This window comes from Peromyscus eremicus, chromosome X (assembly GCF_949786415.1).
Source record: "Peromyscus eremicus chromosome X, PerEre_H2_v1, whole genome shotgun sequence".
Taxonomy (NCBI): domain Eukaryota; kingdom Metazoa; phylum Chordata; class Mammalia; order Rodentia; family Cricetidae; genus Peromyscus; species Peromyscus eremicus.
Genome location: NC_081439.1, coordinates 100974892 through 101119070, shown reverse-complemented (window position 1 = coordinate 101119070; position 144179 = coordinate 100974892). Strand labels below are relative to the sequence as shown.

General features: G+C 41.0%; 3 protein-coding genes, 1 long non-coding RNA gene and 1 pseudogene across 7 annotated transcripts; 3 read left to right on the top strand and 2 right to left on the bottom strand.

Moving 5' to 3' along the window:
* Positions 1-4347: 4347 nt before the first annotated feature.
* Positions 4348-21719, bottom strand: Atp1b4 (ATPase Na+/K+ transporting family member beta 4). 2 transcript variants are annotated; one of them, XM_059251283.1, is made up of 8 exons: positions 21657-21719; positions 17514-17772; positions 13651-13779; positions 13290-13394; positions 9210-9406; positions 8116-8172; positions 5678-5773; positions 4348-4993 (listed from the first exon to the last, which is right to left on the bottom strand). In XM_059251283.1, exons 1-8 carry the CDS (start codon positions 21717-21719, stop codon positions 4832-4834), a joined length of 1068 nt encoding a protein of 355 aa, XP_059107266.1. In that variant the 3' UTR covers positions 4348-4831. The 2 variants fall into 2 exon arrangements, with proteins under 2 accessions (XP_059107266.1, XP_059107267.1); XM_059251284.1 differs by having other exon boundaries at positions 17526-17772.
* A 13778-nt stretch (positions 21720-35497) lies between these two features.
* On the top strand, positions 35498-41547 carry LOC131900180 (arylsulfatase K-like; annotated as a pseudogene).
* Positions 41548-58807: 17260 nt separating this feature from the next.
* Positions 58808-64266, top strand: LOC131899873 (uncharacterized). Its single transcript, XR_009376138.1, has 3 exons — positions 58808-58946; positions 59554-59640; positions 64080-64266. It is a non-coding gene; the product is annotated as an uncharacterized LOC131899873 (long non-coding RNA).
* A 5355-nt stretch (positions 64267-69621) lies between these two features.
* Tmem255a (transmembrane protein 255A) lies at positions 69622-119530 on the top strand. 3 transcript variants are annotated; one of them, XM_059251455.1, is made up of 10 exons: positions 69622-69852; positions 76698-76840; positions 83442-83504; positions 85939-86028; positions 93372-93440; positions 95195-95266; positions 95675-95763; positions 104747-104909; positions 109252-109395; positions 117404-119530. In XM_059251455.1, exons 1-10 carry the CDS (start codon positions 69795-69797, stop codon positions 117566-117568), a joined length of 1056 nt encoding a protein of 351 aa, XP_059107438.1. In that variant the 5' UTR covers positions 69622-69794; the 3' UTR covers positions 117569-119530. The 3 variants fall into 3 exon arrangements, with proteins under 3 accessions (XP_059107438.1, XP_059107439.1, XP_059107440.1); XM_059251456.1 differs by lacking the exon at positions 93372-93440; XM_059251457.1 differs by lacking the exons at positions 93372-93440; positions 95195-95266.
* A 259-nt stretch (positions 119531-119789) lies between these two features.
* On the bottom strand, positions 119790-127440 carry Zbtb33 (zinc finger and BTB domain containing 33). Its single transcript, XM_059251454.1, has 2 exons — positions 127288-127440; positions 119790-124910 (listed from the first exon to the last, which is right to left on the bottom strand). The coding sequence occupies exon 2, from the start codon at positions 124906-124908 to the stop codon at positions 122893-122895; it is 2016 nt and encodes a 671-aa protein (XP_059107437.1). The 5' UTR covers positions 124909-124910; positions 127288-127440; the 3' UTR covers positions 119790-122892.
* Positions 127441-144179: the final 16739 nt, after the last annotated feature.

Here is a 144179-nt window from a genome sequence, read left to right as displayed (position 1 = left end):
TTAATCTCCCAGACACACGCTTTACCATTCTGCATGCTGTATTCTTCCCGGGGAGGCTGACCTGCATGAATCACATCAATAGCTGCTATTTTTGTTCTCGCGGTCTGACTGAGGAGAATTACTAGCAGGAGATAGAGGGAAGAAGATTATGTATTCTCCCCTTTCCTCTCCCTATATGATCACCTATCACTTAGGCTCTCTTAATCCTTCAGTGAAGCCACTTCTCTCCTCCAGACAGACAACTCTACATACCCCACACCTGCCCCGAACCACGAGGTCTAGGAAGCAGCAAGTGTTCAGCTCCTACTAGGCTGGGTTACTGTGCTATTTGCATTTCCCAACATTTATGCTTTCCATAAATGATACATTTTTAACTAAACCTTCTTCCAATTACTGTCAAGTTACCCATTACTATCTATCTCTTATTGGGACTCTGATTAGTGCTGTGTTCATCCAGAAGCCTGCAAGGCAGTACATTCTGGAGAGTAAGCTGCCAGGGGGAGCCTATCATGTCCTTCTTAAACCTTTTGGATCTCCCTATCAAATGTTTTTACCCTCTGCTCTACACAAGAACTATGTGAAGTAGTCTTTACACTTCTTTTTCTTCCTGTTTCACATTCATCAATCTTGTCTACCTTCATTGCCCCTAACACACATTCTCCTTCTCCTTCTCCCTCTGTCTCTCCCTCTCCCAAACTTTTCTGCCTGGAGAAATGCACAGTGTAAATCACATTTCTGTATGATCTGAATTACTTTAATATATATGGATATTGTAAGGGAAACTCAATAAAAGAACAGACTCTAGTGAAGAGACAAGAACAGGAAAATGTCTTTTCCCTTTCCTTGATACACCCCGAATCAAACCATATTAACCCAATAGATCTCCGGCCAGGGAAGCTTCCAAGTCAATAATGTATTCCTGCTGTAGCCCAGTCTTTAAGTTGAATAAAATGCTGGGAATATTTGTCTTTAATTGCTATGTCCATGAAAGATTTGCTTTGAGAGACACTTTGTGTGGTCAGATATACCTGGAAGTCACTTATCCAGTGTAGTCAGATTTTTCTTTGGCTACCAGCTCATAAATAATGACATAGAAACTTATTATTAATCATGACAACTTGGCCTTTAGCTTAAGCTTGTCTCAACTAGCTCTTATAACTTAAATTAACCCATTTATATTAATCCACGTTCTGCCACGTGGTGTTACCTCTCTTCCATGTTGCATCTCCTGTTTCCTCCCCAAGTCTGGTTGGTGACTCCACCTTTCTTCTTCCCAGAGTCCTCTCTGTGCCTGGAAGTCCCACCTATACCTTCTGCCTAGCTATTGGCCATTTAGTATCAAACCAATCAGAAGGAGCCTCGGCAAAGACACATCTTCACAGTGTACAAAATGATTATTAATAATCTAGGCTTCCATTGAGCATTTTCAGAGTTTCTATTTAGATCTTGTTTCCATCTCCCTATCTGAAAGCATCACTCAGTGTGCCCATGTCCTATATAAACAAACAGAACAATTTATTGCAGGATTCGTCTTTGATAAAGGAAGATGCTGGCCATGATGGGGGACAAGGCAGGAAGATTGTGACTTCAAGACCAGCCTTGGGGTACAGAGCAAGTTCCTGTTTAGAAAAATAAAGGTGGAATAAAGTGACAAGGTAAAGCTGCTATGACAAAGTGATCTTTTGAGAAAATGGAGAAGGGATACTGGAAAGAGAAATGCCCTCAAATAAAACAGCTTTAGCTTCATGTCTCTATAGATGAAACCCTAAGAGTTAAAAACAATATTAAGAAGAAAACTAGTCTTGAACTAATAGGCTATCAGCTGTCAAGCTTCCCCCCACCCCCATATGACTTGTTGCCCAATATCCCTGTGGTGGAAAAGCCAATGATAAGATCCAGAAAGAAAAACTCATACATTGTTTTTTAATTTCATTTATTGTTGTCACCAATTCCCCCAAACAATATGAATATTTTCTACATGAAGACCCCGAGTAAATGGATGCCTAAGAAAGATTACTTTAGAATAATCATTTTAAAGGAGTGGAAAGTGAAAAATTATACACAAAGTATAGCAAGAACAAAACCATGAAGCCATGTGGAAGTACTATTTCTCATTGACAATCAAGTAAAACCAAGTGCATTGCAACAGATGGTATACAAATCAAACCCTAGTACAGCACAGTATGGGAGCCTGGTTAAATTAATCAACTAGAAGTTTATTGAACAGTTAGACTCTCACATGAATGAATACACTCATTAATCCAGTTCTGTATAATATCCAGTTTTGTATAAGAAAGCTATTTTTTCATGTTCCAGCTGACAGCCCAAACTGTCTAAGTACTTTTCAATATTTTTTTTGAAACTGTAGACATGATATCTGCCACTGAATGAGAAACAGGCATGACAAAATCATTTCTAATTTCTTATCTAATAGTTAAACATATCCAACAGGACCATGTATTATGTATAAAATATAGCACCAGTAGTTGGATTCCTGTGAAATGTTAACTATCTTAACTCAAGTTTGACATATTTCAGAATGTTTGGGATATGATTTTTCAAAAGATGGTACTTCCTGGTAAGCAGTGGCTCTGAGTGGAAAGAGCACTGGACCTGGAGTCAGATGCAATGCAGGTTGCTTTCCTTAAAGAGCCTTTCCAGATCTGATGGTGTGTACTTTTTTGTTATTAAATCTTGAGAAATTGATAGAGGTCACTTTGAAATGGTCTCAAGTTGTTGTCTAGGAAACTTGAACTAGTTGAGGAAGTAGGTCTGGAGGAGTCAGTTTCTTTGTGTCTGTGTGTTATGTAGCCCTGCTGTCCTGCTCACCTTCAGTTGCTTATTAAATGCGGTCGGCCCCTCTCTAGTCTATGGAGAAGATTTAGACGGGGTCTGGAAGGGACATCCCCAAGAGCAGTAGCAGTCCATTCTTCCATGAAACCCAGAGAAAAGCACCATGTTAGGAGCTAGATCCGTGTCTTCTAGTTCCCAAGCTCAACCAGATCAAGTTCCCAAGATTAAATACTTCCTAAATGAGTTCGCTTAACCAAATGTTGCTTTTCTTCTCAGCTTTCCTTCTCTTCTACTCTACACGTGTTTATATCTCCACATCAGTGTCTGACCAGAGGAAACCACAAGCTAAATCTGTCCCAAAGTGATCTCAACAACTTCCTCTCCAATCTCTTTCTCTTTTATATCCAGTCACGAGTAACAATAACACTATGTCATTGTTTTTAGCCAAGCTCAAAACCCTTCCCCCAATTCCTGTCTTGGTCTTGTCTTCCCTGTCTTCAATTCACCCCTTATGTTATTACTGCCCAAGGGCTCTTGATAAAATGCAAATGTGCTCCCAGAGATTCCCTGATTGAAACACTTTAAAGACTCTCTGTCACTCAGCATCCCTGAATACTCATGCAATTCACTCTCCCAGCCTTTCCTCTGAGCTCTCATGTGAACTATTCAGAAATGCCAAAGCATGAGATTTCTTCAGACTTATGGCTCTGAATGTGTAATTTCCTCTGTTACTTTCTCAGTCGGAGAGAGCTTGTCCCTCACGTTCCCCATAGCATTCCCATATAATACATCACTTGTCTTCCCGCATCAGTTTTCCAGCTCCCCGTTTTTGGAGAAACTAAACATTGTAGTGTAGATTCAGACTCTGCAAGCTTCAAGTAGAATTTTAGTTTGCTTTGGACCCTGAGACACTCTGCTATTCTGTAATGCTTGCCTCCTCTTTTTGTTCCAGCCCTCCCCCTGGTGGAGGCATTAAGAAGCAATTGGAATGGTCACATGGCCAAAGAAAAAACAAAGCAACTTGGCTGATCCACAACCTGGATAAACATCTGCCTCATGTGATTTTTAAAGTAAATGCAAAACTGGCTAACGAGCATTGGCTTCAGGGAGGCCTGGCAGGAGCTTTCTCTCCTGCCATATGTTGGTTGGAGAACCCTAATCTCAAATCCCCAAGGTTGTAGCTGAGGAGTCAAGGCACCCATCCCTGCTGATCTCAGTGAAAAACCACACAACTATTAAGCAAATCGCCTAAGAAGATTTGACCAAAGAAGGTTGTTTATGTTTTCTCTTCTGCTAGGAGTTGAGAAAAACTTGTTTGCAAGAATTTTTGCAATCAACAAGCAGCACGCCCCTATACTAACAGTTCTTTTCAGTCCCCCCCCCCCAAAGTCTCACAGAAGCTCTTCATCTCTAGCCCAGATCAATAACCTGTCAGCATTGCCTGCTGTCCTGGCGGGAAATAATGGGATCTTGAATCAGTATTGAGTCGCCTATGGGAGACAGCCAAATTTTCAAGCCCCCCACCCCCCGCCCCGTATAAAGTTCTGTGGGGAGAGTGGCTTAGGTATAGTATGGTCTTGGTTTGTCTGATGTTGGTTTTTGAGGAAAGACCTTAGAAGGCAGTTTTGAAGGTGAGGTGGGGAGGGGCGGGGGTTAGAATATCCACCTGGCTGGGAATAATATCACCTCTAAAACCAACACATTTTTAGAAAACATGATAGATAATGTCCTGACAATGGTGAAGGCTATCGGATACTGTTTGTGTATATAGTGAGACTTCTAGCAGCAAGAATAGGTTTGAATTTGAGGGAAGGAGACGAAATTAATATAGTCTATTTGTCATCGGGAGAGATGACCTTCAAGAAAAAGCCAAGCAGGTCCCACAAGATCACTTCATACACACGTCAAAGGCAAGGAAAGATGATCTGCTGTCTTAGGCGTCCATCTGGCTGTGTCTTAACTGAAGAAAAAGGAATCGAGGGGCTACCAGGGTTAACACAAAACAGAATCAGAACTGCTGGGAGTGGCCCCGGAGTCCCTAGGTTTTTATGTTCAGGGTAAAGATTATCCTCCCCACAAAGCGATCGTTGATGACATCATTTACGATCCCTTTGCCCTTCAGCTGGCACTGGACAGGCACTGCCTGGTTCTTCACCACATCTGTAAAATGCATTGCCACCAGAGGGGAGGTGTAGTTAACCTGCAGGCAAAAGAACAATGAATTCTAAATGGGCCAAGATGGCAGCAGGGGTGGTGGTGGTGGTCAGCGACTCAAGGCAGGTTAGGATAACCTCGGCAAAGGGAACTGTGAAGACTTCATGATGCCAAGTCACAAATGATCACAGCAACCAACATGCTTTCCCTGCTTCGGAGAAATTACATGGCTCTCTCATAAGTCAGTGTCAAGTTGTCTGACCATCCTCTGGGGGAAGCCAATTCTGACTCAGAATGATTTGATTTTATGGCTATCAGACCATAAATCAAACTAGAACTAATATACCTCAGGATCCTATACTGGAGATGAAGCCCGCACTGGCACACAGGTATGTGTGATCACTTGGACATTAAACACACTGTTAATCCGCCTTCTCCTGGCTTTGCTGCTAATTAGCTGTGTGATTTTGGGTAAGTCTCTTCCCCATTCTGAGCTCCAATTTTCTCATCTGAAAACTGAAGTGCTTAGATGAGACTATATATGACAGTCTTTTGGATTTGGAAAGATCTGTAGTAGTTAGGAATGGGGGGGATCCCCTCCCCCACTCCCATTATAGTTTACTTATTTGTCTGTTACTATCACTGCTCCCTAATTCTCTCAAATCCCAGGCAGCCCTTTCTTTGTCTCTGAGCCCTTTAGGAAAGAGAGAGAAAGAAGGATACAGCTTACATGAGTCAGTTTGCCATAGTAAGGGTAGTAGCGGAGGTCAAAAGAAGCCGACTCTGGGTAGTAATTGATGGATCGAATGTCGTTTTCATCACCTTTCTGTAAGCAAAAGCAGATAGATGTAAGATGTTGGGTTACTCAGGTAAAATTAGTAAATGGAGCAGTGGTGGCACACGCCTTTAGTCCCAGCACTCAGGAGGCAGATGCAGGTGGATCTCTGTGAGTTCGAGGCCAGCCTGTTCTATAGAGCAAGTTCCAGGACAGCCAGGGCTACACAGAGAAACCCTGTCTTGAAAAAAAAATTACTATGTGACTCTCAACCAATTATTCCAAACCTAAATTCAGAATTGGGTAGAGCTCAACACTGACTTGTCCACAGAGAAACATTTCCAGGATGTGACTATGCCTTGGCTTTACAGTTCAAAGATAATCGTATAGAAGGCCTGGGTTATTGAGGGTAAAGTTTCTTTGTATGGCTCTGTTCTGGTTTCTTGGGTCCTAGGCAGAAGGGCTTGAAAGGCCTTTGAGTACTTGGTGCTGTTCTAGAAAGAGCCTATGATTGTAGCCTATCTCAAAAAAAAAAAAAAAAATCACAGTGTAGTACCCCACCTTGGATTTTGCAGCTGAAGCAGATATACATTAGGGAACATTTCCTAAGTCCTCATTGTAGGTTCAGTTCTATTGGAAGTCAATCCCACAGGAACCTGATGCATAGCCGTACAGTCTGTAGTTAGCTCACTTGAACTCATGCTTCTGTCCACATTCTCTGTACTGCTTAATCACGGTACACAGAATTCAGACAGTAAGCCAGAGGAACAAAATAGTGGGGATAATTAAACAGGGTTACCCTTAATCACATCACACCAGGTAATGGAGGGCCCAGGAACTATGGCTGTTATAAGCAGGGGCAGTCTGGGGGCTCATATGGACAAAGGGTGTATCTCTACTACCCAATTACTCATTAGGGCAATAGGATCACTTCTGTCAATATATTATAGACAATATGCTGTACACTGTGCACTGTGCACCCTATAGTTCAATTTTGGTTATTACCACATCCTGCTTGATTGCTACAAGTGGGTATGGATTTGGCCAGTATTGATTATTTTTTAAAAAGTGTATTCAAGTTAATATTTCTATTTTTTAAAAGCACCATTCTCAGTAAGGCTCAGTATATAATAACTTGGAAAATGAACAGCCTACATTAGGGAAATGCAAATAGAAGTTGGCCCAATTAATGTGTTAGATTAAGAGCTAGGGATATGGCTCAGTGGCACAGCACTTGCTGTTACTTTAGACTGCGTTGCTCTCTATGACTTATTCATATATTCAAAATCGAGTGAATTCATCTTTAATGATGGCCTGTGGGATCAATTCCATTAGTTTGTAGTCATATCCCACATGTGACTTTATGCACACACACGTACATCTGAACAGAATGAATGCTCTTCTCTTCTCACCTTGTTCTGCTGGCAAATGTTGTCTGACCTGATGAAGCTCATCTTCCTTACGACCACTTCCCATGTGGAACTGACCGTTCTCTCTTCTGTGTCCCCATGGTTCCTTTCATTCTGCCTGTTAATATTTCTTGGCCCTGATTTCAGTTGTGTTTACCTCGACATCCCCAACAGCTAGTTAAACACTTGTATATAATAAGTGACCAATAAACACTTGCTGAGTGTGGCTGCGTGAGTACTGTCTTTTGCTGTTTTCTGATCTGCCCCCGTGAAGACTAGAGTTGTGTGCTTTATTCCTAGTTCTGACAATGACTATTTTTGCAGTGTTTGCAAGACAACTGTCCAAGGCTAGGGGATACAGATGATGTCACTGAACAGAAGGGAGCTACTGCCTGTTTAAGAAGCAATGCCAAGATCGAGGGCTTTTGCCTACAAAGGAGCTAATTGGTGCAGATGAGATAGGAGTTAATGGTCCCTTGAAGGACAGTTAATTAGCATATTAATGGACTTCTGTTTATACTTCCCTTGTAGTCATTTGTTATTGCAACACCCAGTGCCACTGGTCATTGCTGTAAAATGTGAAATTCAGTTTTAAAATCAGGGACTAATGACTCTAATGAAAGCTGCTTGTTTAGTTCAAAGAAACAAGCCATTAGAGCTAAAAGCAAGAGTGTAAACAGAATCCCAATTAATGTCTTGGCACAGTGTTGTTCCCTGCTGTGGCCCCTAGCTGAGGTTCAGTCTCTGGCTTTCACAGGTGTAAATCACACACACACACACACACACACACACACACACACACACACACGCACACTGAATGCTTTTTGGAAATAAGTTCTTAATGCATTAAAAGGAGGAATAATTGCGAAAAACACTAATGCTTTTCCTACTCACCACCCATGTAGAAGTCTTTGGAACAGAAGAACTATCTCTGTTTGCCTGAAATAAAAGTGCTAACCATACTTACTCAAAAGGATAGTTTACCTGAACTTTGCAGGACACCTTCACAGGATCTCCATGCTCAGGACGAAAGCCTACAATCTGTTGAAAGAAAACCAGTGTTTGCTTTATTTATTTGTTTGTTTGTTTGTTTGTTATACTTATTTATAATTATTTGGGTTTTTCAAGATACGGTTTCTCTGTGTAGCAGCTCTGGCTGTCCTGGATCTCACTCTGTAGACCAGATGACCTCAAACTCACAGAGATCCACCTGCCTCTGCCTTCCAAGTGCTGGGATTAAAGGCGTGTGCCACCACTCCCAGGCCTATTTATTTATTTTTTAAGAAACAGATTTCACAGCAAACATGGAATTTTTCTTCCTGCTTTTGATTATCAATCCTCACACATAAATTTCATCTGTTCTCCCTTTCAGAAATGTTACAAACAACTTCAAAGTTGCATAGCCCAGCTTGCTTCCTTGATATATTTGTGTTTTAGGTCCATACACAGAAAAAAAAATCCTGCAAAATGGGTGTTTGGCTTGCATGTATGTGCATGTACATGCATGATGCCTGCAGAGGTCAGAAGAGAATGTTGCCTCCCCTGAGACTCAAGTTACAGACAGTTGTGAGCTGCTATGTGGGAGCTGAGGATCAAACCCAGGTCCTCTAGAAGAGCAGCCGGTGCTTTTAACAACTGAGACATCTCTCTACCCTGGAACAGTGCATTTTTAAGTGATATGAAAACATGTGAATTGCTCTCCATCATGTCCCCACATCAACCCTGTGCTCCAAACATCTCAGGACACTCCCATTTCATTTTTGAGACACAGTCTGGCCTGCATCTTGAGACCTTCCTGCCTCTGCCTCCTGAGTGCTGAGATTAGAGACACACTCCATTACATTCAACTAGTGGCCCTCAAGGGGCAGCTTTGTGTATGGGAAAGAAGAATGGCAATAGGAAATGCTCAGGAAAAAATGAATCGGTCAGTTTGTCTGGTTGTTCGCGTGCTTGATGCTGTGGATAAGAACGGCCAAACCTGCAGTGTATGAATACCAGAGTCCAACAGACATGTGTTTTCTACACTCTCCTACCACACTCATCCATTTATCACCAACAGATCCCAAGGGCTAAGATACCCGGTTCATCTTGAGGAGGATGCAAGGCTGTCCAGTAGAGTATCCAAAAGTAGGGTCCTCCAGCCCAGAGCAATTCTTCAGGAAGGAGCGTTTAAATTGGCAGGCCTTCTTGTCCTCATCTTCATCTCCATCTTGGATGAAGTATTGTCCCGGAGGACAATCTACATTCATTTCCTCTTGAAGACTGTCATTATAGCCTACAGCATATGCGGGTGGCAAAGGGTCATGTTAGAGATGTGCTAGAAGGGAAGCCCACGCTTCCAGTGCTTTTTTCTAAGTCTCTTTCCTCATATACGCTTGTGCTCCTTCGGAAGTCCTCTTGTTCTGCCTCAATCCTTGCAGACTGGTATTAGGTACCCGAGGGCTATTCCTAGCATCATCCCTCTAGGGCAGTGCTTCTCAACTTCCCTAATGCTGCGGCCCTTTAATACAGTTCCTCATGTTGTGGTGACCCCCAACTATCAAATTATTTTTGTTGCCTCTTCATAAGTGTAATTTTTCTACTGTTGTGAGTCATAATGTAAATATCTGAGATACAGGATATCTGATATGCTATACCTAAAGGGGTTGTGACCCACGGGTTGAGAACCACTGCTCTAGGAAGCCTTCTTGCCTCTCAGCCAACCTGATGGTATAATCCATTGCTTCTCTTTTCCTCAGAACTCAAATGTCCATCTCAGGATTATAGGTTGATCATCTTATAACTTTTCTCTATTTCCCATTATTTCTTTGTGGACATGGCAAACAGCACAGTTGGAGTGGCCATCCCTTCTATTCTGAGAGAAGAATGGACCTCTATTAGTAGATTTTGGAAGAGGGACTGTATCATATCAAGGCATAGTATATGTCAGGAGGCTGTTTCTAGGTTAAAATTCTTTAAGTTCAACTTAGGAAATGTCTCCTTTTGAGGTCAAGGACAGGCAGCTTGGTGGGGGATCAGAAGGAATATGGAAGAGTAAGCAGAGAGAAGAGGAGGGAGAGGAAGAGGAAAAACCAACAACTCCTCAACCTCTAAGAGGCAAGTTCCCACTGCAAAGGGGTAGTTTACACTGAAAGCTAGAAACCGATGACAGCTATAGGGTCGCCCAGAGAGGGGCAGTGAGGGTTTCCCTAAGATACTTTGGGTTCCGGGCCTTTTATAGCAGCACATAGAATATAGTGTTTGTCCCAGCAACACATCTCAGACAGAGAACCAGGGCTATTTGTGTATTCACTATTTGAGCCCTCGGATTCCATAACACTGGGCTTTGGAAATTCACTGCATCGTTCTAGATGGTGGATCTTGGTGAACCCTCTTGCACCAGACATGCTGTCATGTCTGAAGTTGCTCACTTTTTCAGAAAAGATTGTACCTATGACCCACCAGAGGTAAAACTCAGAAAGGACTGCAGTCTCCACATCTAGACAGGTTGTGACTTGGATATAATGTTATTGAGATGTAACTGGTCATTTTATTTTATTTCTTAAAATTCCTTGACTTTTAAATACTGAATTTCATTGAAGTTAGTATACAAAAGTAGGTTTCATTACAGTATTTTCACATGTAGATACCGTTTTGTCTTTATTTATCTCCCTCTATTGGGAATTTTGCTTGCAGTCCTGGGCCTTGTACATAATAGGAAAATGCTCTACCACTAAGCTATGTTCCCAGATTAGAGAATTTTAGATGTACACCAAGTATGACTACATTTTTATTTTTATTTTGATGAACTACATTTAATTCAAGGATTTGTTTTAATCTTTTTAAAGGAATAAGAGCTATGCTCAAATAATAACTTTTAAAATAGGAACCGCACTCACATGGTTCAGCATTTTTCTTGAGGTAGTTCCATTAAAAATGTGACATGGGTATTGCATTTACTGCAGCATTCCTATCCTCATGGGAGTGAAACTGATGCTCTGGTCCTTTTGGGAGAGACATATTGTCTCTATGTTTTCTTATTTTCATGTGTATGTATTATGTATGTGGTGTGTGTATAGCATGTGTGGGCATACCCATGTGCACGTGGAGGCCCAAGATTGATGTTGGGAATCTTTCTGGATTGCTCTTCCACCTTAACTACTGAGGCAGGGATATGTCAATCAAACAGCGAGTTCAACAATATGGCCAGTCTCACTAGTCAGCCTTCCATGTCTCTGCCTTCCGAGGCTGGAGTTATAGGTTCTCTCCCATAATCCATACAGCATATGTGGATTCTGGAGATCTGAACTCTGGTCTTCTTGCTTGCTTGGCAAGTAGCAAGTGCTTAACTGCTGAGCCATCTCCCTAGTCACACGTCATCTATTCTTCAGAAGTAACCCAATGCCTTCCTGTTGTTCCCTGCCTTCACTGTCAGGTCAAAATTGGTATTTCCCCATCCACTATCTTATTGCAGGGATTTCCTCAGCAGAAATTCTGGCAATATGCAAACTTGAAATAGCTCATAAGCATTTTTAAAGAAAGACATTATGCTGACTAAGATGCCCAAAATACTTTTGTGGCCCAAAATAGAACTACATGGATCAGAAAGAACCCAGCTCTGTCGTTCTACAGGTGCCGACTCTGAAGCTGTTTCATCCTAAATAGCAGTGAGCATTACTAATACAAGACTGAATTTTTAACTCCCGCTTAAATGGCACCAGTATAGTTAGGAAACATGACATTTCTCAATCTTCAAAGTTCATACAAATCACTTGAAAAAGTTTAAATGGAGACTGGTTCAATAGCTATGGGGCATGGTCTGAGATTCTACCAACACCCATGTGATGCCCATGTTTGAGTAGAAACACCATGTGGGTTCACAAACTGACTCCACTGCCAGGAGATTATGACGGAGTTAGTCCCCTTTCTCTCATTTAAAAACTGAGGACAAAGGATTTTATTATGCCTGGTGAAAGGTGAAGGACAAAATGTACATATTTAAGACTAACACTTCAGGTTCATACTAAGAGACTGTTCCCCTAAATCAGTGTATATTCTACTAGCTACCTTCACTTCTCCATCCCATTTCAGCCAGGCCAGGCTACCCAAAGCAGCCTAGCTAAGTGTCCCTAGCCACAATATTTAGGTGCAATAATGCAAACATCAAGAGGGTATTCATTTATGTATTTATTGTGAGATAGTTATCTTCCCATATAGCTCAGGCTGGTCTGGAACTCCCAAGTCCAAGTTATCTTTCTACCTCAAACTCCTGAATGTTGATTTTACAGGCATGTGCTATCATTTCCAAGTTGGGGTTCTTAGGTACTTATTTGTAGCAGTGATAAAATATCCTGACAGAAGAAAATTCCGGAAGAAAGGTGTTTTGGCTTACAGTTCTGGAGGGATACAGTCCACCATGATGGAGAACACATGGCTGGGTGGCCACACTGCATCCATACTTAGGAAGCAGAAGAGAGTGAATGGGAGTGAGGGCCGGCTTTTAAATTAAAGTCTCAAGGGTTGCTCCCAGTGACTCACTTTCTCCAGAGCTGCTCTCACCTAAAGGTTCCACAGACTTCCCAAACTACCACTGTCTTAGCTTTCAAAGAGTGAAAGACAAAGCCATTCATTTGTCTCGGAAAGTGTACCTGAGAACATTACAGACACAAGAATTCTCGAAACACTTGAGATCAAAATGCTAGTCAGAGATTTAGTCCTGTGACTCCTTTCTAAATTGTTGCTACAAAAAAGACACCTACTTTCCCTCTTCAAGATAGCTCATCACCAGACTTCTCTTACCCCGAGAAATGACAGGAGGCAGGGATCTTGCAGCTCTTGGAGGACATTCTCCTTTCCTCACCGTTCTCTCCCTCTAGAATTAGCTTTTATAAGAGATCTCTTAGAAAGATGATCACCTGGATGTGCTCAGGATTTAACTAAGTGCTGTAGGGTGTTCATGAAGAGAAAACAAGCTCTGTTCCTTAAAGAGCTCACATTGGACAACACACAATCAGAGCGTTTTAAAAAATGTTACAAAGGGTGCTGGCAGGCATGCAGAACAACACAGGACCATGATGGGTAGGAGTGACTGAATCTGATGTATCTGAATCTGAATCCAGGCCACATGGATTTTGAATTTTGGATCCCCACCCACTACTTTTCTACTCAGGGGAACTTACCCTGAAGAAAGCCATTTAGGCTAATCACATAACGCTGCCAAGTTTCAGGTTCGGAAACGTTGAAGTTGAAGTTAAGGCTATGAGCGAAGGGTCTGATCATAACTCCTGGCAATGAAAACAGGTCTTGGATATATTAACCCATTCTTGGATTTTTTCTGTATAGATTCCCATGATACCACCCCCCAGGCAATCAAAATGAAAAGGACCATAATTTGCCAAGTACCATTTCACTTTTCCTCTTAATAATTGAATCTCTAAGTCATTACCGGGAAGAACCAAAGTTAATTGAGACTGAACACGCTGTGCAAGCAGCTTTCTGTCCAGAGAGTTCTGACAATGCAGGGCATTTGGGCACACTCACCAGGAGGTTTCACCTGCTCAGTGAAGGTTGGCATGTAGGGACTGATGGCTAGGAACAGCATGTACAAGAATAGAGTGATCACAGCTGCCAGCGAGGCATAGAAGAAGAAGTAAATGACTAAAATCAGACCTGTAGAGCAATTGAGATGACAGCAGTCAGTGCCTGACAATAAGGCCCACCTTCCCACTGAACTCCTGAACCATAATCAACCCAGGTAGATTCAGGATATCCTTTCTTTTTGGACTTTGTCTATCTGGAATTGGTAAAGACTGACTGTGTCAGGGGTCTGAATGCAGCTTCCCTTTACAGTGTCTCCAGTGGAAAATCTTGTCAAACACATGATGACTATGAACAAGATTATAGGGAGTGGACTTCAACAGGGGAAACTGCTTGGGAGTCTTCTGGGCCATGGCTGATGTCCTGAGTACAGATCATTCTTTGCTATTCATTATGGCAGGTGTCCTGAAGAAACCTAGCAACTTGGTTTAAGTGATTATAGATATTTGCAAGGGGTTGAAAAACAGCATTTCTTTTCAGATGATCTAGAATTCAAAGCTTTGACTCATTTCCAGTGGACTTACTTCTAATCAAGGCTTATCCTTGACTACTTATTTAAAGTCTTATTCATCCTTAGCAAAGTTTAAGTGGCTCTTCTTTCCAAAGAGAACACTAATGAAGGATGGGAAGACAGTAGGAGGAAATGGTACTTAATCACTGAAAACTTGCTGTAAATGAACTTCGGAAAGTTGTAGACTCTACAACATATATTTATCTGTATCCTTGACAATATCTGAAATTCATTCTTTTCATAATCTTATCCTGATTCTACCACTTCTGGCTGTTTAATCTTGGATATGATGTTCACCATTCTGGGCCTCGGTGTCCTCATCTAGTAAACAAGGACAGTAGCATAGTACTTGCTATATTAAATAAGCATTAAATAATGCATATCAACAGCATGGCACATTGCCTAGCAGATCCTAAGTGCTCTATAAATGGCATCCATCATTATTGCTATATTAATATTGTTATTATTGCCATAAGCTCAGATGCACAGTTGTATGAATCGCCCTTCTGTGGGTTGTATTAGGATTATGTTTGCCCCAGGATTATGTAGCACAGGGTGAGGCAAATGAGCATGAGCCCAGAGCTCTTTTCTAGCCTTCCTTGGGGACCTCTCAGGCAAACATATTTGGCTTCACTCATTGAAGTGACATGATTTGAACGGAATCATGAGCCAGAAACTGGAAAAAACCACACAACTTCACTGTACCCCAAAATTAGTTCAAATGTTAATCTTTAAATTGAACCATGGACCAAATAAAATGGGGGAAGGGAGAGAAAGAGAGACTGACTGTAGTAATCCAGCTGGAAATGGAACTGACCCTTTACATTTGTGTAAGAGGAACTAAAGTGGAACTGGAACATGGCCACATTGATTTAGCTGGAGTCCCCAGAGAAGAAACAACCATGTCTGTGTGCCTATGGTTCTTGCCTGTTGCTCACTAGCTATCCTAAGGGTGTGTGTGTTGTGCTTCTGCCTCCACTTCTCCTCTCCCATTCCCATCCTTTGAATGGATCAACAGCCCAGAGCTATCCTCGGGGGTCAAGAAATCCAGTTTCATGCATGAAGGGGAGTCAATGGAACACAGGTTTATTCCCTTGGCAATACCTTCTTTCCTCCTTAACATGTGTGGGCCAGAAAGCTATAGATAAGATAATGGCACTAGCAATGAGTTCCCTTGGCTCTGCTTGGGGAGAGGTGACCTTGAGACTGTGATAGTTTAGTCTCTCACCTCCCCTCAGGCAAAAGCAAGCACTGCCCCCATTTAAACTCACCAATCTCTCTAATCCTTCCTCCTCCAGATAGATAGCTTCACCTGGGGCCTCCTCTAGGTTTCTGTCCTGAATAGCCCCCACTCAGGCTTAGACAGACCACTAAGGGCTCATTCTCCCAACTCTTTACCCAACAAAGCAGCCAATCTACTGAGACCTTACAAGTCAGGGAGGGCCTTGTTCACTGTTCCAATTCATGAAGATAGCTTGCATTCTGGCAAGAGGATGAATTCTGGTATTTGAATCCTAGAACTGTCATTTACTTAGTTACTGTGTGATTTTAGGCAAGTTACTCAGCCTCTCTAAGCTTGTTTTTGCATTTGTAAAGTGGGATAATAATATTATTATCTGTATTCTGGTCACTTAGCTGTCAGTAATGCATGCACTTCATGACGTAGGCATCATGTGAACATTTGCCCTTTGCCCTGGGACAATCTGACAGGTGTCTGAATTGCTGGGCTAGCCTAAGACCTGTGAACCATGGGTCTGGCTGCAGCCCATAATGAAGCATCCGCATGGCTATGTCTTCCCCAAGTACTTGAACCTTTCTTTCTGCCTCATCGCTCTTGGTTGGCCCACAGCTTGTCATCGACCAGAGCAATTTAGATGGACATTAGCTGGTGAAGTTCCAATGGTTGCTTAAGGGTTAAAGTATGGGGCCCCCTCCCCCCTCCCAGAATCGTACTTGCATTTCCCAAGGCCTGTTTTTCCAGGCCTCTTTAGGCAAGGAAGAAACAGCTGTGCCCCTCTGAAGCTCCAATGAGAGGCCAGCATTTGTCTGGAGCTTCCAGAACATTGGAATGTCCCTTAAATGGTACATTAGTTACAGTTCCAGGGATGGGCAGGGGTGGGGCTTGGAACTGAGGAAGAGCAATGGGAGATGGGCGTTGTTTAGAGCCTTCACACCTGCTCTTCCTAATTCCAAGAAATAGCGCTGGCTACTTCACACAAACTGAGCGGAATTAGCAGCAGTGACTGCAAAACAGACGATTCTTAGCCAAAAGGGCCTTTGGAAGGAATGGCCATCAAATTCAACAACCTAGACCTTGGCAGCAGGGCATTCGTACTTTATCCATGGCACCCACTGGTTTTTATTTCCTCCTATGGATTTACTGAGTTAGGAATCAGCAGCTGTTTTCTTTTCTTTTCTTTTCTTTTTTTTCTGGGCTGTGCAGAATGTGGCAAGTATGAATTTTACTACCCACAAAATCTTCTGAGGAGAAGGCTCCACAGTAATAGTTTAATGAGTAGAACCCTGGGAAGGGAGTTCTGGGCAATTTGTGAAGTAAAAATGGTGACAACATGTGATATACAGAGAAAGAGCTAAGATATGAAATTCTATCAATGATCAATCAACAAGGAAACTCAACCTTAGTCCCTAACAATGATCTCTTTAAAACCAATTCTTCTGTATCTACCATGGACGCATAAAGCACTCACAAGCTGGGGTCTGGACAGGCTTCTGGGCTCGCCTTCTCGAACACTGGTAAGTGAACTGATAAGACTTTATATACCTGTGGTCAGGTTAGCAGGGGCTTGGTCTCATAGTCTGGAAAATGTCTTCTACAATTCCTTTCAACCTTACGGTTTTCACCCTGTACTGGAGTCTTATGCTGATTCTGTTACAGAGGCAAAGCAGAATTTCCTGCCTTCCCATTTGGTATGTGGGGAGGCCGAGGCTATGAGAGAGAGGGTAAATGATGAGCCTATAGTCACATGCATAGAAAGCAACAGGACTGGGACATGAAAAACAATCCTGTGCTCTTTCAAGTCACTCTCAGTGTTATTTTATATTGCATATTGAGACTAGTAGATTTCAGTCACTCTTGTTCATCTATTTAGTGGCTTTTCTGATGGATCTGATCTGTCCTTGGTCCAAGGATGTCAGCAGCCATTGGTGTCTTTCTGTGAAATGTTAAGAGAAGTTTGTAACAAACAAACCCATCCAGGGTACAGCCGAGGAGCTCTGGATACCACATCAAAAGTCAAGGACACCAGACTGGGGCATTGGGATGAATGGGACTTACTGCGACTCTGACCTGTTCGGGCCAGAGACATCCTTTTCTCTGGGTCCCACAGATATTCAGCCACGATCTGCAATTTCTGCCTCCAGGCATTGCCTGTCGGCTGACCCTGACCTTCTTCCTCCCTTTCTTCTTCCTCTTCTTTTCCTTCCTCCTCATCTTCCTCTTCCTCCAGACCAGGCACCATCATCACCTGAGGCTCTTCTTCTGCGTCCTCCTCCTCATCTGCTAAGTAGTTCTGATTTACTTCATCCTGATCATCCTGGAGCAGGGACAAGACACAAACCTCTCTGTGAAAAAAAACAATCCTCATGGCATTTCACACCAGCCAAAAAGAAATGGAAACAACTCAATACTTGGAGGTCTTTCAAATTGCCACATCCCCAGAAAAATGCCCATTGTCGCAAGGGGTGGATTTTCTTTCTTCGTTCTTTTGGAGGAAGAATCCTTTCTACAGCTCATATCGAATCACTATTATTTCCACAGCAGTGCTAAATTTTCCTTCCAATGTTGGGGAGGTAGGTTCTTCCTCTGTGATATCTCATGTCACGGCTCTGTCCTGGGCCTTGGCCTCCCACTTAACTTTGACCTATCAGGACTGAGCTGAGCTCACACTGAAGGACCGAGTAGTCTTGGACGTTTAGGCTTATGATGGCAACTTCCCAGCCCACACCAGCTTTGTCCCTAATGCTCTGTACACTTTCAGCTGCTTTGACCTCACCATCCTAAGTTGCATCTAAAAATAGGCTCCAACAGATACCAAGAGGAGAAGCCAACCTCTGTCCCCTCCTCAAAACTTCCTAACACAAACAAGGACTTAGATCCTGCTTCCTGTCTTAAGCTAGATGGACAGACCCCCTGAGAGATGAAATCCCAACATATACTTCCTTTGTTTTTCCCTGTAGCTTAGTTAAAAAGTTGGGCACAAAGTAAGTACTCAGCATATATTTGTCGATTGATTACAGCCAGTACTTGAGATTTGAAACAGTAATCTTTGAATTGTTTTAAGAAAGTTAAATGAACCAGAAAGAGGAAGAAAGAAAGGAAAAAAAAAAAAAAGAAAAACCCACATGTCGCCGGTGGTATTTCACATGCCTCCGACATAAAGGCTGGAGGCTTGTACCCTTGCTCTTTGGGAGTTTGCCAAGGCTTACTGCAACAGCAGAAAATCAGGCCACCCTCCCTTCTCTGTGCTGTCCAAGTCTGAAGAGTGTTAGGGCTGGTGCACCTGTTGGGGTTGGATGTGTCAAATGCTAGAGGCCATGGACTCTGTGCTGCCCCCTTCCTGCCCGATTCCTCAAAGGCCACTTAGAGGGCACTCAGCTACCCATGCTGCCTTTAACAGAGAGTTGAGCATATTAGATTGTTCAGAATCAGTAAAAGTGTTACAGAATGACAAATCTCTGCTCTCTGCATTTAGTCTGCCCAGAGCTCTCTAGCTCATGATTACAAGCACCCTTGAATTGCTCACTAATTTGTTCAAACGTACAGCTCCACATCACATACCATATCAGAACTTACGGGGGCTTCCAAATTATGATTGTCCAAATGAGCTCCAGGGAGGGGAGAAGATCTGGCCAAAGCCACACAGCAAATCCATGACAGAGTTGACAGTCTCGGAACTTGTGTCTCTTGATACTCTGCACAGTTTCTCCTCCATCACACTGAACACAAGTGGCTAGAAGTGGCTTAGCAGATTTATGAACATGATAATGTCTTAGAGTCTGTGTTCCCGAAATGTAGGTGCTTATAATCAAGGAATTCTGACTTTGAAATGGATTCACAGTAGAAGGCTTAGGAAAATCAACCTTGCCTATCATTCAATGCTAAATGAATTGATGCACGTTCTTAAATGTTTCACTAGTGTGAGAACTTAAGTTCACATTTACCTCCCAAATCAGGTTTTGAGCACACAGGTAGAAGGTCCACATTTCCTAACATTTTGTGGTCTACTCACAGTGTGAAGCCCACAGCAAAGAACTCAGGGGATACTCTCAGCACCACTGCCTGGACTCTGGAAGAATATTCTCACAGACTTTATCGTCCTTAACCTCAGAAGTCACACATACTAGATTGGCTAGTCATCACGGTCCCTGGAAAACCCATGCAGCAAATTCTCACAGGATTTGAAATGTGACATTTCATCAGGAAGGGTTTCAAATCCCCTTATATTTCTGGAACGACTTTCTCTTCTTGCCTGTGCCTGATTACCACCTCTGCTCTACAGAGGAAGCAGCTGACCATGGCCACAGCCTTATTTTATTTGTAGCTATGTGCTCTCACAATAATCTTATTAAAATGGCTGTCATTAAAGTCTTATCCTCCCAGGAAGAATTAATCTTCTTGGAGCTTATTTTTCCCTCACAGAATCCTACCACCTGAGCTTTATTTCAGGAACCCAAAATCTCTTTTTCCTCTTCCCTGCTTCCAGGGATAGGGAAATGTCACACTGTGCAAGGCAGGCTTTTCCCAAAGGCTCCGTGTAAATGAAATCCTGTGTGAAATGCACTTCTATGCAATTATTTGCCACACTATGGTAGGAAATGCTTTGGCGATGAGGACTTTCATCTCCAAGGTTCTGTTTCTGTCAGTTCCTAAAGTGGCACCACCCTCATGTGATAGTGAGTGTGAGCATGCTCAGATATGGTAGTGGGTGTGTGCTGGGGCCCTCATGTTTCCCTAAAAGGGAAGCCTGAAGGACAGAAGGTAGGTCCATTTTGAGCAATCTAAATATATAAAGATATAAACAAATATACAAACAAGCAGTATGACCCAAAGGATAAATTTAGTAACATCATGTAAACGTCTAAATGCCTGCTTAATTTAAAAGGAAAAAAATTACACATACAGTTGCATCAAATGATTTATTTTAACTTGATCAGATATTATAAAGAGCAAGATCCCCTGTGGCACTTAAATCCAAACTTCTGGACGAATAGTTGAAATTAAACACAACAATTTTACCAATTGAACATAGAAAAAAGAAACCAAGTAATGTGCAGCTATATATACTCCATAGACCCTGACTGGTCTTAAGGGGAAAGAAACTGCAGGTATTAAAACAACGATTCTACACCAGAGTGCTGAGAAATTCCCTTAGTGATTTACATGAAGTTAGAAGAACTATATTGGTGGGGTTTTTTTTCTGCTCGTTCTTGACAATTTTCCCTTAATTCCTTAGGCATATAAGTGACCATATGCAAAGAAAAATGGTTTATGCTTTGCTTTCTTTGGGGTTCATCTAATCATCTTCTTGGGTTTCAGAATATCCCTCCTGAGAGTGGTGTATATACACAAACACATTGATGGTTTAGAGCAAAGTAAACGTAGACACATTTGGACCAAATGCATTTGTAAGGGAAGCTGGAAGTAAACAGTGCTAGGGACGGGATGTGCAGGTGTATGTGGACGAGTGTGTATGTGTGTGTTGGTGAGGTGCAGTGGCAGACAAGGTGATGAAATGGATGATGGTGGACCGGATCTTCAAGAGGTTGTATACCAGAAACACAGTGGAAAGAGCACAAGTTACAAACAAGATGCACATTCTCATGTTGGGGTTCCCACTAACTTCTAAGTCAATCTGGCACTCTGCTACCTTCAGACCGAGGCTACCACCAGCAGGCTCCTTCAACATAACGAGGGGTTCTGGGGACATGATGTCTAGGCTTCCTTCCAGTTCCTGTCAAGGATTCTGTGATTTTAGCTATAGTTTGAATTTCTGCCTTAGAAAAAGAGCAGCTGGTTCCCCAAAGCCACCACCCAAAGGGACGGGACAGCTGGCCAGGCAGCGCCTTACATTTTCTCTTCTCTTTCCCTTCTCTCCTGGCCAAATTTCTTGCAGTGAAGCCTCTACTCCGGTCTGCCAAAGGTCTATTCATATTCTACACTTCTAAGATAAAGCTTATCCCCTGGTATCTTCTCATTCCTTTATCTCTGTTCTCCCCCAAAGAGAGGAGCCCTCCTTCCATTCAGCAATTTACCGTGCCCTGGGATGCTGGGAGTCACTTTCCTCCAAAGTCTGGGCTTTCCTAAACTTCATTTATTCCTGTTTATCTCAAGGCAAGGCAGCCAGAATCCAAGGTCTACACAGCACCCAACCCAACCAATTAAAAAGGGCAGCAAAATATTCGGTTCCCCGAGACTCACAAGTCTGTAGCGATAACCATAAGGAAAGGCCGGAGCCCTTCTGGAGCGGAGTTGCCTTCTCATGGCTGTTCAGTGGGCCAAGACGCCGCAGAGGCAGGCGAGTAGGGCAGAGCTCAGGAGCTTGTGCTGGTACAGGAGACACTGGTTGCTGGGGACACTTGGCGCCTACTAAAAGTGAACCTTGCTGGCACGAGCCCTTCCCCAAAATAATCTAACATGCTCCGCTCTCATTGGTTGGCTCCTTCCTGGAATCAAAGGAAAGCCCTTTTGGAAAAGCAAGCTCATCATTACAGAGGGAGGGGGAGATATTCTGGGTCACGAGGATGAGCAACTCACCGCCCCCTTCATGTGCCTTTTCACCCCTTGCCCTTCTCCACCACCAGAAATATGATGGGCTCAATGGAAATCTTAAGTCATATTCTTCTCAATTGAGAGTTGGATATCAGCGTGTGTGTAAGGGGGTGGGGCGTGGGTGGGAGTTAGGGTGAGGGGAGATGTCCAAGAATAACTTGCTTTTTTCGTAAGGCTGATCTCATGCAAAAGGATCTAGGGTGTCAGGGAAGATTCCCTTTGCTCTCCCTACCCACTTCTCCCCACACTCTCTAAGCCACCTATAAAATATTCCTTACCGGACCAGTTCATGAACTCCTGAAAATGTGTATTATGCCTTTAAATTTTAGATGCAACGCTCCTGCTTTAACCCTCCCTATTCCAAAGAGGGTCTTGGATATAAAGAAGCATTTTTCTAGGCCACATGTCACAGTGGCCCCATCAGTCACTGCCCCTCATACACACACCCTTGGAATCCCGGCCAAATTTCTGTAGTGGTTGAGATCTATATTTATCCCTTAGCATCAGGGCAGGGAACAAGGCAGAACTTTGCAGTGTCAGTTTCCCAGACATATATAACTCTTGAAGCCAAAATGGGATCCAGCAGAAGAAAATGAATAGAAACTGCTAAGAACATTGTAGAGCACTTTGGGTTTGTTTGGTCCACCACTCTGGGGGCTGGGTGAAGTTTGTGATCCTTTCTTTAAAAGTTGCTCCCTACCTCCATTTCACCCAGGTGGCTGAGAATATTGCAGAGGCTAAGGCAAACAGCACAACCACTTAGGTATATTTAATCATAATTCTATGTCTATGCTGTTCTGGTGACAATAGCTTTAGTTATGGTTAACTTTAACTAAAGACTTCATTTCTTTTAATGTCACTCATCAGGACTCTTCCAAGACATCCTGGGCCCCATGTTTTTAAAGAGAAGCCACTTACAAAAAAGAGAAACCCACTTCCCTCTTTGAATTTTAATAAAATTAAGATATATTTCAAGAATGATCATCACTGGACACATATCTAGCTCTATTTCTTATACTTTCTCCACACCAGTATTTTGCGTTATCCCTAGTGTTGAATATGATACATCTAAGGCCCATGGAAGCCTCAAAACTAAATACAGGATCCATTAACTGGCCCTATCTTCCTAGAGGCTGGAGGGATGGCCCAGCAGTAAGAGCATTTTCTGCTCTTGCAGAGGACCTGAGTTCAATTCCCAGAATCCACGTCAGGTGGCTCACAATGACCTTTCACTCCAGCTCTAGATAAAGTGATGCCCTCTTCTGGCCTCCATGGATGCCTACACTCACTTGTGCACCAGCACACATACAGAATAAAATACTTAACAAAAGAGAATATGATCATTTTAATTACATTTCAAAAATCAAGAGTAGGGAGACAGAAGATTTGAAGTGACAAGAATTCAAGTAACAAAATACTGCATTCTCCAGAATCTTTTATTCCAATTAGCTTAATACGTACTCGGTGTATTTGCAATGTATTTCAACTACAGTCCAGACTGGCTTCTGTAGTGCCAACTGCTGGGTGGGTCGGTGGAGGGACCCCAAGTCCTGTAGGATGTCAAAAACAAAAAAATCTGAATGTGTTCACGCTCGGCTCTAGTTAAAAGAGAAGTTGTCAGAGTTGGAGGGATGGTTCAGCAGTTAAGAGCACTGGCTGCTCTTCCAGAGGACCCGGGTTCAGTTCCCAGCACCCATGTGGTAGCTCAAAAGCATCTGTAACTCTAATCCCAGGGGATTGAACACCATCTCTGGCCTCCACAAGCACAGCATGGATATGGTGTACAGATATACATGCAGGCAAAAACACCCATACAAAGAAATAGTAAGAAACCATTTCTGTCAATGAAACAAAAAGACAACATGCTTAACTGTGCAGCAGAGTGGAGCCAGAACTGATCAGTAGAACAGTGGCTGCAAAGGCAATGGAGGAGGAATAAAAAGAGGCCTTGAATATGACTACACATTCAAAGACAAATTATTCAAGTCTCTAAAACTTCATGCCTATTCCTTGGACAAAGTATTAACAGCTGCTCCCCCCCCCCCCCCCCCGCTCTGGTAAAATTCTATGGCCATTGACAACTGACAATTGGGAACAGAAACAGTCTTCTAGATTGTTTTTCTGCTGCTAATAGAAGGAAGAGATGAAAGAGCAGTTTAGAGAATTTTTGACATTACCATGTGACGTAAGCTAAAATGTTCTTGTGGACCATTTCCATGTAGGTGTGTGTTTGTGTGTGAGTGGGCAGTGTGTGTCAGAGTCATCAAAGATCAGCTGTGAACCTTCTCTGTCCAGAGAGTAGCTAGATCCTCAGACTAGGGGTGAGGAGTAGGATGAGGGCAGGGCAGTGGAGCTTAAGAGTTGCTTGGTGTTAGTCACCCAGGCACTGTGGAGCATGCTCTAGAATTCCTTGTTTCTCTTAGCATTAGTCACCTGTGGACTCACCGGATAAGTCACTTGAGCAAGGAAGTGATAGGCCAAATTAGGGCCTGAGGCTGCCCATAAACACTTCCTAACAAAGGGTGTCCTTCTTGAAGTGAAAGGAAGAGGGAGAATTCACTTGAGGCTGCTATGGTCAAGGGAGGGTTTCCAGAATAGGCAGGCCTCAGGCCAGACCTTGAAGGGCAGTACTTCAGACTGGAATAGTTACGGCCTGACTTTGATGGTGTCAGCCTAGTTTCTGGTGTCCAGTGTTCACCCCCCTCCTGAACAGCTAGCCTCTGAGAAACGGCCAGTAGGCAAAGCCAGCAGGCTCACTGGCTAAGATCAGAGGGTTTCCTTGACCTAAATGGTCCAGATTATGGCCCCAGATCCCTATTTCACTGGGTTCCAGGAAAATCCCTTAGCACATCACATTCCAAAGCAGTTTCCATCTGTCGAGTACAGTTGTAAAGTAAGAGATGCTTTCATTTCGAGGGACTGAAGGCCATGGGTTTGTGACTATATAAGACTAGACCCCCAGGGGAAAAAAATGAAGGCTTGGGAAATTGTGAAGTCCTTGTGGAAATTCAATCCTATTTCTACTGGCTAAAAGGCACTAATGAGTATAATACAGACGAGAGATGTTGGTTCAAACAAACAACTAATTGGAATTAAGAAAAGAAGTGTGCAGAGGCCCATAATGAATGGATATGCTAATTGGTCTTCTTTGCTAGCCCCTTGGGCTTTGGCTGTGACATAGACTAGCCTATTAGATGCCTGCTCTGTAATAGCTGCTGAACGCTGGGGCCCTTTATTGCCATGGTAACATTGATGTCTAGAGTCTAGCTGAGCCCTGGATCTCTTAATTTACTACTCAGGCGGCTACAATTCTTTGGGTTTTATTATTCTTCGTGCCCCGGGTGCCAGAGTGGCAGTGAATCATGCTTATTCATCCTCTGCACCACCCACGGTGCCTTTGAATAAGTCAGGGTGTCTCTTACTGTGTGTGATGAGCAGATTATTAAGTTAGAGCCTATTTCTGCCTTAGCTAGGCTGGTACCTCTCAGAAACCCAATGTGCCTCCATAACTGCGTACTTACCTGCTGCCTCAAATGGATTTTGGCAAGCAGAATGATGGCGCTGCAGTGGACCCATAGTGGTCCAGCCTTCCGGCAACTTTTGCTTGCTTGATGAGCAAGGTGGAGTTGTGCAATATAGGTGGGGCCGCACTGACTGTGAAAATGGGCTTCAGAAACACACAGGGAAGAAATCATTTCAGAGTCCCTGCTGGGAACTGATGCCAGAAGTTTAAGTTTCTATGTGGGAAAGCACATCCCTTGTTCTGAGTGACTCCAAAGGAAAGCAGTCGCCCCTAAAGGCAAAAAACTACAGGGGTAACAGATTTTAGTTTTGGAAGATTTTTGTTAAACAAATCTAGTCGGAGAGATCAGTTCCCTCTGCAGGTTAGTAAGCAACTTGTCATTGGAGCTGCTCAAACGTTGGTGTCATAGGACAGAGGTGTCCTAAGCATTCACTGTCAGGACTGAGGAGTAGGAAGGAGAGCTTTGTTGCATGACCTCTTAGTACTTTCCTAAGCTTGAAATGTGCTGTGTCCATATCTAATGCTGGCTGCTTTATTAGGACATATGCTAAACTTGGATGATACTTTATATGCACATGCACTTTATTCAAGAGTACATATGCTAAAATTGGGATGATATTCTATATGTGTGTGTCTGTGTCTGTGTCCAGCAGTAAGTGAGAACTTCGCAACAGGTGCAGACATGCTTTCCTGACACCTCTATCCCTAAGAAATGGGTGCCCTCAAATTAAATGTTCAAGGAAGCCCCACATTACAAATGACCCTTTTGAGCAGAAAAGAGTCTTTGGATTATTGGTGTGTGTGTATATGTGTATGTTGGTATATATGTATGTATTTGTGTGTGCCTCTGTATGTATGTGTGTTGCTGTATATTTATGTGTGCATGTGTGTTTGTGTTTGCATACATTTGTGTGTGTGCATGCATGCATTGGTTATATGTGTGTTTGTGTGCATTTGTGTGTTTATGTGCATGTGTTGCTACATATTTGTGTGTATGGATGTGCTGTTGCTCATTTGTGTATATATGTGTGTGAGTTTGTATATATTTGTGTTGATGTGTGTGCTGGTGTATATGTATGTTAGTGTCTTTGTGTGTACATATGTATGCATGTGTATATGCATGTATATGAGTTGTGTGTGTTTTACTGCCTCCTTTTCTTTGCATTCTCAAACAAAAATTGGTACACAAAGAGGGAAACCATGGACTGCACTCATTTTGCACACATTGCACAGAGGATGGACGGTGGAGGGTGAGTGTGAGAGATCGCCTTGAAGTAGTTATATCTTAAGAGGAGAATTTCCCCTGCAACAGGCAGGAGAGAGAGCTGTGAGCTGAAGGAGAGCCAATCAGACATGCCAAACATAGAAGGGGTGGTTAGAAAACACTGGGCTTTCCAATGAAATCCTGCAAACCTGTTTATGATCAAACAGCTGCATTTTTATCACATCGAGGGCAGTGCCATCCATCCAATATGAACTCATTCTAGATTCAGCAAGCCATCGTCAGAAATCAAAGGGGGGCTCCCAGCAGCCTCTTAAATCAAAGTCAAACTCCTGAGCAAGATCTAAAGGTCTCCCCATCAGCATCGGTGTTCATTTATTCATTTGCTGTAAGACCACAGGAATGCCAATTGATTTCTCAATGGCATCATCTGCCAAGCCCTCCCCTCCCCCAAAAGCTCAGTGTCCCTGCTTTCTCACTCTCAGGAATGTTGCAAATCTGGAACTCTTTAAAAGAAACTGCCAAGAGTTTTCTCAAGCCAGGTGGAATTATTTATTAAAGAGTATACTGTACTATGTAAACATGGATCCTAGAATTGAAACTGGGTTTTAATCTAGTATCCATTTTTATTTTTTGCAGTGCTGGTATCAAATCCAGGGCATTATGTATGCTATAAAGTGCTCTACCTCTAAGCTACAATTTTTATCCTTTTGGAGAGGGGCTTACTAGGTAGCTGAGGCTAACCTGCAACTCATGATCCTCCTGCCTCTATCTCTTGAGTGCTAAGATTATTGGCAAGTGCCACTATGCCTGAACAGTTTCTTCCATCTCCCTCTTACTCCATTCCCGCCTCTGTTCTCTCCCCCCCCTGCCTCTCTCTCTCTCTCTCTCTCTCTCTCTCTCTCTCTCTCTCTCTCTCTCTGTATGTGTGTGTGTGCGCGCATCTGTGTGTATGTGTGTGAGAGAGAGAGGGAGAGAGGGAGAGGGGGAGAGAGAAAGAGAGAGAGGTATTATATTCACCCAAGAATGTGAGTGTGCATGCCCATGCACAAGGACATAGAGGCCTCCTCTATTGCTGTGTGCCTATTGCCTTGAGGCAGGGCTTCTCACTGAGTTGGAGGTTTGGCTAGGCTGCCTCAATGCTGGAGTTGCAGCCATGCCAAGATTGTGAAGTGGGTGCTGGGGATTTGAACTTAGGTTCTCATGCTTGCAGAGCAAACACTCTTACACATTGTGCCACCTCCCCAGCCTCATTTCTGCTCATAATAACTCTCACCTTCACCTCTCTGACTTTCAGTTTTCCTAGGTGTGCGACCATTAGATTGGTATAGAGATAAATGATTTAACTTAAATAAAGTGCCTGGCTTGGTTCACTATTATATCTTTTAGTGAAGTCTTATGTAGCTCTGGCTGTCCTGGAACTCTCTTCATAGACCAGGCTGGCCTACAACTCATAGAGACCTGCCTGCCTCTGCCTCTCAAGTGCTGCAACGAAAAGGGGGTGCCATAATATCATATCTTGTGTGGCTGCAGTTGGTAACTACCTCAAAGAACATGTGATTTCTTAGGGTTCTTTTCTGTTTTTATCAATACAGCCATTGAATCTATAGATTCTAAAACTACTGGTGAATTTTTTTCAGGGCAAACCTGATAGTCATTTCAGTCTCTAAGTATTACTTCACAGATTACTTATTATTTTCAAAGAAAAAATGCAACATTACAGTGAAGAATTTCAGAAAACATACATCTTAGCTGAATCATCAAATTTACTGCAGCTAATAATAGGGTCATTGTTAATAACATATGAATCTCTAACTGATGTAGTTGTGTCCCAGTTAGGATTACTATTGCTGACATGAAACACCATGATCAAAAGCTAGTTGGGGAGGAAAGGGTTTATTTGGCTTACACTTCCACATTGCTGCTCATCATCAAAGGAAGTTAGGACAAGAACTCAAACAGGGCAGGAACCTGGTGGCAGGAGCTGATGCAGAGGCCATGGAGGGGTGCTGCTTACTGGCTTGCTGGCTTGCTCCCCATGGCTTGCTCAACCTGCTTTATTATAGAACCCAGGACCACTAAACCAGGCATGGCACCACCCACAACTGGCTGGGTGCTCCCCCATCAATCACTAATTAAGAAAAATGCTCTATACTCAATCTTATGGAAGCATTTACTTAATTGAGGCTTCCTCCTTTCAGATGACTCTAGCCTGTGTCAAGTTGACATAAAATGAACCAGCAGAAGCAGGATATCAAATAATATTAATTCTGTGAGATACTGGCCCCAAATATTCAATCTGAATGTGGTCATGAGGAAAACATCAAAAAAAATTCAGATGGTTTATGAGACACTTTTTCTGGACTCTCCAAAAGTATTAGTATTAATAAAAGGGGAAAAAACCAGAAGTACTCTTTGAGAATCCAGATAAAAGAAGTCTTAAAAAGACAACAAAATGAAACCTGTAGTTCTTGATTGAATCCTATAAAACACAAACCACTAGGATATTTTGGAGGCAATTTTAGAACATTGATTTGATGTTATTCTATTCTATTAAAATAGTTATCATATTTGGATATGAAAGAGGAGAGAATCCTCTTATTCTTAGAAGATAATAGGAGTATTTAATTGTGAAGTGGTATGATTGTAATTTCATTTCTAATGCTGCAGCCAAATACATGCATGTATATATTATCTACAGATGTTTATAAGAGAATGCATATACGCACATATCAGATGTTATCAATTTACATGTGAAGGGTATGTTGGTATTTATCAAGGTTATTATCACTTTGTAATATTTTTCCAACTAAAAATTTAGGGCTAAATGTTAACTCCCCCCTTCATTTAATATGCACCTTCTCATATCCCAATAGATACCTATATTCCACTTTATATACTCCTAGTATCCTTCACCTCTCTTAACTTAAGAGTTTTGGAGTTAAGGAGACATGCAATCAAAAAATGCTTCATGAAGGCATGTATATATGATCTTAGTTAGTCTCTATGGATAGAACAGACTTTTCCCCACTGAACATAAAACGGCAGGGGGGGGGGGAGGAACTTCCTAGAGATAGGAAGAGTGAGTTCCAGGACAGACAGGGCTGTTACACAGAGAAACCTTTTCTTGGGAAACAACAACAAAATAACAACAACAGAAAAACACAACAACAAAGAAAACCCAAAGCAAATGGCGATAAACACCAGCATGCCCTTTATCTATAAATTGTTAACATGACAACATTTGCATATATGCTTTCTGTTATAGACACATACAGGAAATATACACACACATATATTTGGCTATAGAATTTGGCTATGTCATGAATGAGCCACACAATTTGATAACAGATAAAGGTACACAGAAGACCCTACCTAATTGGACAGATAGCAGCAAGCTGAGAGAACAAGAGTAATATCCTGTGGAATTATTTCTATCTACTGTGAGTTTTTCTAGTCAGTAGTGAGAACAGAAAAATAAGAGGGAAGCACAAAAATTACATATGAGAAAAGAGGGGTTGGGAGTATATCTCAGTTGGTAGAGTACTTGCCTGACACCTACATATGCTGCTTAGATATAGTTTGGGATCTCTGGTAGCTTCCTAAGATATGTGCATGCTCCCCATAACCATTTTTTCTTGTGGTATCCTAAGAGAACCTCTGTTATCTATGATGGAAGTATTAAATTAATGCACCCTTGATGACATTCCAGGCCTTAAAGAATTCCTAGTTCCCTGTTGTTTTTGTACTTTTGTGCTGCTCTCTCTCTCTCTCTCTCTCTCTCTCTCTCTCTCTCTCTCTCTCTCTCTCTCTCCCTCTCTCTCTCTCTGTGTGTGTGTGTGTGTGTGTGTGTGTGTGTGTGTGTGTGTGTACCAAACCTGGGGAATTGGATTTATCTACCATAGAGCTAAATGCCCTGCCCTTACAGAATTCTTAATTCTCAGACCATAATCAAAAGGTATTTCCATGGCATATTACTGCCCACCAGAGGAGTTGGCAGGCCAGAAATAAGATATTTTACTTTCTCTTGCATCTTCAAGCAGGCACACAAATCAAGAAAATGAACCTGGAGTCAACTTGCTCAAGACCCTCCTTACTGTGCAGATCAGCTGTTCTTAACCTGTGGGTCGCAACCCTTTGGAGGGGTCAATCAACCCTTTCATAGGGGTCGCATATTAGATATCCTGCATAACAGATGCTGTGGGATGGTCTGTATGTCAAGTGTGTTGCTGATTGGTCAGTAAATAAATCACTGATTGGCCATTGGCTAGGCAGGAAGTATAGGTGGGACAAGGAAAAGAATTCTGGGAAGTGGGAGGCTGAGTCAGGGGGACACTGCCAGCCGCCATCAGGACAAGGAAGATGTAAAGTACCGGTAAGCCACAAGCCAAGTGGCAATGTATAGATTAATGGAAATGGGCTAAATATAAGAGTAAGAGCTAGACAATGACAGGCCTGAGCTAATGGCCAAGCAGTTTAAATAATGTAAGAGTCTGTGTGTTTATTTTATAAGTGGGCTCTGGGACTGGCGGGACTTGGTGGCGGGAGCTGGAGAGAAATTCTCCAGCAACAAATGGCGTCCAACGTGGTGGCAAGAGTTTCCACCTAAAAACTTAAAAAAAAGATTCTAAAACGGACCTAAAAACAGCTTCCTAATTGTCTCTCTCAAATAAGCGGCAGCTGCCGGTTTGAGCTACTGGCGGGTTCCTAGCGTGCGCTCTCGACCTGCAGTATGGTGGGAATGAGGCCTCTGCAAGTAGCACATTAAACTGTGTGGTGAATTTAGCCTTTGCTAGTACAAAACAAAAAAAGAGGTTTCTGGGCTACACGCTACTTTGGTAAAAGCATAGACCCACTATTTCTGAGAGTTACGGCTCCCAGAGCTGGCGGAAAGCGGACTACCGCCATGTTGGGAAGCTAAAGTGGGCGGAGCCAGCAGCCACAGCTGCTGCAGTTTAAGGCAATAGATTCACAATAAGACAGATTCAGATGTAATAGTTTACAATGTGTGTAAAAGATACGTAGGCTTGAAAGAGAGAGAAAAAGGTGATATATAGAGTTATAGAAACAAATACATAGTTTTAAAAAATAAAGTCTTTAAAGAGACAGTAAAGGTAGTATAAAAATAAGCCACGTAAAGATGAATATTACACAGAGAATCTGGATTGTGTTGTCTTTGGGATTCTTAACTGCAGAGAGATATTTGATTGTAAAGGAAGCTGAGTTAAACCAATATGCATATTTTAAAGATATCTTGACTTCAAAATTTGGATATAAGGATATGTTGCTTTGGAAAAGAGTCTCTTTTGTTTCCACAGAAAGCCAGAGACTATGGATTTGTTCCAGATTAAGATACATCAGGTTTGACCAGCCAAGACCCCCTGAAAGGTCTCCAATGACACCATGGCCCAGATGATTCAACATCCAGAATGGTTTCAAGTCAACTGGCTCAGATATACAGCCTCACGGACTACTCCATGATCCTAAAATTTTCTTTCTGTCTCCATAAGATACAGCGCCCCCCTCCAGCAGGAAGTAGTAAGAGAAGCTACGCCCAAATTCCCAAATATACCAAGCTGGCTTTAGAGATGGAATTGGCTCACTCCCCCTCTAAACCCAGACATATTGCTCAAAAAAAAAATGGTTAAGAGATTCTTCTGTCCCAAATCAGAAGAGCCCTCTGGTGTGGGACAGAGAAAAAACAATATTTTTATTTAAATCAGGTTGATTATAAATACAATCTCTTTCTAAAACAAAAAGGGGGATAGTTTAGATATGATAGGATGAAAGGGTAGATTAATGAACCTACTTTTAAAGAGTAACAACTTGTTTAAAATGTTTTACATTGCTATAGATTTTAGTTTATTGATACAAGTTTAAACTTAATTTTGTTATACTGTATATATATTTCTATTCTTGTTTGAGGTATTATGTTTATGTAACTCATTTAAAATTATAATGGATAATTAAAAAATAGATTAATAATTAGTCATCTATGATAATCATATTTGTAGCCATGTTAGTTAAGTCTTCTAGGTATACATAGTTATATTTCAGATAGATAGGTAGTCTTCAAACACTTCAAAGACCTACAGAATATGGCATTTAAAATGTTTTAAAAATTTAGACTTTTTGGACAGTGAGACATGTCTGCTCCTGACAGCACCGATTTACTTCAGAGAGGAGGATGGGCATCGAAGACACTCCATACGGAGTTTATCTTCACCTTGACAAAAATAGCCATTTGGGCAAGAAACTGTTCTTGCCTGGACTGCTTGATCAACTGGACATGCAGGACCCATAGAAAGGTGACCACTGAACTTTGCTTGACAAAACGGTCCTTCAGGTTCCTGCTTTGCAGAGAAAACTGCCAGACATTCTACAGGACACAGAGAAAAGTGAATAAGAGACTCTAGGCCTGTGGGCTGAAGACAGATGCCCCAACTTTACAAGAGAACTTTGAATGACTGTCCAGGCTGCCAGCTGTCTCTGTCTACCCTACAAGACTCCTAAAAGTTGCTTATATCCTTCTCCCATTTCTCAGGCAGTATTATATCCTTCTGAGGTCTTTGATGTGGTTAAAGACTAGATACTTACAATTTTCCTTAGTTATAATAAAAGATAAGTTAGATATAAAACCTTAAACTTACAAATATAAGATAAATAGGATCTCTTCTTTAATATTGTAACTGTAATTCTTGCTTGATAATTGTTTTGTTATATGTAATTTTACTATGTTAAAGTTAAAACCTTCCTTTTTAAGAAAAGAAAAGGGGAAGTGCTGTAGGATGGTCTGTATGTCAAGTGTGTTGCTGATTGGTCAGTAAATAAATCACTGATTGGCCATTGGCTAGGCAGGAAGTATAGGTGGGACAAGGAAAAGAATTCTGGGAAGTGGGAGGCTGAGTCAGGGGGACACTGCCAGCCGCCATCAGGACAAGGAAGATGTAAAGTACCGGTAAGCCACAAGCCAAGTGGCAATGTATAGATTAATGGAAATGGGCTAAATATAAGAGTAAGAGCTAGACAATGACAGGCCTGAGCTAATGGCCAAGCAGTTTAAATAATGTAAGAGTCTGTGTGTTTATTTTATAAGTGGGCTCTGGGACTGGCGGGACTTGGTGGCGGGAGCTGGAGAGAAATTCTCCAGCAACAAACAGATATTTACATTATTATTCATAACAGTAGCAAAAATACAGTTATGATGTAGCAACAAATTAATTTTATGGTTGGAGGTCACCACAAAATGAGGAATTGTGTAAAAGGGTCGCAGCATTAGGAAGGTTGAGAAACACTGGTGTAGATGCTTGTAACCCAAGGGTCTACCTTTCGTGCTTGGTTTAAGGTGGAGGAATCCTTATTCTCTTTCTGAACTTCTTTTCCCCACATCTCTGGCTTCAGCCTCTAAAGCCCAGTGTGGAGAATCCATGTCCCCAATGACTCAGTTGTCCTCTTTGGATGCAGTGTACTAGCTGATGGAGGAGCTCGAGGAGAGAATCGTGAAGGTCAGGGGAAATTCTCTAATCCCCACATTTTTGCAGTACTCCAGTCCTTTAACTACCCAAATGTTCCCTCTACCCCATCTTTCTAGTGCAGTATAGAAGTGATTTATCTTGCTCTTTGTCCCTGTGTTTCTGACTTCTGGAAAGCATGGCCAGAATCTGTCAGAATCGGTGTCTTTGTCCTGAGGCTCTTATCCTCTACCTCCTTGGGAGTCCCCTCGGAACTTGCCACCATCCAGGTAGGGAAAGGAATCCTAGCACAGGGCTGTTGTCACTGCACTGCAATGTTGGCCCAGTCACTTAATCTCTTCAGGCCTCGGTGTCCTCAGAGGCTGTTGTGAGGGTGGCATGCAATCATTTTGATGAAAATCCTAAACAAATCATCAGGCCTTCTGGTGGAACAGTCCTTTGGGAACATGATAAACGAAAATGGCCTCATTTCTCCACGGCCTCCTGTTTCCTCTCTCTCCAGCCCCAGGATGGCAGCTGTTTTTCCAGCTCTAGTGAACAAAAAGAATAGATTGTCTGCCACCCCAACGTCACTGGACATAAAAAGAGTCTGTAAACAATGAGCGGAAAAGACCTAAATGAACAATAGGTCTGCTTGGGGCACCTGAGATTAGAAATAGCTACTGGAACTCCTTTACCCGACTCCTTTCTAATCTAAGGGTTAGAAATCAGTGGGGAAATGTAATCTTGGGATCCTACCACTCAGGTGGCCCAGGACAGATGAACAAAGCCTACTGTTTTCAATGTAGCATTTAGCCAGAATTCCTCAAACAGCTAAAACTAGCTCTTTATTTATGAAGTGTCTAAGGTATTTCAGTTTTCTCCTCTGGGGATTCTTTCCATTCATATAACTTTGCCTGGTGAAATCCTGACTCTTATGAGAACCATAGTCCTGGAAAAGAGCATGGTTAAGAAAACAGAAAAGATATTCACACTAACCTAGAATATAGGAGGAGAACCAATCAGATAATTTAAACTTGCTCTGTTTGTTTTCAATGGACCATCCATTCCACAAACTTGAAAACTGAGGTCAGGTCTAGTGGCCCATAGATACGAGGGAAAGCTCAGGGTAGAATGCCATCAAATGCAATGCCAATAACTCCCGAAGCAACACCACCCTGGGGAAAGTATGTGAATTCCAGAGCTAAAGGGCTCTGGGTGTGATTCTTATACATTTCATCTGCAACAGAGAAGAGCTGTGAAGATATTGAGATTTTTTTTTAATATGACTCGCATGGTAACAAGGTAATTTGTCACATTTTCCTAGATGCTGACAGAAGACAGGAAACTCCTGACTTAATATCCTGAGAGATAAGGGACTCTTTCTCACAGCAACAGCACTGGCTAGAACATAAATATTTTCTTAGATTAATATCTCTTCCCCCAAGTCCTATCTCAGTTACTCAAAGAGGAAATACCTGAACACACTGGATTTTTTTGTACTTGTTTTTCAAGACAGGGTTTCTCTGTGTAGTTGGCTGTCCTGGAACTCACTCTGCAGACCAGGATGACCTTGAACTCACAGAGATCTGCCTGCCTCTGCCTCCTGAGTGCTGGGATTAAAGGCGTGCGCCACCACGGTCTGGCCTGAACACACTGAATGTTGTGTTACAGGAAAGCAGCACTGAGCTTAATAAATAGAAATCTTTCGTGAGGGCCAGTAACTACACCTGACTTTTGCTTGTTCCAGAGATAGGCTTATCTTCTAAAGCTATTCGCATAGGCATGACAAGGTGTACTGGAACTATGTCAACCAGTATGCCTTCTCAGAGGAAGTTCAGAAGCACACAAAACCAGTGGAAGATGTTCACATGATGCTTGCATGAACAAGTTCGTTAATCTCTTGAGTCTCAATTCTTCCTCATGTCTCAAGCGTGTATCATAATAGCAATCATCTCTGGAATTGTGAAGATGAAATGATTCATACACGTTAAAGTACTAGGCACCCAGAGGATGCTCAACAGTGGTTGGTTTTTATCCCCACCCTCACTTTCTCAGTACAATTACTACAAGGTTCTGTTAGTCTGCATTTCCCATTCTGTTCTTGTAGTCATTCCCTGACTCCCAACAAAGACCTCAGTTTATTTTCACTGTCTTTCCTCACTTATTTGCTGGAAGTCTAGTTTAATTAATTTGTTAAGTAATGAACCCATCCATCCATAAACTAAATGGTTAATATAACATGTTATGCCAGATAGTGCTACTAGATATAGAGAATGGAAAAGACGTGATCACCACTCCCCTGATATTTGCTCTTTTGTTTGGGGGACAAATAAAGAAATCACATGAAAGTACTGTTCATCAGGAAAGCAGAACATTTAGACTAGAAGACTGCCTCACCAGGCCTAAGGTCACATCCATATAAGGTCACATCCATATAAGGTCACATCCATATAGGGTCACATCCATACAGGGTCACATCTCTCACCACTTTTCCTTGATGGAGTCAAACTTCACTCCTGGCCCTTAACTAGATGAAAGGTCAGTCTAAACTTGTAGGGCAGCTGAGATGGAGCATGCTGTCCAAGGAGTGGAGTCCGATTTCTTTCTAACACAGGCAGCAACACTGGTGATAGAAATGAAGGTCAAGGAAATAGGCTTCTAGAATCTGCTAATATCTTTAAAGAACAGATCCAAGCAGGCTTTGGAAGAGCCATTCTTTCCCTATTTGTCTGTCTGTCTTTCTTTCCTTCTCTTTCTCCCTTCTGTCATTACTTCCTTTGACAGGCTCTCACTGTGTATCTCAGGCTGGCCTCCTCAAATGTGTAATTCTTTTACCTCTTCCAAGTGCTGAGATTTCAGGCCTGTGTGGTAACATCTGGTAATAGTAGAGCCATTTGTTAAGAGAAAGCAACAACATATCAAAGGGATAAAGCCATTCTTTAAGAGAAAACGAATTATCAAATATTTTGTCTTTCATTCTTAAGGAACATATACAGTACTCTCAGTTTTTTTAAAAAATGGATTTTATGTAGCCCAAGCTGGCCTTGAACTCATAATCATTCTTCCTTAGCCTCTCATGTGCTTTATAGGCACATGCTACCATGTCTGGCTACTGTCCTCATTTTTCACAGTTTATTAGCCACACAAAACTTCCTCTCATAAAATCTCAGCCTCCCTCCTGATAGAGAGGACCATACACTATGAATTGCTAGGCTATTCACTAGTCCGTTACCACCCATGCTCCCCAGTGAACGCTTTCTCTCTCAATTAAGAGTTTAAGAGCTTTGAAGGCAAGAAGTATACCTTATAAATCCTTATAACTTCTGCTCCTCCCATTCCCACCCAAGCCTGTATCTATTCAATGATAAAAAAACAATCTGTTCCTTAAAAAAAATCTGGCTAAAAAAAAGAAATGATGCTGTGGAATGGCATGGTGTTTACAAGCAGAATCATGGCTATTTTATTTATAAAAATTCCCAGACTTCTTTGGTCAGTCACCCTTATGGTATCAACAGAAACACTTTCCCCCAAGTAATTTGTGAGCCCAGACAGATTGGTTTCCCTGTTTTCACAGATAGAAAGTCAAGTGTTAAATTGGGCCAATCACATGCTAGTACAGTACTGCTAGGAATAGTAAGTAGCAAAGAAACAGTATCCCCAACTCTCACTTTAATCATTAGCTTGTCTTCTTTCTTGGTCTAATCCCTTTGATCCTGCTTCAGGAAACTTTCCAAGTGTGATGTCAAAACTTCTTCCACACTTCATCCCGGGAGATGAGTAGGAGGCAGGTGCTCGTTGACTTCTAACAAGGGGTGGGAGAGGGGCACTCACCTTCCAGCTATTGTAAGTTTGGGGGTCAAGGGGAGAAGCTGACTCTTTAGCAAGATCAGGATCTGAAGGAGTCTTCAAATATGGCAGCCAAGGGACCTTTACAGGTAGGGAAAAGGAAGAAAGCCACAACTGTCAATATTAGCCTGCTTACTCAGTCTTACTGTTCATTTGTTGGGATTGGAATTAAGAGCATTTGGGAAATCAATACTTCCTAACTTGATTCTAGATGGAGAAAGACAGGCTTGGAAAGCACATTGAATTCAGATGGAGACATCTCAGTATACATAGCTAGATCCAAATTGAACTACCAACATCTACGAAAAAAAATAAAAATAAAATAACCTGGCCAGGCATGATGATGCAGGCCTTTAATCTCTCAGCATTTGGAAGGTAGAGACAGGCAGATCTCTATGATTTCAAGGCCAACCTGGTCTAAATAGCAAGTTCCAGGCATCCAGGGCTACAAAGAAAGACTCTGTGTCAAAATAAAAGAAAAGAACCTTAAAGCACTGTAGCTACAGTAACTTCTCAGGCATTCATCCATTTAAAAATGTGAAAGAAACTCACATAACAATCTTCTTTACAGTCTGGGGATGAAACTAAGGGTCACACACATACCATGCCAAAGTTCTGCTACTGAGCTGCACCTCCAGGCTTAATAGCAATACATTTTAATTGGCTTTATTTAAAGCAGTTTTGGGTCACAGCAAAATGGAGCATAAATATAACTCTTAAACACTCCCTGCTTCCTTCCATATTTTCTCCCATTATCAATATCCTCCATCAGAGCAGTGCACTTAGTCCAACTGATGAGCCCACATTCCTATCACCCAAAGCCCATAGTTTACATTAGAATTTACTCTGTGTGATAAATGTATAATGACACATGTCAATTATTACAGCATCATTCACAATAGTTTCATAGTTCTCCAAATCCTCTATATTCTATGGTTCATTCATTCTTTTTTACTAACACTTGGCAAGCACTGACATTTTTATAGTACCCAGTTTTACCTTTTCAACAATGTTATATAATTAGAACCATACAGTATGTAACCTTTTCATACTGTACAAAAAGATATTTGTTAGTATAACATTTTTGTATCCATAGTCATAGGAGATACTGTTCAATATAGGACTATCATCTATATTTCACTGTAAACAATTTAATAAATATCTGAAAGTTGATATATGCTAAGCCTATAGTAGCACTAAGAAAATAAAAGTATAAATAAATTTTAAAAATTAAAATTTGCATTTAAAATCTACTTAATATAAAAATATCAGTAAAGGAATAATAAAGGAACCAAGGAAACAGACATGATACATATAGAAAACAAGAAACAGATGGTCATAAATGCAAGTATACCAGTAATGATCTTGAAGCTGGGCGTGGTGGCACATGCCTGGAATCCCAGCACTTGGGAGGCTAAAGTAGGACAGCTTGGACTTCAGGCTTATCTCCAAAACGATGACATAGATGGTATTAAATGAGCTATCTCACAGGCAGAGGCTCCAAGAATGGATTAAAAGACATATCCAATATACGCTACTTTAAAAACAGTTTAGATTCAAAAATATAAAATATATTAAAAGTAAAAGAAAGGGAGAAGATATGCAAAAAGCAACCACAAGAAAGCTAGGAAAACATGGAAATAGGAAAGGGACATGCTGGGAAGAAGGGGGGTCCAGAGAGAGTGGGAGTGAGATAAAAGAGGGAAATAGGGGTGTTTATGAGCAGAATATATTACACAACATATATAAAATTATTACAGAATAAATAAAATATTTTTTAAAGAAAGCAGAACAAGGTACATTTTAAGAAAATAATTACTAGAACATAAAAGACACATTTTGTAATGAGACAAGTTCAACCCCACTGTAGTATATGGAAACTAAATTGTAAGTTCAGGGTCCTAGTGCTCCTCACCCTTGAACAGCAGTTCAGAAGAGGCAGGCCCAGTGACTGCCTCTGGATACCTCTGTCTTCTATGCTGTTGCTGCCAGCGTTTGTGCTTGGGGCAACAGTTCAAGGGCACAGGAGCAGAGGACGAGAGTGGCCAAGACACCTAACATGGCGCTGGTTGCCAGTGACTTCTTTGATGGAATGTTAACATTTCAACCAGGGAGTCACGTAGTAAAACTTCCCTTCATCAACTTCATGAAAGTACACAGCACCTCCTTTCTGAATACCGATGCAAACTCCTATCTGCTGCCCATCACACCCAGCAGTGTGGAGTGGGCTCTACAGAGTCCCTATCCAAATTATACAACATGGATGGATGTCATGGAGAAGCATGGCCATCAGACACATACATTTGGGAAACTAGACTGTACTTCAGGTCATCACTCCATCAGTGAGTGTGCGGAAGCACGGAAAAGAGACGTTGCAGTCTTGCTCAGATCAGAAGGCAGGCCTTTGGTTAGTTAATCTTATCTCCAATAAAAATAAAAGGGCATGATGGAAGGGAACTGGCAGAATACCTACAAAGTGGTCAATTGGCTAAGACAGGATGCAATTAACTACACTAAACCATTTGCCCTTTACATGGGGTTGAATTTACCACACCCTTACCCTTCACCGTCTTCAGGAGAAAATTTTGGCTCTTCAACATTTCACACAACCTCTTTCTTGGCTTGAAAAAGTAGCTTGTGGTGTCATTAAAATCCCAAAGTGCTTGCCTTTGTCAGAAATGCACCCTGTGGATTATTATTCTTCCTATACAAAAAGCTTCACTGGGAAGTTTACCGAAAAGGAAATTAAGAACATTAGAATTTTTTGTTACACTATCTGTGTTGAGAAAGATGCCATGGCAGCTGAAATTATTTTGCCTCTTCACAAGTTTTCTTCTTCATGAAAACTATTGTTTTATATATATATATATATGGAGATGGTAGAGGAACATTGTCAGTTTTATAAAATGAGTATGTATGAAGCTTGTGCCCATGTTCCACTTTTGATGGTGGGACCAGGAATTAAGGCCAACCTACAAGTACTAAACGTGGTTTCTCTTGGGGATATTCACTCTACTATGTTTGATGTTTGATATTATTACTGGGATTCCTCTGCCTCAGGCCAGGAGTGGATACTTTTTGTCGTTAGAACCATCTGCAAAAGAACGTACATACAAAAACTTCTGTCTGCCTTGGAGTCTGCGCAAATTCTATGGATTCAATGCAAATGCTTCTAACATGTTGTGAACTGGCAGTGGAAGTCCATAGCCTACTATGATGGTGCTTCAGTGGGACCTCAACTTCCTGATCTTTCCTCAGGTGTGGATGAACTAACATATTGCAACAGAATTTCCAGAAACTACTTATTCTATGGACCAGAAGCTTCATTCTATTATAAACTACCCCAAAGTGTCTGCTTCTGTCCACCAATACAATAAAGAGCAGTTATCACCTGGAAACAAAGTGTAGGACAAAATTATTCAAACGTTATGGCACCTTAGGTGACATCAAGAGTGGCCAAAAGAACCAAAGAAATATGAAAATACAATCCACTAGTGGCTTAAAACTCACTATTCTCTAGTAGCAGTGGGCAATAATAAAACGTGGCTCTCGGAGTATGTATAAATACGCTGATGCATATTAAACAGAAACAACATTCGTAATTGCTAATTTTACTTACTTTTAAAAATATAAACTATAAGCTTCAATCGATAGCTCAGTTGGTAAAGAAGGGGGACTGTAGGTCGAGGTAGTGTAATATTCATTGTATCTTAAGACCGATGATTACAGAACTAGACGTATTTTCAAAAATGATTACTACTAAGACTTTATTGTTGCAGATCTCTGACAGCTTAATAGTGGAAGTTTCTCTGGATAATATAGAATGTGAAGCATTTTAATAGCTGCTGGCTATTGTTTATGAATCATGATGTTTCACGACTTACTTGTATTTGATGGGACTATTTGGTTGTATTTGATATATTAGAACTATTTAGTGGAACATAAACCCTGGATGTAGCTTATTTCATTATTCCTTTTTTCTTTTTTTAAAATAGATAGCATCTGCAGAAGGGAAAGCTTCAAAAGGTACAAAGAGGATGCAAAGTCTCCTTCCTTTTCCAGTCAGGTCCCCTTCCAAAAGGCATCTACTAAAACCACCTTGTTCGGATTTTCTTTGTGGACAAGCTGTGCATTTGCCACCAAATGGACATATTCTTTACACACACATATAAGCACACACACAATTGATAATATGCCATATTGTTTCTTCTTGCATATTGCATTCTGGTTTATTTATTTCCAATTAACAGTAGATACTGAGAAGTGAAATTGCTGAATCAAAAATATCAATAAAATTGCTCTAGACTTTGTCAAGTTACTTCTAAAGAAATTTGGATACTTGGTGTTCTCATCAGCCTGATAGCAAATATTTTACTTTTATTTATTGTAAGTATTGAACTTTTTTCATAGATCCAGTAGCTGTTAGAATTTGCATTATGATGACTGTGGTGGTTTGAAAGAAAATGGCCCCTAAAGGGAGTGACACTATTAGGAAGTATGGCCTTGTTGGAGCAGGTGTGGCTTTGTTGGAGAAAGTGTGTCACTATGGGAGCAGGCATTGAGGTCTCATATATGCTTAAGCCACGTCCAGTGAGACTGTTCATTTCCTGTTGCCTGTGGGATCAAGATGTAGCTCCTTCTCCACTCTCAGCTCCTTCTCCAGCACCATGTCTGCCTGCATGCTGTCATGTCCTGCCATGATGATAATGGACTAAACTTCTGAAACTGTAAGCCAGCCCCAATTAAATGTTTTCTTTATAAGAGTTGCCATGGTCAGGTGTCTTTTCACAGCAGTAGATACCCTAACTAAGACAATCACACTTCCTGGTTCTATTAATAGCCAATTTCTCTGTTGGTTGTCAGCCTTGTGTTTTGTTTCATGTATGCTTTATGTATTAGCTTTAGGGGGGAAAGGGGAGGGGATTGGAGAGATGGCTCAGTGATAAAGAACACTGGCTAATTTTCCAGAGAACTCGGGTTCAATTCCCAGCATCTACATGGTGGCTCACATCTGTCTGTAACTCCAGTTTCAGTGGATCAATGACCAAAGAAATGTATGTTTGAAAACACTGGAAATAACATTTTTTTCAAGTTTGTCTTTTGATACTGATCTGAAAATTTTGACATGCAGGAAATTGTATTTTCTTTTTTAAGGCTTTTACAAAGGAAGATTTATGTGCATAAAGAAATATTTTCTTCTCCATTAATGTTAACACACATGCCATTTGCTGAAGCAGAGAACACAAGTAAACATTTTTTTTAAATTTTATTTTATTTTATTTTACAATACAATTCAGTTCTACATATCAGCCACGGATTCCTTTGTTCTCCCCCTCCCACACCCCTCCCCTTCCCCCCAGCCCACCTCCCATTCCCACCTCCTCCAGGGCAAAGCCTCCCCCAAGGACTGAGATCAACCTGGTAGACTCAGTCCAGGTAGGTCCAGTCCCCTCCTCCCAGACCGAGCCAAGGGATCCTGCATAGGTCCCAGGTTTCAAACAGCCAACTCATGCAATGAGCACAGGACTCGGTCCCACTGCCTGAATGCCTCCCAAACAGATCAAGCCAATCAACTGTCTCACCCATTCAGAGGGCCTGATCCAGTTGGGGACCCCTCAGCCATTGGTTCATAGTTCATGTGTTTCCATTCGTTTGGCTATTTGTCCCTGTACTTTATCCAACCTTGGTCTCAACAATTCTCACTCATATAAACCCTCCTCTTTCTCGCTAATTGGACTCCCCAAGCTCCACCCAGGGCCTAACTGTGGATCTCTGCATCCAGTTCCCTCAGTCATTGGATGGGGTTTCTAGCATGACAATTAGGGTGTTTGGCCATCCCATCACCAGAGTAGGTCAGTTCGGGCTGTCTCTCGACCATTGCCAGCAGTCTGTTGTGAGGGTATCTTTGTGGATTTCTGTGGGCCTCTCTAGCACTTTGCTTCTTCCTATTCTCATGTGGTCTTCATTTACCATGGTCTCCTATTCCTTGTTCTCCCTCTCTGTTGTTGATCCAGCTGGGATCTCCCGCTCCCCCAAGCTCTATTTCCCTCGACCCTCGCCCTTCACTACCCCCACTCATGTCCATATTGTTCATGTAGATCTCATCCATTTCTCTGTCATTGGGCGATGCCTGTGTCTTTCTTGGGGTCCTGTTTTCCAGGTAGCCTCCCTGGTGATGTGAGTAGCAGTCCAGTCATCCTTGTTCCACATCTTGTAACATGTTTAAAAATAATTGTACTAAATAATTATTATGAGTTTTTTCAATTAAATATTCTTTAAAATGTAAAAAAAGGGGTTGGGGATTTAGCTCAGTGGTAGAGCACTTGCCTAACAAGCGCAAGGCTCTGGGTTCGGTCCTCAGCTCCTGAAGAAAAAAAAAAAAAAAAAGAAAATTCATTCGCCGGGCGGTGGTGGTGCACGCCTTTAATCCCAGCACTCGGGAGGCAGAGCCAGGCGGATCTCTGTGAGTTCGAGGCCAGCCTGGGCTACAAAGCGAGTTCCAGGAAAGGCACAAAGCTACACAGAGAAACCCTGTCTCGAAAAACAAAAACAAAAACAAAATCAAAAACAAAAACAAAAAAATGTAATAAAAACAGTTTAACCCATCTAAAAAAACATAACATCAAATATATTTTCACTTAACAAAAGTCACTAAAATGCATAAGGCAAAATTAGACAACTAAATGGAAAAAATAGACAAATCAACTAATATCCTATTCTTGGGAATGAATACACAAGAAAATGGAGGACTTGACCAGTAATAGAAATTGAACAGCTTTAACAGTTATGTGTAGAACATTTTTCCCTACAGCAACAAAACCCATATTCTTCTCAAGTGAACACAGAATGTTCTCTTGAGGTAAGTAAATTATATGCTAGTCTAAAAACTAAGTAACAGTACACTTAGGATGTTAGAAATAATATAAAAAATTAAATCGCTCTACAAACACAATATAATGAAGTTAGACAACAAACTTTCAGAAATTCATGAATAAATGAAAATTAATGAACTGACTTATGGATCTATGAGTAAAGTATAAGGGAAACTAGAGTATAACTTCACATGAATGAAAATGAAGACTTGGTATAGCAAAACTTACAAGATACAGCCAGTACAAAAACGTAGAGAAATTTCCAATTGTAAACACCTATATTTACAAGTGAGGAAAGGACCCTTGCCCACCATGCATGAGGCCCTAGGCTCAGTACCCAGCATGTAAAAGAAGAAAAAGGAGGGGAGGAGAAGGGGAGGAGGAGGAAGATGAGGAGGAAGAGAAGGGGAAGAATCTGTGTTGTTGGCACATGCCTGTAGTACCAGCACTTGGAAGGCACAGGCGAAAGACTCGAGTCCAGGAGTTTGATACTAGCCTGGGCACAGTGCTCAGACTTGTTTGGACAGGAAGCCGGGAGGCAGAAAGGCCACAAGTTATTAAATTAAGCTTTGTAGTGAGGAAGCTAGAAAAATAGAGCAAATTAAACATTAAGCAAGCAAGAAGTAAAGAATTAAAATGAGAAGAATGAAATGAATAAACTATGCAATAACAGTAGAGAATATGAGCAAAATCATAACCTTGTTCTTTGAAAGGATCAACAAAAACAAAAACAAAATCAAAAACAAAAACATCTACTATGCCAATAAACATCTACTATGTTGACCAAGAGAAAAAAAGGTCTCGGATTACTAAAATCACTTGCTAACTAGATTTACAAAGGAAAGAAGTAAGCGATGTTGTTTTTTTAATTCTTAGAATGCTTTATTTATTTCCTTATTTATTATTTTTATGCATATGGGTGCTTTGCCTGCATGTATGTCTATGCACCACGTGCATGCAGTGTCCACAGAGGCCAGAAGAGGGCAGAGAATCCCCTGGGACTGGAGCTACAGACGGTCGTGAGAAGAGTTGGTGGATGGGAAAGAACATGATCAAAATACATTATCTGAAAAAACTAAAATAAATATGTTTAGAAATGAAGTGAGAGAGGATATTTCTCTTCTTTGTTCGCACCACCCCCGAAGCAAGAGTTAAGAATGGGGCTAGGCATGTTTCCTTGACCTCTAATGCACCATTGTCAGTACGGAACTCCTGTTGAAATCAAATCAGAAGATAATGAAAATCAACCTTCCTTTCTTTGAAAGAGGACTGGCTACTCTTTCAGAGGACTCAGATTCAGTTCCCAGAAGCCACATGGTGGCCCACAACTGCCTGCCAATTTTTTGAGGTTTATTTGTTTTTAATCCTATGTGTACGGGTGTTTTGCCTGTATGTCTGTGTACCAGGAGTGGTACACATGGAGGCCAGAAGAGGGCGTTTGATTCCCCACTTGGAACTGGAGTTAAGGACAGTTCTTAATCACATTTGGTGCTGGAAATGGAACTCGGGTCCTCTGAAAGAGCAGTCAGTGCTTTTAACAGCTGAGCCATCTCTTCAGCCCCTACCACAGGTCTTAAAATGACACGCCGTCTTCTCTCCACTTTGACACAGTACTAAGTCTGTCCTTATAGATCAAGTCTCCATATTATAGGAATTTGTTTGGAAGCACTCTTTTTTTTTTTTTTGTTCCTTCTGGCCTACTTCTGCCAATATTACACTGTCTTGTTTACTGTGGCTTTACAAGAAGCCTCTGATCTTGGGCTGAGGAGCTGACTCAGTAAAGCGCCTGCTGTACAAGCATGAGGACCTGAGTTGGGAGCATGTAAGAAGTTCTGCAAGGTGGTGCACATACGTTCTTTTAGTGATGGTGGTGTGGAAGGAGATAGGAGGATCCGGAAAACTCATTGGCGAGCCAACCTAGCCAATTGGTGAGCTCCACATTAAGTGAAAGCCCGTGCTTTCACACACACACACACACACACACACACACACACTCACACACATGTTTACATGCATACATACATGAACCCATGCATAGATAAATAAATAAAATATTTGTTTTAAAAAATAAACCTCATATTTGGGAAAGTAAGTTTTATTTTCTGCTTCTTCAGAAATGTCTTAGTTAATGCTTGCTTTTCTCACATGAATTGCAATATTAGTTTTTTTTGGTAAAAACACCTGTATATCATTATATTGAAAATGACTGGGTGGAAACAACAAAATCACATTTGATGTGAAATATGAATAATTTATTCCTCCAAATTGTGAATGTGAGCTTCCTTTCTATTCTGAATTTAATAGTCTAAAACTAAGTCTGGAATTTTTGTGGTGCTGAGGATGGAATCCAGGTCTTCCACAATGCTGGGTAAACATTTGTTGCCTTTCCACTAGTAAATTCAGCTTTGTGCACAGTTACGCCTTTATACATATTCTTGCATCTAATGTATCTAACAGATTAAATGCATCGTAACAGACTGAATTGTGGGTAAAGATGACTTCTAAAAAAGCCTCCGTCTATTCCAGGAAGGAGAGCACTCCAGACTGCCCTGAGGGTGGGCAAGGGGAGGAGAAATGGTAGGTTAGTACTAATGAGTCCAGATAGTAGAGGCGGCCCTTTGCTGTTGCTGCTCTGCGTGGTGCCCCCTCTACCCTGGAGGGTGTGTTTACTTTCTGCTTTTCTTGTCTGCTGGAATAAACCTTGATTACTTGCTTGCTTTACCTGACCTCCAGCGTGAATTCTTCTGTAGAAGAAGGAATATTGAGCGTGCTGCGGTTGGGATCAGAGGGAATGTGAGAATAGGCATCTTTCCCCAGCCTTTTCTATTTTGGCCCTATCTAACCTCTCAGTTTTCTTTGTCACCCCCAACATACTGCTTTCCAGACACCTCAAACTCTTTGCTATTCTTTTCACATGACAAGGACTTTCATGATGCTGAGGCACTCATATGCCATATTTAATGCTCTTTGCTCTGTCCATACTTATTGTTCTCCCAAATCACCCATGGTGCTACTTGAAGTTCCTCAAGACTCTTTTTAAAAAGATTCATTTCTTTTAAGTTGATGAGGATGAGTGTGTTGCTTGCACATATGTCTGTGCCTCTGAGGAGCTCCAACGAGAATGACAAACGCCCTGGAACAGGAGTTGCTGATGGTTGTGAGCTGCTATGTGGGTGCTGGGAACCAAACCTGGGTCCCCTGGAGAGCAGTCAGTGCTCTTAAGTGCTAAGCCATCTCTTCAGCCCCTTCTCAAGATTCTTGAAGGCACAGTTTATCTTTCTGGGGCTCTGTACTCTGGAATTTTTTGTTTCATGTGTGCTACAGGATTTGCATATTCATTTACAAGTTTGTGTTCCATACTAGGCTGTGAATCTATCTGGGGTGGAGTAGATGGGATATTTAATTCTTTTTAATCACTAGTAATTAGCACACACTAATCTACTCAAGGGGCCAGAGATATGACACAGGGGTTAAGAGCATGTACTACTCTTCCAGGGGACCTGCATTCAAGTCCCAGTACCCACATAACTTGACTCACAAACACCTGTAACTCCACCTCCTCAAGGACCCAACACCTCTGGCATCTCTAGGCACCTGCACTTGTGTGCACACATCCACACACAGACACATAATTAAATATAATTTTTAAAAGTTTAAGTAAACTACTCAATAAATACTAAACTAATTTTAAATTTACCTCCCACCCAAAAATAGAATCAAAGAAGAAGAAGAAGAAAAAAAAAAGAATCGCTCAAGCAATGAAATAATAAAGGCTCTAGTGGTGAAGTTGATGACCAGGAACGAAATCTGTGGTCTTTAGCACCTACGCCCAGAAAAGGAATGTATGACATTAGGAGGCTTTGTACATGAGCCTTGAAAATTCAAGAACTTTAGAAATGCCAATGAAAGATTGCCCCCAAATTGTGTGTCTTTTGGGATTCAGAATCCTGTGCATTGCTGCATAGCAACGTCAAGAACTACAAAGGGTCTAAGCTTTCATTTTATTCTATTTACCAAAGTTAGCAAGTTAGGCCATACGATTGTTTTGTAAGTTTGTGGTATTACATAGGTAATTTGAAAAACAGAGATATTCCCTTAATGTCAGAACAATTCTCAAACTCAGAAATGAACATTGATACAATAATATTATTAGATGTGCCAAGTTTTTATTTTAAATTAGGTTTCAACAGTGTTGAACTAGTGACATTTGTAACAAAGGAAAAAAAATGGTCCAGGATCTGATCCAAGACTATACACAGTATTTAATTACTATAACCTTTTAGATTCCTTTAAATCTTTCACAGTTCCTCAATCTCTGTCTGGATGTGACTTTTTCAACAACTAAAGGTCTGCTATTTTTAGAATGTCTCTTAATTTGGGATTTTCTGCTGATCCCTCATTATTAGATTTCGTTTATGCATCCTGGACAGAAGTGTCACGGAACTGCTGTTGTTTCTTTCTCTTTTTAAAGATTGACTTATTTCTTTTCGGTGTATGAATGTTTTCTCTGCATGTATGTCTGTGCACCACTTTCATACCCAGTGCCCATAGAGGCCAGAAGAGGGAGTTGGAACCCCTGGAACTGGAGTTGCAGATGGCTGAGTCCTCTTGGGAGTGCTGGGAACTGAACCCACATCCTTCACAAGAATATCAAGTGCTCCTAACTGCTGAGCCATCTTGCCAGCACTGATGTTTCTGTACAGTGCATCATACTGGAGACTGCTTTATCCTTTGGTTCATAATTTAAACTTTGTTTACTTCCTTAACATGGCCCCAAACAGGTGACTCCTTCCTTTCACTGTAAAGTTACACACCACATTGCAATCAATACACATAATTGAATAAAATAATTATTTCACTGAAATAAATACATATTTATGGATTCTTTGAGACTTAAGAAAGTACTTTTTTCCACCCATAATTTCACCTGCTAGTTTCAGCAACTGTTCATGGTTCTTGCCCAAAACAAATACTATTATGGTGGTTGCCAAATGGTAATTTTTGAATTCCATCATTCCTCTTACATTTCTTAACTGATATTTTACCATATGAAAGTGTTTGATTTAGTATGTACTTGTGAACAGTTGTTGTCTATGGGTTATAGTTTATTGCTATCTCTATGCTGTTCATGAATTTGTCATGTATTTGGCTAGTTGGTATTATTTCAGGTCAGCTTCTGCGTCCCTTTGACATTTATCTATCAGGTCTTCAGTATCTCCTTATTTTCCAGTAGCATAAGCCATATGCTTTCTTCTACCCTGGATTCAGCGATTTCTCCAAGTTTTCTGTTCCTTTACTTAAGGATGATTATCTAGATATCAGAATACATGCCATGGATGTGCTTATTGCTACTGGGGCTTATTAGTTGTCAGGAGCAGCCACACGGTTCAATAGTTATGAATTCACATTGACTACAGTGCTACAGTGATCCAGATTCCAAACAACAAGGTTACCTTCTAACCATCCTCCTTTCTATTTTGTGACTCCCTGCTCTGACACCAAGAAACCTCATGTTTGTTATTCTCAAGCATATTACAGCAACTTTCAGACCTGTTGAACTATATCAGTACTATTTCTTACAATTTCTTTGTGTTTAACTTGATGACATTCAGTAAAAATGGTGTGCTAAAACATTTCTTTGTATATTTTCCTCTATGTATAATTCCCAAAATGATTGTTATGTATATGAAATATTGCTAGGTTTGTTTGCTTCTGCTTATATTCCATTCCCATCTCACCCTCTTACTTTTGGAATTTATTTAGTGAAACAATATCGCTGGATAATTAGCAAATTTTTGAAGCCCTTACACATTTTTGTGCAAGTATTGCCTAGTATTTTCAGTGTATTGCTTCTGTACAGCACCAAACACACAACATCGCTTAACATTGCTTTTTTCAGATGCCCCGCAACACACTTAACAGTGCTTTCCTGCTCTTCCTTCTTGTGACTGTGACTTCTTTCTGAGATGAATTTCTTTTCTTGAAGTATAACCTTTTCATTTTTTACTGTGCTTGCATATATGAAAGTATCTTGATTTTACTACTGTGCATGCAAAATAACTTTCCTGTTCATCAGTTCAAAGTTAACAGACTTACTAGCCCTTTAAGGAAATTCTTGTACTGCCTTTTGACTTCCATTGTTGCTATTGAGAAGTCTCCCGACAAACTCTTTCCCTTGTAGGGGTCTCGTCTTCTCTCTCTTACTGCCTTTTTAAAGTTAATTTTTATGGATATAGTTTTACTTTATATATTGTTGTGAAAATAACGCAAAGATAAACTTTGCCTACTATTGACAACTGAATCATTGAGGGGCCCACATTCAGAACATAACATTCAGGAGCAAAGCAAAATATTTTAGATAGGTACATGTATAAATAAAGATTTACTGGTAGAAAGATAAAAAGAGCTTCAGGTACCCAGAATTAGGATTATACATTGATTCTGTTTAAATCATGTTAGAAGGCTTTACAAGGAAGCCTAGATTTGAGCAAGAGTTCCAAAGATTAGTGAAACAGGCAAATTTTGTCTGATGGATACAACAAATGTCCTGAGTGAAAAATAGAGCAGCTGCTAGGCCAGATAGACATAGCCATGATTCCATATCAGCAAGAAAGATGGGGACTCTATTGCCTTCAAACTATGGATGACTGTCAAGAAGAAGCCCATCAAAAAGCCAAAGTTTTCTGATTCATTTCTCCTTTTGATCATGCCTTCTTCGCCCCAAGTTTCTCTAACTCCTAAGTGTTTCTGTTCCTTAGAGTTCTGTCCTAAGACCTTCAAACCCTTCAAATACTCGAATGACATCTTCTACATTTTTGTCTTTGTACTAACTAGATTGCTTCCTTCCAAGCTTCAAATTTTAATACACAGCTTCCCTGTATTACAAACTGCTCAAAACTATCAGAGTGATGTCAGAGATAATGATGTGGTAAGGAAGAAAAAAATGTTCCACAGAAGGAACAGGGTAGTGGTTAAAATGGTAGAAATCAGGGTTTTTTTTTTTTGTCATCTAGATTGTGATAAGAATAAGCTTGGGGAATGGGGAAATGGCACTTGTTCCCCAGCATTCACATGGTGTCTCATAACTCTAGTTCCAGGGAATCCAACACCCTCTTCTGACCTCTGTAGGCACCAGGAAAACATATGGTAAAAATACATGCATACATGCAGGGAAAACACTCAGAAACACACACACACACACACACACACACACACACACACACACACACACGTGTGTGTGTGTATGTATGTATGTATACATATATATATATGCGTGTGTGTGTGTGTGTGTGTGTGTATGTGTGTGTGTGTGTGTGTGTGTATACATGAAGCTCTCTGCTGTTTTAACTTGTGACATGACTATTCCCTTCTCTCCATCTCTGGAGTTTTTGAAAACTGACATTCTAGAATTGTGTGGAAACACAAGTACTGACAACTGTTAGAAGAGGCAGAGTGGAGCTGCAGCTCCTATAAAGCCTATGCCCTTATTATGGTCATTAATTGACCGGTCTCATTTTCTGGAAGAACCTATTCAAAAATCTGTCCTTATTTGAACTAATTCAGTTTGTCTTTTCGTTGAGTTGAAAATAACAAATGGTAATTGTTTGAAACCAAGGCCATCTGATTAAACAAAGATTGGTACAAACAATGTAGGATGACCCCCCCCAAAAAAAAGATCTCAAAATGAAAAATTTGAAAATAAAGGTCCATAGGGTGCTGATAAAGCTCTGCCACACCTGTCGAACCTAGAAAGCTACAGACATAAATAGGGCTGTATATTCACAAGAAAGACCTGCGAAGAGCTCAAATCTTCACTTCAAGCTGTACTGAGGCTCCACAGAAACAGATATCAAGAAGTTTCAAATTGTGAAACTGAGTATTGAATGCCTTTGAGTGAGCACAGAGCACCTCACATAAGACTATAAAACTTCCTGGTTCCAGCATTTCAAAAACGATCTCTCTAATCATTAATTGACCACCAAACTAAACGGAGACTTCAGTTATCACATGTGACAAAGAGTATGAACATCACAGAATTGCTTCAACAGGCCATCACATAAACAAACAGGAATAATTACAAAATAATTAGTGATTGATATATACCCCAGGCTTATGAAAGAATCTAATTTCTGTGATTGCCACATTACATGACTTATAATATCATTTTTAAGAAACAAAGTTGAGACATTAAAAAAAAGCAAAGGATGGATGATATGCTGATGGATAAAAATAATAAATAGGAATGATCCCTGAGAAAGCCCAGACATAGTACTTATTATATTAAGTTTATGAGTGCTGAAATAGAGGAATTCAAATCTACAGAAGCAGTATATGATATCACCAACTAGAAATTATCAGTAAAGAGGTAACAATTATAAAGTAGAAAGTGTGGAGTTGAGCTGGGTGGTGGTGGCGCACACCTTAAATCCCAGGACAGCAAGGGTTACATAAAAGAGAGACCCTATCTAAAAACATGAATAAAAATTTAAAATAAAAAAAGAAGAAAAGAAAGTGTGGAGTTGAAAAGTAAAAGAAGTGATGTAAACTAGTCACTATAGGAACTTGATATTAGAATTGAGCAGGCACAAGAAAGAATCAATGAACTCAAAGATAAGCTAGTTAATATTGTTAAGCCCAATGGATACAGAGAATAAAATAAAGCATAATGAACAGAGACTCAGACCTGCTGGCCATGGCATACCAATGTGAGCACAATGGGAGGCCGAGAAGGAGAAAGGAGAAAACATGAGGAGAAGCATATTTGAAAGAATGCGAAAACAAATCTGAATTTCTTTATAGTTGCATGATAACATGAATCTACACATCCAAGAAATGAAACGAACTCCAAATAGTATAAATTCAGAGTTCTATGCCTAATTATATCATAACCACACCATTGAAAGACAACGAAGTTTGCAAGCAGAAAGGGAAAAGCAACTCATTACATACAAGGGATTTTCACCAAAATCAAAAGTTACATTTCTTATGAGAAACTGCAGAGGCTAGAAGGCAGTAAAATGGCATTAGATATATTCAAATAAAACGATTGTCCCCTAAGGACTCTGTATCTAAGTTGAAAGAGATGGTGCATACCTAAAATCCCAGCTACTTGGAGTCTGATGCAGGAGAATCACCAGTTCAGGGCCAGCCTGGGCAACATAGTGAAAGGATCCTATGGAAGGATGTGATTAGCTTGTTTGAATAATTTCCTGGGCTCTTCAAGGACTGATGCCTTCTCTCACATGGGGATAAGCAAGAACTATGCTAAGTTCATATATTAAAGATTGGGGGTTGGCTAGGGATTTTCTCTACAGGAGCATAGTGGAGGAGGGAATTTATGGTTAAATAAAGCCCGTCTTACAAAAAGTAAGACTATTCATTAAAATGTAAAAGAAGAAGCTGAGTAAAGTGGCACATGGCTGTGATCCCAGCACTCGAGGAGCTGAGGTAGAAGAATCACAAGTTTCAGGCCAGCCTGAGCTAAAGGAAGATATTAGCTCAAAGAAAAAAAGGAAAAGTAATTAAGACATTTCCAGATTAACAAATAGATATATTGCTGGTAGACCTGCCTTACAAGAAATGAGAAACTGGGAGTATTCATGCTGAAATGAAAGGACACTAGTAACTTAGATCCACATGACAAAAGCCAGGAACTATGTAAGTACGCATAAATGGCAAGATGTTTTCCCTTTTGCATTTCCTTATTTGGGTCACATCTTTAATTCATTGGTGAAGGATGGATGGATCCTCACAGGTTTATCAAGATAGTTGAGCACATGACACTTGATACTGGTCAGATAAGACTGACAGTAGCTTTTAAGTAAAAAATATTGTCAGCCCAAAGGAGGAGAACACTTTGTGACATGCAAGGCCACAACAAATTGTACTTGATAACAGAGTGAACAGCAGGGTTTGTGGGAGACAGACCTTGTAAGATCATGATTTTTATGTGCTCCCTGGTTCCCACGAAAAGATGCGATTAGCTTGTTGGAATAATTTCCTGGGCTCTTCAAGGACTGATGCCTCCTCCCACATAGAGATAAGCAAGAACTGTGCTAAGTTCATATATTAAAGATTGGGGGTTGGCTAGGGATTTTTCTCTACAGGAGCATAGTGGAGGAGGGAATTTATGGTTAAGCTATTTTATACCCTTGTGATTTTTTTCCTGGATGTCAAAGAAGTGCTTAATTTTAGGACTTGTGGCAGGATTGACCCCTTAGTATCATCACACTGATTTAAACTGGTGGCAACTGAGACTTGTGGAGGAGTAGAAGCATCTTCCTAAAAAATGAAGTAGGTATTTAATTGGGAGCATGAGTGTCACGTGGTTAGGTGGTCTTCGAAACCCATGAACATTACAGTTATCCCCCGTATAGCTAATAATGGCATTTGAAGGACCTATATAATGTTGATGTGGACAGTACTTGCCCTCCTATGCATGAATTTAGATTTATTAGTGCCTATGGCAAAAGTGACATTCAGTGGGGTCCATTTGTCACTTTTCAACTTAAGAGTCTCTGAAGAGCCCATTATGCTTTTAATTAAAGCAGCTGCCCGTGGGGTGCAAGTTCTGCTGAATGCTTTCTTCAAGAAACTGGTATTGTTTTTCACCGAAAAGCAAATTGGTGCTTTTCCTGCTATCAGGGATTGAAACTGCAAAAGGGATAAGAACTATTTTGGTAAGTGCATTTACTGTGACCTTAGTATATGCAGAGATATGTATGATATTGATTTACATTTTGAGTATCTATAAAATAAATTTCAAGAGTCCTTCCTTCCAAAAGAGACAATTTAAATGCAATAGTTCAAGAGCTTATACAAAGTGTATGTAGGACCATTTGTTGGCCAGGGAATCCAGTTGACTGTCTAAAGTGTGACCACTTATGCTAACTCTTGGTCATGTTCTTCTCAGAGAATTTCTGGCAAACAGAAAGATATCAGCATTCTATTGAACTCTATATTGTGTGATGGTGAGATGTTGTCTATAGCGAATGAATTCCTACCTAGCCAAGGACTTCTGAAAAGGTTGACTTCCCTCAGTACCCTGACATCTAGCAAATGATGGAGGATAAGAAAGTCCAGTCTCTCCTGTCGATAAAACTTACTAGAGGGCCCAGATTTAGTGAAGAAAGGAGGCCTCAGTGGCTTGCCTCTGTAATGTATAATGGCAAAGCCTTGTAAAGGTTATTGTGTCCTTTAGGAGATGATGACAAGCTACACTCAGAGGTTGTTGAAATAGACATTGGCTAGAAATACAATCCAACCCTATAATGACCTAGTATTTACTGGTTGCTAACTGGATAGCATCATCAATTTCAGTAATGTTGGCTATCGGGCATAAGGCCCTTAATGGATGTGACTTGTATCGAAGTGCAGCTACCTACTGAGGCACCATCTTTTCAGATTTAAGAAGAGGCAGATTTGGGATGTTAAGTAGAAAAGCAGTTGGAATAGTTGCCCCTTTGCTGGTTAAGTCTTATACAATACTTTTTCATTATTGAAGACCTTGCTATATGTCACACTGTGCCATATTAATTATTTTAATGAAACTATTGCATCTCATTTAACTGAGCCAAGTTTAAAGTGCCAAACATTTAATTTTAATTTATTACTCAGAATGTCCATGCCAATTTAGAGGATTTTTCAGCATAATGAGTACGATGACCATGGGGAATTTAGGCCAAATAATGATTCTGATAGTTGAGTTGAGGCACATCTATGTGCCCTCTCTATTTAATAACTTCCTTACCATGGGAGGAGGAAGGAGAGGGGGATCTGTGATTGGTATGTAAAATGAATAAAAAAATTTCTTAATAAAAAAAGAAAACTTCCTTACTATTGTGGGGAGTAACTTGTTTAAAGTTCATGGGCCTCTAGATATAGCTATAATTTGATCCTCTATATTGATTCAATGTATAAAGCTTTACTAATTAGTGCACTTCAGCAAAGGATGATGTCACTTCAGAATCTATGTTGTAATATGGAGATATGAAGGCTAGTCTGCCCCATTTTGTGCTTCACTGTATAAATTATCTTAATAAATTTTGGATTTCCAGTTTTGTCATATTCTGCATCCACATTTCAATCTTTCTTTTCTACCTCCCTGAAAACTGGGTCTTTTGTTGCAATGACAGCATTAGTAATAGAGTGGCAGAGTCAGAGGGCATTCGGCCTGCCATTCTGCCATGTTGCTATTACAGGCTCCCAGTTTCCTCCCCCTTTTCTCCAGAAAACCTCACTTACAGAAACTTAGTGGTGATCATCTTTTTACACAAATCACACCACATGCTTTTTTTTCTGATTTAAGAGACAAGTGCAGAAAGCAATCATAACGAATCTACATTGCTACACATCTGGTGTATAAAGATGTGATTTGTAATTTATATGACAAGCGTGAAGGGAGAAGAAATGAATGGAGTAGACTGGACAAAAGTTCTTTGTCCCTCTTTCCCTAGTATTTTTCTTTTTTCAAAAAGTTAATTTTTAAGTTAGCATAGAAAGAAACAGACTTCATTACAACAGAAAATGTCTGTTAAAAAGGGACCCAAAAGATCTTATCCAGATGTGAACCTTACAAACTTCAATGTCAGCCATCCAGGCAAGATTTGTGTACTTGTGCCATAGTGCCTCAACTGTTATGGGGACAGTTAATCACTCTGTGACTAAATTTGAGGCCCACTCCACAGGAGGGAATCCATGCCTGGTACTGTAACCCAGACAAACACACATGGCTCGGGAAGTCAGGCCCTAAAGGAGAACTTATTGTTGTTGTTTAGTTAAATTGACATAGACTCAAACTGCCTTCTAAATCCCTATGTTCATACCCATAGATAAAAGCTGCTCTCAGCCTTGATCAGAGAAGCTTCTCTTTGCAGCGAATAGCAGTGAATGCAGAGACTCTCAGATGCTGAGAGTGCCGACTTCTCAGCCTTAAATAAGACATTTGTAATAGCCCCTCTAAGACTCGGGGAGCATCATGGAAGAAGAAGCAGAAAGAAGGTCCGTTTCAGAGGACAGTGAGAGGGATATGGAATGCCATCGTCTGGGCATGGCATAGCCATTGCTGTGTTTTGTCTCAGCCAGAACTGTGAAGGGAAAGGAACACTTCAGTAGTAACAGTTGAAGACCTCAATATCCTACTTTAATACAGTTACATAGTACATCAAAAAGGAAAGAAGCAATCTGAGTGATATAAACCTCTTAGTCTTTTTTTTTTTTCCAGACAGGGTTTCTCTGTGTGGTTTTGGTGCCTGTCCTGGAACTCACTCTGTAGACCAGGCTGGCCTTGAACTCACAGAGATCCACCTGGTTCTGCCTCCCAAGTGCTGGGATTAAAGGCGTGTGCCACCACTGCCTGGCCTGTTAGTCTTTTTAAAGATTCATTTTATCATTGATTGTGTGTGTGTGTGTGTGTGTGTGTGTGTGTGTGTGTGTGTGTACAGGCATGGAGGCCAGAAGAAAAAAAAATGGGTTTCTTGAAGTCAGAGTTACAGGTGGTTGTAGGATGCCCAGCTTCTTATGTGGGTACTGGGATCTGAACTGGGGTTCTCATAATGGTGTAGCAAGTGTTCTCAACCATTGAGACATCTCTCCAACCTCTAAACCATCTAGTCTTGACTGAAATCTATATAAATACTCTTCCTCATGTATCTCAAGTGTTTAGCACATAGGTTGGGACATATAAGCAGGTATCCATTTGTTCAATGAACATTTATTGAGCTATAATACTTCTGATACTATCCCCAGCAATAGGCATACAATAATGAACAAAACCAGTCCCTGACTACATTCATAGAGAATGCATGAATGAATAAATTCTTTAATAATTAAGTCAGTAACACTTCCTCCACACCTCCAGCCTATGACTCTTTTCCCAGTCCTTTCTCAGTAGCCAGGACACACCTTCAACATTCTTAAGTGTTTGTATTGAGAAAAATTGAAGCAGAGTCTTGCCATGAAGTTCAGAGAAGTCTCCAACCTGTGATCCTTCTGCTTCAGGTCTTACGGGTGCTAGAATTACAGGTATGTGCTGTTAATCCTGGCTGAAATAATCTTTCAAAATCTGTCTTCCCTGTTTCAGAGAGCAGGATCTGCATTTTCATTATTTGTAGTCCCTAGAAAATACCAAGTGCTCGCTGAGGGTCTGTTCTATACTATTTGCAGTGTCTTAACTATGAGGAGCATTTCTACACACCTCAGCTCTTCCTATTCCATCTCTATAGCTCTCCGTCACCACAAACACAACTTAATATGGCTAGGAACACTAATCAGGCTTCTGGGTTTTTTTTTTTTTTTTGATTCCACACTTATTTCATACACAAGGCCCTTGGTTAGTACTACATCAGGAGAAGTGTATGAATCTTGAAGTATTCTCAATGTCCCACAGAACACTAGACTGTTCAGTCTTTGATGTTAGAGAAGGCTATGCTTGTATTCACTTTGACCTTGCACAGCTCTCTTCTAACTGTGGACTGTGGACTTCCTAGTTTCGAGTAGTGCACTTATTTGGACTCAGGCACTTGTTATTCGGGGGACACTCTGGAGAGATTCAGTGAAAAAATTCCAACTAGGGAAATAAAGTCCAGCAAAAAAATTGTGACCAGCTCAACTGAATTATCTCTTCTATTAGGAAAAATATCTTCCACGACAGAGCCACACATCCTGGCGAGGAATGCCTCATGCACTCAGCTTGAATACAGAGTACATTATTTGAGTGGTAAGAGATGTCTGTCACATAGGCCTATGCTGAATTTTCTACATATTACAGAGTATAATAGTGAGCACAGAATTTCTGCAAGTCAGTATAATCACCTCTGTGCTTCTGATGGGAAAATAGGGCAAGAAGGGTTAATTAGACCTGAACATTCCCATCATGTTCTGTGAGGAGAGGCCGTTTTTTTTTCCTTCACTTCATTTAACCCTTGAGAATACCTATGAGGGGAGGGGAGGGAGATGTGTTTGTGTGTGTGTACAAGTGTGTTGTGAGGGAGCTGTCTGTGAAAGCCTTGAAGCCGCAGAGTGCTGAGAATGAAGGATCTGAGGGTACTCTGGGAATGGATAAGGATGGGGGGGGGTAGCTGACAAGGAAGACCCTAGGGGTGGGAAGGAGGCTGACCGTAAAGGTCCTTGGAGTGAGGAGGAACTGACAGTCTGACTGTTATGACCCTACGCACAGCCACGGAAGGGCCGGTGGTGTTTGCTACATTTCCCTACTAGTTGATCTAGTTAGTGTCCTAGTTGGGGCCCCTGTGGTTGAACTAATAATGTACGTGCCCTACTACAATGCCAACACATCAAACAAGCCACCATTAGAACAGGATCATTTTCCTCCAGGCAGCTGCCTGCTGCAATCATTCTGCTGATTAAATTTCATTCTGGAAAGTACTGCACAGACATTAATCAGGTGTCACAGCCACTCCATCCTATAGAGCCAAAGCCTCTCTGACCTTTAAAAATACACCAAACAGTTGCTAGAACACATCTCCAGGGAAGACAGAGCCTCGGGCTGACCCACAGAAATCTATGCTGTCCTGCCCTCTTCCTACCAACCTTCCTTTCATTTGGTGAGAATAAAGACTACCAGAGATCTTTCTGACAATTGTACTTAGAGGTCTCTGGTCAGCTTCTTTCTTGATGATAACATCATCTTCTACATATGTGGGTTTGAAGGCCCGGAAAGGTTTCCCCATCACAACGTGGCTCCACTCTCTGACGTTTTCACTATAGTAAGAAGTCTTCTTATACTCTATTATCCAAAAATCCAACTGAAATAGTCTAAGATGAAACTAGTTTATCTGGAACAAATAATTCATAAGGAATATTGACATCTTACAATCAGAGAACCCTTCCTTACACCTGTGAGATAAGTGATTATATAATATTGCATTTCTTTACATCAATCCTGTGAGATAAGATATTATGAAATATTGCAAACAAAGATCTGCATGGTCCCATTTTACAGTCATTAAAACAGAGGCTCAGAGGCATTTGCTGATTTGGCCAAATACGTATAGATAGAAAGTGGTCTTCTGATCCTAAGATTGCCAATACAAATGAATACTAGTAGCTAGATGTTATGAAAAGAATAAGTTTTTATGGGAGTGTCACACAATGGCTAAGGAGTTCACCTCCAAGTAGGCTATCAAGATGAGGGCCTGTAGACAGCCTAAGAGCATGTTTGAAACAATGAATAATTGTTTCAATTTGGGTAAGGGGAGGCAGGTAGGGTGGTAAATAACAGAAAGCAGCAGGTCTCCTTTACCAGTTCCAATGTTCTTTCTCCTTTCCTGTCAACCAATAGGTGGCAGATGTCTTATCTGAAATTGGTCCTTCTGCCAGAAGCTGGAGAGATTCTGGGTGCGACTTGAGAGGCGACAATCATGCATCTGTGTCTGTGCTACCCTGGGTTGGGCTGCCCTTGGTCATAGGTACCATCAGCCTCCCTCTGCATCCTCTCTTCAGACAGTACTCATTCAAGTTCAGGATATTAATACCAAGATAGGACATTATAACACTGTATCAATAATGTAAGATAGCTCCCTGTCCTTAAAGCACAATGTAATTTAAAATGCAGTGTGTAGTAGACTGCAACTTAATTGGAAAGGATGCCTTGGACTATTCGGGATGCTACAGAACATTTGGCATAGCCATTAAAAACTGTTCTCCAGAGCCCAGGAAACTAATTGCAAATGGTTAGGTAATGCATATCTGATGGAAGAAGATTTTCCCTTAAATTGATTCTGTGGTGTGCACACAGGCATGTTTACCACATTGCTTATAGGTATGAAAAACTGGAACTAAATTAAATGTCCAATCATGGAGGGGTTTGTTTTTAAACAAACAAACAAAAAACTAAAACCCTATGGAATAATATGCAGCAGGTAATAAATGAGGTAAATTTATATAAAGTGACATAGAAAACAGATCCATGAAAAAGTGTTGGGTTTCTTTAAGTATGCTACAGAATAATATTTATAGTATGGTTCAATTTTTGTTTGCTACTTTTATAAATATGTGTGAACCCATGTGCTTGTTGTAATATATACATCGGACTTTCAATAGAGGTTGAAATTGGGGCGAGGAAAATAATTTTTAATGCAATTTTTGTTTTATTTAAGATTTGCCTGGGGATTCTACTTCTGTCATTTGGGAATTTTTGTTAAAGGAAGGTGGCCTTTCCTCAACACTCCCCTTCTTGGTATAGCAAGATTCTGGGTTCCTGACAGAGAGATCAGACAGGCATGGATTTGGGTGTGTTTCACCTCCAATAAGATTTCTTACAGGCTCAGTTATATTTCTTTTAAACAGTAACACACCAAAATGCAGTCTTGCAGGGAAATCCTCTCTAGCAAACATAGTTGACGGCTGTATCATTTCTCTATTCTGTCTTGTCCTCAGATTTCTGTCCCCCTTCCCAAGGTTTCTGCACAAAGTTCCTTTTCTCCTCCCAGACCCGCCAGTTTTCTAGCAAACTGCTTCTTCCAGACAATCCCCAGAGTAGGCAGCCCTCTACCGGTGTAGTTTCAGGGGCATAAACAGCAGTACCAGGATAAGTACATGCCCACCTGCCAGCACGAACAAGCATTAATCACACCAATGAGAACTACAAATTCCCTTGAAAGAGGTGTCACATTTTCTGAAACTTGTACGAAGGCAAAGGAGACTGAAAAAGGAGGTGTGTGTGTGTGTGTGTGTGTGTGTGTGTGTGTGTGTGTGTGTGTGTGTTGGGGAATCAAACAGTACATCCAGAGTGACTCCAGGCGTACACTGCTTGGCTGAGAATATAATTAACACCCACCCATTCATTTAATTTGTTTATTGAACAGAATTGGTTGGTTGGTGGTAATTTTATTAGGGTGATTTTTTTATATATATTTGAAAAATACAGGAAAGCATAAAAAATTAGCTGTTTCCCTATTCAGATCCAGTTAATGTTGCAAGTGTCCTTTGAGTCATTTTCTCTGCATACTTGTGAAATTTTAAACAAAACTGGGATTAAAGCATACATGCGCATCTTAGCCTACCCCTTCACTCATTGTTCTGTATGTTTTTGGGTTCTTAAATATTTGAAGACACGATTTTCCTAGGTGTATTACAAATTCATCACGTGGCTGTGGCATCATCTCCTTAATCATTCCCCTAATTTTGAGCATTTCAGGGTTTTTTTTCCCTACAATTTTTAGGCTGTAAATAACATTGCCATCGCTGTCCTTGCACATAAATCTTAGTCCAGATTTCTCTTTCCCTAGCACAGATTCCCAGAAGTGGCATTACTGGGTCACAGAGTGTAAACATTTTTCAAGGTTCTGTGGAGCAGTTTTAACTGGTAGCAAATCTATTGATCCCCAGAAACTACTGAACACAGACATCCTCTCCAGGTTAAACCTGAACGAAGCACTTGGACCCACACACCCCTGCCTGTGACAATGGCACATTTAATTAGGAGTTTAATGATTTTTTTTTATGAGAAAAAGGGAAAAGGATGTACTGAGCTCAGTAATTAATTAGAGGAAGGAAACAGGGTAGTTATGGCTTAGCTGAATTCTATTGTATGTACTAACCCCACCAACTGCTACTGCCATCAGGTAAACCGGGGCATTTAAATGATGAGATACCCTTGAATGCTCCCCCCAAATAGTTGCTATGGGGTTAAAGCTGCCCCTTCATCGTCTCCCCCCTTTTCTTGATGAAAGAGTAATAAGCATGGGGAATTTTTCAGTATGGTTGTTTTTCTTTAATAAATATTTACTCTACAAAATACTTTAATTAAATGTATTCCTTGACTGATGTCACTCTGATTTTGACATTATTGTTAGTATTAGAGTCTATTGCATTTATTCTGAAACTCAAGCATTGTCTAGCTCTTTTAATATCACACCGTCTTCAGTGTACCCATTGTTTCAGGCCTCATTGTTCTCTGTTGCACTTTTGGGCCTTCACATTAGGGAGACGTGAAATTCTGTGGGAAAACAAATACTTTGACCTTCCAGAGTAACTATCTCCTTCCTGTAGTAGGAAACAGATTGCTCATTCTTCAGAACACTCCTACAAGAATTCAGTAGAAGTATGTATCCTTGTATCATTGTGATGTTCCCCTAATGTTTGCAAAAAGAGTCATTTGAAATAACAATGGTTTTGTTTTCTTAACTTTCATAGAACTCCCCTGATGCTCTTCACCACACATTAGTGATAAGAACGGAGATGGAATTTCCACTCCCTGCCTGTAACAAGTCAATATGTATCATAAAGTCGGAGGAGGTTTGGTTAGTTGAAGATGGACTTCCATGTGAAGCATTTGTGAACTGTTAAACATAACACAATGATTAATAAAAGATTTACTGTTTTGTTAGTTCAAGAGTAAAAATATTCGCAGAAAAATTCTGGAAAAAAAATGAAAACCAACCTGTAGACTCTTATTTTTATTGTAATCAGAACTGTGGGAAGCTGAGAATCTGCTAAGCAGGTAAGGAAAGTTTTACAATGTCTCCATTTATTTTAATAAGCAGAAAAAATCATAACTACAAAGTGTTATATTCAACAAGTATTTAAATGCCAGCTCCATAGCAGGTACAGCTGAGTAATTAGTGTAGAAAAACTGAAAGCTACATATAAAGACTAGGTATGTGCAAAGGAGAGCAACAGAGAATATAACAAGTGGGGATTTAACAAGGCAACTCCACCTAGTTTATCTGGTAGTTAAAAGAGGTTTATTTCGGGGTAACTCACAACCAGTAAGGGGGTCAGTTACAGGATCCAGGAGAGGTGAGGTGCAGTCCAGTGTGGTTCTCTGGAGAACTCTGACTTGGTCTGTGATCCAGCATCCAGGAACATGAGGAGCCAAGAGAGCCAGCACATATGGATCCCAGGTCTTAAGGGCTCCTGTCTCAGCCATGCCTCAGGGGCATGTCATAGACAGGTGTGGCAGTTACTGGCTGTGTAGGGGCAGTGCTTCAAGGTCAAAGCTGGAACAGCTACCCACTACAAACAAGAGGACCTGGGTTCAATTCCCAGCACCCACATGGTGGCTCCTAACTGTCTGTATCTCCAGTCCCAGGGAATCTGACAACCTTTTCTGGCGTCTTTGGGCACCAAGCACTCACAGACATACACTTGAGCAAAACATCCAAAGCATTCAAAAAAAAAAAGAATACAATGATGGAAACATGTGAGTAGTTGGAGGATTCTAAGATATTTGTGGGCTGTATGCTGTCTGATTCCTGGGACTGACTTCAGCATCTGTATTCTTCATCTGTGGTGCCTACTGGGTGTGTTTTGCTCAGTGGAACCCCAATTTAGCTTCTTGACTGTATATTTATGACTCTATCTTGGTGGATCTTCAGCTAAGCATCTCCTTTCCTACGGCAAACCCAAACGGTATGGTGAACTCAGACACTTTCATGTGCTTTGTTATCAATGCTTTGGAGGAAAATCTGACAATATGTACCTAAAGGTATTTGGGATTCAGGAGTCCTCAGTTCTACACAAAGAACTACAGGCAACCGAGGAAAGCTTGGAGCAGAAGAGGTGATCCTCCCCAGGGAAGACCACACCAATTGGTTGTCTGGTGCTAAATGGTCAGCTTGGAAAACATACATACAAGTAACATATGGGATTGACAGGTTATATTTACGAATATATATGTATATACAAATACATACGTGCATGCAATAACAATTGATGGAAAGAGAAACCATGAATTTGAAGAAGAGGTGGGGTGGGGTATACAAGAGGGATTAGAGGGAGGAAAGGGAAGGGAGAAATATTATAATTAAACTACATTACAAAAATAAACAAAATAGTATTTGGGCTTGATGATAAATATTAGAGTACTGGTAACTTTTGGAGGATAACTGAGAAAGGGCATCCATGTCAGTGTGTATGTGTGTGTAACTGTATCAGCATGTGCACTTTATGTATGGGGGTATGCATTTTGGAACTTTTGATTTACTGTAGTATTGTAGCTTCTACTAAAAGGACAATGCAAGATTTAGTTCATTGCCGGGCGGTGGTGGCGCACGCCTTTAATCCCAGCACTCGGGAGGCAGAGCCAGGCGGATCTCTGTGAGTTTGAGGCCAGCCTGGGATACCAAGTCAGTTCCAGGAAAGGCGCAAAACTACACAGAGAAACCCTGCCTCGAAAAAACCGAAAAAAAAAAAAGATTTAGTTCATTATGCTACTTAGAAGTTTGAAAACTGGAAACCTCTAAAATGTTTGATAACAGTAGAGTGGTAAGTAAATGATGGCCCATCCACTTAAATATCACATTATGGTAAATTGCTTAATGCTGTTAGAAAATAGTGTTTGATAATCAAAGCTCATTATAAGATGGAAAACAACAACAAAGAAGAGACAAAAACAGTACCCCTGTTGTCTCCTGGTGCTAGAGTTGTTTTCCTGGTACCCAAAGAAAATGACCAGCTGACAATGAGAACCACTCAAGTTTCATGGTTGAAATGAAACCAACTATGGTTCTCTTGAATAAAGACTCATCTTGTGGTGTAGACACTGAATACTAGTCATTGACCTAAAGTAGTCTGGTAGATACAATGCCTAAACTCAATTAGGAATGTGTGGACTCTGAGGTGCTCCATTTCTCTGAAGCTCCTCTGTATCTTTGGTCAACAAAAGTCTGAAAGCTGAGAAGTAAGTGGTAATAATCAGTGTATAGAGATAATAGTTTAGATGCCCATACATATAGGCATGTGTGTATGTATGATTATGATGTGAATATGTGTGTGACCATCCATTTTAAATATACATACATAATAAGTGTGTGTGTGTGTGTGTGTGTGTGTGTGTGTGTGTGTGTGTGTGTAGATATGATCCTTCTGGTCCACAGTCCCAAATTTGGAGTTTGGAACGTACTACATTAATTTAACTAAGTCAAATTGATCATCAAAATAAGGAGGTGATTGTTTTGAGTATTCCCAGGGTGAATGTGTTAGAGACAGAGCACCATCTGGCATTTTTCTAGTCTGAAGACTTCTGGGAAGAGTCTTCATTATTGGCTTCAAGAAGATAGAGAGAATTAGGCTGCAGCTTCATTGGCAAAGTTTCCTGATGCCGTAAAAGAGTTTGCAACCTAGGGCAGCACTGTATGCTTGATTAAGCTTGCAATGAAAAGGATTTATTTTAAGCCACTATAATAATTTCTTTTTTTAATCAGAAACTAACCAAGCAGTTTTACAGTAGCCTCCATTTGCATGAAATACCTGTTCCTTCATCTGGATGGTTTGTCTATTGGTAAAATTTATGAGTCTATTTATACATAAAATCTGCACATGTTTTGAAAGGAAAAAAATTGGGATGAATTTCTTGAAAAATTGTTCTTTGCTTTTAATTGTCCAGCTCATTCTGAATTCAGATAAACTTTATTTTGATGAGAAAGAAATTTATATACCTGAAGTAAGGCCCCCATGGTGTCCCCCTACTCACTAGTTATCATTCTAGCCGCTCTCCTTTTCCCAGATCCAAACAAGTACATCATTTCTTGGGAGGAGACTGCTTCTACTCCATGCCCTGTCATGGCCACTGCTGCTATCTCTGCTAGTGGTCTTGAAGTCATTTTTAACTTGACTGAGTGCTGTGTTCCATGTTCCATACCGCTCCCCTGCTACCAAGAGATAGTATGGAAGACATATACAGAACGCAAGCCCTTTAAACAGCTGGCTCCTCTAGTTCTTTTAGAAATTATGTTCAGTTTTCACACAAGACTCAGGAATACAGATACTGCAGAAGGCAAAGCTTTGCCCTCCCCTCATTAAGCGTTCCTTACTGATTTGTGGCTCTTTTTATAAAGGTCCAATACCATATGCTCTCTGTCTCACTTGATGGGTATGTGCATTTCTTTTTAAAATGAAAAAAACTTCCTTGAGTCCACTTAAGGCAGCATGCTACAGTAACAAGCTTGTGTTTGGCATTTTTTCAGGCTCTCTGGCTGTGTGGTTGCTATAGGGGAGCCGCACATTGCTAAAGAAGGTGGTGGTGAATAGTCTTCTAGACTGTATAAAAATCTCTTTTCCTCAAGGCTACTTTCACAGAAGCAAAATAAGCTAATTATGAAGCACTCCTGAGAAATCAGTGCTGGTTGCAGGAGTTCTTCGCATTAAATATGAGATATTCGGAGTGGTAGAAGGAAGAGCTAAGCAAATAGGACTGAAAGACAATCATTGCTACAGTATAAACACAAGTTTTCTTTCTGCCTTCATGGAGCTTTTGGAGAATGACCCACACGCCAAGCTTGATTAAGACACACATCTTTACAAGAGTGGCCATCTTGTCTCTATCTAGGACATATGCCACAGATCTTTAAACCATGTCTGTAGTGTAGGACTGCTAATAATACTTGACACAGCATTCAACCTGGCCCCTGGGGCGCCCAAGTTCTTTACAAAAGCCTTCCTTTTTAACCTTCAGGAAGAATCTTTTCTTCCTTTGGAAGGTGAGAAAGGGCAAGAACCTTTGGTTTCATTTCCTGGGTAAGGAAACAATGTTTGTCCAGAGTCTTCCTTAATCACTCTATGCATCATATGTTTTGAGACAGGATTTCTCACTGGACCTGGGACTAGCCAGCGACGCCTGGGCTTCTCCAGGCTCTGCCTCTCCAATGCTGGGTTTCCAAGCAAGTGCTGCTGCACCTGACTTTTAATTTGGGTTCTGGGGCATGGGACTCAGTCTTCAGGCTTGCAGAGCAGACACTTTACACATTGACCCATCTCCCAGACTATCTGGAGAATTTTATACTTAACTTGGATTGAGTTGTGGGAGCAGGGATCTGGACACGCTTTCATAGCAAAAGCACTTGACTTGAGATCCAGGTGTGAATCACAACTCTGTTGCTTAGTAGTTGCAAAGTCACAGAGATTTTTCAACTTATATTCAGTTTCTTCATCTATAAAATGGGGTTACTAATAATTCCTCTTTCTCCCTTGCATGGCTACTATGGTCTAAAAAGCCTACCTGGATATGAAATTGTCTTGAACAAAAATGCAAATTTGAATATTGACATAGTGTCATGTTTTCTTTAGCAGAACCTCCTTCTACCTCTTAGGGGGCTGTTGGTTCTAGAATTCTCAGTTGGGATGAATAAGGCTGTGTTCTCTGTCTCTAACTGCATAATTTTATACACTCTGGTCACATCCTTTCCCAGCCTTCATCATTCTAGACTAAAGAGTAGGAATTTGTTTAATCTATCTTCATAAGGCATTCTGCCCCCCCCCCCCCCAACCATCACCATCCTTTTGATTATAGAGTGGCCCTTCTCTGGATCATCTCCAGCTCCATTATGTCATTCTGGAAGCTGTAAGATCAGACCTGCATAAGTGTGTGTGTGTGTGTGTGTGTGTGTGTGTGTGTCTGTCTGTCTGTGTCCCTGTGAGTGTTTTCCAGCTCTGAACCTCTGACTCTGTCCCCCTCCCCAATTATAAATCTTGTAAAAGGTTTATTGCCTAAGACCCTCTCTTTAAACTACAGAGGCCAGTTGGCCCCAGGCTGAAGCCTTCTTTTTTCTCTGCGTAGCTTTGGCCCCAAGGGGTGAAACCGTCTCCCTGTCTGGCTTGGGAGGCGGGGAGGTGGATAACTAGGATGGGGAGGCCGAGGGGGGGGGGGGTCTTGCGCAAGCGCACGGTGCTGCAAGGACGCCAATGCTGCTGCCTCACGGAGCAGAGGGAGGCAGAAGAGGAGGGAGGGAGAGGAGGGGAAGGGAGGGGGAGGCAGCACTTGGGCTGCAGCTCTCAACCCGAGGCAGTCAGTCTCTCTCAGCGCTCAGAAAGACCGAGAGGCAGCGACGGAGTAGGATGCTCTGAGGGGCGCTCTGAGCCAGGGGCTCTTGAAGCAGATTCGGGGACCGGGGCAATTGGATAGCTTTCACCATGCATCAGTCCCTGACTCAGCAACGGTCCAGCGACATGTCCCTGCCCGATTCCATGGGTAAGTCTAGCCGCTAGTCCTGTCCTCCGGGCGGGCGGCGGCAGCAAGGGGGTAAGTGCGTTGTCCTCCGGACAGCCAGCTCCTGGCTGCCCCAGAACCAGAGAGAGGGTAACCGGGATGGGGGTCCACAAACTCGAGTGTCTGGGAGGCGGACCAGAGCCCCAAGGGAGCGGCCCAGCTGTGATAAGGGTGACGCGCGGAGACTGGAGCGCCAAGCTAGGGTCGGAGTAGCCCTACATAGCCCGGAGTGTGAGTGTGTGCGTATATGTGTGCGTGTGTGTGTACAGACTTGCAGCCAGTGGTAAATCCCAGCTGTTTGGGCATCAAAACACTTCCTTCAACCTGAGACTTCGCTTTCAATTCAATTCTCCTTCTTTGCAAAGTCCTCATCACTTCTAAGATCACGACTAATGATAATTAGAAGAAGCAGGGTTTTCACCCCCCTCTCAGCTCTCTAGGTGCTATCCTCAAATTCAGACCTGCAGTGGTGGGGGGGCTGATTTACACTTCGCAGACGGGGGTGGGGGTGCAACCCCAGGGAATGGGGGTGGGGGAAGAAAAAAGGGGATGCTGGCGGGACGGGAATTCCTGTAGAATCACTCAGACAGCCCAGCCCTGACATACGCAGCAGAAAGATCAACAGTCCTTGAATTTGATTCCTCTTCTGTTCCAAATACACAGAATGTGTGCGAGTGTGTGTGTGTGTGGTGGTGGGGGGGGGGGCGGGTAAGAGCACAAGAAAAGAAGATCCAGCGCAAGCCCGCGCATCTTCTGAAGTCCCGCTTTTCCTCTTCAGCGGAATGAAGGGGGAGGGGCACCTTTCAACACCTTTCTAAAAACTAGGGGATTGCTACCGTCTTGCACCAACTTGGTGGCTCCTCGAGGGTGCTTTTCGGTTACTACAAACGAATTAGAAAAACAAAAACAGAAACAGTTTCCTTTAGCTGTTAGACACCTTCTTCCCAAGCCCTGTGATTTCGTTGGGAGAGATTAATTTGAAGCCTGGGAAAGCGGGAGGGTATTCCACCTAATCTTAAAATTTGCCTTGGATACACTTCAACAAAATTCAATTCGCCTTTTCTATCACACTTCACATTCTGCAAAACTCCTCTGTCCCGAATTTCTGCCATTTAGTTCTTCTCAGATCTTCTCCGATGAATTTGCTGGAACATCCACAGGGGAGGGGCTGGGAGAAGATTGAGCCCAGTGTGAGCTCTCTGCTGCCTGCAAAAGACTCGGTCGCAACAAATTTCGTTCAAGGAAGGGGCCCCTGAAAGTGTTATCACCTGGATGGCGGAAATATTCTCATTTCCAGTGTTTTGGCATACTTAGTATAAGCCCTGTGCTTTTCATTTTTAAGGTCGTAGTTATTTGGAACCGGGTACAAAATGAAGCCAAGGACTGGGGTCCAAATCCAGAGCCTAGCGGTACCAGACTCTCCAGTACCCCCGCCTCCCATGCCACCCCACGCATACACAGACACACAGAACACTAAAGGCACTCCTTGCCTTGGCCAGCTGTGGCGCTAACATAGCCCAGGCTCGCAGACATCAAGCTACAGCGCGAAAGAGAGCTGGACGCAAGAGGGCGAGGGTTCCGCAGAACCCATTCTAACTGCGTGCAACAACCACCTGCAAACCAATCCCCCCCGCCCTTCCCCCCCCCCCCCCCCCCCCCCCCCACAGTCGTGTGGCTGCAGGGACTGAGCAGACTGGAGGCCCAGGGCTCAAAGGCTTGCTACTTGACACTGCTCTGGGGGTTTCAGAACAAGATGAAGAGAATTCTCTCTTTTATTCTCGGGGCACCCAGCCTGTCTTGCATTTCTTTAAAGGTCTGCGCAACAAGAAGTGGGCTTGCCAAGCTCAGGTTCGCCACTGCAGGGAAGGGAATCATAGATCTCACATAGACAAGGAACCATCGTCATGAATGGCGTTTTGGTAAAAATCCACAGGCCGAAGTCACTAGAAAATTCTTGAGTTAGAGTGATAACTCTAGGCTCCCACAGTTTGGACAGGGATTCTCCTCGGAGTTCCCTGGCGTTGATCCCACAGCCCAGGCCTGAATCAGCATCTAGGGTACTCTCACTTAACTAAGCTCTGGCAAAGCCACCTTCTTGTGCCAACGGGAGGAGGAGAAGTGGTGGGTTTGTGTTTCTGCCTCAAAGGGCAGCATTTCTGAGGGCATTCCTTTTGCAGACACAGCTGCAGCCAATATATAAACAAACAAACAAATAAATAAAATGTAACGCGCACCCCACACTACACACACACACACACACACACACACACACACACACACACACACACACACACCCCTCTGCACCAAGGTGCTTGCACTACTTTGCTGGTTGCTTTGGGATCAGCTGTTAGGCCAAGGCTCTAAAGGAGGCAGGCACTTGGGAATTATGAAGACAGTAATTTAACTGCTGCGCCCCTCCATCATCTCCCAGCAAACCCCTCCTCCACTTTGACAACAGCGCCCTCAGGCGCTAGTGCACCTCTACTACACCAGGGCATTCTCTCCACCCTCAACAACACATTTGTAACTTGCGGAGCCATCTTTGATATCTCCATGTCTTGAATAATTTACTAAAGAGGTGAAGGTAGTAGATTTCAGAGCCTTTAGGTAAGTGTTTGGGAGACTGGCAGAGCATTAAGGCTCTTGTGTGGGCAGCCACCTGTTTCCAGGGATGCTCAAGTCTGGGACTTCTGAGACCCACTCTGCGGCAAAGCTGACTCAGGTAAGCAAATCCTAATCCGCTCAAACATTCAATCCCAAGAATTACCCTGTCACCAACATGACAGTATACAGAGCAGGATACGGAGCATCTTTGCTACATCCCAATAAAGATTACACGGCCTCTTTTCGGAGGGGGCTATCAAGAAATACACACAAGGTCAAGCACAAGTGTGCAGCGGAAGCATCCTATCTTATAGTAGCTCACTGCTCGACTCCTGTCAGAGACACAGCCCTGGAACTGGTGGACATCATATGAGTTGTAGAAGAAACCTGCTGTCGCAATTCATATATTTACTGAGTAAACCCTCTAGGACATTAGAAACTGAGCTAATGGGTGATTGGAGTAGGGGGAGCTTGATTAAGATAAATTTCATGGTGGAGGAAGTTTTGAGCTTGCTTCAAATGAAGAGAGGGATTCAGATGCAAATACAGATGGGGGGGGCTTTGATTAGAGGGACCAGAGGAGGGAGAAGCTGATCCTATCTGGAAGGATGAAGCCAGCAAATAATTGGATGCCTCTTGAGCTATATCCTGGTCCTCCGGTGTCTGGGCTGGAGGTGGGGCACTGCAGAGAGTGAGGGAGGGCTGCAGCAGCTCTGCAGGGAGACTGCTGGGGGAGTAGGAAATGCCAATAAGGAGGGTTGGGACTCGCACGGCTATTGGTTGCAATAGTTGTTTAAATAGGAATATACTAGGTACCAAGTAGTTATGGTGGTGAGGATCCTAGGATTTTGACACTAGTTAGCCATAAAGCTTTCAATTCTGGGGAGCCAAAAAGTGTACCCAATTTCAAAAAGTTAATTCTATGAGCACGACCAAATTTCTTTGCACAACTCCCCCCACAGATGTTTTCACTAGAAGGGAAACAATTCTGAGATGTCATCACTTGTTTATTCAGTAACTATTAGCTACTTATTTACTGTGTATCTGACACTCAGCAAAAGACTCTGTTTTCTAGCCCTTGAGGCTATTTTAAAGTAGCTCATGGTGTCTGAGCTTTTTTGTATGTTGATTTTTTTTTTTTTTTCGAGACAGGGTTTCTCTGTGTATCCCTGGCTGTCGTGGAACCCACTTTGTAAATCAGGCTGGCCTTGAACTCACAGAGATCCACCCGCCTCTGCTGTTTGAGTGCTGGAATTAAAGGCACGCATCACCACTGCCTGGCTTTATATGTTAATTTGTTAAACAAAACCTGAATAAGATGGTCCTGTATTCACAGAATCATCTAAGGCCAGCCTCAAATTGTACCCTAGTAAGAACAGGGTTCTCTTGCCTTCTAAAATCAACAAGCAGGCAAATGACATACGTACATACCATTATCTGCCTTTTAGGATCCCTGGCCACAACTTCTGAGTACCTTAAGGTATGTCTTGCTCCAAGTAGAAATGGACTTTATTAAGTCAAATTGAAACCACAGGTAAATTGGGAGGAGGGTCTCTTCATTTAAGAAGAATTTACCCAGAAGTTCTTTAAAGCAGTCACTTCTCAGCCAGGCGGTGGCAGCGCACACCTTTAATCCCAGCACTTGGGAGGCAGAGGCAGGCGTATCTCTGTGAGTTCAAGGCCAGCTTGGTCGGCAGAGCGAGTTCCAGGACAGCCAGGACAGTTTCACAGAGAAACCCTGCCTTGAAAAAGCAAAAAGCAAAACAAAACCAAACCCCCCAAAACAAACAAGCAAAAAAACCCAAAATAGTCACTTCTCCAAGTGCAATTAAAATGATTTGATTTTATGTAGTTAAGGTCTTTATAATATAAATGAAAAGTGACTGGCAGAGCAGAGAATAGCTAGTCAATCTAGTGCCCTAAGAGTTGTCTTAGCAATTTGGTCCCAAACCAATCTTATCCGGAGACAAGCCTCCGGTAGGATCTTTGGGTTTTTCAACAGACAGAATTTCATTTCAGATTCTAAAGCAAAGGGGAAAAAGGATTTTCAAATGATACCATGTGCCTTGCTGAGTCACTTTTCTGACCTGACTCCTGTGCTTTTAAGAGTTAGAGTGAATTGCGAAGGAGACTCCAGGGCTGTGGATAAGATTAAAGGTCACTTGGTAAGAATGAGCAGGTCAGCGAGACAACAAATTAGTAAGATCATGCAGCCATACATACTCCTCCAGTTTAGTCTCTAAGGTTACACAGTCTCTGTGTAAGATGCTCTTGCTTTATTCTAGGGCAGAGAAAAGCTAGAGTTCCCATGTGCATGGCAAACAGGAGAGCAAGATAAGAATGGGAGGCTGTACTGGTAAATTTATGTTAGAGCCCCAAAGTGGAACCCTGAGAGACTCACCAAGTATGTATCATGAAATAAAATTAGGAACCCTGGTTTACAGACTCCTTTGGGTGCTCTGAAGTCAACAAGAAGGATAAGGAACCTGCAGGTAGATGAAAGAAATAAATCCTGTCCATTCCAACCCTACCCCTCTACTAGTCTCTTCCCAGAACTTGACAGTCCAAATTGCCAGCCTTTGTTCATTAGTTTAGCCACAAACAGGTTGTCCTTTGCATCCCTGATAGCTACTGCAAAGGCCCCTGATGTCACAAGTGTCTAGGGGCCTTTCTGTTTTTCTGCATGGGGGCTGGCTTCTTATTTCCCTGCAGAGCACACTCCTTTACAACTCCCCTTCCTCTGAGACCGGAGCTTTAGTGGATGACAGGGCCTTTACATTTTGATGTAAAACAGTCTTAGAATAGTATTGTATTAGACTTGTACCTGATGAGTCACATCCCTTAGTTTCAAGGATGACGTCAGGGGAGACCGCCAGCCTCTCCTGTCTCCCTCAGAGCCTTCAGCAGAGATAACGCTGGGAAACCCAGGGTGGCATTTTTGACAGTGTTCTTCTATATGGAAAGATAGCTTCAGGAGGCTGTGAGATCAGCCCTAACCCCTGCTCCGTGTGAGCTCTCAATATCAAGTCTCCGGGGCCTCTCTGGACTGGTTTTCACCCCTCCTTCTACCCTCCTCCTTCCCTCGACTCCCGGTAGTGCAGTCTGGGCAGCTTTTCTGCTCTATAACTTGCCGAGAGTGCAGTGAGGCTTCTCAGAATGCTGGGTCTTATGAACAGGCAGAACCAAAGGTTCTCTTTAGGGCCATTCATGATATTTAAAGCATGGGTCATACAGCTATCTACTGCTTTTTGTATCCCTATCTTCCTTATGGCTTCAAGAGAACTGGATCCTAATAGTGTTGAGCATTTGGTTATTTTTTTTTCTGAGAACTCCTAGGTGGTTAGTTCTCCCATGGTATTTCCTGTTGAGGACCCCTTCCTTGTGCCAGAGAAATGCCTGCATAGTATAAGGCAGTGCTTGGTTCCTTAAAACATTTAAAATTGAAAAGTGGGCCTAGATACCATTTTTCTAGCTGACTTAATAAGCTTGGTTTGGAAAAAAAATATTGGTTGGTGCTATCATGTCTGATAAGCCCTGAGTAGGAAGGAGCATTTATATTTATGCCATCCTCCCATAAGCATAAATGTGTGTAAGTTATAATCCTTCTGATCTGCCTCCCTGATACAAATCTTTGTGGACTAATAGCCTTCAAACATTTACTTTATTAAGCACATTTGTTATGTGGCAAATCTGGCCAACACACCATTTTTAAGTTTATGCATGAGGCAGCAAATGTCAGAAATAAATGAAAAATAAAATGCCAGTACCTGGCTCAGTTCTGATATTTACACTAAAAATTAAATTTCATATCTCTAGCTTCTAAGAAAAAACATTCTTGGTTACCTACCGGCTTTAAAATATTTTCATTTAATACTCTCATAAAACACTTCTCATTCATCATATGCTTTTCTAATCTGCCCTAAAAAACCCTCCACTAAGTGGGTATGACACATCTTTTATAGAATGTCAAAAACACAAAATTGTTTTGCTGTTATGTAACTGGTAAGTTTTCTCCTGTTGTTTATTTTCAAGGAAGCAACATATTTTTATTAGGAAAGTGGCACCTGCGGACTGCAAAACAGAAAGCGCCATTCTTTCCCTGTAACTCCACTCCCTAGAGATATCCCCAATTACCAATAGGGAGAGGAAAGAAAAAGCTTATAGTAAATTTTCTCTTCTTTTCCCAGATGAAATGAGCAGTTTCAATGTCTCTATTCTTACAGGAGCCTTCAATAGGAGGAAGCGGAACTCCATCTATGTCACTGTGACTTTGCTTATTGTGTCCGTGTTGATTCTCACGGTGGGCCTCGCTGCAACTACCAGGACCCAGAACGTGACTGTGGGAGGTTACTACCCCGGAGTTATTGTAAGTACAGAGAGCATAGGTCAGTCTCTGGAGCTTGCTGGTTACAGAGTTCAGGACTCTACTGTGATGGTTTTCAGTTCTGGTTGAGTTTCTAGTGTTTGCTGAGATTCCCTCTCTTTCTTTGTAACTGCATGGAGAGGTAAGTCTCTTTAGAAAAAAACAGGACAGACTGAGATCCTAATCATGTCATTTTATTATCTAGGGCTTTGGTTTTCTGGTTTAGGAGATGGTCCTTTCTAGCAGCATCAATTTTAGCTAAGTGCCTGTTTTCAGTGTCTGTTTTCCTATATGTGATAGAGGCCACCTGATCTTGCCTGGAGTCTGAGGATACTGCCACCTCCACTTTTTATGGCCAACAACACTCATTCACTTGCAAAGTGGTCCTCCTAGGAAAACATATGGGAGACATAGTCTTAATACATGCATATTTCTTCATTTGTAAATAACATACACACTCACAAAATGTATGTAAAATGGAAATTCAAACCTTAGATGAAAATGAAATTCGAATTTTAGTATCTTTTTATACAAACACTAAAATGTTACAGGATGTTATGCACTTAGTGTGAAGTTTGTCATTAAAAATAAGGCCTGTAAGCCCTTATTTCAAATGGCCCATGAGCTATTTGTGAATATTTTGGCTGGATTCTTATCAGACATGTTTAAGTTGTCATCTTTACAATATGGCTCTTACAATGTGTATGACTAAAAGATTGTACAGGAGGTAGAAGTAGCAATGCTGCCTTTTTTCATTGGTCACTTGTTATCAGGATCACCTTCAATTTGTAATTCCCCAATAGGATTTCCAAATCTCACATCCATTTTGTTAGTACTAACTTGGTTAAAACTTGATAATATAATCTGCTCATACATAATGCCCTACTATTAATAATTCACTGCTTGGAACTTGCCCTCTTCGAAAAGGATAGCACCTATGATCTAGCCTTGCTAGTGACAGAGAAATGCTAGTGACAGTCCATTTGTGGAACATTAGTAATAACTTCTCTTTTTTATTTCAGATAAACAATAAATAAGAATCAGAGTTCTAATGGTTTCTTTTCTTAGTCCAGTGGATTCTTTACCCTCCCCTGCAGTGCAATCCATCTTTTCAACAGTGGAATTTGCTACATCAAAATAATCTCATTTGCTAGTTTGGTAACATAGTGAGACTCTGTCAAAACAAACAAAAACCCCTCTATGAATAATGCCGTTGAACCCCTAAATCTTCAATCTAGAGACTGGATCTTAATTTAATACCAATTAAGTGATTCCTGAATTGTAATTGCTAGAGAGTAGAAAGACATTAAAAATGGTATATTTTTTAAAATATATTTTTTAAATAAATTTTTTAACTGAGCAAAGAGATCAGACATGGTTTTAGGTCTCTGTCTGTCTTTCTCACTCTCTCACTCAGAAGAGAAGGGGTTAAAGATGATGCCTTTAACAAGCCTTCACTGTGAGTGACCAGCTTGGAGCCTGTTGCCTAGGTCACCAATTCTATTCCACAGTCTCCTCAAGAGCCCTTTCAAAGACTGGGCTTGATGTTGGGGCTGACATAAGCTGAACCTCCTTCAAGCCCAAGGCTGCTGACGAAAGTTCTGCAGTTTAGGGGGAAGGTGCGGCTCCCCCCAACTTAGGGCAGGTGTCTCACAGACACCAGTTGGTACCCAGTGCCCTTTGTTAAACATGTGATGTGAGAACTCACCCTGTCCACTTCCTGTGGTGAGGCAAGAAAATCAGCTGTCAGCAGAATTGGGTTTTATTTTTAAAAGCAAGCAAAGGGGAGGGGAAGAAAGGAGAGGGGGGAGAGCATTTCGGTGGCTTGGAAAGGAATTGACAGGCTCTATGTGACTTTGTGTGCTTCAGGTAAGCTGCATTAGTGAAATATCTCCAACTGAAGAGCAAATGCTCAAGCAGAGATCCAGAGTAGCTACGGGCGAAGGGAGGGTATTTTTCATGTTAGTACAAACCTTTTCCGTAGAATATCTGGCTGTGGGAGGCTAGGTTGGAATATATTAACAAAGGAATAAGGACTCATGATTGCTGTTATTCAAGTACTTGATGTTCAGCTAGCACTAGAAATTGAAGCAGTAGGGGCATTTCTCTCTCTCTCTCTCTCTCTCTCTCTCTCTCTCTCTCTCTCTCTCTCTCTCTCTCTCTGTTTCACTAAAAGCAAACTTAATAAGAGAGCCACCCTGAGAGGATTGTGTATCCCCCCTCCACACTCATTGGTTTAACTTTTACAAATTTGCTCTCTGAATGTCTGTGGATCATTTCTTTAAAATGGGTTTTAATTATACAGAGTGAAGCAGAGAAGATAGCAGTTTGAACAGTCAAAAAATCCATTTACGTTTATAGGTCAGATAGTGTTATAGCAAATACAATTAGGACTCCTACCTCTGCAGCAGTAAATGCCCGAGAACCCAGATTTGCCTGGGAATGGAGTGCTTCGCTAATTGAATAGTTTCGGTTATTAGGAAATAACTATATAAACTCTTAAACTGGTGATTTCCCCATCCAGGTATGGGCAAGAATGATGTGGTGAGCCTGTGAAAACTGCAGATCTCTCCTCCATATCCCCAGAGATTCTGATTCTGGTGGACTCTATGAATGTGATTTCTTTTCATAAGCTAATCTTTGACCAAAAAAGTAATACAAGCTAAATATACATTTTACTAGTCACCCCAGGGAAATCTAATTTAGGAGGACCAACAGCGAGATGGAGAACTAAAACACGCTAAAACACACTTAGCAGTAAAACCAGGTAGAGCACAGACCAGAAAGAGGATTCTGCACTGACAAATTGGTCATTTTGAATATACATTATAATTGTATGGATCTGTGAAAACATTTCAAGTTATCCCGAACTCAGCCATTTTGTTCTCCACTCCAACTAAATGTATTAACAGTACATGCAAACTTGAATATTCAAAACAGATAAATTATGGAGAAAATATTCAATTAAAAGAAAACTTGACACACATTTCATTAAATACTAAGACCTTTGGCATTTCAAATACAGCAAGGTGTTTGATATGCAGCAAGGTACATTACAATGGCATGTTAGCTAGTCTACCTGAGCTATAATGTAGTATTGTCATTCTAAGGTGTGTATATACACATGCCTCTTTAAGCTAACCTGTACAGGCTGAAATGTAAGGTTTTTAAATATAAAAACTGATAAAGATGAACTGGCTTGTGATTTTTTTTTTTTTTACTGTCCTCCAATGTTTGAGGCGTCTTCCATTTCAGAAGAGTTCTGAGGGGCTTTCTACTTTAAAGCCTAAAAAAAAAAAAAAAAAAATCCATGATCCTTGGTTATTGAATCAAGCTGAAAGAGGCCAGGGGAGAAGTTGCTGCATTCTTCTAAATCTTTTTGTACCAGGAGAAGGACGCCTCTAAATGTGTTTCCCAAGCAACCCACAAGATGGAGTTGGCCCCTTGATCAGTGAGGAAAACCTTTCTGGCACTCTAGTCTCAGGGTTATTGTCCTGTGAGGCCCTGTGTTTTCTTTCAGCATAGAAACCGGGAAGTTCAGATCCGTTTCCTGGAGAGTGTTAGTTGATTGAAAATCATCTAGAGTCACAATGGGATATTAGCAGACAGGGACAACGGGAACAGTCAGTAGTGTAGAAGCCTTCTCCAGGCCCACATGGCTTTCTTTACCTACACACGTAAAGACTATGTAAAGAAATGTAAGGACACTGAACACAGGAGCCCTGGAGAGTTGGGTTTTGTGATTGTTGTAAATGAAACAGACATTCAGAAAGTTCAAGTTTGTTCTATTGAAGGATGGAATTTGAATCCTGATGTGCTGAACAAAACTTGTGTAATGCCACAAGTATCCTACCTCCATCGTCTCCTTGTTGGCCCTGTAGCATACCACTGAGCTCTCTGAAGAAGCCCTCAGCCTGGCCTCCCGTTACTTCTGTTTTCCCAGGATCACCTGTTTATAATTTGGGCTTTTCTGCCTTAATACTACCACTTACACAGTTTTCCAAATGTTCTCTCTATTGTCTCCACTAAATCCTGTCTATCATTCTACTTAATGGGAGCATTTCTAAGCTGCTGGGGTCTACAGTGCTGTCTACCATCTTTGAACTCTCTACTACTGAAGCCTCTTACTGCTGGTTCCTGGTAGACTCATCTTGCTTTGTGTTCTCTGTTGGACTACATTCCCATTTACCTTTGTTTGTACAGGTCCACAGTTCCTTAGGCAAGATACACTTCCTGATTTAGACTTTAATTTTGGAGAAAATTATAGTGATATACCTTCTAGCATTCCAGTAGGGACCAGGCTTTGAACTCATGCTTCTCAATTCTGTCAAATTGACAAGCATTATTTACCATCATACTGTCTTAGGGAAAATATTGTTGTTTGGGTTCAAAGATAGCCTATGAATATCTGTGGAAACAGAGAAGCTTTTTGATTAAAGGATGTGCTTTCCCTCTAAGAAGTTACATTCTGAATTTCTATAGTCTCCACAAGTGGCTCAGAATGCCATAACATAGAATTCCTATGTAAAAACAAAGTTACGGAACATATTGGAGAAGGAATGAGACAAAACATGGAAATGCTTATGAAATAAAAGAAACAGTGACAGAATTTCCCAGCTCAGATCACATTAGGGTGGTTCAAAAGTTAAATGTCTTTTGGGTCAGTGAGCTGCCTCAGCAGGTGAAGGCACCTGTCACCAAGTCTAACAAGCCGAGTTCAATCCCTAGGACCCAGGTGACAGAAGGAAAGAACTGACTCTGTGATGTTTTCCTCTGACCTCCACTCACACACCATGGCACTCGTGTGTGTGTGTGTGTGTACGTAAATGAATGTAATGATAAGTCTTAAAAACTTAAATATCTTTAAAAATGTAATACTGAGGGCAGAATGGGCTCAGTGGTTAAGAGCACTGGCTGCTCTTCCAGAAGATCAGGGTTCAATTATTCCCAGTACCCACTTGCTCACAACCATCTGTAACACCAGTTTCAGAGAATATTGCACCCTCTTCCAGCCTCAAGGGCACTGCACACACATGGTGCATAGACACATACATGCAGGAAAAATAGCCATACACATAAAATTACATATTTTTAATTTAAAAATCATGCTTCTAATCACTAGAACAAAACAATGTTTTCTCAGTACTTACTGTATAGCAGGTGCTATGCAGTTATTTGAATGTACTGTTTGCGTTAATCCTTACAAAGCTCTATAAGATAACATTACTGCGGTCCCTTCTGCTTTACAGACAAGGAAAGAGGCTGAGTGGTTAGTCAGTTCTAGATTGCACAGACATTGGTAGAAGATCTGGGTTTGCAAGCCAGGCTAGCATGATGAACATGCTTACACTCATATACTCTGAGGCAACACATTTTAGTTATACTTGAAAGAAGATTGGGAAGAAGAAAAGTATATGTCAGTTGTGGCATGAGGCTAATCTCAGTAGCCTGGGAGGGGGTGGGCTATCATTCATACACATCAGCTTTGGTTTTCCAAGAATGATTGCTGGTCCTGCAGAAGGAATCATTGCTTCCTTTCAGTCTCTTCCATTTTGGGGATCCTGAGGCAAACAGTTCCCCAACATGGTCCCATCAGACCTAATCCTTGGGTTCATTAGATTTCACAGCCTAGGTGGAAAGCTTGGGAGTCAGGTTGAAACAGATGCCCCAGTGAGCCAAGGTAAAGCTATAGGTATAAACTGAGGCTGTTAGTGAGGCTAAAGAGAAATGTAACTACCTCAACTGAACGTGTTAAGATTTATTGGTCCATTCTCACCACTTTTTACTTCTTCCATTTCCATATCCATCAATAGCTATTGGTTAGCGATCATTTTGAGCTGAGACCGGCAGGCTCAATCCACTAACGGCAGAGCTGAGAGGGCAGTGGGATCTTCTACACTGAGCCATAATCCCAGCCACTTAGACAGGGAAATTGTTTTTCAGGGTTTTACACTGCCATTTCTGTTCACCCTTTAATGAATGCTTTCTGTCCATAAATGAAGCAGAGATGGAAAAAGAGGTGAATAAGTGCTAACATAAATTGCAGTAGGTCAACCACAAATATAGGCTTTCAAAAAAAAAGTTCTTTTACATTTCTATTTTTTTTTTAGTGTGGGTTAAGGTGCTTGCTGATTCCTAAAGTACTTCCTGAGTTTGATTAGTATGCCCAATGCATCAAAAATTGCCTTTGCAAACCTTTATTCTGTAATCCATGCTTCAGAGTGCAAGGTCCTTTTCAAAACCAGATACAGATCAGGTGATAATGTGCGCTTTCCACCATTATATGTCTCTTACTGAATCACCAGTCATATGCTAGGTAATGGATATTAAAATTGAAACAGGCAGGCTCTAAAAAGCTATAGTTGACCTTTCCTTTTAGTTTGGGGGCACATGAGTTTCTTTTTCAGTGTGAGTCATACCTACAAGAGAAAACTGCAAATAATAGAATATACTTTCTTTGTACATAGTGTGTTTGTGTAAGAAGCTACATGTGGCTTTGACATTTACACTCCAGTTCTTTTCCACTATTCTGAATCATGGCCAGGGACTAGAATTACTGTGTGGGCAGGTTGATTGTCTTCTTAAATGCTATGTTGCCTTACAGCTTGGCTTTGGATCATTCCTTGGAATCATCGGATCAAACCTTATTGAGAACAAGCGGCAGATGGTAAGTTTTCATCCTTCTAGTAAGCTCAATGTTTATGTGGATAAGTAACACATCTCTTAAGCTTGTGCAAATTTGTCCACAAAAGAAATTGTTACTTCACCTTTTCCCCTAAGCCTCAGAGAACTGATATGGGACTGGTTTGCATCTTGCCCAGTGTCTCCTCACTGACTTACCCAATCTCTAAGCTTTCTCCTTCATTCTCAAAAGAATACTTCATGAGGCTGTTCAATCAGACTGCTGTTCTGGCCTAGAATGCCTGTAGTTCTGTGGCATACAGTACTGCAGCCCTAAATTATTGTTACTTTTGTAGCTTCCTTATAGGTTACATAATCTTTTGGAAAAGTTTTCACAAAGGGTTTTTACCTTTTAGGAGATTTTAGTCTAGGGGACTTCAATTAAGAAAACAAGTGTAAACTGGGCATGGTGATGCATGCCTCTAGTCCTGACACTCAGGAGGTTGAGAAAAGAGGGTCAGGAGCTCAGTTCAAGATCACCTTTGAATACTTCTTGAGTTCAAGGCCAGTATGAGCTACTTGAGACCTTGTCTCAAAACCAAAAACCAAAACTAAAAAGAGAAAGAAAGTAAATGTACTTGAGACATAGATCAGACAAATTAAAATTATGAAGTCAATCTACAATATCTTTGAGTCTTTGCCATCCATAGTTCAAAGCCAAGTGGGTTGTAAAGCTGAGAGGAAATATCAGTATTTAACAGAAGGAGAGGTTCACTATCCTAATGGGATCCCCCAAATGCAAGCTGATGTATTTTCCCGGCTGAATTTTGAGAAGGCTTCCTTGAGGGCAAGGGGTAGAATGGATAGGCTGAATTGCAAGCATAGCACAGTTTTATAGAATTACAAATCAGGAAGCCTGGTGAGTGGTCAGACGCTGGACTGATCAGACTCCCTGTGGACAAGTCTTTGTGGCATCCAAACTTTGGCAATGGGGTCTGTTTAATATCAAGCTTAATCAAATGATGTAATAGCTCTAGGGACCGAACTCTAACCATGCATTTCCCCCAGCTGCCAGGTAACTTCTAATAGTTTCTTCTTCCATTTTACCTGGACTTCATCCCTTGCCAGTTGCATTTGCACTTTGGGCTTGACTTATTCAAAACAATGGGGGGAGCTTTAATTGTAGAGCTGATCATAGCATAGCTAAGAATGCCAATTTCATGACGTCGTTCATCCATTATTTACCAATTATCTGCAGTGCTGTGAAGTGAGATTTATGGAGAGAGGTTTCTGAACAACTCCCAAAGGAGATAAGTATTTCCTCTCAGCCTGCTGAAGTAGGTGAACCCTAGGGTACCCTTGGCTTTGATTTTTTCCCTTCTCCCTGGGGGAACAGCTTGATGCCATGTTATTTCCTCCTCTTTCTCCCCAAAAGCCTCAAGAAAGAAAAATGCTGATTCCAAGTAATTCAGAGGGTCAACCATGGCAGATTGTAGGCTCATGTATCATGTCTCCTTGTCCTTGGAGACATTCTAAAATTGTGATGCCCCCACACCTTGGGTTGAAGCATTGTCTTGGTATTAGAAGACATACTTTAGGAAAATTTGTTATCTAATGTGATTAATGAATTTGACAATCTGGTTTTGTTTTTTAAAATTTTCTAGCTAGGTATGGTGGTGCATGCCTGTATTCCTAGCCTTTGGGCGACTGGATCAGGAGTTTAAGGCCAGACTTATCCATAAAATAAATTTGAGGCCAGCCTGGGCTACATGAGGCCATGCCTCATAAAAAAGAAAGAAAATTTTTACATATACCACACAGAATGTATCCATTTCAGAGACTTCAATCCTTGCAAAATCTCTCTGACACTTAAGTGTTAGTAAATTGAATGTCCCCTTTCTTCAATGACGTAGAAGGGATGTAGAGTTATGTAGGACCCAAGAATCACTCTTGTTATCATCAGTGTCCACCGTGTCATCAAGCAGCAGAGTTAGGGGGTACAAAAAACGAAGGACTAGGAGTTGCTGGGCACTAGTTCTTCCGTAGACTAAGTAGAGACACTGGACACACTGTTTCCCTTCACTGTGCCTCCATTTCCACATAAATAAAATATAGGGTTGGATTACATGATGTCCAAGGTCCAACATTTTTCTGAATCTGAGGATGGATGGGCTATGCAGTCAAATTCCTTCATGGACAGCATGCTGGATACCAGCAAGCTTCTTTGTTTGGTGCTCACAGAATGAATTTATGAGCTTACCCTGAAAATTTATACAAATACTGCTTCAGTTGCCCCTACTCTCCCTCCCTGCCTACCGCAATGCCCACTCATCCTGCATGACTTAAAAAAAAGCATCCCCCATCAGTGAGTGACAGACTAGAGTTCTGCTTTGACTGGCAGTCTCTGGGGGATTACCTAGTCTCCAAAAGCAGCAACAGTGGAAGGCTAACAGACATGTTTCTTTTATTCCCTCCTGCAGCTGGTGGCTTCTATCGTGTTTATCAGCTTTGGCGTGATTGCAGCTTTCTGTTGTGCCATAGTTGATGGGGTCTTTGCTGCCAGACACATTGTGAGTATTATTAGCCTCGAGTTGAAGTAATGCGCAATGCTACAAACTCCCAGTGAATGTGTACTTGAGTGCTTTGAGGGGCACACATGAACAAGGGAGAAGGAAGCTCTTCTTTCTTCAGTAGCTGGTAGTCAAGGTGAGAACATCAACGAACAGTTCAAGCATCTAGAAAACTGGGTGTAAACTGGTAGAACACACCCCAGGTGCCATAGTGGTACCTGCAGTTTATAGTGTCTTGGATTCCAGAGCATAGGGAAGGCTTCCCAGTGGCAATAGGGATGGGCATAGCCTTTTGGAATGTGAAATTTGGAAAGGCAAAGACAAGGGCATGGGGTTAGGGGATGGTTTGGAACTAGTCGTGAAGGTAGGGATAGAAAAGCAGGAAGTCATATGACTTCCTGGAAGCAATAAAAGTGTCCAACCTCCTACCCCCATTCAACAGCTACAAGAAGAGACCACGAGGATAAAGTTACCTTTCTCAGATACCCAACTAGTGCTGTTCCTGTAACAGTGGTTGGAATGTAGTGGCGTACTTGGATGTCTGGAGAAAGATTAGTGCTAAAGCCTCTACTGTGAGTCCTTCGGCCCAGGTGTCAAATGTTTCCCACTCTGCAGAAGCTATGTAAGGGCCATTTTCACTCCTGACCCCTGAATGTGTGCTTCTTATCTGGAGAACTCTGGACGAAGAGCATGCCCACTGAGCTCTCTGTAAAGGACCTTGCCCCCTTTGAAACTCAGTTCTTTGACAATTCCAGGCATGTATATAAATACATCCTGGTTACTGTCTCCATCCCTCCTCTTTTACCCCCCTCCCACCCCTATTAACAGCCTCTCCTCCCTCCCTGTCTCTTTCCCAGATTCATGAGTTTTGAGTTTGTTTGTGACTTTGTTTAATTTGTCCAGGGACATCTGGGTGACCATTTTATTGGGACTTTGCATTGTAACCTGGTGGAATCAGGAATCACCAATGAGTACATAACTGTAGGCAATGACACCCCTTTTACTGAATTTAAAAATAGGAAATAGTTCAGCAATATGTCAGGGCGTCCTGGGACTCTGTTGTATCCATGCCTGGCTGTTAATGGGCCCACTCTTGTACATACCCAGAAAAGTCATCCATAATTGTTGAAAAATGTGTATTTTTCCCTGAAGATGGCACTTTGCAGCCCCTTTCCATAGCTTCTAGCTCTTACATTTTTTTCTGACCCATCTTCTACAATATTTCCTGAGCCTTGGAGGCAATGGCATCAATGTCATGTTTGGGGCTGAGCACTCAACTGTCACTGATTCTCAACACCTTTTGCAACTGTAAGTCTCTGCATTTATCACAGTTCACTAGAAAGAAAAGCTTCTGTGATTAAGGCTGAGAGTGATAATTGTCTATTTGTATCAACATATATATTTAGAAGCTGGCTCAATGCTATGTCAGTTTAGCTAAACAATGGAATTAAGGTCTCCCTTAGGGCCCGTGACTTCTCTCACCATGAACTTTTAAGCAGATTACAGTACGAGGTATAGATTCCCTCCTATGGGTTGGGCTTCAAATCCAAATAGAGAGTGCTTGATTACCACACTTAGCAGTTCTCACTAGTGGGTACAACATGCCCGGCAGGTTGGTATTACAGTTCATAGTGTTCAAAGCTGGGTAAGACTATTACCGCCCCCCCAGCAGCTTACATAGTGCCTTTTGGCCCTTGTCCTTCTTACCATGTTCTGTTTCACACTGTTCCCAATTTCTGGCCCAGGAACAACTTTTCCATTAATCATAGTAAGCATACTTAGTGCCTAGAACACATCATAATTTTAGGGCCCCACAAAAATGCAATTATTTCTTCTCAAATAAGAAGAAAAATGGTGAACTTTTAGGTTGAGACAAAAAATCTGGCACATACCATAAATATATTTGTTTTTATACCAATGCAGTCATAAAACATACTTTAAAAATACTTTTCAGTGGAAGAAGGGGACTAGAAAAATGAAACAAAAGAGGCTTGGACATAAGAAATCGTTAAGCAGCCCTAATGTGGTTCGAAGACCAAAATCAAGAGTGAGATGCAGCAACTCCTAAGCTTCCATAGCAAACTCAGTTTTTCAGCTGAATTAAACTTGAAAATGAAAATGTTTCATGAACTATTGGAAATTATGTTTTCTAAAATAGTTGATTTAGAGCAAAATTAGCTTATCAGAATTTTCTGTGAGTCAAATGGCGTGTTGCTACATTTTTGTCATTGGCTAATTGTTAAGGTCATTCAAAGACATATCAAGACATTTCAATTGGAGCTCCTTCTTGAACTCTTCTTTCAGACAGAAGAACCAGCCCATTATTTGCCAAGATCAAAGGATCTCATTATTGTTAATGCCATCACCAGCCTCTGAAATACTAGCTTAGGAAATAATCTGGGTAGGGAGAAAAATAAGGTATGGGAAAGAGATGCCCTTTCTCTGATTTGTTTTGAGAGCCAAGAATATAAATATTATCCCCTCTACCAGACTTAAACATTTTGGTTTCAGCTGAGAGGAGTCATCTTTTTTTCCCAAATGATATATTTTTGATTCCTAAATGATATATCAGTAATTATTAACGGTTACAATTTTGTAGCCTAACAGCAATTGTGGTGGTCTTTGCATATTACTCACTGCATATATACATGTTTTTGTAGCATTGGTTGCAGTCAATCATAGTGTGCATGCTATTTTGTATTCATTAGGAACCATCTTAATAACACTAATTCCTTGTTTTTATGTAGTACATTAAGGTTTTCAATGTGTCTTCACATCTATTATCTTACTTGAGACCTACAGCAATCCTGTGAGATATGTAGGGCAGGCATTATTATTCCCATTTGACAAGCAGTACTCACTCAGAAACAGTCTCCATGGCAACATAGGCCTAGTGGCTCAGAAGCCTATAGCAGATTTTATGACATCATGAGCTAAAATGGCTTCCTTTTCTTTTTTTTCTTCCACTCATAATGTTTTAAAAATTGATTTACTAAAATATAGTTTATATGCTGTAAAACTCACCTATTTGAAGATTATAATCCAATATTTTTTAGTATATTCTCAGTTACATGGAAACACCACACACTTTTAGATTTTTTTCATATCAAAAAGAAACCCTATATTCTTTGTCCATCATATCTCTCCATCCTCCCTAGCCCTAAGCAACACTTCTAATAGCTATTTCTATTTTAGAAATTTCATACTAAAGGAACTCTATAATATGTGGACATTATGATTGACTTCTTTTATTTAGTATAATGTTTTCAAGGTTCATCCAGGTTACATCATGGATCAGTGCTTCATTCCTTTTTATGGTGCAATAATGGTACACTGTATGAATATTGTAGGGGGAGTTTTCTCAGTCCTGCCTAGCCCCACGGTCCAGACAAATCTCTCCCACCCAAGCTCTTGTAGCCTCTTATAAAATAATCACTCAGAGGCTTCTATTAATTATAAATGCTCAGGCTTGTTACTAACTAGCTTTTACATTTAAATTAACCCATTTCTATTAATCTAAGTATTGTCACGTGACCGTAGTGTTAGTGGTTTGCTGGCATGTTGCTCCTTGGGCAGATGGATGGCGTCTCTTCTTCCCACCTGTCTCTTTCCTGTATCTCTGCCTGGATTTCCCACCTGCTTCTAAGCTGCCTTGCCATAGGCCAAAGCAGCTTATTTATTAACCAATGGGAACAATGTACATCCACAGAGCACAGAAAGACATCCCACAGCAGGATATACCACATTTCGTTTGTCCCTTCACCAGTAATGGACATTTAGGTTGTTTCTACCATTTTACTATTATATACGATGATGTAGTTAACATTTGAGCACATGTTTCTGAATAGTCTTATTTGCATTTTCATTTCCTTTCCACTTAGGAATGGAACTGCTAGGACATATGATAACTGTGTTTAATTGTTTGAGGAACTGCCAGACTATTTTCCAAAGTGGCTGTACTGTGTTATACTCACCAGCAATGTATTAGAATTCTGATTTCTTCACAGCCTCACCAGTTTTCATTATTATCATCTAATTGTGCTAGTGAGTGTGAGGAAGTACCTCATTATGGTTTTGATTTATATTTCCCTTATGGGCTTTTAACATTTTGGATTATTGGTTCAATGAAAGGCAATGGTGAAAAAAAAAATTCCAAGCTCTATTGACTGAGAAGTTCCTGTGAGTACAGTTTTAGTGACTTTTCCCTTTGACGTAATGATACCTTGGCAATAGCAAGTTAAGGACAGGCTTAGTTTTGCTTCCAGTTTGTGGCACTGCCCCTCTGGCAGAGAAGGCATGGTGGCAGCGACCTAAAGCACGGGTTACATTGCATCTGCAGCTAGGAAGCAGGAAGGAGAAATGCTAGATCTCAGCTCACTTTCTACGTTTCAGTGCGGGACACCAGCCCAGGGAATGGTGCCACTATTATTCAGGGTGGGTCTTCTCGCTCCATTTAACCCAACCAAGATCATCACTCTCAGTCGTGATCGCATGCTAACCCAATCTAAAGGATTTCTCACAAATATACCCAGAGGCTTGTCTCCAAAGGGATTCCAGAGCCTGTCAAGTTGATAACCATTAACTATCACAACAACCTACTCATCTCTAAGTCTTACAGCCTTTTGTATGTTCTGAAATTGGTTAGTTGTACTGTAGCATTATATACAACAAATTTCGATGGCATCACAATGCTGTTAAATCACAGATCCTCTAGCTGTCCTTCTGTCCCAGAAGTCAGGTCACACTCTCCTGCAGTCTCTCCCTCTCTCTCCCTGGGCAGAAAGTTGGTAAGGTGTACTGTGATCTTTCTGAGTTACTCCTCTCTCTCTTTCATCTGTCAACAAGTCCAGCTCCCCCTGATTCCAAGACCTAAGACAACTCAGATTATAACTTTACTTTTATCAGTGCTTACGACTTCTAGCATATTTTACATGATGTGGAATTTATCCCCACCCACCAGAAAACCTGTAAGAGTCAGAAACTCTTTATCCTACAGAATCAAATGATCTGTGTCCCTATAGGACCCCATCATGGCTGCCTAAGACCATGACACTACCCTTACTAATGAACATCTCTTTTGAAGGATAGTCACAGCTTCCTTTCTACAAAGCTGCCTTCTTTTAATATATGTCATAAGGTAAGGCTGGATACATCTTCAAGAAAATATTTCTTCTAGCCAGGCGGTGGTGGCGCATGCCTTTAATCCCAGCACTCGGTAGGCAGAGGCAGGCGGATCTCTGAGTTTGAGGCCAGCCTGGGCTACCAAGTGAGTCCCAGGAAAGGCGCAAAGCTACATAGAGAAACTCTGTCTCGGAAAAGCAAAAAAAAAAAAAAAAAAAAAAAAAAGCAAAAAAAAAAAAAGAAAAGAAAATATTTCTTCTAACACTGAACCTGCCCAAGGTTCATTTGGCAGTTGTCATTGGCACCCAAATCATTTTGGGGGAAGGGGATTATTCCACAGTCACATTTATTGGACTACTTAATGAAAGTCACATTTAGGTCCTAGCCAACTTGAGTGGGTTAAAAGCCAGCCTGCCCTGTTGGTAAGGCCCTTTAATATCATCTCACCATATTTCTTTGACTTGAGTGAATCTAAACTTTTCAAAGACCTAATAATTTCTAATGCATCTCTCTAAAGTGTGTTGTTCTTTCTTTTTCTTGTTTTGGATCCCCTTTCCTTCTCCATCTCCCTACCTATGGTCATTCATTAGCTGGAAAAGTCACTTTGCTCTCTTGGTCACAATTTCTTTCTCTTCCCAGGGAATATAATAGAAATGTACCTTTCAGGGTTAGAAAGAGAGTGAAATTAAGCAGTAGGTATGAGCATGCCATCTAATATATATAGCAGTAGCCTTTTCCATCCCTTCTTGCCAAGGTTGGCAGTCCTTCAGGCTAAAGAGGTTGCAAGCTCAGGCTCAGTGACCTCTTCTCACCCGTGAATTGCCTGTTCTTGCCCTTCTTCTGGGAGATTAAGTGGAGAATAGCAGCCAGACATAGCTAGTGGGCAATCATCTTGTATGCCTGTCTTTATTTAAGGGCAATAGCTGAATGGCTTCTGCAAAGCCGGTCACAAGGCTATGGCCAGCACCATGGTCAAACCTTTCCTTGAGCACAACAATAATGAGTCTGCTGTTACTCTAACATAGAAAATAAATCCTGTCAGTTGTGAGCATGAGAGTCTGAATTCCTTTCTAGTCTGACTCCAGACTGAATTAACAGCAATGCATTTTTGTAACACTGAACAGCAAAGAGAATTATGGAGCATGAGCTAATGGAAAGCCCAAGGTCACTGATGGGGTCACAGAATAGAAGGCAAGAGGTACTCAATGCCAAGTAAAGGGGATTCTAAATCACAGGTATAGGGAAAAATAACCATCAGGATTGGAACAAAGAGAAGTGAGGGCAGAAGGGGAAAGGCAAAAGATAAATTCATTCTGCCTGGGGACTTTGAACTAAACCCCTAAGGCCATTTTGCACAAACCATTGTCTTATGCCAGTGTGACTTTGTCCAAAGACCCTTACTACACAGGGATGCTTAGCATCAGTTCTGGAAATGACTGCATCTTCTGGTTACAACTTTCCAGGCATCTCTGGCTTCCAACCTTTGTTCCTGCAAGCTTCATCAGAAAGCTGGCCAAGCTAACAGAGTAAATCAACCGTCCTTGATTTCTACATTAATTTTTTGTCTTTGCCTTCAAAGTACATTTTAAGCTCCCTGGCTTTATCTAAGTTGTGTAGGTGAGTGAAAATGTCTCGTAGTTCAGTTGAATTAAAATCTACAGCTGACTAGGTAGTTGCCCATCCTCCAGCATCTGGCTTCTTCACCTCTTCTTTTTGCAAAGGCTGTGGAAATACCTGCAGGGAGCACAAGTCAACCAGCCCTTATCTAGTCCCCAGGTGATAATGAGACTTCATAGGTGAAGCTGAGCTCTCTCTATTTAGAAGTGTAATATTGCAATAACCTGGAGTTTTGAATCTTGCTCCCTAGGGACTGTTTGCAAGAAGACAAAGCCTAGAAGTAAAAGAAAATCAGAGAGGAAATTTCAAGAAACTCATTTTTCAATCAATCTTCCTGGTTTCTCATTAAGTGAAGTAGTCCAACAGAAAGCGGTTATTAGAATGATTTTGTCTGATCCACACATTCTCAGCCCTCTCTCTCATAGACAACTTTAAGAATTTAACCCAACCTACTGCCTCCCCCCTCTTTGTGTGTGTGTGTGTGTGTGTGTGTGTGTGTGTGTGTGTGTGTGTGTGTGTTTTCAAATCTTTTATTAGCAGGCAGGGCTCTTGGTATTTTATTTTACAAAACCAAAACCCTTTCGGCTTGGTGTTTCCCTTTATAGGATTTGAAACCACTCTATGCTAACCGGTGCCACTATGTTCCCAAGACATCCCAGAGGGAAGCTGAGGAGGTGAGCCACAATGACGCTGCATGTCTTTACCTCATGGGAAAGTCCCTTGTTTTATCTGAAACGACCTTTCTTAAAAACTAGACTTATTCATTTTATTATTTTACTTGTATGAGTGTTTTGCCTGCATGTATGTATGTGCACCACATGCGTACTGGAGTTACACACAGTTAGTTATGAGACACCATGTGGATGCTGGGAATCGAACCCTGTCCTCTGCAAGAACAAGGGCTCTTAACCGCTGAGACAACTCTCCAGCCACGAAACACTCTTTCTATATTCTTTCTTTCCACAGGCCTAAGGCTTACTGCTAGATGTCTTGAGCTGTTTATTCAGTGGGTCAAAACACAGTGGTACTGAGGACATGTCATGGATTGGAGCCTCAGGAGGCCTAATCAGATCAATTTTGTTCCATGGCCACAGGCTGCCTCTCTGACACCAGCCAGTAGTCTCTCAGTGTGTGTCCTTTCTCCATCTCTGCCGATGATGATTCAGTTGCCTGGTGCTCATCTCAAAGAAGATATGAAGTCCACCAGGACACTAGGCCTATGCTGAGAAGGCAAAGCATGAACCCCACATGTGGGAAGGGTCTGGAGGCCGAATCAGGATAACTCAGCACTCTGTTCTATCTCAAGGTTCTAAGGAGACCCAGATTGTTAGTCCGGCCTTCTCATGATACCACTAAGAGGCCAGCCGAATAATCTTTGAGTAGGCTCAGGAGAGTATTTTTTCCTGTTTCATACTCCCTTGTGTTCCATGTTGCTTCAGCTAGAGGCATTAACAGTGATAACATTGGTGGTGAGGCACTTTGATTTCAGCACGTCATAATCCCATCCCAACCAATGGATTCCAACATATGAAATTCTACCTGTTTCTGGGAACTCTGACAATTTGGCACTCTGTTAACCTCAAAATGAAAGCCACTCACTGTGAGGACACACCCAAGAGTACATTAGCAGCACAAATTGGACTCTATAGGGGGAAAAACAAAGGATACAAAGTTGGGATGGTAGGGAAGTGGGGAGGGATCTAAGAAGAGTTAGAAAAAGGGGTTAACAGGATCAAAATGAAATGTATGAAATTCTCAGAGAACTAAAGCAAATTACAAAAATAACATTAAAAGATAACACACATGTGATTGAAAAAGAAAAAAAAAGAAGACAAATGGGGGCAAAATGGCCACTACATCACACAAATTCACGGGGAGCCACTTTACATAAAACACATCATGAATGGTGTTCTTGGAGTTAGACAAAGTCTAACTCACAAGGATATTAAATGCTTTTATTATGGTAGTATCATTCACTTCCCTCCATTTTTGGTTAGCAACCACAAAGTTGCCATTTTTCTAATTGTTCCTGGGTTAGAAGGAGGAATAAAATGTGTGTGTGCTAACAGCATATCAAAAAGGCAATAGGCACTTGGATGAAGGGCCCAGTATGAAGGAAAGTGCCTATTTCCTATGACTATTTCTGCAACAAAGCCAAACAAATGTGAAAGTACTTTACTACACCCTTAGAGGGAAGGGAACTTGAAAATTTTCTTGTAAGCAAGAGAAGGCAAATGCAGATTATTCCTTATGTTTTTAGATTTGCAAAATGTTCTTTAAACTCTAAAAGTGTAAGACTGTTACAGCTATCCTCTCGATTTCATTGCGATAGTTTTGTGTTAATTTGCCGACTGCACAGATATTCATAATGGTTTCCATAAGTTTGCTTGTAATCCTGTTTCTCTTAACTTGATTTTTCCCATATAAGGTCATAACTTCCTCAGCCAAAATTGCTCCTTCTACAAGGGCTTTGAGGAACCTTACCCAGGCAGTTAAAGAGGTATTGTTATACTTCAATGCTCATGTAATGACCCCTCTGCATTCACTTCTACCAGATCCTCTTTTTATCTCGTGTCCCGATTTGCTCACCCTTCATATCCTCATCCCCTAATACCCATTTAGTATTCCATATACTGTTCCATCTGTTCTTCCTCTTGTCTACTGCCACCCTTTATGAGTGGGGCACTAGGGCCTGTGCCTGGGGCTGGACACAATCCCAGCTCTATAGGTGCTTGCTTTATGCACAAACAGAGCTACCTCTCTGCTTAGCCTCATCTTTCTTTTGCATGGGTATGCTTATGTCCCAGCCATCATTTCTGTCTCCGTCAGTCACTAACTCACGTTTCACTCAGAGGACCACTCCTCCCACCCAGTGCTAGCTTCTCCTATTGTTGTTTTGTGTCTTCAGGTGAACTGCCCTCAACTTAGCCGTGGACTTTGCACACCTCGAATCCGGGGCAACACCTGCTTCTGCTGCGACCTCTACAACTGTGGCAAGTGAGTGTGGTGCCATGGACACAGTAGTAATTGTTTGGCCATGTTGGGTGCTAGGAGAGCCAAGGCTGGTGAAGGGTGTATGGTGGGAATCATAGAATTAAGGGCTAAGGGTCTGCCACAGATTCCACCTAACCCGCCTTCTCTGTGCAAGGCATCACACTGGCTACTTTTGCAAACTTCATCTCATTTAACGTTCTTTACATTTCAATTTTGCCTATAAAGTCTGTAGAGTCATTAGCACGTCAAAGATAAGGAAAGTGAAGCTTAGAAGAAATACACAATTGGGCCGGGCGGTGGTGGCGCACGCCTTTAATCCCAGCACTCGGGAGGCAGAGCCAGGTGGATCTCTGTGAGTTCGAGGCCAGCCTGGGCTACCAAGTCAGTTCCAGGAAAGGCGCAAAGCTACACAGAGAAACCCTGTCTCGAAAAACCAAAGGAAAAAAAGAAAAAAGAAAAAAAAGAAATACACAATTGACTAAATACAATAGAACTTGAAAATGGAAGTAGGACTCAAACCCAGCACTATATCTACATTCAACATCATCCAACAAATGTTTATTGAGTACCTTCTCGGGACCTGGACCTGTTCTACACACTGAGGATTATGCAGTGATTAAAACAATCTTTGTCCTGTGGAGCTTATATTCTAGCAGGGAAGAGAACATAAACACACATAATACCTAATATAATGTTGAGTGTGATTAGAGCGCTAAAGAAAAATGAATTAGGAAAGGTAGACACCAATGAGGGAGAAACTGTGTACACAAAGTACATATGGGATGTCTCTTTGTGAAGGTGACATTTGTGAAGGGACCTGAATAAATCTGGAGAGCAAAACAAGAAGATACCCAAGAAAAGAGTTTTCAAGCAGAGAGGACAGCAAACTGCAGAGGCTCTGAAGCAGGGTTGGTACTGTTCCAACTCTCTGCCTTCCAGTTATATCTCCACCAGTTCTTTCTTTCGAAACAGGTGATAAGAATACAGAGTTCATGCTTGTAGGAAAGACAATGAACAATTGATACGCGAACATAATTTAATAGTATAGTGAGGATCAGTGGACATAGCAAGGACCCTGGTGCCCTAAGCAAATGAGGGACAAAAGATAAGGAGGAATTTAGGATACAAACTAAAACCAGGTAAAGGTGGGGAAGATATGCTTACAAGTTGTCAGGAGGTAAGAAGTGCAGGGAGCTATAGAAAAATGCAGTGGGTGGTGAAGGGAAAGCAGGAGCCAAGGTCAAATATTAAAGAACCCTTTGGCCTTGACCATGTAAGCAACTGGGAGCTATTGGAAGTACACAGCATAGGAAATGAAGTTGAACTGGCAGACACTCCAGACAGCTGGGATGCTGGAGAGAATGAGACCTAGACCAAGTTGGTTTAGCAGCAATGGAAAGCAGGAAGTATTTTTTGTTTGTTTGTTTTTCAAGACAGGCTTCTCTGTGTGTATTCCTGGCTGTCCTGGAACTCAATTTGTAGACCATGCTGGCCTTGAACTCATAGAGATCCACCTGCCTCTGCCTCCTAAGTGTGGGCCTAAAGGTGTGTGCCACCACCGCCTGGCAACAGGGAGTATCTTTTAAAGAACAATTTAGAAGGTGGAATTGGCAGAGACGTGTGAGTATGTGATAAAGATTATGAGCGAATAGCCCTACATATAGGCTGTTGTTAGATAATGCTTGTCTATGCATGACTGTTTTCAGACTTCGTGTAGGAGAGGTGAAGGCCAAAGGAAGGAGGGAGGAAGTAGCAGAGGATCTAGATGGAGAGGCCTTAGAGGGCAGTGGTGTACTCCTACACATTCCCTTGATGTTGATATTCTGAAACTGGTTTCTCTGGTCTGAGGATTGAAAACTGACAGGCTGGAAGTGGAAAGAAGCACGGGAGAGCTCACCCTAGACCTTTATGATTTTTGCTAATACCAGTCTCATTTCCTTGAAATATCTGGCAATAGAGAAAGAGAAATTTGAAAGCACAAACGAGGTGTAAGGATTATCTGGGGTGGACGGGAGATGCATAAGTATTCATGTTGTAATAATAACCAGCATGTATAAAGGTAGTCCCTCCTTAATAGGGATGATTGAGAGTAGGCTATCATTATACTTTTTGAGCTCATTTTTCTGAAAGAAATTGAAGGAACATAAGAGTTGGGATTATTTCTGTTCACTCCCTTGTTATCTCCCCACTCTCTTTGCTACTCTCCTTTCCACCTACCTCTCCCATGCCTCTCCCTTCCTGCTCCATGACCTCATGGAATAGGGCTGGAGGCCGCCAGGAACTGAACGGGGGTCTGGAGAGAGATAAGAAGCTCTCATGCACACACACACACACACACACACACACACACACACACACACACATACACACACACACATACACACACAGGTGGGGGGGGGGGAGAGAGAGAGAGAGAGAGAGAGAGAGAGAGAGAGACAGAGAGAGAGAGAGAGAGAGAGAGCAAGCGAGCTTTGTTTATACAGTGGATATGTTTCAGAAAAAGGATTAGATACATAAAAGGTTACTTAAATGCCATTTATCTGAGCCTATGGGTGAATATTGTCTCCCTATTTTTTTCCAGTGGAGACACAAACTCAACTTATCTTTTTGTTAATCTAAATTTCACCATAGCCGGCTTTCATAAAGCAACTCATGCCAGTGTTGTTTTTAAGAAAGGGATTTGTTAAGAAGTTGTATTAGACTGGACTTACAAAGGGCAGGGGATATGATTCCACTTCATCAGTATCCCCCGCCTCCAGCAAAGGCATGACTAAAGAAAGAACTGAAGAAAGTGGAGACAAGCCGGGCGGTGGTGGTGCACACCTTTAATCCTAGCACTCAGGAGGTAGAGGCAGGCGGGTCTCTGTGAGTTCAAGCTCAGCCTTGTCTACAGAGTGAGTTTCAGGACAGCCAGAGCTGTTACACAGAGAAACTGTGTCCAAAACAAACAAACAAACAAACAAACAAACAATCCACTCCAGAACAAGACAAAACCTTCTTTTCACCAGAGAAAGAAAATATTACATGAGGCAACTGACACAGGTCATGCTGTTCCTAAAGATCTTCAAGCTCGGGAGTAGCTTTAGTCTGCCATGTTTCTAGAAGGCAGACCCAAGTCTGAGTTGCCAGGATCCCAAGGACAAAACCAATGGAAAAGGACTTGCTTACATTTCTATCAGTTCAGAAAGTAGCTATAAGACTAAATAGAGGACAGACTCACAAGGAAGGCAAAGCTTTTTCCTTGACCCAGGTTTTTTTTTTTTTTCAGCCAGAGCCAATGAGAGTTAAATTCAAGGCCTAAATATAGCTAGAAACCAGCATTCTGAGGCTTGGAGACTTTAATTTTGCCGAATGCATATTTGTTTTCCTCACACGAAGCCTATTTTTAATCAATTGCCAGCTCCTCCAGTCCATTTCCTGGAAAGGAGGCCAAGAAAAAAAAAGTGGGAACAAAAACATCAGGCAGTCATTTGTACAGTGCTACAGAAACAGAGTGTCTACTGTCCCCTCGAACCCGCAGACCTTCACTGACGTCATGGGTGGTGAGGTTTAATACCAAACATAGATTATTCCATTTAGCTTTGTGCAGGAAGGTGGCTTTCTCTAGGACACAGCTTCTCTGCAGTGGCCTTTCAGAACGTCTCTTCCTTCCATCCAGTCACTCCTCCTTGGAGAGGTCAAGTCAATATCGCTGGTTTTCAGTGTGTAACCTAAAGGAAATGGAGTGGTTTGTGTACTGCCTCAGCTAGGAATACAGTGATAGAGGACAGCTCACTTCCATTCCTCATTCCCTTTAACAAACCTTTATGGCACTCCTACTCTGTGCCAGGGGCTGTTGTGTTCTATAGAAACTCAGTTTGCCAGAAGGGGAACTTAAAAATAGGGTGAATGAGAGAGGCAGGGAGGAAAGAAGGGAAGGAGGGAGGCAGATAGAGAGAGATAGAGAAGGGGAAGGATGGAGAGAGAAGAAGAGAGGAGAAGATGAATTACCACTCCAAGCTTTCTCTTGGTGAAGAACAGAAAGACACCTTCTTGCTTTCCCCAAGATCAGCTGCTAGTGCCTGTGTTAAGTAGTAATTTGAACACAGGTTGTCTACTTCTTTAGGCCTACCCAGTGAGTGGAGTGCAAGGGAAAGCGAGCCCATATCTAATGAGCACTGTCCTGATCAATGCAATGATAAGGCTTTGCACTCAGTTACTCATTCACTGCGTATTCATCCATGGTCGTTAATATTTCTAGCACTGTTCTAGGCAGCAGGAGAGACATAAAAAAGATGTAATGTGAGAGATGGCTGTCTCTTTCAAGAGGTTACAAGTTTAACAGAGACAGACATCATGGTGGCCTTGGACTTGGTTATATTGTACTACTCAGCATGGAGCAGCCTCTCAATACATATTAACTTAGATGGAAAACTAATAACCGATGAAGAAAAAAGAAAAGACTCTCTGAGGCTATGGGTGTTCAGGGGAAAATCTCTTGCATGGACATTGGAGTCCTTGAGAAGGCCTTGTTGAAACTTTGAGCCAATGGGGGATCTAGACAGGCCAGAAACTGAAGACAGTATCTTCTAGAAGGGAAAAATCTGAGAACTACAGCCTAGCTAGAGTGTGCACTGCATTTTTAACCCAGGTTGTAGCAGTTGAAAATTTGGACAATTTTTCATTTAAATTTTTTTTTATGATATAGTTATGTAGTGTGTGTGTGTGTGTGTGTGTGTGTGTGTGTGTGTGTGTACATGCCACAGTGCACATATACACATCAGAGGACAAATTGTGGAAGTCATCAGGTTTGGCAGCAAGTGTCTTTTCCCATTGAGCATTTTCATCAGCCTTGGATCATTTTTTGTCTTGCTGATAGTGAAGAGCCATGAAAAAGTTTTGAAAAAAAACGAATGACTTTAAGTTTTAGAAAACATTTTAGGAAGATTAACCAAGCATCGCTAGAGTCTGGCAGGAGTGCCTGGCAGTCATGGAGGCCCAAGGGTGAGGGCAATAGGAAGGCAAAAGATATAATTTTAGGGTACATTTTTTCCCAGAAAGTGGACCAAATGAAGTCATGACTCTCAAATAGAAGCAAACCACATTAATTTGCTAAAACATATACTAATATTAACCATTAACTTTCTTTTGCTTCATGGCTTAGTTTTTAAAAATTAAATAGCTGCTGAACCCACTCAAATTGAAACCAACTGTACTCTGGAAAATTGACTACTTTTTTGTGTTTTTGAAGTGCCAAAGATGGAACCAGGGGACTGGTACATGCTAGACAAATGCTCCATATCAAGTCCTGTAGCTTAAGTTCTTCTGCCTGGCCCACAGTCAGGACAAATCTCTCTCACCTGCCAGTCCCACAGCTGCTCAGACCCAACCAAGTAAACACAGAGACTTATATTGGTTACAAACTGTATGGCCGTGGCAGGCTTCTTGTTATCTAGTTCTTCTATCTTAAACTAATCCATTTCTATAAATCTATATCTTGCCACGTGGCTCATGGCTTACTGGCATCTTCATATGCTGCTTGTCATGGCGGCGGCTGGCAGTGTCTCTCTGACTCAGCCTTCCACTTCCCAGAATTCTCTTCTCTGCTTGTTCCACCTATCCTTCCTGCCTGGCTACTGGCCAATCAGTGTTTTATTTACTAACCAATCAGAGCAACATATTTGACATACAGAACATCCCACAGCAAAGTCCCAAATTATTATAGATTTAAATGAACTACTCACAACTCCATGTTGAGGCATGTGTACTTAAAACATTAGTGTCTTTAAACATGTGGTTCAAAAGTCCGAATTATGTTTCCAGACAGTGGCTCTCATAAGGAAAAAATTTTTTTCTACTTGTTATGTGCTAGAGTACTACTTTATACACAGCCTTTTAAATTTTTTTTTTTTTTTTTTTTTTTGGTTTTTCGAGACAGGGTTTCTCTGTGTAGCTTTGCGCCTTTCCTGGAACTGACTTGGTAGTCCAGGCTGGCCTCGAACTCACAGAGATCCGCCTGGCTCTGCCTCCTGAGTGCTGGGATTAAAGGCGTGCACCACCACCGCCCGGCCGGCCTTTTAAATTTTAATGTGTGTGTGTGTGTGTGTGTGTGTGTGTGTGTGTGTGTGTGTGTGCATGCGCGCGCGTGTGTGCGCGCGCGTGCACATGCCATGCATGTGTGGAGGGGTCAGTCCTCACCTTCCATCTTAATAAGGCAGGGTCTCCTAGCTTATTTCTGCCTGTGCTAGCTGGCCTGCAAGCTTCCAGCCAATTCTGGCTCCTCTTTCCATCTTGCCATAGGAGTGCTGGGATTACCGATGCTCCCACATCTGACTTTTAAAATGTGAGTTCTGCAGATAGCACTCAGGTCATCAAGCTTACAAGGCAAGCCTTTTTTTTATATACCAAGCCATCTACCAGGCTTGGTCATGCAACATTCTAATTAGATCTCCCAGGCTCAGAGAAGTTAAAAATGTTTTTGTCAGCCAGGATTCAAATGCAGCTTAGCTCCTGAGTTTACTAGGGTATACTGCCTTCCTATATGTACTATTCACTTACTCTCAGTAGTCGAGAAGGTAGGCAAAGATAATTCGGAGGATGTCAGAAGGTGGCTTCGAAGCCACTAATGTGTCCCTACAACCCCGCACTCACCATTATACATATACCTGCCCTTTTCAAAGGAATTGAACCTGTACAGATGCATCTTTTGGGGGTAATAAGTAATGTGTACACTCTCCTTCCCCACCACCAGTGCCAACTCATAGGAGACACTCAAGGTATGTTGATGAATGGGCTCTTCAGATATGTCCCTAAAGATATTGAAATTCAATTTAAATTCAGATGACTTCAAGTACTCTTAAAATTCTACTCTGAGGGGCTGGAGACACAGCTCAGTGGTTAACTGGAGTTACAGGCAGTTGTGAGCTGCCTGATAGGGATGCTTCAGAACCCAAGGTCGGTCTTCTGCCTGTAACTCCAGTTTCTGGGGATCCAATGCCCTCTGGTGCTTCTGTAAGCTAGCACATACATTCATAACCACACACAAAGAATATAGTTGATACACACAGGCAGACACATGTAAATACACACATTGGTGATTCTGATGTAGTCTGCCCTGTAACCACACTGATTTCAATTCCTTAGAGAAATTGTTTTTTAAAGAATCCTAAGTTAAATTTATTTGTAAACTTTAAAAGTCATTCTTGCATGAATAATCCCTCTCTGGTTCATTTTGGAGATTAACCCTTGATTTTATTTTGGTATTTTTTTTCATTCTTGGTGTTTCAATAACAGGGAAGTCTCATGTAATAGCCTTCAGATGTTAGAGGATTTCATTGTTTGTTTAATTTTAAGCACCATGTTTCACGTTAGTTGCTTTGCATTATCCAGAAGGACAGGGATTTCCATTTAATTCCCTTATCAGGTATTTATGCAGCACCAAATGGGTGTCATGCATGGCAGGTGTGTGAGTTTTTTCCTGAGATATGAACACATGTCTCTTCACCCCAGAAAGAGCAGAGATAGATCAAAGAAATTATTCTACCCAAGTTTAGCTTAGTAAACCAGTGAGTTTATCTTGTCACTCATCCCTCAGCACGAGAGAGATGATTGGTTCTAGCTCTTTCTCTCCCACTGAGACAAAAATCTGTAGATGCTGAAGTTCTTTGCATAAAATGGATACTATAACCTCCACAACCTACACACAGCTTTCTATATATTTTAAATCACCTTTAGATTAATTATAATTCCTAACCCAATGTAAATGTCATGATATGAGGTATTATACTATATTATTTGTGGAATAACAACAGGAAATGATCTATATATGTTCATACAGACCCACACTTTAAATTTTTAATCCATGGCTGATTGAATTTGTAGATGCAGAACCTGCAGAGATTATGTCTTCCGCATATGTATTTTTGGACAGAGAGTACAAATCAGTCTGTATCAAGTAATGTGACTCAGAGTAACTAGGCTGAGTGTGAGCATCTTTAGACAAGGTAGCCGAGGAAGACCTCTCCAAGGACATGATACTCTGAGTTTTGTGTTACAGCTCAGTTTTAGTAGTGCATTAGCACATCGAACTTTTGCGGGGGGGGGGGAGCGCTTTTGAAAGGGGAGGCATTGAAGTCTTTGAAGCCTCAATCGGAGTTCAGCTTTACCACTTATGACTTGACCAAGTTCCCTCCCTGTGCTTCACTTCCTTCATTTGAAAAGTGGAAGTGTAACGACATCTACCTCAGTGGTTCTCAAGCTTCCTAATGCTGCAAACCTTTAACACAGTTCCTCATGTTGTGGTATCCCCCAACCATAAAATTATTTTTGTTGCTATTTCATAACTGTAATTTTGCTACTGTTATGAATCATAATGTAAATATCTGTGTTTTCTGTTGGTCTTAGGTGACCCCTGTAAAAGGGTTGTTTGACCTGTAGGGGGGTCTTTATCCAGAGGTTGAGAACTGCTTCTCTACCTTATAGAATATTGTAAGCATTTGCAGTGTTGACAGGCATTGCTGTGATAATAGAAATTCTTTATAATATGCTCTGTCCAGTCCAATAACCACTATCTACATATGGCTAGGAAACACTTGAAACATGAGAAGAACAAATGCTTGAATTTCAAAATTTAATTACTAAGTAGTCACATATGGCTAGTAACTACCATATTAGACCACCCAGATTTACTGAATTGACATATATGAAATGCTAAGCACTGAGTCTGGTAGATAATGTGTCAATAAATGTCATTTAGTCAGTGTTAGTGATGGTTACAAGAGTCTCTCCAACAGGCAACATTTTTAGACACACACCAATCACACTTTGATTTATTGTTTTGTTGCACACTCCAAGCCCACTGCAATGATACCCCTTACAACAGATCCCCACCTTCCTAGGCATCTTTTTTTCCCTGAGCTACACAGTAGTCAGATCCTGGTGGTGGTGGCAAGGGAGGGAGATTTTCTGCTCCTAGGAGACTGACTGTAGTGTGCTTCTCTCCATGCAGCAGGGTGGAAATCACTGGTGGGTACTATGAATACATTGATGTCAGCAGCTGCCAGGACATCATTCACCTGTACCATCTACTCTGGTCTGCCACCATCCTCAACATCGTTGGCCTGTTCCTGGGTATCATCACTGCTGCAGTCCTCGGAGGATTTAAGGACATGGTAAGAGAGAAAGAGACTTTGCATTTTGCAGTGCCTTCTGTTTGGAGATGGGGAATGACGCTAGGATGTTAAGGGCCATGGAGCTACATAATTTCAAGGGAGGAATCAGAATGTAGCGTATGCAGCTGCCTTCATCTATCTCAAGTTGGAGTGAGAAATGCCATCAATCTGTGTATATTTCTTGTTAACATGAACTTCCTGTTATCTTGAGGCACACTTGAAGGGGAGGGGGTTTTCAGACTTCCCATTCACTCTGCTTGTGCAAACAATCTATTATACCTTCTCCACACTTTTAACTTTCCTGGTTAGTTTTCTCCTTAATGATCTTTGGGAGACAATGAAGGAAAGAGAGTTTATGTTTAGCTGTAGGTAAGATTCATGCTAGTCTCCTACAGGAATTCTACCATGCAGTTTCTCCAGTAAAGGCATCGAGGCGTTTCTCTCTTCTTGTACCTGAAGACTCAGCCCCAGGCTAAGCTGCTTGCCAGATCTTGCCTTCAATCCCAGTCTACCCACATTCCTGTTCCTCTCTTTGAAGTTTTCTCCATATTCATGTGCATGACTGCAAATGCACACCAGCTCCCTTGATAACAGAGGATGCCCTATTCTTTTGCTTTCAAAACATTTCTAATAATTTATTTGCTATGCTGGTAAACTTTGATCTCCAATTATGGAGCTGTTAGTTTTGAGCTATGGTTATTAACCTGGTTTCATATTAGAATCACCTGGAGTATTAAAAAGCAAAGCAAAACAAAATAAAATACATTCACATGCTTGGGCCCTTTCTGCAGACATTCTGATTCAGTTGGTGTAAATGGAAATCCATCTCTGAATGGTTTCTTGAGAGTTCCCCTGGTGATTCTGATCTGTAGGCGTGGTTGAGGACCACCGCTTCACATATCCTTAGAAAATTATTTTGTGCCTAAAAGGGACTTTCTCTTGACCCAAGGAAGTAAGACAGGCAATTTCTAGACCCTTGGCTATTTATGTTCCTTTTGTGGTCCCCCCAAAACAGGATTTTGAATAGCAGTCTCTAATCTGACCCCAGATAGATAGTCAAAAAGGTAGTGATGGTAAAATGAAAGGCACCTAGGATAAGAGAAACAACTGAGTTCTGGTTACAAAGTCCCCAGTAGAACTGACCTGATTAGGAATATTGGGTATCCCGCTGGTGAATCTGTCAATGAGAAATCCTTCCCTATCTATCCCGGGGAAATGAGAAGATGAAAGCAAAGATCATGGCAAAAGACAGTTGGTTCACGGAATAAGAGAATTCTAGTGGGGGTAGGACATAAGGCCACCAAGGAGATGATGTCATCAAAATGAGAACATGATGGAGAAAGTCCTAGAATACAAATGTGTGAACCGAAACAAAATCCTTGACCCAGGTCCAAATGCAGTTGGTGACTGGCATGTCTGCTCCCTTATTACAGTGCCCTGGAGTCTGTAGAGAGGCTCAGGGGTGCTGGCTGATGGAAGGATAGGAGCCAAGTGCTGTGAGCTGGCAGCACTTAAATCCAATGGGCTAGGAGCCACTGTTTGCAGGGTCGTTGCAGAATCCTGAAATGAAAAAGGATGTCTTCACACCCTAACCATGAATGCTTGAGAGTGATCCTAAGGAAATGTTCAATGCAATGTTGGTTGATCAAAGATAGGAGGATTTCAGAGGAATCTTTAAAAAGTGAACGTAGCTGTCCACTCTGTTCCTGAGTGGTATCTCTGGTTTAGTATAATAAGTTAGAGAAGAATACAAGCGGCACTCTTTCCAAAGTCCATGACCATTGTCTCAGTCGACAGTTTCGTCAGGGAAGATTGCTTTCACCGTTTCCTGTGCCTCTGAGTAACCTTTGGTTTGACGAGCTCAGAAAGTTACTGATCAACAATGAGGAGTGGAATCTTAAAATTTGAGTTTCAGAATTATTTCAGCTGAAACACACACACACACACACACACACACACACACACACACACACACTCCTATGTGAACATATGAATACTGACAAGCATGTTTTAAAATTCTGTCATCTATTTGAACTATAACCAGATCATAAGGCCATCTATGTTGCCTCATCCCTGCCATCTATTTCGCCATTGCTGCCCTGCCCATTTTCTCTCTCCCCTCTGGCCTGGACTGTTGAGCATCTTTCCGGGGCTCACTTACTCCTCCTCTACGTGTTCTTCTGTGCTTCTTTCTCTGTAATAGTTCAACTTTCTTTCAGACATGATCCTGGACCCCTTTTACAGATGTAGTTACATTGTTGGATTGCACTCCTGTGTTTAGGCTTGATTTATCTGAATAAATGGTTTTGTTTTGTAACAGCTGGCAGGGTAGGTTTCTAGTGGACAGGAGACCAAAGAAACATACTTTCTGGTACTTCCTCAGGGGTGAAATGTCTTCTTAGAATTTTGGGGGAGAAAGAAGGACATTTCCCAGAGATCTTCCTCTGTAAAGTAAGACAAGATCTCAGGCCTCTCCCACATAAGAGGCATCTGTGAGGTGCATTGTAATTAATGACTGAGGCCTATAGCTCTTCACACCCCTAGGGATGTGAACTGTAATCTACCCCAAGCAACAGAGCAACAGAACTGTGCTGAAACTTTCTGTAATGGACTATCCCTGTCAACACCTTGACATGCTCGCCTGCTGCTGCCAAATCCTACCCACACATTTTCACGGCTTCAGAGGAAGCTCCTGCTTGGTGTTAACGTGGGGTAGATACATGCTGGAAGGAAGAAATCCATCCTGCAGACAGCTCTTGCCTGTCCACACAAATGGAAGAGGGTTCTATGACATGGGAAATGGAAAAGAAAACCATTTGCCCTGCATTTTGAGCCATGTGGTACAAAGCACAGTTCTACTTGGGAACTAATGAGCAGGTCTCTAACCTGGATGACAGTGGCTTTACCTCTGAAAGGGCTACACCTGCCAGCAGATTATAGCAAAGATAGAAAGCATTCACACACTGCTTTATTTGCAAAAATAATGAAAGCATTACCAAAATGATTTCAACATTTCTGTAGATTTGGATTTTCAGGCTAAAAAGTTGTGGGGTGTGGGTAGTGGACCACTGGCTCAAGGGTTGAGGGTACTTGCTGCTCTTGCAGAAGACCAAAGTTCTGTTTTACTACCTACGTGGTGGCTCACAACCATCTGTAACTCCATCTCCAGGGGATCCAATGCCATCTTCTGATCTTCACAGACACTGTCCTCACACATTCACATACAGACACATGCACATACATGCATGCATGTACACATACACACATAAATAAATATAAATCTTTTTTTAAAAGTGGAGGGGGTTGGAGAGATTGCTCAGTGGTTAAGAGCACTTGTTGCTACTGCAGAGGACTGAGGTTGGGTTCCCAGCACCTACATGGTAGCTCACAACCATCTGTAATTCTAGTTCTAGGGAATCTGATACCCTCTTCTAACCTCTGTGGGCACCATGCATACATGTGGTGCACATACATACATGCAGGCAAAACACTCATACACATAAAATAAAATACATAAATCTAAGATTAATATAAAGTATAAAAAAAAATGACCCAATATGTATTAATTGGAAAAATATTGGCATATATAAAAGAAAGTTAAGAGTTTCCATTTTCCTCCTAATATTACTTCCCTCTGCAGAGGTAACTTTAAATAACAGTTTGCTATGAATATTTCCAAATTAATTTCTTTGCATTCACACACATAAATATGTAACTGAGGTTTTAAAACATAAATGAGAGCACACTACATTAATTTATCCCAGTAGCCTTTCTTTTCACAGTACTGGGCATTGAATCCAAGGCCTTGCATATACTAGGCAAATGCTCTACCACTGAGCTATATTTCTAGCTCCATAGTAGCCAAAAAATAACAACAGGGGCTGGAGCGATGGCTCAGTGCTTAAGAGGACTGGCTGCTCTTCCAGAGGACCCGGGTTCAATTCCCAGCACCCACAGAGAGGCTCACAATCATCTGTAATTCCAGTTCCAGGGAACCTGACATTCTCTTCCAGCCACATGTGTGGGTGCACAGACATACATATAGGCAAAAAACCTTAAATAGAAAACAAATAACAGGATACTCTGGACAGCTTTCTCTGTCACTAAATATAAGTCTTTGTTTACCTAAATATAAGTGTTTTTTATCACTAAATACCACTATTTTTATAATATCACTATTATATACAAATATCAGGAATATTTGTTTATATCACTAAATACAAATCTTTGTTTATCAATAGCCGGGTGATATGCTATAATATGTCAGTGATATGGCTTAATTTAACCATTCATGCAATGATGCTGGTGTGTAATATACTGTTTCTAATTTGTTTTTCTGCAGAACCCTACTCTTCCAGCACTGAATTGCTCTGTTGAAAATGCCCATCCGACTGTTTCTTACTATGCTCGTCCCCAAGTGGCATCGTACAATACCTACTACCATAGCCCTCCTCACCTGCCACCTTATTCTGCTTATGACTTTCAGGTATGTTTGGAGAGAGAAAAAACCTCTTTGCTCCCTTTGCTGTAACCCAGTCCTTGTTATTGTCCCTGACTTATTTATAGACCCTTCCCATTGCTTTTGGAATTGATAGGAATTAGCCAGACACTCTACCCCAATGGACTTCATCAGCTTGGAGGAAACAGTGACTAGATTAAGGACCTGCAGGGAAATGATGGAAGGAGCAGGGAAGTGGGAGGAGCATGAGAGAAGAAATAGAATGGGAGGAAAACAGAGGAGGATGGTAGGAGTGAAGTATCCCAGACTGTATTTAAACACACTAAGAGAAGATAATTTGGCTGGGAGATGGCAGCTTGAGTAAGTTACCATGGACACCTATTCAACAGTGGCTTTTGCCATGGGGAGAGGCATAGCCCTGATGCTTGACCCAAGTGTGTTCTCAGTCACACAGAGGTATGAATCAGACCTCTAATGAGGAAGTCCCTTTGCACACACCTTAACCTCATCACTCGGGAGGCAGAGCCAGGTGGATATCTGTGAGTTTGAGGCCAGCCTGGTCTACAGATTGAGATCCAGGACAGGCACCAAAACTACACAGAGAAACCCTGTCTTGAAAAACCAAAAAAAAAAATTTTCACATTTTCAACCTTTTCTTTTGAGATGTGACTAACTGTAGAGAAATGGAGGCATAAAAAGGGCAGAAGAAACTCACTGTGTGCAGTGAGGAGGCGCTTTGAAAAAACATGTCAAATGGGTTTTTGCATATGAACAGTGATTGTGCTAGTAGCTTTCCTTCAGCATGACAAAACACACAAGACCATAACCAACTCTTAAACGGGAGATGGTTATTTTTGCTCACAGTTTTGGAGGCTTCAGTCTGTGACCAACTGGCCATGTTGTGTAGGCTTGTAAATGTTACATTACCCCCTCAGAGTGCTGGGGACTAAACCTTCAATATCTGAACCTTTAGGGGATACTTCTAAACCATGTAAGTCATTGTAAACTATTGGCCAAGTATGACACTAAAACCTTGCCAACCAAAAACTGAGACCATAGGAAAATCCTTTTATTTTATTTTTAAAAATATTTGTTTATGCATTATGTATACAGTGTTCTGCCTGCATGTATGCCTTTATTCAGGAAAAGGGCACCAGATCTCATTATAGATGATTGTGAAGCACCATGTGGTTTCTGGGAATTGAACTCAGGACCTCTGGAAGAGCAGCCAGTGCTCTGAGCCATCTCTCCAGCCCCCAGAAAATCTCTCTAAAGGAAAGAAACTCCAAATGATTTTTGCTTCAATTGATTATATCCCATAAGTGACACAAGGGTACATAAAGCATCAGTTTTTTAGCTAATGTTTGCTAAGCTGAAATCCTTGGAGAACCTAATTTCAGCTTTAGTTTAACAAAATAATTGAAACTTTAAAATTATTAGTTGTATTTGGTTTGGAGTGGTCTATGGCTTTATAGTAATATAATATGAATATAGACTTGTTCACTCCTGTTAAATACACTATCACTTCCAGCAGAGAGCATTAAGGCTTAGAAAAATTATATTAGAATTTGACTAAAGCCTTATTAGCTACAGGAAGATGGCTCTAGTACTTCTTATCCAATTCTTTTTGCTCAAAAAGGCAACTATAAAGAAGAGCATAATTTCAGTAGTGACAGAGGCAACATATTTCTCTTTTAAGAGAATTTAGGTATGTTGAAATTTACACAGGGATGGTACCATTCCCTTGGGGTCTCAATAATAAAACATACCATCCTAGGATGGAGAGATTGTGGGCCCAACACAAGAAGAGTCTTCTATTTTTCCTTTCCTTTTCTCTTTCTTTCTTCCTTTTTCTTTCTTTCTTTCTTCCTTTCTTCCTTCCTTCCTTCCTTCCTTCCTCCCTTCCTTCCTCCCTTCCTCCCTCCCTCTCCCTCCCTCTCTCTCTCTCACTTTCTTTCTTTCTTTCTTTCTTTCTTTCTTTCTTTCTTTCTTTCTTTCTCTCTCTCTCTTTCTTTCTATTTCTCTCTTTCTTTCTTCTTTTTATTTATAAAAAACAGTTATTTAGTGTGTGTGTATGTGTGGTGTCTGTGTGTGTGCATGTGTGTGCCACAGCATATGTGTGGAGGTCAGAGGACAACTTGTTCTCTCCTTCCACCATGCGTGCTCTAGGAATTGAACTCGCGTCATCAAACTTGGAGGCAAGCACCTTTGTTTGTTGAACCATTTCACAGATTCCTATGGTTCCTTTTGAGACAAGGTTTCACTAGATAGAAAAGCTGGCCTTGAATCTGTAGCAGTACTTATGATTCAACTTCCTAAATGCTGGGAATATAGGTGTGAGCCTCCATGATGAGCTATTTTTATTTTCATATCAAAGTAAATTCTATTGATTTTAGGAAGTTAAACTTCGTGATGAACCTTCTAACTAGGAATAGTAATATCCCATGTGACAGTTACCATAAACTCTTTTTTTGGGGGGGGGGTTCAAGACAGGGTTTCTCTGGGTAGCTTTGGAGTCTGTCCTGGAACTTCCTTTGTAGACCAGGCTGGCCTGGAACTCACAGAGATCCGCCTGCCTCTGCCTCCCAAATGCTGGGATTAAAGATGTGTGCCACCACCACCGAGGTTACCCACAAACTCTTAATAGGAAATCCCTCTTTAAGGTACTTAGACATTGGTGTTTTTTACCTACATGTATGTCTGTGTGAGGGTGTCAGGTCCCCTGGAACTGGAGTTATAGACAGTTGTGAGCCGCCATGTGGGTACTGGGAATTGAACTCAGGTCCTCTGGAAGAGCAGCCAGTGCTATTAACCTCTGAGTCATCTCTCCAGCCCCTATTTTGTTCATTTATAAATAAGATTATCTCTGTGACTCTGATTTGATCATTTCTATTCTCTCTCTCTCTCTCTCTCTCTCTCTCTCTCTCTCTCTCTCTCTCTCTCTCTCTCTCTCCCCCTCTCCCTCTCCCTCTCTCTCGGTTAATAGAATGAGAAAGATTCATGGTTTTAATAAACTAATTAATTGTGTGTGTGTGTGTGTGTGTGTGTGTGTGTGTGTGTGTGTATACATGTATGCCAGGACCTACTTGTGAAGCAGTGAGAACAACTTGCAGGAGTTGGTTTTCTCCTTCCACCATGTGGGTCCCAAGTCAAATTCAGGTCAAGCTTGGTGACAAATGCCTTCTACTGGATTAGCCATCTTACCAGTCCCTCACAGGGGTTTGTTTGAGTCCCTCAAAATCATGTCTTCACTGTGTAATGATCCTATTAGGAAGGCTAGGAAACATTGCTTGTGGTCAGAAATGGGCAAGGATTTGTTGTGGATCAGTTAGCCCTGAGGAAGTTGTGAGACCTGAGTGTGAGGCAACAGACTATTTCAGTCTTGCACTCCAATTCCTCACTTCTAATGAACTTCCTGTACTTCAGAACAGGAAGGCTATATGCTGAGACGGCTTTAGTCTCCTTTCTCTTCTCCCCAGCACTACTTCTCTTGCCCTTTGAGACCATTTCCCCACGACCCCTTCTGTTTCAGCTGAGCCCAAATTCTATAGGGCATTATCACTTCCTACTTCTGCTCGGAAACTGAACTCAGTGTAGTTTTATCTAAAACAATGAAGGTTCCTGGCCATATTTCCCAGTCTGCAAGGCTAGGTTCGTTCCTCTACTTTACTCCCGGACTTGTCCCTTTCCTGTCCATTTGGTGAATTGCCAAGTTGAAGCTAAAAAATCTCAGCCCATGAACAATGCAAACAGCGCTGCTTATGTTCTTTATTCAGTACCTGAAAGTACACGATGTTTCACTGAAGCCATTAAAAGTGACTCATTATAAATTGAGCCCATTTAATAAAAGGATTGCTTCAACCCTGTGGGGGTGGGAGGAGTTAATGGTGCAGGTTACCTTGAAGCTCCGAAAGCCATTTCTGCATTTTCTTTATTTCCCCCATCCCTTCCTTCTCAACTTTTCCCTTTCTCCTTTTTCTCTCTTTCTTCCTCATTTTTCTTCTTCCTTTTTGTCTGCTCCTCTTCCATTTCTTTCCTTTTCTTTCTATGGCAGAATGTAGGGGGGATGCTTTTTAAAAATCAACAAATCCTGTAATTTCCCCCCTTTTGGACACAACTTCTCTAACTAGTCATTGTCACTAGGCAGTGCCAGGGCACCTTTTTGAGTAAAAGATTCATGGACCTCATGAAGAGAGGTGTGCACACATTCACAGAATGTGCAGATATTAAAAAACGTGAACAGACATGGGGCAGGTGAGGGGGTAGGAGGTAGAGAGACATCTGTGTTCATGAAGGGTGGCTCCCTCCATAGCACCATTAGAGTACATTATGTACCCTCTTAAGTACATCAGAGGGTAGGCCACCCAGACCTTGGAGGCAGCTCAGGAAGCCAGAGCTGACAAGATCAGCAGTGGGCTGGCTACTTAGATGTTCCTTGTGCTTTGTGGTGTGCAGAGATTCAAAGCATTAGTAAAGTTCAACTCTCAAGCAGGAACCAAAATGCATCAAGCCAGCTCTCCAGCAACAAAGCCAAGTATTTCTCAAGGTGCTTGCCTGTTGCTAGGAAACTATGCGCTGGTACTGTGGGCCTTTTTCCCTCTCCAACCCCCAAGGGTATGTGGACTACAGCCAGTTAGCTCCCTGGCTCTGCCAGGAACCTTCAAATTTATCCTTTAGATTTCCAATTCTGACCTCAGAGGGGAATGAGAATCACCTCTTCTCTGCTACCCACCCCCTAATATTTACCAAATATGAGATTGAGAAGTGAAAGTCCAGTGGCTGTTTTTCTGCCTCCTCTATTTTCACAGTGTACAACTGCCACCCACAGCAGCCGCTGCCCAGTCACAGCAGCCTTTGTATGGCTCTCAGGACACAACCGACTTCAGCTCTACTGCAGGGAATTGTCCTTCTCTCCTGTGGCTGTGAATGCCTCAAACTGCCCTGCTGCCTCTTGCCATCCCTAGAGTGGGATTTAGAAGGGCAGAGTGCTACATGCTCAGGCACAGAGATCCTTGACCCTGTGGCTTTTCCTTTCCTCTCTGGTTAAGAGAAACACTCTTAAAAAAAAAAAAAGATTTATTTATTTATTATGTATACAGTGTTCTGTCTGCATGTATGTCTGCACACCAGAAGAGGGCACGAGATCTCATTACAGATGGTTGTGAGCCACCATGTGGTTGCTGGGAATTGAATTCAGAACCTCTGGAAGAATAGCCAGTGCTCTTAACCTCCGAGCCCCAAGAGAAACACTCTTAATAGAAGAAAGCAACATGAGAGGAGAAGGGAAAGAAAAGGAAGATGTATTACTCACTTTTCTTGTCAGTGTGATAAAATAGAAAAAAAGATTTTTTTTTTTTTTTGAGATACAGTCTCACTATGCAGTCTTGACTGGCCTGGGACTTTTTATATAGATCAGGCTGACAGTTGGCTCACAGAGATCCACCTGCCTGTGCCTCTAGCTCCTGAGATTAAAGGCCTGTGTTACCACACCCAGCCTAGGAAGGGGTTATTTTAACTCACATCAGAGGGTAGAGTTCATCATGATGAGGACAGGATAGTGGCAGGATTGACGTCATAGTCACCTTAAGTGAACAAGTTTGCTCAATGAGCCAGTAGTGTGTTTTTTTCCCCCTTCAGAACATAGCCCTGTTATTAAATAACGCACAACTGGACCATTTTAATAAAGGATATCTTCTTGGAGCGAGGTGGCAATTTAGACTTAGGAAGACATCTTGCTTTTCTCAGGCCCACTCTCAAGTTGTGCTGTCTTTAAAGGTTCTCTAAGTTCTGTAACCCAGTCATTCCTAAGCTCAGAAAAGTGACTGGGTAGAAAAGGAAGAGGATGGCTACCCTCTCCTTACTCCTAATATGATGTGATGCAGGTATTTCACTGTCTCATACAGGACCTTGACATCTAGACATTGCTCTCCCAGGAGTACAGAGGTCTAGTGTGGGGATGAGACTCTGCCAATTTGTCTCATGCTTTGGAAGCCTCATGCCAGGGCTGGCCCAAGATTGCTACAAGCATGGAAAAATGATGTGATCTACTCCAACTCTGGCTAGACCAAGTAAAGATGTGACCCCCTTCCACCCACTTCCATGATGAAATAGCACGTGAGCTCTTGAGAAAATTTAGTGTAAGTGGCTCTAAAAAACCCAGATCCTCATGGAGCCCAGATACACTAGAATACCTATAGTCCTCCTATTCTGTGTGCTGATTAGCTTTGTTCTGAGACCCTGAATTTGTTTCCTAACTCTTACTGTCCTTGTAGTTCTCTCCATATGTCAGATCTCATCTTAGCCTTGCTCTAGAATGATTGTGGACTCTGAAAATGGATTGTAGTTTTAAACGGCATGCCAAGGTTACCTAATATATTCTCTTGAAGTAACAGTCATTCATTCAAGATTTATTGAGCATTTACTATTTCCTAAGCACTGTTCTGAGCTCTGGGAAATAGAAAAGTGAAAAAAAAGAAAAAGATCAACTTTCTCTGAGCAGGAAAACTATTAGGGTTATGGGTGGTCATAGGCCAGGGAAGAGGGAGACAAGTGATTCTTATTACGGCAATTCACTGGTTATTTTAATATATTTCTAAATACTGAGTTTTTACTATGTGATGAGGACTGTTTTCTTGCTTAGCTAATGCTCACTCATCTCATCACATATCAAATCTCAATTAAAGACAAAACAATGGGCATAAACAGATTCATTAACTGTGTCGAGCGAGATCTTTTGCTCAGTGACAGGCAAACTTCTGACTGAGCTCATGGAACCAGGATCCACACTGGACCTGTTGACAGCTAGCTGTACCATGCCCCTCCCTTCAGAAGTCAGTTCCCTTGAGAGCAAATTACATGGGAAGACACAGGAAGAGACATGGGCAAAATACCCTTGGCTAATCTGCCCCACATTTTTCCTTGGAAATTTAAGAGATATTAAATCAGCATATTAGGCATCAGATACTATGGCATTTTCAAACAAAATGTGTTTTAGCAATTCTCCTCCTCTCAAGTCCTCAACCCTGCTATCTCTGATGCCCCCTCTTTCGTCCCCATCTCTTTCCTTTTTCATGTTCTATGTGTCTTTCTGTCTTCACTCTCATCCTTCTTTGCCCCCTATTTTTGTTCTCTCTTGGTCTCCTATTTTTCATGCTTTACCCACACTTCCTCTCCCACCCCCATATTCTTTACAGGTTAGTATCCACATATGAGAGTATGAGGTTTTTGTCTTTCTGAGTTTGGGACACCTTGCTTAATATTATATTTTTAATTTTTGCTTAATATTATAATTTTCCTGTCTCACCAGGTTAATTTAAAAAATCCACATCTGCTCCTTTCCCAAAGTTAGACAACAAATAAGGGAAAATTGAAGCCCCAGTCTCTGCAAACTGACATACTACTCCTCACTCTTATCATTGGTTTTCTCACCCCCATGCCTTTGTTAATCATTGTTTTCCGATCTATAGTGAGTTTGTGGGTAATAAAATGGATGGTAATTCATATGGAACAGGACTTCACAACTTGAGAGCCAAGCAAGCCAAATGATTTGTCTAACCTCAGTTTTAGTCTGTGACATGGGCCCCTGAGCCCTGGACTTCCTAATGATATAGTCCTACAGAAAGTTTTCCTAGGGATCAATTACTTAACCTCATTAAACATCCTTAAGCCACAGACTTTTTGAAAGACTAGTTGTAATGCTTTGAGCATAGGTTAGGAGAGAGTACTGATGGTTTGAGTGACACATGCAGAAAAAGGAGTGAGGTCTTCAAGAAACCACGCAGCAGAAGCAGCAGGATTGCATAACGGTCTAGATGTAGAGGTCAAGGGGGAAGAGGAGGATCCCCAAAACTTTCCGCATGAAGTTTGCAGCCTGAGTGACCTGCAGAGCTGTCATGTCCCTTACTGACACCGTAAGATTTAAAAACTATTTTTCTAAACAGAAAGAGATTTGGCCTATACTCATTTTAAAGTCTGTTGAAGGAATTGCAAATTCACCACCTAAGCTGCTGTTTTTTTTTTTTTTTTCATTACGCAGCATTCCAGTGTCTTCCCATCCTCCCCTCCCTCTGGACTCTCTGACGAGCCGGAGGCCCAGTCTGCCTCTCCTTCGCCCAGCTACATGTGGTCCTCCAGCGCACCGCCCCGTTATTCTCCACCCTACTACCCACCTTTTGAAAAGCCACCACCTTACAGTCCTTAAAGAGGAACACCTGTCGGCTATTGAGATTGTTGTGGCTTTTGTATTTCTGCTTTAGTGGAAGTGTGTAGGGCACAACATCTAAAGTGTGACTCTTACGCATAAAGTTTTACAACAGCTTGCCAAGCTAGGGAAAGATAGGGATGAAGCTTATTCATTATCAGGGAAGGGGAGGATTGGCTAGGCCAAACCCAGTACTTCCAAGAAGGGAAGTAGTTGTACTAAGTAAAATTCTGGCTAAGATTTTTGTTTGCTCATGTCTGGATATTGAAAAAAAAGCTGCCCATATCTTACTCTGTTCTTCTTTGAGTCTTGTAAAAATGGCTGTTGTGATCATTCAGCTCAGCTTTTGTTACTGGTACCTCCTAAGGGGAAAAGTGCAATAGTCCCTCATCTTGAGTGGTGGGAGAACAGGAATGGCTGATCCAGAAGCACTGAAATACAGAGCAAGCCTGTGCTGTTTTCAGTAGATCTTGGTATACATCTGACAACTTAGGAGACAGTGTTTCTATTATATGTTGCATTATTACAAAACACATTTGTTACTGGAGATATAAATCTTACAGTTGAAATTCAGAGTTTAAAATGCTAGATTAGATTGGGTCGTGATATGAATTGTTACTTATCTTTGTGACTATTTAATCTTTGGGTATTGTGCTTTAACCCCAGCAAACCGCACGATCCTGCACCCCAGCCCTGAAAACTCATCTGTATTTTAATGCCACTGCGCTTATTGGTCCTTTTATCCCCCGTTGATATCAATTGTGACAGCATTCAATTCAAGATTATGAAAGTGTTACAATGTCATTTCAAGTCTTCAAGACCTCAAATGTAGCCAACTTGACAAATTCTTAAGTGTTACACATTTAAAATCCATCTGGCACATTGTGATAGTTATACAGTTGTTTTAATTACACAGAGCTTTAAACCTTCAAGCTGTTGAGTTAAAAACACTCTGGCACCCATGCCCTCACTCTGCATGAACACGTTCACTGGGATTTTATTTTAACCTGAGAACTGGTTTTAAAGGAAGATTGATAATCCTACACTTGTATTATGTAAAAGTACAGGCGCTACAGAGGATCCCTAATTAGACAGTTGTGCAAACAGAACCCACACTGGAAACACTTCTAGCCCATTTCGCTGCCTCCCATCTTTGACGGTTCGAGGCAGCAGACAAATGCTGGTGCTCCCATCTACCTTGTAGACACCTGGTCTCAAGAATCAGGGCACAACAAGTGCACTCACTGTTCACAGGAAATGTTGGCAAAATATTGTTTAACCTTTGGTGTCAGATTGTCCTAGCCAGATTTCCAATCCAAAAGACCACAACCCTTTCATGTTACAGAAAATTACGGTTAGTTTTAGTTTTGAACATAATACAATTCTATTGGATTTCAAAAAAGGACTAATAACCAATTGACTTCTTATACAAATACTACCTTGTACTATCTAACAGTATTTTTTGTCATTTACACTTTACCCCTTGCTTTAGTGAATGTGTATATTTTTAAAGGCACCATTACAAAGTATATCTTCAATGATCACATTTCTTAAACTATTAAGATTCTATGACTCATTTCTATGTATTTTTCTTACTTTACAAAATAACTTGAAACAGTATAGATTTTGTAACACTTAATTTGAGCAGCTTTTTTTTATTACATTGAATTATATAAACTGCATGTTACTTTAGGAAAGATTAATATTTGCTGCTTCACTATTCTGCAAAACATTTGCTGTAATGACGGAATTTGTATTTCCAATGTATCTTGACTGCATTTTATAACATTTACTGCTTTCTTCCTAATTCTGCTTTAAAGTATTGAACTGGGCATGAATTATTAAAATATTAATTCAGAACCTGTATAAACTAGATATTGCTTAAAATCTGTATCACTGCCATGTTGGAAACCCAGACGGCTTTTGTGATGTTTCAAATTAATAAAACTATTCTCCTCCCTAGCCACTTACAGGCATTCTCATGTTATGTACAAAAGTACAGTGGATCCGCTAAAACGACTTTTGACTGTGATGGTTCGAGAAACAATGGGACATGCTTAACCAATACACAAAACCTAATGACAATTTCTGCCATGCTGTCTGTCATCAGAAAGACAGCCTCTCTCCTGCTATGAAAAAACAATCAGAACCCAGAAAAACAATAGAATAGAAAGCCTATGGAACTCATTCACAATAATCTTGTAAAAAATACACTCAAAAATTAGAACGAATACACTTTATTTCATCCTAAGAAACTCTATGAACTGGTATCAAGTATGGTTAATGAAAAGCAGAACTTAAGTCATGATAAAGAAGATTGTACAAATATGAACATTGTAGTATGAGGGGAAATGAACAAGGTTTCATATGCCTAGCAGAGGTAAGGAAGCCAGTGCTGTTGAATTTGCATTAATTCCTCAGAATACACATACCATGATGATACTTTTAAATGCTTAGATCAGTGTTCACTTATTTTAGGAACAAATTCTTCAGTGACTCTATGGAAGATAGTCACCACAAAAATGATAACCAGATATCTTAGTTAATCTTGCAAGACTGCTACCGACTTTCAAAAGTTTGATTCTTTCAACAAAGTTACTATTTCAAACAGATTCTATCCAGAATAGCTACAGGTAATTTAGTAGTTGAGCAAAACTGAAGCCAACTTGAAAGAAAAATAGGAAATTCAGTAGTCAGAAGTAAAAAAAATAGAAAATCTTCACAGTAGGTTTTAAATAGCATCTTGCTACAAATTTCTAATCCAATAATGCCTAACAGTAAAGAGTTTTTGTCCAAAGGGGTATTCCACAAAGACTCTGAACTGTGAGCCAGGCAGTGGTGGTGCATGCCTTTAATCCCAGTACTAGGGAGTCAGAGGCAGGTGGACCCCACAAAACTCTGAACTTTTGACATGAAAACTTATTTAAAAAAAAAAACCCCAAAGACCCCCAAACATGTGTAAGAGTCTTCTTGGCAAAATTACAATTGAACTTTCTAGATCTCCTCCTCCCTGCAAACTCCAGCAGCTACGTTCAGTAGGCACGACATTTCTAAGTTCTTATTCAAAATTTAGAGTACAGTAGCAGTGGTAAATAATTTTCCCAATGTTATTCAGAACAGACAGTTTTTCATTATTCCTAGTTTGTTATAACAGGATTGTAGGGAGCTGGGTGGTGGTGATGCGTGCCTTTAATCCCAGCACTCAAGAGGCAGAGGCAGGTGGGTCCCTGTGAGTTCAAGGCCAGCCTGATCTACAGAGTGAGTTCCAGGACAAGTTCCAAAGCTATACAGAGAAACCCTGTCTCGAAAAAAACAAAAACAAAAAACAAAAACAAAAAACAAAACAAAAAAAAAACAAAATAAAACAAAAAACCATAATAGGCTTGTAGGAACTAGCAAGTTTTATCATAGCAAACTAATTTACCTAGCAGCTGAGACTGAAACATCACTGTCGCTCACACAGGTAGAAGTAATTATATCTAACTGCTGAAACTGAATTCATGAAACTCAAACTTTAACGGGGAATATTTTTAAGCATACCCTATATTCAAAAAGCAGTAACATCAATATCTACAGAGAAAGGAAATAGATACCATGATCACAGAGATCAGAGTCTAGAGTTACAAGGTGATTTTCAGTTTTCTAAGATTTAGTTTATGAAAATGGTTTGAAGGCCTAAGCTTATGAAACAGAAAACATAAATGTATAGCACTCTACTACTCTGTAAGTGGGGGCTATCCTTCTTCTTTGTATTATTGCAAACACTGATTCTTCATACCCTCAGCTACCAACTTAAGAAACACTTAAACTTTTATCTTCACACCTAGTTACCACCAGAAGAATGACCTATGCATAAAAAATTATGATTAAAGCTTTAAGTTCAAAGTCAAGAAACAGATAAAAATACACTGTAAGGAGAATGAAAATACCTATGCTGAACTAAGAAATATAAGCAATGTCACAAATGACTAATAACTATGCAATGCAACCATTTTCAGTATCTATTATTTTTTCCATTGCAAAAAAATTAGGTTAAATTTTTACAGAATTGTGTTAAATCTGTTATAAATGCTAAGCTATATATCTGTTCCAACCTGATTCCTTTTATTACTACTCTTGGTAAGTTTTAAATTCTAAGTATTTAAGTATGTGCCATCTTAAAAGGAAGAAAGGTGATATTGTTGTCAAAATAAACAGGAACCGACATGCCTGCAGTATTCCACATGTAGTTTCTGCTACAATATAACAGCAGTTTGCACATAGATCAGAACTTATTTTAAGGGGTTAAAAAAAACCCCAAAAGACCTTGTTGAAAGGACAATGTTAGATTGCCATTAAAACTACCTAAAATGAAAACTTCCTACTGGAGATTCTAACGTGAGCTTTTAAAAATGTATGTCAGGAGCCTCCCACCCAAAACACACAAGTCTCATCTACGGAATCTCAACATTTACTAGCACTATATATAAAGATGCAGTTGGTGGCTTTCACATAGTAAATTCACAACATTTTGTGGAAACATTTTTTTAACCATAATTAACAAAAATCTCCATATAAAAGTAGAAGATTAAAGATAAGCAAGAAAAAAAGAACTTTGCATTACCTCCTGTTTGCACTACATGCATGCCTGCTAGCTCATTTTCATTTTGCTCAGGGTCATTTTAAAGGTATACAGTGGCCTTGCCATCAAAATCTCTTACAGACTACGGCAATGAAAGCGATGGTTGATCCCAATTAGCTAGAACTAACTCATTCTTCATAGGCTAGACCTGTTTGCATGGCTATTTTATAGTGGGAGGGAGGCAGGAGGCTAATCCCCATTTGGACCTGACAGAACAAATCACCAAGTTAGGACTTACTCTGAAATTTACTACAACAAGTTTTGGAAGTTCCTTACCTTTTATGCTGTATACAAGACACAACACACTTAGGCTTAACATTAAGAAAATTGAAAATTCAGCAGTAAAGTGCTAACATGGAAGGGGGAACAGTATAAGCTGTACCAGGGTATATTAGTAACTTCAATAATTCTCAAAGAACCTTTAGATGGCTTCAAATTCTATTCAGAAAACTCTCTCTGTGTACCTTTAAAAAGTCATGTCTTTTAAATGAGCTGAAAGCTAAACTATACAGATACTTCAGGGGGTGTTCAATCTCTACTCAAAACTTTTAGAAAAAAATTGCTTCTAAAAATTAACAATGCAACTAGACTACTTTCAGATGACATGGCAGATCAAATTAACACGTTTTCACCTTAATTTGTTTCACAGGTCTTCTGAAATCCCTGCCCCTTAATCTAACCCTTTCTGATATTTCAAAAGAGTTCAGTAAGATTCTGGTATTATAAATTCAAACTCAGTACTGCCATCTGTTACATTCTGTTTAAAAATGGAATCATTTTCCCTTTGAATAAAAATATCTTCCCAGTTCATTGGCTTGTTTTGAGGAGTAGATGTGGTCCCTACTGGAGGCTCTTTTCCAGCATCAACCTTATACCCAATAGCATCAGCCTTCATGACAGGCATAGCACTTGATTTATCAGAAAGATATGCATACTGTCTGATCTGTAAAGACTTGCATGGATGTAAGCGATAAAGCTTTGAGTCTCCAGAAGGATCTTGACTATGAACTGACTTTATGTGTGAAGACATAAACTGATAGTTGATGAAAGACTTTCCACATGCTAAACACTGATACCTTCGCTCCCCTGTGTGATGAATTTCATGCTTTGTGCGATATTCTGCAAGAGGAAATACCTTCTCACAGTAACGGCATGGATACTTCTTCTCCCAAGAATGAATATTAAAATGTCTTCGCAAGCTTGTCAGACAGACATATGACCTTTTGCATACAATGCAGATATAATAGACCCTTCCATCTACTATTAACTCATAGTGATCATCATGTTTTACTTTCATACGCTTGTTTGATGGCTCACTGCCAGATGTTTTTGGTAGCTCATTCTCAAGTTTGGCCTCCCCTTCATCAGGGTCATCTTTGACAGGGATCACTATGTCATAGGTATCTTCACCGATATTTGCATAAACCTTGCAACCAGTTGATAAGCCTTCAATTTCAGTAGCTGTATCTAAAGTAATGATCTTCTGACCTTCCATTAGATGCTTTGATCCTAAACCTGGATCATTAGTGTTTCTAGTAATTACATCTGAAATTTTTAAAGAATTGGAAGGTGGCTCTTGAAGAAGTACAGGAGTCTGCATCTTCTGTGTCAATGAACCATCAAAAGTGGTACTTTTGGAGGTATCAGCCTGTGGGACCAAAGATGTATTACTGACTGCTGAGTCTGGACTGGAGCTGATGGTGACATCATCATCATCTATAATTTCTTCCTCTTCCTCTTCATTGGCCTTGTTTCCTGTTAAAACAGCATTGTTTGGTGTCTGCTGATTCTGTACAAGTAAATTGATTGAAGAGGACATATGATTTGGAAGTGAAGAACTGACACTGGGTGGTGTAGTAAGTGGAGCCTGATTTAATAAGATAATGTTAGGAGTCAGATGTGTTGAAGCTGAAGACACCAGCAATTCTTCACCTCCTTGTGTCTGGCTAAGAGTTGCCTGATTTACAGGAGTGGGAAGCGTCTGAGCAGGTGTGATGTTTGTTAAAGGGGGGGAGTTATTGCTAGCACAAGGTGTCACTTCTGAAATAGCAACAGGGGCTGGATTAGGCTGGACCTGTGTCATCGTGTTGTTACTTGGCAAATTCTCCTTTGCAGGCAAAATCTCAGAGCAGAAAATGACATCATCATCATCATCATCATCAGAATCAGTTACAATGATCTTTTTCATTTCATAATCTTCAGCAGATAATGAAAAAGACTCGGTTATAATGGGCATCACAGTAGCCCCAGTATCTTGGGCTTCATCCTTTGATTTTTGTATGTCAATGTTTTTGTCACTAGAATCAGGAGGTAAGGTCTCAGCAGTACCATCTTGTGCTGATATGCTTTTAACCTGTGACAGTGGGACACCAAGCTCTGCTATAAATTTCACTCCTAGTAATTGCCCCGATTTAATCAACTCATCAAGTAAATCTGCTCTAACACGGACAATTTTAGAACTATAGATATAATTCAGAATTTCTGCAAAAATCTCTGCTCTTATAAAGCTCAGTTCAACAACTTGCCCAGCAACTGAGAAGAGCTGATGGAAGTATGTACTTGAAGCTGAAAGAATGTTCCTATGGGCCCGGAATTTTCGGTCTTCCACAATAACAGTAACGTCACAGAAGAGTCCATGGCCACGCTGTTCATTCAAGGAGTTCAGCAGACTGCCAGAGTATTGAATGTCTGTAGCAGAAATCAGTTTTCTACTCTCCATGCCTAGAAGGGGAGGAAGGGAAGAGGGTAGATTAGGAAGGGAAAAACCAAAAGTACTTAATTATTTAGAATTTAAGGCACAGAAGTATTAAACAGTTGACTTAAATTTAAATCCAAGTTTGGTTTAACATCTTGACTTTTAAATATGCTGCTTCCGTACACCAGCTTTGGACCATGTGTCAAACCTCATGACTTACTCTGAAAAAAGTCAAAACAGTTTTAAATTGCTGTGCAGATCTGAAAACAATAATCCCCTTGGTCACCTTCTTTTGAAATTCAGAAAAACGTATTGTCACTAATTACCCTTTTAAAATTAGAAGTCACTTTCTTAGCCCCAATTTTATTTTTTCTTTAAGAGATAAGAATTAATATTTAATTAAAAAAATCTTCATCATAAAGCATACAAGTTACTTCTTCTGCAAATGAATGATTTAAATGCCAAAACAGTTTAGTGTGTTTAGTATTAAGTCTGAAATTTATAGTCTCTTTAATTTCAGCTAATCTTATTAGTAAGATCATATGCCAAAGTTAACCCTGACAACAAGGACAATAACAAACACTGGCAATTCTTACCTCACAATTTCCCATCTTTTTCGTTATCTACCCCTTGCCCTTCTATGCCCACCCCTCTACACTTTCCAGAGGGGCAGTGTTAGAGCACCAAGTGAAGGCAACACATATTCTCTTGAAGGAACAAGAAAATGGAAAGGAAAAGCATTCCATTTCTTAGTGCTTACTTAACATAAAAACTGGAAACATCATACTTTGTTGGTAAAAAATTATGTGCACTAGTATAAGAACTTATTTCTCTTCAAATAAGTGAGTTAAAACAAAAACAGCAACTTATTGGAACACAGGCAGTATTACTACACAGAAGGTAGGTAGTGTCTCTGTTGTGTGACTCTTTTTGCATTTCACAGAAGCTATCATAGTAACAGTGTAGTCAGAGTGTGTAACAATGTGGTCAGAGTGCAAAAAAGCCATATGCATTTCTTAAAACATTTATAAGCACAAACACATGTTATATGAGAATATTATGCATTAATCATTACTTGCTAAGTACCATTGGTAAAGAATTATTTTGCCATTAGTATGCTTTCCTTTTAAAGTTACTGAAGAATATTACTGTCAAGGTAATTATGATACACAAACACACACGTGGCAGGCAGAGTATCTCTATATTTTAAAAAAAATTTCCAACATCATAACTTAAAATCGATCTATAGGCAAAAGCTTAAAAGTCAAGGGTTTTTAAAAGCATATTAGCTGTTCCATTTTAATAGAACCAAGGAATTATAGGCTATCATAAATAAAGGCATTCATCATCAAGTGTGACCTCTGGACAATGTACTAACAATCCAAAATATGAAGATTTTGACAGAAAACACCTTTAAGTGGAGAGGGTTCTATATATGGCCACCTGATTTTTATCGTTTGCAATTATTTTTTTCCCAATGTCGGAATGTTTCAATGCAGGTGTCCAGGTGACACTGGGATTTGGTTTCATTTTGTTTAGGTATCCATCCTGCTTGTCAGGGTTGGCCCAGGATCAACCCAAGTGGGTCTCAAACCTTTCCTCCCCAGAGATTTACAACCTGACTGTGGAAAAGACATCCTATTACCATTGTGTGACAAACCTTTGATTGTGGGCAGGTTTAGAAGGCTGATGAAAGTAGGGAAGAGATAAAAACCACCCGCCAAAGAGTGAAAGAAACCAACACAGGGCTCCCTGAAGAGCTGAACACTATTTTTTTTTTCTTCCACCACCTCCCTCTTCCTTTGAACTTAGATGCAATCGAGTTTTTTAAGGCCAATTTACGTGCAAAGGCTAGCTTCTTGCAAATAGAGATGGAGGTGCAAATAGCAGAGCGAAGGCGGGAGCGATGGGGGCTGGTGCTGGAGAAAGTAGAAGGCCTAGATCTGAAAGGTACAGTGTTGGGGGTAGGGGGGTCAGGCGAAGCAGTAGGTATTGTTATGTCCTGGAGCTGGGGACAGAAGAGGATGATGGGCCCTGTAGCAAAGCTTAGTCTAGTCAAATTAGGAGGTGGGTGGAAAAAGAGCACCCCACCCCCAACCCCAAAGGCTGGCAGAAGGGAAAGGGGAAAGTCAAGTGGGTAGCTGTGGTGGGGTCCCCTACGCTCCAAGGCCTAACCTAGGGTGCCAGCGGCTCGGGCTCGGGACAGCTCAGGGGACCACGCCGCGCCCTCCCGGTTCTTCCTCGGGCGCTCCCGGGCCCACACAAAGAAAGAGCCGAGGAGCTGAGCCTCCGACTCTGCCGCTTCCTGGTTCAAGTGAGGCGAATGCAAACGTAGGCGCGGCCAGGGCATGAAGGCGCAGGCGGGCTCCTACTCCTCAGCCCGGACCCCAGCCCTTTCCTCACCTGCTTGGCGGCGCGGCCGCTTTCTCCTCTTCCGGCTGAGGAAGGGTCAGAGTCCTCCCACAAGAAAAAGCCGGACTCCGGGCGCTTCTGCTGCCTCTTTAAACGTCGCTCCAGTCTCCGTCAACGTCGAAGCGACTACCACCGTCGCCGCTACGGACGTCCCACTTGGCCGACAGAGGGCGCAGCGCGCGGGCGAGCCGCCCTCCTCTTCCGAGAGCTGTCCGGGGCTGTCCGGAAGAGCCCGAGTCCTCGGCGGCTTGGCTTCAGCGCCACGTCCTGCCTTCGGCTCTTTCCGTAACTGGGAAGCTCTTAAAGTGCTCTGCTCTTTTCAGAGCGCAATGCGGTGTGGGAAAGGGATTGCGCTCTGAAAAGAGCATCTAGCATTGCTCCCAGTGGGAAGGAAGCTAGTCTTGTTTGCTCAAACTCTGTGTAAGCCCCCAGGGCTTAAACACTTTCAGAGTTTCACTTCTCCAAATTCGAAATCTGTTGTGTTAGCCTATTGCTTGGATGATAAGCCACCTTGAAATATAAACTGTGTGTTAAAAATTCTTAAGTCATACTTCAAATTGTAGGATAACAAGACAACCAAATTGCACTGTCTACTTTTAAGAAGAAACCTGTATTCGGATAACTCTTGTTAAGCGAATATTAAATGGTACAGTACCTTATTAACATGAATATTAAATGGACCAGTACTTATTAACTCCATTTCTATTAACAGTGATAACATTAGATCTGCAGCAAATACACACCAGGTAAGCTAAGTTTCTCCCTTTTCAGAGGGCTCAGTAGGTCCATAAACACGGATGAAAGTATTTTACAAGAAGGGAAAAACAAACCAAAAATCAAATGAGCCCTATCTGAAAGGTAATAATATTTGTGTTGTTTATCATTATTTCTATAGCATTTCATCCTTAGAAGCACTAAGATTCTTACATGTAATTGTTAGTGATTGTTTAATGAATAGGTTATATACCTGAGTAAAATCCCATTGCATATAGTTAATACATTTTCATTATCCGTTCATCAGTTGATGGACATCTAGGCTGTTTCCATGTCTTAGCTATTGTGAACAGAGTAGCTACAAACATGGATACACATGTGTCTTTATAGTAGGAAATGTTGTCCTTCAGATATATGCCTGGGAGTGGTAGAGTTGGGTCATATGATAGATCTATTTCTATTTTTCTGAGGCAACTCCACACTGATTTCCACAGTGGCTGCACCAATTTGCAGAAACTCCAGTGTATTTAGTTACTTTTCTATTGTTGTGATAAAACACCATGACCAAGGCAACTTATAGAGAAATAATTGATTTGGGCTTACAGCTCTAGAGGGAAAGAGTTCATGAAAGCTGAGCTGAGGCAGCAGGTACGGTGGCTGGAATAGCAAGCTGAGAGCCCACATCTTGAACCAAAAACAAGAAACAGCAAATTTAAATTGGTACCAAGTCTTTTAAGCTCTTAAACCCCACCCCTAGTGACATACTTACTCTAATAAGACCAACACCTCCTAATCCTTCCCAAACAGTTCTACCAACCAGGAACCAAACATTCAAATATTTGAGACCATATATGAGGGCCATTTGTATTGAAACCACAACAGGCACCCAGATAAAAGCCAGTTTGGAAGGTCTGTAACCCTGGAGTTCTGTGGTCAGCTAGTCTAGTCACTAGGCAAATTCTGGATTCACTGTGAGACCCTGTCTCAAAAGATAAGATATAGAGAAATAATGGAAGATATTCACATCAATCTCTGGCCTCTACAGGTGTGCACATAAATATGCATACATACCTTCAAGCATATGTGTACATACACTACACATGTATACATATCACACAAACAGAGAGAAAAAGAGAGAGAGGAGGGAGGAAGGCAGAGAGAGAGAATGGATATTTTATAATGAACTTATCCAACTGGAGAATGAGACCAAAGAATGAGATTAATTCTAACTATGTGACAGAATGAGATGTATAAGACTGAACACAATATAAATCTATTCATTAAGTTGCTTAATATGCATTAAATACATATTAATTAGTACCAACTCGGGCCAGTCAAGGTTCTAGGTATGTGGATATAATTATTATCAAGGAACATTCCAGTCTTCATGAAACTTATGTGCTAATGGGAGGAACTGTTGTAGAATATTATTTTAAGATGTGTTGCATTTGTTTGCACTGTGGAACATTTGTTTAATGATACAAAGATGTGTTGCATTCTTTTATGTTGCATTTGTTTAACTCTGTGAAGCTGTGTTCCTGTGCCTGTCTAAAACACCTAATGGTCTAATAAAGGGCTGAACAGCCAATAGTGAGGCAGGAGAAAGGATAGGCAGGGCTGGCAGGCAGAAAGAATAAATAGAAGGAGAAATCTGGGAGGTAAAGAAGAAAGAGCAAGAGAACAAGGAGAGGAGGATGCTAGGGGCCAGCCACCGAGCCACACAGAAAGACACAGAATTAGAAGGAAAGAAAAGAAATACAGAAATAGAGAAAGGTAAAAGCCTAGAGGCACAAGGTAGATAGGATAATTTAAACTTAAGAAAAGCTGTTAAGAAACAAGCCAAATCAAGGCCAGGCATTTATTAGTAATAGTAAGTCTCCATGTTTATTTATTTGGGAGCTGGGTGGCAGGCTCCCCAAAAGAGCAAAGAGCCAAAAGTGTTAAAAACAACAACCAACAATAAGGAACATGTAATAAACACGTCAATATATAATTTAAACACATAATATAGCATCAGTAGCATCAGTTTGGTGGTTTGAATGAGAACTGACCCCATAGGCTCATATGTTTGAATACTTGGGTCCCCAGTTGGTGGAATCATTTGGGGAGTACTACGAGCTATGGCCTTGTTGGAGGAGGTGTGTCACTGGGGGCTGGCTTTGAGGTTTCAAAAGAGTCATGCTATTACCAGCTTTCTTTCTCTGCTTCCTGCTTGCAGATCAAGATGAGAACTGTTTTGCCACCAAGGCCTTCAAAAAAAGATTATATCCAAAATCAATAGTTTGAGCTTACTATTTTTCTTTCAGGGAAAGAAAACACACACTCCAGGAAACTATGGAGTATCTCAGTAACAGGATGGTAGAAAGAACCTGTTTGAGCTGGTCTTCTGATGTATGCCTGTGAGCCCAGATCTGTAGGAGGCTGAGGCAGCAGAGTCGAAACTTCAAGGCCTGCCTGGGCTACAAAGCCAGTTCAGGGTCAGCCTTGGCAACTCAGTGAGCCCTTATCTCAAAATGAAAATTAGAAAAGAGCCTGGGAGCTAACACGGTGGTAGAGAACTTGCCTAACATGTGGGCTCAGGTTTAATCTGCAGTACCAAGAAAAAAAACATTAGAAGAGTTGGGCGATTTGAAAGTGAGCCTCAGGACATAGGTATCCCCTTGAACTCAGATGCAATCAGAAATCAGGAACCATTGTATGGTTGTTTAACTCAGTAATTCTTATTTATAGTGGGTACACATTGAAGTGAGATTAATACTGTAATTGGGAAAATGGCAGTCACCTATGTTGCACAATAGGGGACATTCATTGCTTCCTAGGTGGCACACTGACCTTGTTTTGCCTGTGCTTAGACAAAATCATTTCATTTAGTCTCAGTTGATTATTTTCCTATGACCTTGCTTGGGGTCTTGTGGGTTTATGTCTAACAACAGAAAAATCTGCCAAGTTGTAAATGATATCAGAGGTTGTTTAAACATCACTTTCTTAGACAGCAATTGAAAAGCCTAAGAATATAAGGAGCAACTCTTAGAAATGTTGAAGGGATGGAGAGGAAGATTAAAAGTGACTGTCACCCCTCTTCATTAGAAAGTAGTAGTTGTGGCTAGATACATAACTCAGTAAAAAAAGCATTTGCTTAACATGTGAAGGCCAAGTTTAATGGCCAGCAACACACACACACACACACACACACACACACACACACACACACACACAAACTAACAAAATTTACACAATTCATGAATATCTCTGATCAGAGCATGGTGGTGCATGCTTGTAATCCCTGCACTTGGAAGGCTGAGTCAGGAGGATTATGAATTAGAGGCTAGTCTGGAATACATGACTAGTTCTGAGCTAGTCTGGGCTACAGGGCAAGCACCTGTCTCACAACAAGTGGTCATTTAATAAAGATGTTAAACAATTCTTTATTTATTACATGGGTGGTGGGAGGGGCACATTCATGCCACAGCATGTGTGTGGATGTCAGAGGACAACTTGAGAATCAGTTCTCTCCTTCCATCCTGTGTGTTCTAAATTTTGAAGTCAGGTTGTGAGGCTTTGCAGGTAGTGCCTTTATTTACTGAGCCATCATGCCACATTCAGGGTTATTATGAGACATATTTATACTAAAACAGTATTTGCTCTTTATTTGAAATTCTAATATAAGTAGGTCTACTGTATATTTTCCTTTACTAAATCCAACAGGACAAAATAAACACATTGTGGGTTAATCAGATCCTTTGGATCTGTATAGGAAATACTTTGAATACCTTCTCCATTTTCTAACCATCTTAAAAATCTACAACTGGGTGTGATGGTGCATGTCTTTGATCCCAGCACTTGGGAGGCAGAGGAAGGCAGATATTTGTGAGTTCGAGACTAGCCTGGTCTACATATTGAACACTGGGCTAGCCAGAGCTATATAGTAAGACCCCGTTTTTAAAAGTAATAAAGCGTTATACTAATTTCAACCTGTCACTCATGGCTGTTATGTTTTGTTTTAATTTTAAAGTAAATAGTACATGTAAGACACTTAGTATAGTACCTAACACACAAACAGTCTATATGACTACTTAGGAATAATTACTTTGAGGTAGGATCTCCTTATATAGCTATGGTTTTTATTTCATACAGAGTTATTATCCTATAGGACATATTTATGCTAACATTTATTTATTTGAAATATTCTATTTTCACTTGTTTGATTTTGAACTACTATATTTTCTTTTGCTGAATCCTATAAAACCAAAATAAACACTCTGTTGGTTACACAAGATCCTCTGAATTTGTGCCAGAAATATTTTGAATACTTTGTTCTTTTTTGCTATTCTTATTAAAATTTTCCTTTTCATTCAAATAGATACAGGAAAGTATATAATTTTATGTGTGCCATTGCTATATAGCATATATGTGCACACAGCTGTGTATATTGTATGTACATACATGTGACACAGTATGAGTCCAATAAGTGTCCACAGTATGTATCCACACAGTATGGGAGACAGTAAGCATCAATATTATAAAATATATAATACATATAGAATATAATATATATAATAAAATATATAATACTCATAGAAAGTGTATGCAACATAAGTAGAATTGATACAGCCACTCAGTGAAGTGTTTGCATATGGTCCAGCCTCTTGTCTTTCACTTGTTATAAGCATTGGAGGCTGAGCAAAATGTGGTCCCTGGTCCAGTTTAGACCCAACAAGCTAAATGTGGAACCCAAAGATGAATAGGATTGGTTGCAGTGTCAGCTTATTTACACTTAGTACATACACCTTCTCCCTGGCAGGCAGTCTTAGGAACCTGGGGGAGACTTAACAAAGTACTTGCTTGTAATGGTTTCCTTAACTTTGTGTGATTCTGCAAGGTGTTTGAGCCACTGCAGCACCTGGTGAGTGTGTGCTCTGTTCTGGTGACTTCCACATCTCCAATGTTCTGTTCCAAAGAAAATCCCAGTGGCAGGACTCTGGCAAACTCTAATATGTCCATTCCCAGGTGGGGGATGGTGGCACTGCTCTGGCTTGTGATCTTGGTTGGGTTTCAGGGTGCTAATGACCTCAACCATCAGGGAACAGTTCGAAAACTCATTCTGCTGCTTCTGCCTATAGTCCCTTAGCAGATTCTTTGTACCTCCTCCCTTTCAGCTTCTTCGGCTTATCTGCTGCTACAAGCCCAGGCAAAAGCACAAAGAGATGGACTTCAGTATGGGATAGCTGAGTGAGGTATCTGCATTGCTGCGAACTCTTTGGTCTCTTCACAGTTCTATTGTACTTTACGTGTGCTCTCTTTTCTTGTTTTCAGTCTATCCACAAAAGCTCCTTCCTTTCCTTGTTAACCTCTTTTCTCCCTTGGATTCCCACTCATTCTGGGGTCACATTTGTAGGTATGAAGAACCCCCTTCTTCTTCTGCCTCAGATATTAAATGGGACTTAGGAGAGAAGATCTAAATATAGCATTTTTTTTTTTTGCGTTGTCACTTAGATTTTTTTTAAATGTTTTGTTTGTTGTTGTTTTTGAGATAGTCTCCCCATGTAGCTCAGGCCCATTGGCTGTATTGTCCAGGCTAGCTTCCAACTCTTGATCATTCTGCCTTTGCCTCAGCAGTGCCGGAATCACAGGTGTGTGCCATCATGACCAGCAGTGAGCATGCTTTTATCTGCCACTAGACTGAAAAGCAGACTTTGCAGTAGCCGTAGATTGTCAACCACTGTGTGTCACACCTGCCAGTTTGAGATGGTACTAAGTTGTACAAATGAAAAGTCTTTGTAGATTTGCGATCAAGGTCTTAAGTTGGAAACGGAAAAGAGCATTGTTCTGTGACAAGAGAACTGTGATGTGCTAAACTGCAGAGAAGACTGCCCTGAAACATGTTTCTAGTCTCAATCTTGCCCTTGAAGAATAAGAGGATGAAAGTTTTCCTGTAGTGAGAGTGAATCCTGGACTACAAAAATAGATGGGGGAGGAGAAGGAATAGAGTTGTAATTATTGTTATATAAGCAATTATTCATAAGTATTTATGCCCAATCAGATAAACTCTTAAGTGCACTATGTGATAAAATATTAAAAACAAAACAGGCATTGAGTGACAGGTTGAAATTCTCATGCATCTGTTCTTAGTTCTATACTCCATGCAGATGCTATAATCTCCCCATCTAGGTTTTTTTTCCTCCTGTGAAGGTGAGTGGATAGTTGTTCAAACTCAGGCTTCTTTAAGTGTATGAACACTACAACTCTATTTTGCTGTCTAGCTGACATAACTTCTGTTTTTTCCAGACTGCTGTTCTTACCTGGCTAATCACTCTCTGTGCTCTGTACTATTCTTGGTACAATCACCAGAATATTAACATTGGAGTGTGCATTTATACTAAATTTTTAGTAACTATTTTAAATGTAGGGACTGGAGAAAAGGCTTAATGATTGAGAGTGCTTGTTGCTCTTCCAGAGGACCTGAGTTCGGTTCCCAGCACCCATGTCAGGTGGCTCACAACCATCTATAACTCAAAGCCAAAGGGATGTTCCCCCTTCTTCAGGTCTCCCAGGGTACCCTAACAATCCTGGCATCTACTCGCACTAGCACACAAATACTCATAAATAAAAGTAAACCTTTAAAAAAGTTATTATCTGGACCTGTTGGAATTTATTTTATATAAATTCTATTTTACATAAGTCATGGTTATATAATTATATGTAACAAAGAATGCTATAAAATTTTATACAGTTTTGTTTTAGGAATACATATGCTTAAATATATGTATATTTCTGTTTTTATATATTTATAAACAGAATTCTGACACTGAGATATATGTTACATGCTTATATCCATGAGGAGATTAAACAAGGGAGAGAGAGAGAGAGAGAGAGACAGAGAGAGAGAGAGAGAGAGAGAGAGAGAGAGAGAGAGAGAGAGAGAGAGAGAGATTTAGAGAATCTTGAGAATTTGGAGTTCTTGAAATATGGGGACTTTCTTCAAAGAATCTTAGTTATAGATTAAGTTATGTCCACTGTAACAGATTTGTATGTTGGGTATCTAATTCCTGGCATGACTAGGTGGGGATAGGACCTTGAAGAAGGAAATTAAGTCTAATAGGACTGTTGTCCTCAAAAGAGGAAGCCACAGTAGAGATTTCTTTCTTCTTGTGCACAGAAGGACTATGTGCAGATACAGGGTGAAGGCAGCTGTCTACCAGTTAGGAAAAGAACACATATTGAGAACCAACCCATAAAGGTATCTTGTTCTTGTAATTACAATCTCCAGAATGGTGAGAAAATAAATTTTTGGTGCCTAAGCTATGTTACTTGTAATATTTTGTTACAGCTGTTCTGCTTGACTAATACACACCTGGATGAGAGTAAGTTGTTCAAAAGCATATTTCTAAAGTATGTTAGAACATTTATTAAATAGGGAATGTATTGTCAAAAATTATTTAAAATATTAAAACTATTTTTTGTACAAGTGCTGGTGAGATGGCTCAACAGGTAAAGGCACTGGCTGACAAGCTGGATAACCTGAGTTTCATCTCTAGACCCACATGGTGGAAGGAGAGAACTGAATTCTGCAAATTTTCCTTCGTCCTCCACATGTAAGACTATGCACATGCCCCACACCCCAATACAAATATTCATACATATACAAAGTAGATATTTTAAGTCAAATATATTCTCTACCACTCCCCTCTATCTTTCCTTCCCCCCAATTTGTACCCTTTGTTGCCATAGGCAATTTCATTCATGCTTTCATTTTATACATACATACATACAACTATGTGAACTCTAGGAACCACAAACACATATTTATCTTTCTGAAACTCTAGCTGTTTGTAATCAGGTATAGTTACACCATCAGCGTTATTCTATTTGTTCAGATTTGCTTTGACTATCCAAAGACTTCTGTGCTTGCAAATGAATTTTTTTTCTATTTCTGTTAGTAGTGGAATTGGGATTTTGATTAAGATTTCATTGAATTCATAGATTGTATTGGGTAGCCATTTCCACAATATTAATTCTTCCAATCTATGAGCATTGGAGATCTTCCCATTTTTAGGTGCTTCAATTTTTATCTTGAATGCTTTAAAGTTTTCATTTTAGAGGTATTTAATTTCCTTGGTTATTCCAAGGTATTTCTAAGGCAATAGTGAAAGGAATTATTTCCCTGATTTCTTCCTCAGCAGGTTTGATACTGGTATATATGAAGGCTACTGATTTTTGTACGTTAATTTTATATACTAACACTCTGCTGAAAGTTCTGTGAATGTTCTGGTAGTCTTAAGGAACTTGTATGTAAGGAATCATGTTCATCTGCAAATAAGGATGCTTTGATTTCTTCCGAAGTTTTTGGCAAGTAAACTTTAAGTACATCTTGCACTTTTCTTTTCTTTTCTTGTATGATTTATTCTTTTCTAATAGCTTTCTTTTTCATGTGTGTTTGTGTGTCTTTTTGTATGCATGTGCATGTGGAGGTTTGAGGTTGATGCTGGGAATCTTCTTCTATAGCTGCATCATGGAAGCAGGGTCTCTCAATCAAACCCAGAGCTCTCAATAAGACTAATCTCCCTATCCAGGAGTGCTCTTTTTTCCAAGGCTCAAAATGGAGATGGTGGCTTTGCCTACCTGGTGATCCAAATTCCAGTCTGTTTGTGCATCAGTTATTTTAACCTCTGAACCATCCCCCAGCCTTTCTGTCTCTTACGTTTTTTGTTGTCCTTTTTAAATTTGTTTCTGCCTTTTAAGCCAGAGCTGTTGGAATCACCAACTGCAACTCCACAGCTACCAGCAGTTGTTAGGCCACAAGAGCTGTAGCCAGAGGGAATTCTGTTCCTTCAGGCTCCAACTCTCCCAAAGCTACAAGGAGGAACTTAACTAAACCTCTGTCTCTCTAAAGAACTCAAGATTCAAAGGTTAAGGTGGAATTCTGCTCTCCAGAGAGGCTGAATAGCAAGTAGCTCACCTCCTCTCCTTGCTCCTCCAAAAAGCCCTCCTGCTGCTTCTCCTCGCCCCTCCTTACAAACCCTTCTCCACCTGGTTCCTCCTACCACTTCCTGTCAGCTAGTTGCTGACTCAGCCTCCTGACCACAGGTGAACTTTACTTAATCAAACACATCTTTGCATCGTTGAACAAATGTTCCAGAGCATAAACAAAAGTAACACACCTTAAAATAATATTCTACAACACATTTTAAATACAGAACATACATAAAAATAAACATTTTTTGCCATTGGGGAGTATGAATATGATGAAAATGCATTACATGAAATTCTCAAAGAACTAGTAAAAAATAAAGAAAAAAACCTTGTTGCCAGTCAGCTTTAGCATACAGATTGTTCTTTTAATGTTAGTTAATATAGATGCATATGGTGCTAATTTCTTATTAATAGAAAGGTTCATTGTGAAAGAAAATAATATATTAATATTGAATTATTTAACCTACTAGCACATTGCATGTCTGATGATATATTACAAGAGGATTTTTATTGTTGTGTTATTATTTATTTTAATGCTACTGGGGATTGAACCTAGGACCCCAAGCATGCTAGGCAAGTGCTTCGCTACTAAGCTACATTACATGCACTTTGAAATTTATTTTATCTTTATTTTGTGTGTGTGTGTGTGTGTGTGTGTGTGTGTGTGTGTGTGTGTGTGTGTGTAGAGGTGTGCACACATGCCATGAAATGTGTGTACATGTCAGAGAACAATCTTGAGTGTCAGTGCTCACCTTTCATTTTGAGACAGGGTCTCTCTTATTGCTCACTACTGTGGTACTGGGCTAGCAGGCCTCCATGTCTCCGGTGATTCTTCTGGCTGTGCCTCCCATCTAATGTGGGCTCACTGGAATGACAGACACTTGTGCTGCTGTGTTAGTTGTTTACATGGGTTCAGGAGATCTGAATTCAGGTTGTTAAGAGCTGTATCTACTGAGCCATCACCTTAAGCCCTGCTTTTCACTTTGTATTTCTATTTTGAGACAGGAACTTGCTAAATTGCCTAGGCTGCTCTTAAACTTGCTTGGTAGCCTAGGCAGGCCTTAAATGTGTGGTCTTCCTTGTCACAGGCTTCCAAGGAGCTGAGATGATGAGCTTGTGCCAGCAGGCCTGATTACAAAGAAAAATATATATATATTGAAGATCAGTGTAACAGTATGCTTTTGTTTAGTCTCTTATAGCCATATAGCCATACTACCAAAATATGAGTGCATTTTCTCTTGCTTGTTTTTTTTTTCAGTGTTATTCATAATTCTCTTTTCTATTGCTGTGTCTATATTAGGTTGAGTTGAGACAATGTTCTCTTTAGGTAAATTTCTAATCTGTGACAGGGTGACAAAAGTATAAAATCTGAAATTCGAAAAACCCGGATCCTAACAGTCACCACTAAAAAAGTTTTATTTTCCCCAAATCATAATTTTAATTCAAAATGTCATTGTGCATAGAGCCAACCCCATTAGCAGAGGTGTGGGTAAACCAGCCCCAAAGTTGTGAGCATGGGAGAGCTGCCCCTATTACTCATCTGTCATGTGGCAGCATGGGTGGGGGAGAGATGCCACCCCGCCCCCCCCAACCAGGCAGGTGGAAGAGCTGGCCTTGAGTCATAAGAGTGAGAGAGCTGGTCCTGTCCCTCATCAGCTGCAGCACTTGGGAAAGTGGCCCCTGTGCCATGCCTGCACAACACAGTAGAGCTGGCCCTGAAGGTGTTGGTGTGGGAGAGCTAACCCTGAAGACACGAAAGCAGGAGAACTGGCCCCGCCCCTTGCTCATCGCTGCAAGGGATGAACTAACCAGGGCAATGCATGAGAGCTCACCCTGGTGGTGAGGACAGGGGAGAGCTGGCAGGCTGACCAACCCTGCAGCTGCCCAGGCCCAGAACCAGGGTTATGTGTTAGCCCATTCCAACATCCACCCCATCTGTGATCTGCTGGAGCACGTGAAGGAGCTGGTCCTGCAGACCCAAAGCTGCAGGGTCTCCATGACACAGGGCAACAGCAGGATAACCAAGAGGAGCCCCAGTGAGGGCCCAGCATCGATAGTGCGGCAGAAACCAGAGGCCTCGAACCAGACCAATGACTCTTTGCAATGAACACTTGCAAGTAAAGATAAATGAATAAAAGGGTTTACTGTGTGACTCACTGTGTCACACTAAAGCTTCCATGATGAAATTGATTTTTCCTTCTCTTTTTTTCTTTTTTCTCTTAAATTTTATTTTATTTTATCTTGGGTAGAGGTTGCAAGGGCAGAAGGTAGATAGGAAGGGATGGGGAAATAAATGGGATGGAGATACATGGTGTGAAATACGCAAAGAATAAATAAAAAGAAATAAAAAGATGTCCTTGTGCATGTTAGGCAGATGTCCTAACACTGAGCTACTTTCCTACCCCTCAAATTTTATTTATCTCATTTTTCTTTAAACGTGTTAAAATATACCAAGTATGGTGTTGTCATTTTTAAAAATTATGTTTATTTATGTATTTCCTAAACTTTATACCTCTACCATAATGTGCAGAAAAGTGACCTTTCTGTGCCCTATCCTGACTGAAAATTTTGCCTCTTCCTCTGATGTCACCCAGGTTTCTGGCTCCTGTTGCTACTTCCTCATTGCTGAGGACTGATCTCAGTCATAGTGTATGATGTGAGCATGTCAGTTTCCTACTTAAAATTATCCTACAGCTCCCTTAACTTTCAAGACAAACCTCAAAGCTAGCCTGATCAGTCTCTAGTCATGTATGCCATTCTCTCTCTTGCAGCATTATTTGTAATCTCCGTGTGTCAGGGGTGAGGGAACACTGACACACAGCTCTACAATGCCACCCTCAGCAGCCTGAGGCATTCCCCTTAGCTTTTAGGAACCTGACTCAGGCCAGATGGGGATTCATGGTTTTCATGCTGAAAAGAATTCCAGGACTAGCCTGTACAGTAAAGCAGAACAACTGGTGATTTTATTAGATATTTTAATATAGGCTCGAGCATGAGGGCTAAAAGGGAGAAAGATACTTAGAGGAAAGTAAGAGCAAGTGGGGTATGTGCTTCCCATGAGAGAGGAGGGGGAAAAAGATGTGCTGCCATGTGTCTACAAGCTTCTCCAAAAGAGGAAGCAATTAGTTTTCTCAGCATTAGTTTCATACGTTCTTTTGATGGCTCTTGAGATATAGCTCAGAATGTTGCTAAGAAAATTTTTATATTCCTCTCTTCCCTGTTTGACAAGAGAGATACAGGAGGTGGCTCCAGAAATCTAGTTTGGATGGAATTTAGAATCAGATAAGGTAAAATCAGAAGCTGTTAGGGTTACACAAAGCGTTTATAGTACATGTCCTTCCTCTTTAAATGAGACTTCTGTTGAGATTACTAGAATATTTCAGGTTTATGGTTGAGAAGGGAGAAGATCTTAAGTTGTGAATTGTGCTGGAATTCTTGCTGGTGAGAGGCTTCATCCAGATGCCTGGGTGAAGGGCATCTCTCTTTCTCTCCTCATGATTCTCAGTTTTCCCTGCGTTTCTATTCTGCCTTAAGTATTTCGCATGCTTTCTCTTGACTCTCACTTGGTACAGCAGGCCCTCTGCTTTCAGAGTCTGGCTTACGCAGTGCAGGAATGGACATGCGCTACTTTTGTAATAAACTGATTTCAAAAACAACTAGCTTGTCACTGCTTCCCTATCAACCATTCCTCAATTACTTTGTCCAAATCACTGTGGTTTTGAGGCTCACTGCTATGCCCTAAGCACCCACATTTCTCTCAGTTGTTCCACATTGTGTTCACCTCATTACCCACCTCTCACTTCTACTACACTGAGCTCCTGATCTATATATCTATCTATCATCTATCTATCTATATCATCTATCTATCTATATCATCTATCATCTATCATCTATCTATCTCATCAATCAATCAATCAATCAATCTATCATCTATTATCTATCTGTCTATTGGTATATCTATAAATCTCTATGTATGTATGTATATATGTATGTTTTCTTCTTCCTATCTTTTTCGTTTTCATTCCCTTCTTCCTTTCTTCTTTTTCTTCCCTTCGTCCTTTTCTTTTCTTGTTTCCTCTTCCTTTTCATTCTCTTTCTCCTCTTCTCTTGTCTTCCTCCCTCTTTCTTTCCTTCTTCCTTCCATCTCCACTCTTTCATTTTGTTTTTAAAAAACTGGTCTCACTACTATGTTACTCAGGCTGGCCTTGAACTTCCTGGTTAAAATGATCCTCCTTCTCAACTTCCTAAGTAGTTGGGATTACGGGTGTTTATGAAACACTGTGCTCAGTACCAATTTTTCTTTTCATGATATGATCTTCCATTTTCAAAAAAAGCAAAAGGAACCATATGATTAATACTATGTATTTCTTGGTTTGGTTCAGTGTCTATTACTATTTTATATATTTACTTCAAATGTGAGGTTTTTGCTGAGGTATTCAAAGTAAATTATAAATATATTCATGTGTCCATGCTAAATATTCTATGTGTATCTATTTAAAAAGACATGTGCCTACTAAACCAAAATACTATTAACTCACTAAATAGATTGGTAATAATTCCCTATACCTTCTAATACCTACTATGACTTCAATGTCTGTGTCTCCACTGCCTAGCATGACAAGTAGCAATAGATGTTTGAATGAATGAGCAAATTTCGACTTTATTGCATTTCAATTTGCAGATGAATTTAATTTTTATTATGGAAAAGTCAAATATATATAAAAGTAGAGAGAATATATAACGATTTCCCAGGAATACAGTGTTGATCTTGAACCATTACCAATCAGTGGAAAGTTGTCACCATCCTCCAGTTGGAAACCAATACAAGTGTGTCATTTAGCCTCAGTTTCTCACATTCCTATACAAGATAGACACTATTTGAAAAACCCAGTTGCCATAACATTATCGTACCTAACAGTAATTCTTCAATTTCATTACATCTCATCTAATTCTTTAAAATTGTTTTCTATCTTCAAAGGACTGTGTGAGGAAGGCAGCATGAAGAAAGCCCAAATCTGCCTTTTTTCAAGATCAGCTAATCATTGGGATATCGATTATATTTATGGTATTAGAAATGGAGCCTAAGACTCCAGACAGCTTTGGTAGATGTTCTACCACTGAAGTATACCTTCAGCTCAATAATTGGAATGTTAATATGTGTGTTGTGGGGAATGTGAGGAATTATGTTCTTCCTCTCATTTTCACAATTATAGAATTCCCTTTTAGTGTTTAGTCACCAGGAAGTAGGGTCCTAATGCATGACTTTCCACTTCTGAGCTGGAGAACGTGCCTGCTGGTATGTGAATGTGGGGAAAAAACAAGAAGAGCTCAGTCTGGCTTGAATGTAGTCTCCTCTTGGGTTTGGTTAAAATAGCAGGATCTCTGCATCTGAACGGCTCCAGTATCTCAATGTCTTCAGCAGAAATGGGAGGACCATGAACAAAAATTGGAGCTTACCAGATGTGTGTTTGGCTGCCATCTTCCCATAAAATCCTATGAGGAGCATCTTAGGAAGTTTTCTTTAGTATCTGAGCTGTACTTGAAATGCCTGTATTTATGGTACTTTCCCTGTGCCTCCCCCCCAGGTCTCAGATGCAAGTGTACCTAATGAATTACACTGTGTATGGCTCCTTGTTAATGCTGCCCATGCCTGGTAAAAAGATTTTAAAAAAAGTGTCCTGACAGCCAACCCTCATCTTTCCAGCTAGTCTGTTTCCTCCTTCCTAGAAATTGTGCCATTTGATCCCCAGTGAAGTTAAATATCATTAAAATTGGACACTGGGGGTGGTGAAACACTTCTGTGGTTATTAGTAAGCATCACTCTTGCAGAGGACCCCAGTTCAAGTCTCAGCATCCATGTCAACAGCTCACAACCACCAGGGATTTGATGACTTCTGGCCTTTGTAGGCACCAACACTCATGTGCATGCCTCCTCTCCCACCTGCACATAATGCTAACAGAAACTGAATCTCTAGTTTATGATCACACTTCCTGTCACAGCTCCTCACACCCTTAGAATTTCCTTAGAGGTAGAGTATCTTTTTTTATAATACATTTTTTTAAATACACCTGGATTTATGCTAAGGAAATTGTATAGATTGAGGTCCCTAGATAGCCAAAGATGGGGGCTGGTAACCTGAAAATCCAAATGATTAGAGTATTAAAAAGGTTGGAACTTTTAGCCTCATCTACCAGCTTACAGGAGCAAGCATGTTAAAGCTAGGCATTAAGCTACACTTGATCAACTTCTGTGTTGCTAAACACACTGCGAGTGGTATTCCCAGAGAAGGCATGAGCACTCCATGCTGCCCTCAAACTATCTTGCCTTACTTTCCCCTTCCATTTTCTGTTCCTTTGTATCCTTGAAACATACTTACAATAGACTGGTGAGTTTAAATCCTATGCACTGCTTTAGGCAATTAATTGAGCCTGAGGAGGAAAGTTGTAGGAACTTTCAAGTTACAGCCAGTCAATCAGAAGTATAGGTGGCAGACTAAAACTAGTGGCTGGCATCTGAAGTGGGCAGTAGTCTTATGGAAGCAAAACTTATGCTATCTCTGCATATATAGTGTCAGGGTTGAATTAACGTATAGGGCACTCAAGTGGTGTGCACTGGAGAAACTTGTGTCAGAAGAGTTCTATGTTCTATGAACTATGCAAGGATAGAGAAAAATGGACTTTTTCCTCCCTTAAAAGCGTCCTATTCGGGGGTTGGGGGTTTAGCTCAGTAGTAGAGTGCTTGTCTAACAAACACAAGGCCCTGGATCTAGTCCTTAGCTCTTGAGAAAAAATAAAAGCCTCTTATTTGAAATATCTATCCTTGGTGTGAATTAACTGATAGGATCACATTGGATTTTTAGACAGGATGTTTCCTTAAAGCATGATTAATGGGTAATTTATTCCCTGAAATCTCTTGAGAGTTAATATTACGTGATGAGGGATGCCTAATCATGGCAACAAGGAAGTCTGAATTTTGTCTGCCTCGGACACAAGGCTTGCTGAAGCTGTGGAAGCTGCCTTAATATTTCAGTCCTTTAATACTATGAAAAGTTTAGCCTGACTAAGTGTAAATTCATGGAAACTCAAAACAGCAGCCCACTTGGGGATTTGTAGAAGATGCAGGCCATCGTTAATTCCACATCGTCTAAGCTGTCCATGCTCTTGAAATATTTTGGGGATCAGAACACTGTCAGCTAAGC

What these genes read in the sequence shown, in the direction of transcription:
- Tmem255a (XM_059251455.1), top strand. Translation starts at nt 69,795, where the DNA reads ATGCATCAGTCCCTGACTCAGCAACGGTCCAGCGACATGTCCCTGCCC. An exon ending in CCCAGAGGGAAGCTGAGGAG is followed by an intron (nt 93,441 to 95,194) that starts GTGAGCCACAAT and finishes TTCCCATATAAG; the next exon opens with GTCATAACTTCCTCAGCCAA. An exon ending in GACCTCTACAACTGTGGCAA is followed by an intron (nt 95,764 to 104,746) that starts GTGAGTGTGGTG and finishes CTCTCCATGCAG; the next exon opens with CAGGGTGGAAATCACTGGTG.
- Zbtb33 (XM_059251454.1), bottom strand. Translation starts at nt 124,908, where the DNA reads ATGGAGAGTAGAAAACTGATTTCTGCTACAGACATTCAATACTCTGGC.
- Atp1b4 (XM_059251283.1), bottom strand. Translation starts at nt 21,719, where the DNA reads ATGAGAAGGCAACTCCGCTCCAGAAGGGCTCCGGCCTTTCCTTATGGT. An exon ending in TGAGCAGGTGAAACCTCCTG is followed by an intron (nt 13,395 to 13,650) that starts GTGAGTGTGCCC and finishes TTTCATTGCCAG; the next exon opens with GAGTTATGATCAGACCCTTC. An exon ending in ACTATGGCAAACTGACTCAT is followed by an intron (nt 4,994 to 5,677) that starts GTAAGCTGTATC and finishes TTTTGCCTGCAG; the next exon opens with GTTAACTACACCTCCCCTCT.